At 44.5% G+C, this 134,760-nt stretch overlaps 2 protein-coding genes across 2 annotated transcripts; one reads left to right on the forward strand and one right to left on the reverse strand.

Annotated features, from left to right (window-relative positions):
* Positions 1 to 49,401: 49,401 nt before the first annotated feature.
* On the forward strand, positions 49,402 to 89,662 carry LOC124648058 (disease resistance protein Pik-2-like). The gene is made up of 3 exons (XM_047187882.1): positions 49,402 to 49,650; positions 87,773 to 88,717; positions 88,805 to 89,662. The coding sequence occupies exons 1-3, from the start codon at positions 49,402 to 49,404 to the stop codon at positions 89,660 to 89,662; spliced, it is 2,052 nt and encodes a 683-aa protein (XP_047043838.1).
* Positions 89,663 to 104,656: 14,994 nt separating this feature from the next.
* On the reverse strand, positions 104,657 to 107,067 carry LOC124649348. The gene is made up of 3 exons (XM_047188997.1): positions 106,837 to 107,067; positions 106,073 to 106,183; positions 104,657 to 105,958 (listed from the first exon to the last, which is right to left on the reverse strand). Exons 1-3 carry the CDS (start codon positions 107,065 to 107,067, stop codon positions 104,657 to 104,659), a joined length of 1,644 nt encoding a protein of 547 aa, XP_047044953.1.
* Positions 107,068 to 134,760: the final 27,693 nt, after the last annotated feature.

Raw genomic sequence — 134,760 nt, forward strand, 5'->3', positions numbered from 1 at the left:
CCGCCAGGACCCAGATCGGACTCGAACCACCGCCGCCGCCCGCCAAACGATGGAGATCCTCTCCCTCCTCTGGTCGCCGCCACTCCATGGCACCGCCATCGACAGCCCGATGTGGATCGCCGTCGCCAGAGACGCGAACCCATGTCCCCACGGATGCAGTGGCCGAGGAAGTCCGCCGCCGCCGCCACGCCTCCAGGGCTTTGCCCGGCGGCGCCTCAGGCGGCGGCGGTGGGAGGAGGGGAGCCGCTAGGGAGGAGGAGGAGGGGAGTCGCTTGGGGGCCGCCCGGCGTGGCGCAGCCGGGCGGGTGCGGGAGGAGATGGGGTGCGGTAGGTTGTTTTTCCCGGCCCACCCACGGGATGAGGGATTTGATCGGGATTTGAGGGGAGCCGCTGGGGAGGAGGAGGAGGGGAGTCGCTGGGGGGGCGCCCGGCGCGGCGCGGCGCCGCCGCGCGGGTGCGGGAGGAGATGGGGTGCGGTAGGTTGTTTTTCCCAGCCTACCCACGGGATGAGGAATTTGATCGGGATTTGATCCCAGGGACGCCCAACACTCCCCTTTGCGAATACGGACACCTCCTTGTTTGTGAAGCAGGCACTTGGCATCTCTTTGGGCTGTATTCATGGGAATACGGGTTTGGTACACGATATGGGAGAGTCGACCAACGGTCAGTCATGCGCGGTTGGTCAAAAAATGAAGTACAGTACGTTTATAGTCATACCACAACTAGTTCTGTTGCTGGGAAAGACCTCCGTGGGTTGCTTTGCTTTGATGCATTCTGAGTTCTGGCTGGACAAGCTTCAAGCGCTTGCTTCAGACAAAATGAAAGATTTGATGACAGTGCCCACTTTCAAAAACGAGTTCGTGTGTGATAAGATGGCACCAAAGGATTGACATCACTAGTGTTTATGGCGGGTCGTAAGGGCCTTTTGTCGCGGGCGGCCAGCGCGACAACAAAGGCGCGATAAAAGGTAGGCCTTTTGTCGCGGGTCGCTTACCACCCGCGACATATAGTCCACCACGTGGTAGGCTTGGGGCGCGCAGGGGACACGCCCTTTTATCGCGGGCGGTATTGCCACCCGCGACAAAAGGCCCTCTACGTGGCGCGCGCACAACGCTGCTGCTTTAGGGTTTGAGGGGTGCAGCACCCCCCCCCCCCCCCGCCACCGACCGCTTGTTATTTCATTTTTTCATTCGAAAATAAAAGTTGCATATATTTGTACGCTACTAGAAGTGGTACACGTTCATTCATTATATATATATAGATCGATCAAACAAATATTGGAAGCAAAAGTCGATTCCTCTTACATATAGATTCCCCTTACATATATATATACATGTAGCTCACGATCGACAAGCGGTACTAACGACCGTCTATTTGGAGGTAGAGCATCTATTTGGACTAAACAAGCCTTTGTTGTTTAGTACTTCTCTAACCAAAAGTTCCGCCACTTCCTCCGCAATTCCTAGTAGGTGTTCCTTTAGTTGGAGTCTGTCCCGCATGAAGTCGGCCTATATACGAAAATGAGATGAGTATGACTATATCAATCTTGATAACGAAATATTGACGATAATAAATAAAGTTGTGAGTGTTATTGCTTACGTTGAATTTATTTTTGTTCTGCTTCTCAGTGGTTAACATGCAAATGGACTCGCAAACGTAGTATCCACATAGATTCGTCCCTTGTGGCTGCTGAGGGTACGGTACAGGAGTAAATGTTAGCCTCTCTGCCTAGGTACCGTCCTTACGATAATTCTTGAAAGATGTCCAAGCCCTGCCAGGCAAAAAAATGATTGAATGAGTGGATAATTAATTGATATCTCACGAAAGATATAGCGCGACGATGAAGGAAATTACACTTGGAGCAACTTCTGCAAGTCGCGGAACTCGTCCAGGCCTCTACTCAGTGGGTCTCTTACTTCAACTATTCCCTTATCAGGTTGAATGTCTAGTAGAATCCAAGTGGAAGCTGCACATGTTATGTATATACGTCAGGAATTATACTTAACATCGAGTAAGAAAAATTGAATGTGCATAAAAGATCATTAAGACTCTCACTCGTAGTTGTAAGGAAACAATATTGAATCACAGAAATATTGCTCCCCCAAAAACCTTAGTAGGTTTCCCCCCGTTTCTTGGCCTTTATGCTTTACCGTTTCAACATGTATTTTATCTGGATCAACAAACCCAATATTTTTAATATTCATACTTTTGCATTCACTGATCTTCAGTCTGCATAATAGAACACACATAAGATATAATGAGTATATGCAATGAAAACGAACATGAACTGAATGAAAATGAACTTATATGTAGTTAACAACTTACAAGCAATAGCAACTCATGAGAGATTTGTCAAGGGCTTCTAAATTGAATAACTGCCAGAGTTCATTCATCTCAATATGGATCTCCTCCTTTCGGTAGTAATATTCCCATGGTATAGTCGCCACGATGTACCTTATGTTCTCCTTGCATGCATTTTTCTACCTAAAACTAAATCCATAAAGCAAATACATATACAAAAAAACCGTAAATACATATAGTAAACATTTTTCTAAACTAAACATTTTTCAACCTAAAACTAATCAATTAACTAACTAAATCTAAACTAACTAACAAAACCTGAATTAACTAACTAAACCTAAACTAACTAAATAATTCATACTAATTAACTTAATACATATATATACATACTAACTAAACCTAAACTAACTAACTAAACCTAAACTAACTAACAAACCTAAACAAACTAACTAATTACATACTAATTAACTTAATAATAGTAACTAATTAACTCAATTAAGTAAAAAAAATGAAAAATAAAAAAAGGCAACGGGGCGCCCAGCAGGGCGCGGCGGCGCTACCTCTTGCAGACGGCGGCGCGCGCTGGAATCGGCGGCGTCGGCCGCGTCGGCGGCGGCGGCAACGGCGGCGCGGCCCGAGGCGGAGCGGCGCGGGCGGTGGCCCGAGGCGGAGCGGCGCTGGCACGGCAGAGGGCGTCGGCATCGGCGAACGGCGGCAAATTTCGGCAGCCTGATGGCGTGGGTCTAGGGTTTGGCCTCCTTGTCGTCGCGGGTTGTGCGTCGGCCCGCGATGCGTGGCGCCTTTATACCCACCCCCTTTGTCGCGGGTGGTGGCACGACCCGCGACAAAGACCCCCTTTGTCGCGGGTCGTGCCGCCACCCGCGACAAAGGGGGTCTTTGTCGCAGGTCGAGCCACCACCCGCGACAAAAAGCTTTCGGCTGATCCGTGGCACAGCCCATCCAACGGCTCTGGCCGTTTGAATCCAACGGCCTAGAGCCGTTGGATGGGCTGTGCCACGGATCAGCTCATCATACCCTCTTCACCCCTTTTCTTTTTTCTATTTTAAATTAATAAAACTATTATTTCAATAACTTTTGAATGGTAACTCAAATACAAATGTTTTATATATGAATATTAATCAGAAAAAGCTAATGAACATGAATATGACATCCATATACCTATTTGCATCTCGCATCATATGAAACATTGATAGTCGTGTATGTTTCACCCTTGTGCACCGCCGCCGTGCCACTCGTGTCGCGTCCCCGTGCCACGCGTCGCGTCCCGTCGACGCCATCGTGCGACGTGTCGCCACCGCTTCCACGTGCCTCACCCCGTCGACGCTATCGTGCGACGTGTAGCCACCGCTTCCACGTGCCTCGCCCCGTCGACGCCGTCGTGCGACGTGTGTAGCCGTGGCATACACATGCCATGCCCCGCGTGCGCTATATAGAGCGACGAGTGCGGGCGCAACCACACTTCACCCCTGTGCACCGCCGCCGTGCCACACGTGTCGCGTCTCCGTGCCACGTGTCGCGTCCCGTCGACGCCGTCGTGCGACGTGTAGCCAGCGCTTCCACGTGCCTCGCCCGCCGGCGCCGGCGTGCGACATGTGTAGCCGTGGCTTACACGTGCCATGCCCCGCGTGCGCTATATAGAGCGACGAGTGCGGGCGCAACCACACGTCGCCACCGCCTCCTCCGCTCATTCATCTCCGGGATGCCTCCACGTCGTCGAGGGGCGTCCGGTTTCCGTGGCGTTCGAGTGCGTCCGAGCGGTAGGTTCTATGCCGAGATACGCGCCGGTGGCTTCCGCCTCACCCTCGGCACGTACAACACGCCGGAGCTGGTGGCGCGCGCTTACGACGCGGCGGCATGGCGTTTTCGGCGGCCACGGGGCGACATGAACTTCCCGGATGTTGAATCGCTAGAGGAGGCAGAGTTCCTCGCGCCACCGCCGTGCCTCGTCGACGACGAGGACCGTCGCTAGCACCGCCAGGTGCAGCGCAGGATCGCCATCGCCGAGCAGGACGAGCAGTTGATGCGCCAGTGGAGGGCGCAATTCCCCAACGACGTCGACAACAACGACACGTTCTTCGCTAACCTTAGGGCACAACGCAGGTCCAACAGGCGCCACCGTTGGGCCGTCGCCACCTTCGAGCTCGAGAACCCGAATACAACTTGGACCGAAAACGACCCTCGGTGGGATGACATTTGGACGGAGACAACCTCCGACGACGAGTAGAGACTAGACTAGTAATTTATCTATTTTATTGTAATTTCAATAAAGTCGTTGTCGGTTCTATTAGTTTAAATTTAGTTTATAAAGTCGTTGACGGTTTTTTTTGTTCAATAAAGTGGTTGACACGAAATTTATTACAATTGAACTGAAATTAAAGTACAGAGCTCAACTGAAAATTAAGATACATGGCCAGATTCGAATGTTGGAGCCATTCAATCATAGTCCTGCCTAGCCCTATAATAGTCTCCACTGTAGTCATCATAGTCGCCGACATCATCGTCGCTAGCATCGGGGTCGCGGTTGTCGAACCTCGGCGGGTGAGCACGCGTGTGCTGGGATTGAGGGTAGCGCGAGCGGGGGCCACGATAGGCCATGACGCTCCGGAGAGTCCGGCCGCGCCACCACATCCGACGGCCGGCCTCGTTGAAGTTCGAAGGAGGCGGGCCGTCCTCCTCGTACCTGGCAACCGCCCTCTCACGCCGATTGATGAAGAAGCTGTCCCAAGTTGGGCTGTAGTCGGGTTGCCACTGGGGATTCCTCCGCTGCTCAGGCATGAGCTCGAAATAGTAGTGGTTCATGATGGCCATCTCGCGTGGCACACCTAGAGGGATAGGAGGGACCGGTACGCCTCCGACGCTCAGCAACCAGCCGGTCGGGACGCGGTAGCCGGGCGGGCAGGGGTAGTTCGAGGCGCAAAGCACCTCCGCCTCCCGGGGTGTTAGACATATGATGGAAGCCATGGGAGAGAGTGATGAGGTTTGCAGATATGAGTCCAAGCCTACATATATATAGTGGAAAATGGCGGGAATGCGGGAAGAAAATAGGCGGGAACGAAGTGGCGCGCGAAACCTTCATCCCGGGTGGAGGCTCCAACCGGGACAAAAGACTTGGGGAGACTTATCTAGAAGGGCCTTATCTGGGGAGCTGATGTGCGGGTAACCTTTTGTCACGGCTGGTGGGTGCAACCGGGACTAAAGCTATCGGTAGGATAAGGATGTGTCGGTAATCTTTTGTCACGGTTGGTGGCTGCAACCGAGACTAAAGCTGTCGGTAGGATAAGGATGTGTCGGTAATCTTTTGTCACGGTTGGTGTCTGCAACCGGGACTAAAGCTGTCGGTAGGATAAGGACGCGTGGGTGGACGCACTGCTCGATGAGATAAAGCATGTAGCGCACGACGCCTGTCGAAGGAACAAGAAAAAGTAGAAGCGGTGCCGTGCCTATAAAAGGAGCATCGATACGCCTTGCCAAGCAGATCAACAAGCCAAGCACAGTTTCATTCACATGGATGAAGGAAAGGGTTGGGAAATCTCCCGTGGCGCAGCTTCTCGAAGATGTCGTTGGTGCACACGCCCTACGGCATCTTCGGAAGCTGCTCCTCGGAAAAATTTCCATGCAAGCCCGTGAAAGACTCCGTCTCCTCTAACAGTGTTGGGGAAAGGTTTCTTATTATTACATAAATGTAGAGATTGTCTTGGGAATACATTCTTATATCGCCATCTACTGTTGTGATCTTCTACGCCATAGCCATGGAGAATCTTTAGCAGTTAGCAAGATTCTTGGGTCAATTTTCACCGTGAAGGGCGGAATTTCTTTAAACTTATTATAATCTTCTGACATGTCTGTCTTGTCATCCACTCCCACTATGTTTCTTTTCCCAGAAAGAACTATGTGGCGCTTTGGCTCCTCCGTTGATGTATTCTTTTGTGGATTTCTTTTTCTCGATTTGCTAGACATGTCCTTCACGTAGAAAACTTGAGCCACCTCGTTGGCTAGGACAAATGGCTCATCCAGGTACGCAAGATTGTTGGGATCCACTGTTGTCATACCGTACTTATGGTCTATATGTACACCGCTGAGCTTCACCCATTTGCACCGAAACAAAGGGACCTTAAAAGTGGGTCCATAGTCAAGTTCCCATATCTCCTCTATGTATCCATAATATGTGGTGCTTTGCCCATTCTCGTCTTTTGCATCGAAGCGAACACCACTGTTTTGGTTGGTGCTCTTTTTATCTTCGTCGATCGTGTAAAATGTATTCCCATTTATCTCGTACCCTTGGAATGTACATATGTTTGAAGATGGTAACCTGGCCAACAAGTACAACTGCTCTACAACAGTGGTGTCCGCTTCCATGGAAAAGATGAGATGTCTTTGCAACCAACTGCCGAAGGTATTCATGTGTTCACGTGTAATCCATGAATGGGGCTTGCCCGGGTTTATTTCTCGTAAAACATTCTTATGTTTCTCGATGTACGGAGCCACCAAGCTGGAATTGTATAGAACTGTGTAGTGTGCTTGATTGAAAGAAATCTTGTCTCTGCACACCGTTGCTTTCCTTCCTAGTGTGCCTTTGTCCAGTCAGCCTCCCCTCATACCGAGATTCAGGAACACCAATCGGCTTAAGGTCAGGAATAAAGTCAACACAAAACTCAATGACCTCCTCAGTTCCGTAGCCCTTTGAGATACTTCCTTCCGGCCTAGCTCTGTTATGAACATATTTCTTTAAAACTCCCATGAACCTCTCGAAGGGGAACATATTATGTAGAAATACAGGACCGAGAATTCTAATCTCTTCAACTAGGTGAACGAGGAGGTGCGTCATAATATTGAAGAAGGATGGTGGGAACAACAACTCGAAGCCGACAAGACATTCGACCACATCTTCCCGTAATCCCGACAAAGTTTCGGATCCATTACCTTCCGAGAAATTGCGTTGAGGAATGCACATATCTTCACAATGGCTAGTCGAACATTTTCCGGTAGAAGTCCCCTCAATGCAACCGGAAGCAATTGTGTCATAAGCACGTGGCGGTCATGGGACTTTAGGTTCTGGAATTTTTTCTCCTTCATATTTACTATTCCCTTTATATTCAACGAGAAACCAGACGGAACCTTGATGCTGAATAGGGCTTCAAAAAGATCTCCTTCTCTTGTTTGGTAAGAGCGTAGCTGGCAGGCCCTTCAAACTTCCCTGGATGATTGCCGTTTCATCCTTTATGTTGTTTCTGGTCCTCCCGTGCTTCTGGTGTATCTTTTGTCTTCCCATACACGCCCAGGAAACCTAGAATATTCACACAAAGATTCTTGGTCAGGTGCATCACGTCGATTGCAGAGCGGACTTCCAGGACTTTCCAATATTCTAGCTCCCAAAAAATAGATTTCTTCTTCCACATGGGCGCGTGTCCGTCATTGTCTTTCGGAACAGGTTGACTACCTGGACCCTTTCCAAAGATAACATTTAAATCCTTGACCATGTCAAATATATCAGCACCACTACGGGGGACAGGCTTCGGACGGTTGTCTGCCTCGCCATCGAAATGCTTGCCTTTTTTCCTTAAGGGATGCTTGCGCGGAAGGAAAGGCGATTGTACGGGTACACAACTTTTTTGCTTTTTCCCAAATATTTACCTTCAGTCTCATCTAAACGAGTGTGTGCATGCGTTGTATCCTTTGTTCGTACGTCCGAAATGTTACTAAGAGCGAGGCCAATCATTGATGGTTACGAATAGCAACGCTCGTAGGTCAAATTCTTGCTCGGTGTGCTCATCCCACACACGTACACCTGGTTTGGCCCACAACTCCAAAAGTTCATCAACTAATGGCCTTAGGTACACATCAATGTCGTTGCCGGGTTGCTTTGGGCCTTGGATAAGCACCGGCATCATAATGAACTTCCGCTTCATGCACAACCAAGGAGGAAGGTTGTAGATACATAAAGTCACGGGCCAGGTGCTTTGTGATCGCAGCTCTGCTCCCCAAAAGGATTCATGCCATCCGTACTTAGACCAAAGTATAAGTTCCTTGCCTCACCCGCAAAATCCGGGAACTCTCTCCCGATGTTCCTCCACTGCCGACCATCAGCGGGGTGCCTCAACATCGCGTCTTTCTTACGTTCTTCCATGTGCCATCGCAACAACTTGGCATGCTCTTTGTTTCTGAACAAACGTTTCAACCGTGGTAGTATTGGAGCATACCACATCACCTTCGCAGGAACCCTCTTCCTGGGTGGCTCGCCCTCAACATCACCAGGGTCATCTTTTCTGATCTTATACCGCAATGCACCACATATCGGACATTTATTCAAATTCTCGTACTTCTCACCGCGGTAGAGGATACGGTCATTAATGCGTGCATGTATCTTCCGCACATCTAATCCTAGAGGGCGGACAAGCTTCTTTGCTTCATATGTACCGACGAGCAATTCATTATTTCTTGGAAACAGCTTCTTTAATATTATCATCAATTTCTCAAATCCCGAGTCGGTCACACCGACCTCCGCCTTCCATTTCAGCAATTCCAATATGCTACCCAGCTTTCTCTGCCCATCTTCACAACTTGGGTACAACAATTTGTGGTGGTCCTCTAACATCTTGTCGAACCGCAACCTCTCCTTATCCGTGCCACGGTCTCTTCTTGCATCGAAATGGCCCGACGAAGATCATCATCAACGGGATCATCCGATGCCTGTTCTTCACCTCCTTCTTCTTCATTGTCGTCCATTGCGGTATCATCGCATTCGAGAGAACATAGATCGGTACTCGGTCATCATTATCTTCTTCTTCATCGTCGTCTTCCATCATAACCCCTTCTTCTCCGTGCTTGGTCCAAACATTATAGGCTGGACATGAATCCAAACCGAAGCGAGTGGCTCTTAATGTCTCTTGAGCAAGAGTAATCCTTCTCGTTCTTACATTTTAGACATGGACAACACATAAAACCTTGCTTCGACTTGTTGGCCTCGGCCAAAGGCGAGGAAAGAATTCACGCCCTCTCGAAAGCGGGAGCACATCGGTTACCGTACATCCATGGATGACTCATCCGCATCATAAGTACAATTATATATGTATCGGATGCAATCACCTTGCTAAAATTAGTATTGTACGGACTATGTATATATATATATATATATATATATATATATATATATATATATATATATATATATATATATATATATATATACGAAAATAGTTGTTAACCTTTTAGGATCAAAAAGAGGAGAAATCTTATCAAATAAAATCAAGTGGCATCCCTCTCACAAGCATTCCATCAAACACCTCTTGTGCACATGTAGAAAAAATAAGCTAGCATACACCTCCACCTTCACCACCAAGGAAAAAATGAGGTGGGGGGGCTGGCTGCTTGTCTATATATAGGCATGGCCTTCTGTCGCGGGCCGTATTACGACCCGCGACAAAAGGGGTGCCGATAGGGGGCGCCAGCCCTCAGACAACTTTTGTCGCGGGTCGTAATACGGCCCGCGACAAAAGGGCGCGACAAAAGGCCCTGCTCGCTCCAAACCGCTTCGGAGCGACGTGGCCACCCCATTTGTCGCGGGTGCAGGCGCGCCCGCGACAAAAGGATCCCACGAAAGCCCTATTTTCTACTAGTGCATCTAGACCGTTGAGCGAATGACTGAAGATCACAAGCGACACGGGCCGTTGGATCGACTTGACCGGTGACTAAGACAGATAACCGAAGAAGAATACGACACTTCGTCAGTACAGCTGGGCATGGGTAGCCCGGCCCGGATGGCCCGGCCTGACCCGGCCCAAAAATCCCGGGTCGGGCTTGCATGTCAGGCCGGGTTTGGGCCTGATTTCGGAGCCTGAACGTCGGGCTCGGGCTGGGCTCGGGCTTGTAGAAAACCGACCTTAGCCTAGTTTGGGCCGGGCTTTGTTGGGCCGGGCCGAGCTTTTCTTTGTTCAGACCGGGTTTGGGCTCGATTTGTAAGCCCGAAGGTCTAGCTCGGGCCTGGGAATTTAGGTTTGGGCTTTTTCGGGCCTAGCCCGAAACCCGGCCCGGCCCGAGGAATGCCCAAGTGTATTCGTCAGTAACTGCAGATAGACAAGGCGGTCCACGCCGCCGCCACCGCCCGCGGCTGTCGATTTGTGGGTAGCTCGCCGACCACGGAAAAGAAGCGGTGGTAGGCTGGTGTTAACTGTGGGAGGCGAGGGTGGTGGGGGAGGAGGAAATGAGGGCGAGACGCGGCGCCCCGTTCAACCGCCGTTGCCGTTGTTATCACATCCTCTATCCGTACTACTCCACCCAATCCACGGATCGCGACTACCTCGGGTGCGTGTCCTTGGAATATACGGGTTTGGTACACGTCATAAAACGTTAGTGGGACAAATTGTATCAAGAGATTATGTGCGGTTGGTCGAAAAATGAAATGCTCCGTACTACATTACCACTGAAGGAGATATGCCCTAGAGGCAATAATAAAGTGGTTATTATTTATATCTTTGTGTTCATGATAAATGTTTATATATCATGCTATAATTGTATTAACCGAAACATTAGTACATGTGTGATATGTAGACAACAAAGAAGTCCCTAGTATGCCTCTTAAACTAGCTTGTTGATTAATGGATGATTAGTTTCATAATCATGAACATTGGATGTTATTAATAACAAGGTTATATCATTGTATGAATGATGTAATGGACACACCCAATTAAGCATAGCATAAGATCACGTCATTGAGTTATTTGCTATAAGCTTTCGATACATAGTTACCTGGTCCTTATGACCATGAGATCATGTAAATCACTTATACCGGAAAGGTACTTTGATTACATCGAACGCCACTGCGTAAATGGGTGGTTATAAAGGTGGGATTAAGTATCCGGAAAGTATGAGTTGAGGCATATGGATCAACAGTGGGATTTGTCCATCCCGATGACGGATAGATATACTACGGGCCCTCTCGGTGGAATGTCGTCTAATGTCTTGCAAGCATATGAATAAGTTCATAAGAGACCACATACCATGGTACGAGTAAAGAGTACTTGTCAGGAGACGAGGTTGAACAAGGTATAGAGTGATACCGATGATCAAACCTCGGACAAGTAAAATATCGCGTGACAAAGGGAATTGGTACCGTATGTGAATGGTTCATTCGATCACTGAAGTCATCGTTGAATATGTGGGAGCCATTATGGATCTCCAGATCCCGCTATTGGTTATTGGTCGGAGTGAGTACTCAACCATGTCCGCATAGTTCGCGAACCGTAGGGTGACACACTTAAGGTTTGATGTTGAAATGGTAGAACTTGAATATGGAATGGAGTTCGAATATTTGTTCGGAGTCCCGGATGAGATCCCGGACATCACGAGGAGTTCGGAATGGTCCGGAGAATAAGATTCATATATAGGAAGTCATATTCCAAGTTTGGAAATGATCCGGTGCATTTATGGCAGGTTCTAGAAGGTTCTAGAAAAGTCCGGAAGAAATCACCATGGAAAGTAGAGTCCCGGAGGGACTCCACCTTGCATGACCAGCCAACCCTAAAGGGGAGGAGTCCAAGGTGGACTCCTCTAGGGTGGCCGGCCAACCCACCTCAAGGAAAGGTGGGAGTCCCACCTTGGGTAGGACTCCCTCCTTGAGTAGGTTTCCCACATATGGGAGGTTTTAGTGTTGGGGTCTTATTCGAAGACTTGGACTAGAACTCTTGGGGCTTCCACCTATATAATGAGGGGCATAGGAGAGGGGCTGGCCACTTCAAGCCTCAGCCTTGGCCGCACCCCTTAGAGGGCCGGCGCCCAACCCCTCTCTCTCCCCAAACCCTAGCGGTTTCTCTCCTCCACCACATCCCGCACGCTTAAGCGAAGCTCCGCCGGATTTCTCCACCACCACCGACACCACGCCGTCGTGCTTGTCGGATTCAAGAGGAGCTACTACTTCCGCTGCCCGCTGGAACGGGGAGGTGGACGTCGTCTTCATCAACAAGCTGAACGTGTGACCGAGTACGGAGGTGCTGCCCATTCGTGGCGCCGGAAGCGATCGTGATCAAGATCTTCTACGCGCTTTTGCAAGCGGCAAGTGAACGTCTACCGCAGCAACAAGAGCCTCATCTTGTAGGCTTTGGAATCTCTTCAAGGGTGAGACTCGATATCCCCTCGTTGCTACCGTCTTCTAGATTGCATCTTGGCTTGGATTGCGTGTTCGTGGTACGAAATTTTTTGTTTTCTATGCAACGTTATCCTACAGTGGTATCAGAGCCGTGTCTATGCATAGATGGTTGCATGAGTAGAACACAATGGTTTTGTGGGCATTGATGCTCTTGTTATCTTTAGTTTGAGTACTTTGCATCTTTGTGGCATAGTGGGATGAAGCGGCCCGGACTAACTTTACATGACCGCGTTCATGAGACTTGTTCCTCGTTCGACATGCAACTTGTATTGCATAAGAGGCTTTGCGGGTGTCTCGTCTCTCCTACTATAGTGAAGATTCAACTTACTCTTCTATTGACAACACTAGTATCACCGTTGTGGTTCATGTTCGTAGGTAGATTAGATCTCTCTCGAAAACCCTAAACCACGTAAAATATGCAAACCAAATTAGAGACGTCTAACTTGTTTTTGCAGGGTTTGGTGATGTGATATGGCCATAATGTGATGATGAATATGTATGAGATGATCATTATTGTATTGTGGCAACCGACGAGAGCCTTATGGTTGTCTTTAAATTTCATGTTGAGTAGTATTTCAAAGTAGTTGTAATAGTTGCTACATGAGGTGAACAACCATGAAGACGGCGCCATGGACCTTGACGCTACGCCGACGATGATGGAGATCATGCCCGTTGATGATGGAGATCATGTCCGTGCTTTGGAGATGAAGATCAAAGGCGCAAAGACTAAAGGGCCATATCATATCACATATGAATTGCATGTGATGTTAATCCTTTATGCATCTTATTTTGCTTAGATCGCGACGGTAGCATTATAAGATGATCCCTCACATTAATATCAAGATAATAAAGTGTTCTCCCCTCGTATGCACCGTTGCACGGTTCGTCGTTTCGAAGCATCTCGTGATGATCGGATGTGATAGACTCAACGTTCACATACAACGGGTGTAAGCCATGTTGCACACGCGGAATACTAGGGTTTGCTTGACGAGCCTAGCATGTACGGACATGGCCTCGGGACAACGGAAACCGAAAGGTTGAACACGAGTCATATGGATGATATGATCAACATGTTGATGTTCACCATTGAAGCTACATCATCTCACGTGATGATCGGTTTTGGTGTAGTGGATTTGGATCGTGTACCACTTAACAACTATGAGGGATGTTGTATTAAGTGGGAGTTCATTAGTAATTAGATTAAAACATGAACTAATTATCATAAACATAGTCAGAGTAGTATTTTGAATTAATTTTGTAGTATTGGCATCCGTTTTCTACCATGCGCTAGTCTTGTTATTGAGATAGAAATACTTGTTAAAATCTGACAAGAAACTTTACGGATTGGTACCGTATTGTTAAAAGAATCAAGAAATGATTAAGTCCTATTGCAAACTTTTAGTAAACCTCACATTGTTGATTCAGAGAGCTATGGTTTCAATTAGTACCTAAAGTTATCTTGTCTCCGTCAAACTTGAAGTTCAAATTTGTTTGAAAAGTAAGGAGCTGAAAATTTAGTTTTCAGAAATAATCAAGGTATGAGATATATGTGATATCTAAAACCTTATTGCAAGATGATAGAATATAATTTGGTGAGACTACATAAACTCATAAGTTTTATGGGAATGTATGAAGGTTGAAGACGCCAGGCGTCACAATCCTCCAACTATTGGAGCACTAACGATATTCGCATATCCATGAAGTTATCATCCTTAGTATGCACCGTTGCTAAGACTCGTCGTATCGAAGAATCACGTGATGATCGGGTGTGATAGATTCTACGTGTGCATACAACGGGTGCAAGCCAGATTTGCACATGCGAATACTAAGGTTAAACTTTATGAGCCTAGCATGTACAGACATGGTCTCAGAAAGTTGTCATGAATTGATGGATAAAATTATGAGTGAAATTGTTCATCATATTACAAGGTTACTAATAGTGAAATCCGGAACACTTGTCATATGATGATCAACTTCAAAATAAGAACCTCAAGGTTATTGGTATTTGACCAACAAACCTAGAAGTTATTGATGTTGAAGTATTTTTCTGAATAATGAGGAAAGCTAAAAGAGAAACTGCAAAAGATATTTTGGCAAAAAGAAAAGAAAAGACTAGAAAGTCTAGCTCAGGTGTATATAAATGATATACATGTTATGGTTGTATTCCTAGTTAAGTCACACAATGAAATTCTTGGGTATTAGTACCATATTGGTTGGTATGAAGTGTCATACAAAACAACACAATACAAGAATACAATGGCCTAAGTGACTAACAAGGAATATGATAGGAATACACGTCTGGAACAAAATAAAGTGTTATTGTGTTCGTCGTTGGCATTCTATCTAGCCCTTAGAATTTATAATAAAGAACTTAATAATTGTTATTTTGCTCTGGTCAAATGAAAACAATGAGTTGTTCAAATTATGACATTACTCCATGTACGATGGATAAGTTATTATAAATCTTAATGGTGAAACACACATACATAAAACTGACGCTAAAATGCCATAAGGCAAATGATTTGAATTCCGCTTATTTGTGGAACCACCATTTAGGTCATGTTAGAAAGGTACGCATGAAGAAACTCCATGCAAATGGATTTCGGCGTCATTTGATTTTTGAATCATTTGGCGCTTGCAAATCTTTTCTAAAGAGAATGATTAAAATACCGTTCATAGGCCAAAAGTTGAACGGACAACTAACTTAGTGGAAAAATACATGATGATGTATGTGGTTCACTGGGCATAGTTGTGTGCGGGAGATTCTTCTACTTCATGAAAACTTTCAACAATGAATTGAGTATATATATGTGGATATATTCAATAAGGAAGAAGTTTGAAACATTTGAATAGATTCAAATAAATTTCAGCATGAAGTGGAAATCATCGTAATAGAAAAGTCAAATATCTATGATTGGATCATGGTAGAAATATTTGAATTACGAGTTTTAGCAAACATCTAAGAGAGTTATGAAATTGTTCTACAACTCACATTTCTTGGAGTATCATAATGATAATATAGTATCCAAGAGATGTATCCAAACCTTGTTGGATCAATGATGAGATAAGATATTGACGCCATTATATTTTTTGTGGATTATGCTTTAGTGACTACCGCTTTTACACTGAATAGAGCATCATCATGATCCGTTGAAATGACACCATACGAGTTATGGCATGGGTATGAACCCTGATAGTCTTTTCTTAAATTTTGGTATGCATAGCATAAGTAAATAAGTTTACAACCAAAATCGGATGAATGTCTTTGTTGGTTATCCCGAGAGATTTGATTGGGAATTCTTCCCACGAGACAAAGACAAAAGTGTTTGTCAATGTTTCTTATTTCCGAGAAATTGTTTCTAGTGAAGTATTTGAGTGGGAGGACAATATAATTTGATAAGGTTTATGAACCTGAGCATAATGATCAGAGTAGCGCAGCATCGGAAATTGGTTCCGGAAGCGACCACGACGTTCATGGCTCCCATGACTACAAAGTGTTTTAGCCATGGAGATCAAAATACATATTGAACCTTGTAGGTATGGTTAAATTTGTGATCAAATAAATGATTTGTGGACAAAGGATTGATTGTGAACAATGATAAACCAACTACAAACAAAGAAGTTATGATGGGCCCTGACTCCGTTAAAATGGCTATACACCATGAAATCCAAGATAGATGAATACTTTTTGAAAGTAAATGGATCTATAAAATTGATGGACTTGGATGAAATATCCTTGAAAGAAGCTCGACTTGTAGAAAAGTTGTTTACGACAAAGTTCAAAGAGTTGACTACGATAAGATTAGATCTTCCGTAGTAATGCTTATAGTGTATGTGGATTATTCTAGTAATCACTACATATTTCTTTTATGAGATATGCTAGTAGGATGGCAAAATACATTTCTTATCAGAAGAGTGTATTAAAAGTGTATACAAGATACAACCAAGAGTTTTGCTAGTCCGTGGAATACTAGATAGGTATACAAACTTCAAATTGGATGAAGTGAGTATCGCGGAGTTGGAATCTTCACCAGATGAAATAGTCAAAGAGTTTTTGATTTCATCAAGAGACAATGAAGAGGCTTGCATTTGCAAGAAATTAAGTGGGAGCGCTGAGACATATTTATAATACTTTATGTAGGTGACATATAGTTGGTTATAAATGATGTAATTATATACTTGATTAAAAGGTTTCATTGAGAAATTAATTTCAATGAAAGAATATGGACTGAAACATATTTAGTGTCAAGATCTATGAAGATAGATTGAAACACATAATAAGTTTAAGTCAAAGTACATAGAATGGATATTGAAGTAGTTCAATATATAAATATTAAGAAAATGTTCTTGTCATGTTAAGTTTTAACAAGACTTGAATGTATCTGACACTCAATGAGTAAAAACACATGAGTGATTATAGATCACGAATAATATGTACACAATCAGATGTCATGTGCTATAAAGTATTATGAGCATATACCAGAATGATTCATATGATGATCATTGGACGACAGTAAGAATATCCTTGAGTGCTTTAGAAGAACTAAGGATATATATATATAGTTTTGTATGAGGAAATGACAAACAAATCGCTGTAAGGTGTTACACCGATATTGGTTTTGTCACATATAAAATATAATTTCAATCTCAAATTAGACTAAGTGTTGTTTAAAAGGTAGCACAATGAGCTAGAAGTTGTTTATGCTAGATTTAGAAGAGTTCTAAATATTGTGATGGATTCTACAAAAGAAGGCAAAGTATGTCATTGTTTTGACAATGACAAAGGATGTTAAGTCAAGAGGTTCTTTGAGAACTTGGTGTAGTTCCGACAGAGTCAGAACTTTGAAGCTATATTGTGTGTGACAATATTAGTGACATATTTCAGACCGCGGAATTAAGGTTCCACCAGAAGACCAAACATATTTAATACCGACTCATTTGGAAATGAGTGATGCGTTGAGACGCAAATGAATTACAAAATACATACGTTTATGAGCGTGTCAGATCCGTTGACTAAAACCTCTCCCGTGAGCAATACATGATAAAGCACCGGAAGGCCAAGGTGTTATATCTTTACAAATGTAAACTAGATTATTGACTCTAGTGCAAGTGGGAGACTGAAGGAGATATGCCCTAGAGGCAATAATAAAGTGGTTATTATTTATATCTTTGTGTTTATGATAAATGTTTATATATCATGCTATAATTATATTAACCGAAACATTAGTACATGTGTGATATGTAGACAACAAAGAAGTCCCTAGTATGCCTCTTAAACTAGCTTGTTGATTAATGGATGATTAGTTTCATAATCATGAACATTGGATGTTATTAATAACAAGGTTATATCATTGTATGAATGATGTAATGGACACACCCAATTAAGCATAGCATAAGATCACGTCATTGAGTTATTTGCTATAAGCTTTCGATACATAGTTACCTAGTCCTTATGACCATGAGATCATGTAAATCACTTATACCGGAAAGGTACTTTGATTACATCAAACGCCACTTGCGTAAATGGGTGGTTATAAAGGTGGGATTAAGTATCCGGAAAGTATGAGTTGAGGCATATGGATCAACAGTGGGATTTGTCCATCCCGATGACGGATAGATATACTCCGGGCCCTCTCGGTGGAATGTCGTCTAATGTCTTGCAAGCATATGAATAAGTTCATAAGAGACCACATACCATGGTACGAGTAAAGAGTACTTGTCGGGAGACGAGGTTGAACAAGGTATAGAGTGATACCGATGATCAAACCTCGGACAAGTAAAATATCGCGTGACAAAGGGAATTGGTATCGTATGTGAATGGTTCATTCGATCACTGAAGTCATCGTTGAATATGTGGGAGCCATTATGGATCTCCGGATCCCGCTATTGGTTATTGGTCGGAGTGAGTACTCAACCATGTCCGCATAGTTCGCGAACCGTAGGGTGACACACTTAAGGTTTGATGTTGAAATGGTAGAACTTGAATATGGAATGGAGTTCGAATATTTGTTCGGAGTCCCGGATGAGATCCCGGACATCACGAGGAGTTCCGGAATGGTCCGGAGAATAAGATTCATATATAGGAAGTCATAATCCAAGTTTGGAAATGATCCGGTGCATTTATGGCAGGTTCTAGAAGGTTCTAGAAAAGTCCGGAAGAAATCACCATGGAAAGTAGAGTCCCGGAGGGACTCCACCTTGCATGACCAGCCAACCCTAAAGGGGAGGAGTCCAAGGTGGACTCCTCTAGGGTGGCCGGCCAACCCACCTCAAGGAAAGGTGGGAGTCCCACCTTGGGTAGGACTCCCTCCTTGAGTAGGTTTCCCACATATGGGAGGTTTTAGTGTTGGGGTCTTATTCGAAGACTTGGACTAGAACTCTTGGGGCTTCCACCTATATAATGAGGGGCATAGGAGAGGGGGCTGGCCACTTCAAGCCTCAGCCTTGGCCGCACCCCTTAGAGGGCCGGCGCCCAACCCCTCTCTCTCCCCAAACCCTAGCGGTTTCTCTCCTCCACCACATCCCGCACGCTTAAGCGAAGCTCCGCCGGATTTCTCCACCACCACCGACACCACGCCGTCGTGCTGTCGGATTCAAGAGGAGCTACTACTTCCGCTGCCCGCTGGAACGGGGAGATGGACGTCGTCTTCATCAACAACCGAACGTGTGACCGAGTACGGAGGTGCTGCCCGTTCGTGGCGCCGGAAGCGATCGTGATCAAGATCTTCTACGCGCTTTTGCAAGAGGCAAGTGAACGTCTACCGCAGCAACAAGAGCCTCATCTTGTAGGCTTTGGAATCTCTTCAAGGGTGAGACTCGATATCCCCTCGTTGCTACCGTCTTCTAGATTGCATCTTGGCTTGGATTGCGTGTTCGTGGTAGGAAATTTTTTGTTTTCTATGCAACGTTATCCTACAACCACAGCTGGATATATTATACTCATATGTAGATTATTAGGCAATTTCCGTGTGAGATTAATTACCGAAAACAACATGACAGATGCACAAGCATACTTAATCACACACATCAGACTAAGCACATGCATCAGATCTGAAAATGGAACAAGTAGCAATGCAAGATAGGAGAGAAAAAGCACGTACATTGCGACTGGAAAGGTCGCAGTAGTAGCACCAGCACCACCATGAGAATTGTCGATGTCCCATGGTGTAGTCGGATCTGTCGATGAAGCAGTCGAACCGGCGAAGAAGAGCACAAACAGCAGCGAGCAGTCGCGCCGAGACGCTCCCCAAAAACCTTATCACCTGTCTCCCGGTGCAGGATCTCAATGGACGGGGTTTCGGAGGTCTGCTCTCCCGGACGCTGTGCACGCAGTCATCGGGATGGGGAAGACTAGAGAGTAGCGCAGCAAAAAGAACTTCGTGAGAGAGAGACGGACTAGAGAGTTCCGAGAGTTGTTTTCTCCAGATCTGATATGTCTCCTTGTATAGCCTGGGAGGAGAGCCAACCCGACCGCGTTGCCACGCTTAGGTAGCCAGGGACGCGCGGCGAGCATGCACATGCAGGTCGACACGTACCCAACTCAGTTGGTGCACCAAGAAAAAAAATTAGGCTTACTTGAGTGTGTCTCGAACTCGGACTCGCACTCGAGTCACGAAACGCGATGTGAGTGCGTGACGAGACGAGACGAGCCGAGGCGGGGCAGGCGGAGGAGGACGAGTGTGATAGCGCGTGAGACACACGTCCGTTAGGAACCCCAAGAGGAAGGTGTGATGCGTACAGTAGCAAGTTTTCCCACAGAAAGAAACCAAGGTTTATCGAACCAGTAGGAGCCAAGAAGCACGTTGAAGGTTGATGGCGGCGGAGTGTAGTGCAGCGCAACACCAGGGATTCCGGCGCCAACGTGGAACCTGCACAACACAATCAAAGTACTTTGCCCCAACGTAACGGTGAGGTTGTCAATCTCAACGGCTTGCTTCGTAAACAAATGATTAAACGTATTGTGTGGAAGATGATGATTGTTTGCGAAGAACAATAAAGAACAATTGCAGTAGATTGTATTTCAGATGTAAAGAATAGGACCGGGGTCCACAGTTCACTAGTGGTGTCTCTCCCATAAGATAAACAGATGTTGGATGAATAAATTACAGTTGGGCAATTGACAAATAAAGAAGGCATAACAATGCACATACATATATCATGATGAGTACTATGAGATTTAATCGAGGCATTACGACAAAGTACATAGACCGCTATCCGACATGCATCTATGCCTAAAAAGTCCACCTTCGGAGTTATCATCCGAACCCCTTCCGGTATTAAGTTGTAAACAACGAGACAATTGCATTAAGTATGGTGCGTAATGTAATCAACACAAATATCCTTAGACAAAGCATCGATGTTTTATCCCTAGTGGCAACAACACATCCACAACCTTAGAACTTTACGTCACATCGTCCCGATTTAATGGAGGCATGAACCCACTATCGAGCATAAATACTCCCTCTTGGAGTCACAAGTATCAACTTGGCCGGAGCCTCTACTAGCAACGGAGAGCATGCAAGAACATAAATAACATATATGATAGATTGATAATCAACTTGACATAGTATTCAATATTCATCGGATCCCAACAAACACAACATGTAGAATTACAAATAGATGATCTTGATCATGATAGGCAGCTCACAAGATCTAACATGATAGCACAATGAGGAGAAGACAACCATCTAGCTACTGCTATGGACCCATAGTCCGGGGGTGGACTACTCACACATCGATCCGGAGGCGATCATGGCGATGAAGAGACCTCCGGGAGATGATTCCCCTCTCCGGCAGGGGTGCCGGAGGCGATCTCCTGAATCCCCCGAGATGGGATTGGTGGCGGCGGCGTCTCTGGAAGGTTTTCCGTATCGTGGCTCTCGGTACTGGGGGTTTCGCGACGAAGACTTTAAGTAGGCGGAAGGGCAGAGTCGGGACGGTCACGAGGGGCCCACACAACAGGCCGGCGCGGCCAGGGCGTGGGCCGCGCCGCCCTAGTGTGTCGCCACCTCGTGGCCCCACTTCGTTTCCTCTTCGGACTTCTGGAATCTTCGTGGAAAAATAGGACCCTGGGCGTTGATTTCGTCCAATTCCGAGAATATTTCCTTACTAGGATTTCTGAAACCAAAAATAGCAGAAAACAGCAACTGGCTCTTCGGCATCTCGTCAATAGGTTAGTGCCGGAAAATGCATAATAATGACATATAATGTGTATAAAACATGTGAGTACCATCATAAAAGTAGCATGGAACATAAGAAATTATAGACATGTTGATACAAGTGTTTGCTTCTAAGATAGAAGGAATAGGCAAACGGACTCAACAATAAAGTAGAAGATTGGCCCTTCGCAGAGGGAAGCATTGATTACTATATTTGTGCTAGAGCTTTTCATTTTGAAAACAAGAAACAATTTTTTCAACGGTAGTAATAAAGCATATGTGTTATGTATAAGATGTCCTATAAGTTGCAAGCCTCATGCATAGTATACTAATAGTGCCCGCACCTTGTCCTAATTAGCTTGGATTACCGGGATTGTCATCGCAATACACATGTTTTAACCAAGTGTCACAAAGGGGTACCTCTATGCCGCCTGTACAAAGGTCTAAGGAGAAAGCTCGCATTGGATTTCTCGCTTTTGATTATTCTCAACTTAGACATCCATACCGGGACAACATAGACAAAAGATAATGGACTCCTCTTTAATGCATAAGCATTCAACAACAATTAATATTCTCATAAGAGATTGAGGATTAGTTGTCCACACCGAAACTTCCACCATGAATCATGGCTTTAGTTAGCGGCCCAATGTTCTTCTCTAACATTATGCATACTCAAACCATTTGATCATGAAAATCGCTCTTACTTCAGACAAGACGAACATGCATAGCAACTCACATGCTATTCAACAAAGGTAAAAGTTGATGGCGTCCCCAGAAACATAGTTACCGCGCAACAAGCAACTTATTAAGAGATAAAACACATAAGTACATATTCTTCACCATAATAGTTTTTAAGGCTATTTGTCCCATGAGCTATATATTGCAAAGACAAAGGAATAGAATTTTTAAAGGTAGCACTCAAGTAATTTACTTTGGAATGGCGGAGAAATACCATGTAGTAGGTAGGTATGGTGGACACAAATGGCATGGTTATTGGCTCAAGGATTTGGATGCACGAGAAGAATTCCTCTCAATACAAGGCTAGGCTAGCAAGGTTGTTTGAAGCAAACTCAAGTATAAAAGGTGCAGCAAAGCTCACATATGAATATATTGTAACTATTATAAGACTTTACATTGTCTCCTTGTTGTTCAAACACCTCAACCGAGAAAATATCTAGACTCTAGAGATCAATCATGCAAACCAAATTTTAACAAGCTCTATGTAGTTATTCATTAATGGGTATAAGGTACATGATGCAAGAGCTTAAACATGATCTATATGAGCACAACAATTGCCAAGTATCACATTATTCAAGACATTAAACCATTTACCACATGCGGCATTTTCCGTTTCCAACCATATAGGAATGAATGAAATAGTCCAACTTTCGCAATGAACATTAAAGATAAAGCTAAGAACATATGTGTTCATACGAAACAGCGGAGCGTGTCTCTCTCCCAAACAAGGAATGCTAGGATCTGATTTTATTCAAACAAAACAAAAATAAAAACAAACAGACGCTCCAAGTAAAGCACATAAGATGTGACGGAATAAAAATATAGTTTCACTAGAGGTGACCTGATAAGTTGTCGATGAAGAAGGGATGCCTTGAGCATCCCCAAACTTAGACGCTTGGGTCTTCTTAAAATATGCAGGGATGAACCACGGGGGCATCCACAAGCTTTGACTTTTCACTCTTCTTGATCATATTGTATCATCCTCCACTCTTGACCCTTGAAAACTTCTTCCACACCAAACTCAAAACAAACTCATTAGAGGGTCAGTGCATAATTCATATATTCAGAGGTGACATAATCATTCTTAACACTTCTGGACATTGCACAAAGCTACTGAAAGTTAATGGAACAAAGAAATCCATCAAACATAGCAAAACAGGCAATGCGAAATAAAAGATAGAATCTGTCAAAACAGAACAGTCCGTAAAGACGATTTTTTAAGAGGCACCAGACTTGCTCAGATGAAAATTCCCAAATTGAATGAAAGTTGCGTACATATCTGAGGATCATGCACGTAAATTGCCAGATTTTTTAAAATTTTCTACATAGACTACTGCTCAAATTCGTGACAGCAAGAAATCTGTTCCTGCGCAGTAATCCAAATCTAGTATTGACTTTGCTATCAAAGACTTTACTTGGCACAACAATGCAATAAAATAAAGATAATGAGAGGTTGCTACAGTAATAACAACTTCCAAGACTCAAATATAAAATAAAGTGCAGAAGTAAAATAATGGGTTGTCTCCCATAAGCGCTTTTCTTTAAAGCCTTTCAGCTAGGCGCAGAAAGTGTGTATCAAGTATTGTCAAGAGATGAAGCATCAACATAGGGATTTGGATTTTTCTCAACTATGCATTTTATCTTATGTATGTGAGTTTCAGAGGCTCCCTTTTCATTATTCTTAGGCTTGCTATCCTCGTCAAACAAATTTTCAGGAACAAGCAACCATAGTTATTTTCTAGAGCGTCATTCATTCCTAGGAGCTTACAAGGTATTGTTGTCTTAATCTCCCCACCATCATTAATATTATTAGTGTACCTTATTCTCTCCATCTCCATCTTTTCAAGGGTGCTAGCAAAGTTGGTATAAGAGCCAAGCATCTTATATTTAATAAAGACCTTTCTAGCATCTCTTGCTACACCACCAAATTCTTTTAGAAGGGTTTCTAAGACAAAATCTTTCTTTTCCCCTTCTTCCATATCACAGAGTGTGAGAAACATGTGTTGAATTATAGGATTGAGATTAACAAATTTAGTTTCCAACATGTGTACTAAAGAAGCAAAAACAATTTCATAAGTAGGAGCAAGTTCTACCAAGTGTCTATCTTCAAAATCTTCAGTGGTACTAACATGAGTGAAAAAATCTTCTATATTATCTCTTCCAATTATAGACCCTCGTCCTACCGGTATGTCTTTCAGAATGAACTTAGGAGGAAACATGATGAAATAAACTAAAGGTAAATAAAGTAAATGCAAGTAACTAATTTTTTGTGTGTTTTTGATATAAAGAACAAGACAGTAAATAAAGTAAAACTAGCAACTACTTTTTTTGTGTTTTTGATATAAGAGCAAACAAAGCAGTAAATAAAGTAAAATAAAGCAAGACAAAAACAAAGTAAAGAGATTGGAAGTGAGAGACTCCCGTTGCAGCGTGTCTTGATCTCCCCGGCAACGGCGCCAGAAAAAATGCTTGATGGCGCGTGAGACACACGTCTGTTGGGAACCCCAAGAGGAAGGTGTGATGCGTACAGTAGCAAGTTTTCCCTCGAAAGAAACCAAGGTTTATCGAACCGATAGGAGCCAAGAAGCACGTTGAAGATTGATGGCGGCGGAGTGTAGTGCGGCGCAACACCGGGGATTCCGGCGCCAACGTGGAACCTGCACAACACAATCAAAGTACTTTGCCCCAACGTAACAGATGAGGTTGTCAATCTCACCGGCTTGCTCGTAAACAAAGAATTAAACGTATTGTGTGGAAGATGAGGATTGTTTGCGAAGAACAAGTAAAGAACAATTGCAGTAGATTGTATTTCAGATGTAAAGAATAGGACCGGGGTCCACGAGTTCACTAGTGATGTCTCTCCCATAAGATAAACGGATGTTGGGTGAACAAATTACGGTTGGGCAATTGACAAATAAAGAAGGCATAACAATGCACATACATATATCATGATGAGTACTATGAGATTTAATCAGGGCATTACGACAAAGTACATAGACCGCTATCCAAGCATGCATCTATGCCTAAAAAGTCCACCTTCGGGTTATCATCCGAACCCCTTCCAGTATTAAGTTGTAAACAACGGACAATTGCATTAAGTATGGTGCGTAATGTAATCAACACGGATATCCTTAGACAAAGCATCGATGTTTTATCCCTAGTGGCAACAGCACATCCACAACCTTAGAACTTTCTCGTCATCGTCCCGCATTTAATGGAGGCATGAACCCACTATCGAGCATAAATACTCCCTCTTGGAGTCACAAGTATCAACTTGGCCGAGCCTCTACTAGCAACGGAGAGCATGCAAGAACATAAATAACATATATGATAGATTGATAATCAACTTGACATAGTATTCAATATTCATCGGATCCCAACAAACACAACATGTAGAATTACAAATAGATGATCTTGATCATGTTAGGCAGCTCACAAGATCTAACATGATAGCACAATGAGGAGAAGACAACCATCTAGCTACTGCTATGGACCGATAGTCCAAGGGTGGACTACTCACACATCGATCCGGAGGCGATCATGGCGATGAAGAGACCTCCGGGAGATGATTCCCCTCTCCGGCGAGGTGCCGGAGGCGATCTCCTGAATCCCCCGAGATGGGATTGGCGGCGGCAGCGTCTCTGGAAGGTTTTCCGTATCGTGGCTCTCGGTACTGGGGGTTTCGCGACGAAGACTTTAAGTAGGCGGAAGGGCAGAGTCGGGAGGGTCATGAGGGGCCCACACAACAGGCCGGCGCGGCCAGGGCTTGGGCCGCGCCGCCCTAGTGTGTCGCCACCTCGTGGCCCCACTTCGTTTCCTCTTCGGACTTCTGGAAGCTTCGTGGAAAAATAGGACCCTGGGCGTTGATTTCGTCCAATTCCAAGAATATTTTCTTACTAGGATTTCTGAAACCAAAAACAGCAGAAAACAGTAACTGGCTCTTCGGCATCTCGTCAATAGGTTAGTGCCGGAAAATGCATAATAATGACATATAATGTGTATAAAACATGTGAGTATCATCATAAAAGTAGCATGGAACATAAGAAATTATACATACGTTTGGGACGTATCAGAGTGCGCGAGAGTTCCTTCTATTCTTGCTCACTTGGAAGGACTAGAAGAACAGCCCTTATATACCACTCCAACTCACTCTCAACTAGCAATGTGGGACTAAACTTTGTCCCCCAAGGCTGTCCCAAGCTTCCAACGTGATGGACCTTGAGATTTTATGAATTGTAGACTACATTGGCTGCCTTATTGGGCTGCAGCCCATCTACATTCGACAATCCCCCACTAGATCTCATATGCACATCAGATGATACATTAGTTCCATCCACTGTTTAATATACCTACACTTTAGTGGTGACTATTAAGTTGAACTTCCACCTAGACAAGGAGCTACGCTTGACTACAACTGAACAATGAACTATGCCTTGAATTGTCAGTCTCTGTTGAGCAAGTTTTACTCAATGTCGGCACGGTACTAGGCTACCATAGCCTTCCCCTCGGGTGGAGCTTATAAAACATACTCCTCGGCCCTTCATGAGCTTACTAGAGATTCACCCAAATCTCCCACATTGTGACCAGCAGTTTTACTTAGGTGTGTTCTTTAAAGATCACCCTGTAGGAAAGCATCTTCACTCATTAAGAACCGCTCAGAACACATTAAGACATTGTCAACCTGCCTTACTGTAACTATGAGAGAATTGCATCTGCAGTGGAGTGGGAGTATTAAATTTTCTCTCAACTCAGTTACTCCGGTTTATTTTCCCAAGTCCTAGTTCACAGAATTTCCGATCACATAGGTTGTGTTACCCACTCGGCGACTCAGGTGGGTCTCAAACCCATCTCCCTCAATGCAAGGTCTATCATGTTTCTTGATAGTTCTTTTGTGAAAGGATCTGCCAGATTTTTAGCACTTTGGACATAATCCAATGCTATCACTCTGGAGTTCTTCAGTTTTCTGACAGACTTCAATCTCCTCTTGATATGTTTGGAACTTTTCATATTATCCTTAGAACTTTTCACTTTAATAATCACATTTTGATTATCGCAGTTCATGAGGATGGCCGGTATTGGTTTTTCAACCATAGGCAAGTCCATCAAGAGCTCACGAAGCCATTCCGCTTCGACAGTAGCTGTATCTAATGCTGTGAGTTCTGCTTCCATAGTTGACCTCATTAAGATGGTCTACTTGCAAGACTTCCAGGAAACAGCGTCACCACCAAGAGTGAAAACATATCCACTTGTGGCCTTCATCTTAGCATCTGAAATCCAATTAGAATCACTATACCCTTGAAGTCCTTTTAGATACCCGGTATAATGAATTCCATAACTCATGGTTCCCTTTAGATAGCGCATCACTCTCTCAAGAGCATGCCAATGATCATCTCCCGGGTTGGCCAAAAACCGGCTAAGTTGGCATACAACAAACGAGATATCAGGCCTTGTAGCGCAAGCTAAATGCATGAGTGAACCAATAATTTGAGAGTATCTTAATTGATCTCTAGTTGTCTTTTCATTCTTTCGAAGCAAGACACTAGGATCATAAGGTGTGAGAGAAGATTTGAAATCAGCATAACCAAATCTACTCAACACCTTCTCAACATAATGAGATTGCACAAGTGTAATCCCATTATTCCCATCTCTCAATAACTTGATGTTCAATATCACATCAGCTTCTCCAAGATCTTTCATCTCGAAACACTGAGATAAGAATGTTTTGACCTCCTCAATTACTTTGAGACTTGCCCCGAAAATTAGTATGTCATCCACATACAAGCATAGGACAACTCCCTCACCCCCACCATGGTGGTAGTACACACATTTGTCGGCTTCAATAACAACAAAACCCACAGATGTCAAAGTTCTTTCAAACTTCTCATGCCATTGTTTGGGTGCTTGTTTGAGACCATATAAAGATTTATTTAATTTACACACCTTTCTTTCTTGACCTTCTACTACGAAACCATCAGACCGTTCCATGTAAATTTCCTCGTCCAACTCTCCATTTAGGAAAGCCGTCTTAACGTCCATTTGATGAACGAGAAGACCGTGTGAGACAGCTAATGACAATAGTACTCGAATGGTGGTCAATCTCGCCACATGTGAGTAGGTATCGAAGAAATCTTCGCCTTCCTTTTGGGTATAGTCTTTGGCTACAAGCCGAGCTTTGTACTTCTCAATAGTACCATCAGCTCGAAACTTCTTCTTAAATACTCATTTACATCCTACAGGTTTGCGCTCATAAGGACGCTCAGTTAACTCCCACGTTCCATTAGCCAAGATGGAATCCATCTCGTTTTGAACCGCTTTCTTCCAGTAGTCTGCATCAGGAGATGCGAGAGCTTCTGAAATAGTAGTGGGAGTATCATCCAAAAGATACACAGTGAAATTATTACCAAAAGACTTTGCAATCCTTTCTCTCTTGCTCCTTGTGGGAGCTTCATTGTCATCTTCATCAGAATCTGAACTCTCATCATCAGATTCGCTAGACTCCATAGGAGTTTCATGAATTGGATCAGATTCCCAACTAGACATGTCATGCATATCTCTCATAGGAAATATATCCTCAAAGAATATAGCATCTCTTAATTCAAACATGGTGCCAACATTCATGTCGTCCACTCCAGATTTCACCACAAGAAATCTATAAGCAATGCTATGGGCAGCATAGCCAAGAAAGACACAGTCCATGGTTTTTGGTCCAAGGTTTCGCTTCTTGGTGATTGACAAATTCACTTTAGCCTAACAACCCCAAGTTTGTATGTAGGAGAGTGATGGCCTTTTCTTTTCCCATTCCTCATAAGGGGTAATCTCTTTATTCTTGGTTGGAACACGGTTTAGGACATGACACGAAGTCAATATAGCCTCCCCCACCATTCCTTGGATAAACCCGAAACATCTAACATGGTGTTAACCAAATCTGTTAGAGTACAGTTTTTACTTTTCGCAGTCTCATTGGATTGTGGGGAATTGGGAGGTGTCCTCTTATGGATTATACCATGTTCCGCACAGAATAAATTGAACTCGTTAGAAAAGTACTCTCCACCACGATCGGACCGAACCCATTTTATCTTTCTTTCAAGTTGGTTCTCAACTTCAGCCTTATAGATTTGGTTAGTTAGGTTGGTGGGGGGTTGGCACTTTTCTAGATCTGGTTCGCTAATTCTGTGGCGCACCAGGACCAGTGCGCCACAAAATGTCTTATTTCTGTGACGCATCAGGCAGAGTACACCACAGAACGTCTTAATTCTGTGGCGCACTAGGGCTGATGCGCCACAAAAAGCCTTAATTCTGTGGCGCACTGGTCCTAGTGCGCAATAGAATTAGTGAAACCAATGATTGGGGCTGATCGGGTGTGCCACCTCATTTCTGTGGCGCATGCTATCCTGGTGCGCCACAAAAATAAGCTATTTCTGTAGCGCACCGTGTCAGGTGCACGCAAAACCGGTGCGCCACAGAATAGCATTCTACCTATAGCTACTTTTCTACTAGTGTGCCATCAATATGGCGAAATGCCCTTGGAGGAAAGACATGCGAAGGCGCGGCGGGGATCCACCAGTTTACTGGCGATCGCCCGTGGCGGAAATCTCAGATCTCATCTCTAGGGATTAACATTCTACATGTAACAAAGTTTAATTAGGGCTTATTGTGTCCACAAATTTATGGACATAACGGTAGTGTATGCTTTCTGACTAATTTGTAATTTCTGTCACCACCACCTTTGTCCTCAACCGAAGAATTCGCTTTGGACGTTCAAATCTACGTTGACGTGTGGGTTAGAAATAGACCCGGCCTGCATTTGTTGTATGCGCGCTCAATTTAAAAGGTCAGGTCCTGACCTCCTGTTACACACCACCTAATTAAAATAATCTCAAATTGAAATGGGAGCTGGATGTATATGAATGTAGTCTACCTGAAGGCTTACGTACCGATCAATCATTGATGTTTTCTAATCGTCCTCAAGGCTTACGTATACCTACCGATCAATCATTGATGCTTTCTAATCTAATTAAACTAGTAATAAGACTTGTGCAGTCAGTCTTCTTGTATCCATATACGCCTGCAAGAAATCTGTGCACACGGATGGGGTGGCCTTCTAGATTTAATCAAACTGGTGAATAACAGAAAAGTAGTAGAGTGACCAAAATCAATAGCTAACCAGCGTTCGCATTTTCATCTGTTCAGATTGTAATCAAAATCAAGTACGCTTCAGAGCTCGGCAATAAAAGATTCAGCCTCCTGACCTCAAGTCAGTTGCTGCGTCGCTGTGATGAAGGAACAGTTCATACTTGTTTAATCAGAGCCAGCCGGCCATTTCGTTAAATTACTTTGCTACTATTCCAGAGGACCAGCGCATGTCATGGTGCAAGTGCAACGAATCTTTTAATGAAGACGAAACAATATGGTCTAAAGTCGACGGCCCACAATACTAGTATACCCGATAGCAGATTAATCATCGTCCCTGTACCCACCTCCTGCCTGTACCACTCTAGTAAGACTTCAAGCACGAACATCACCATCCTTGCGCCAACAGGTTTTACATGTTTGTGCCATTTCGAAATGACATAGAACACACCCAAACCACTATACTCGATAGCAGATAATGCATTACTGCATGGAATAGTATGTTATACATGTAGCAGTATATTAACCATTCATTTCATTGTGTAGAACATACTCCCGTGAGATGAGCCAACAAGCGTCCACCATCACAGGAAAATTCTGGCAGTGGCAGGAGTGTGCAATTTGACATCAGAAAATAAACAAAATAAATCCGAAATGCAATTCTGCAAAAGGGTGCGGCCAATCTCAACTTGAGAACACTCTGAACCCATTGCCGATGCATTGATCCTTGCAGTTTGTCTTTGGCCGCTCACGGCTGCTCATACATGAAGAAACCCCGTGTCATACTGAATTTTGCATTACCGAGAACATACTGAATTTTAAGCCGTTTTCTTATAAGGAATGGTGCTACCATGTCCATGTAGGTGTAGTGCACAGTTGAGCGTATGCACTTGACGCTTATGCAGGCCATTCAGTTAAATTAATTTGTTAGTATACCAGCTGCCCAGCGCACATCATGGTGCGACTCGAATGGATTCCCCTTATTAATCCACCTGCCCTGGCCAGCTGCTAGACCCACATCTACCATTAGCACCAACGCAATACACCTCCATATCGATCACGGCGAGAAAAGAGGGTCATGGAGGTGACGGCGATGAGCATCGGCAAGGCCGTGCTTGATGGCGCGCTGGGCTACGCCAAGTCCAAGGCAGCGGAGGAGATAGCGCTGCAGCTCGGCGTCGCGCGCGACGTGGACTTTATTACGGACGAGCTGTACATGATGCAGTCGTTCCTAGAGATGGCTGATGAGGACAAAGGTCAGAACAAGGCTTTCATGGCCTGGGTGAAGCAGATCCGCGACCTGGCCTACAAAGTGGAGGACAGCCTCATGGATTTTGGCCTCCACTCGGAGAAGAAGCCGTTCTGGGGGTGCATCCCCCGCAGCTTATCTGACAGACGCCGAATTGCCAAGGAGGTGAAGGAGTTGAGAGCCAAGGTGGAGGACGTGAGCAACAGGAACCTGCGCTACAGCCTCATCAAGGACCACAAGGGTAGCTCTTCCTCCAACGCTAGCGCGACCGAGAAACAGGCCAACATTGCTAGCGCTGCAATGCTTGGCATCAACGAAGCAACACTTGCCACTCAGGAGCAGGAAAAATCAGAGGTGGACCTCCACCAGCTTATCACCAGCGAGGAGGGGGATCTTAGGGTGATCGCATTGTGGGGAACAAGCGGTGATCATGGGAAGACATCCGCCATCCAGGAGGTTTATGGTGATCCAGAGGTATTAAAAAGGTTTGGATTCTGTGCGTGGGTTAGGTTGATGTATCCTTTCAATCCAGAAGAGTTCCTCCGGAGCTTGGTCAGGCAATTCTATGAAAATTCCCATGATCATGTCAGAAAGCAAGAAAGCAAAAAAACAACTGCCGGAGCTGATATTTTTGAAAAGATGGAGAAGATGGATCGAAGTGATTTAGTTCGTGTGTTCAATGCACAGTTGTGTAGAAATAGCTACCTGATTGTGATAAATGACCTATCAACAATAGAAGAGTGGCAGTGCATCAAAACTTACTTTCCCAACAATGAGCAAAAAAGTAGAATCATTGTTTCGACGCAGAATGTTGAAATTGCAAGCTTGTGCACAGAGAAACCGTACCAAGTGTCGGTGCTCAGGCAGTTGTCATATGATCAAACTATTTACCTTTTCCACAAGAAGGTAAATCTTTCTTCTGGTATATCTTTTGTTATACATTTATTTCCTTTGCTATATAGATAATATATTCTTCTTTTCATTTCACATATGTTTGCAGAGTACAACGGAGCACAGCATGACCAGTGCTAGTCTGGCACTGTTTGCCACCAACGAAGCAAGGCCTACTGACATGGAGGAGAAATCTAAGGTGAAACTCGTCCAGCTGATCGAAATTCATTTCTTGAACATATATGTGAATTATATGCGTGTCTATAAATGTTCGCAGTGCATTCCTTTTTATCCTCGCACAAGTACACACTATGTGTGCCTGAGCTTTACCTACTACCTCCGTTTAAAAATAGTTTTCTTAATTTTTTCTAGAAACGGATCTATATACATTTGTATCTAGATAAAAGTGAGACACCTATTTTTAGAAGAAGGGAGTAGTAAATTTGATATGGCAAACATATTGGCATATTTAGTTGAGAAATTTTGAAGATGCATCCAAGTTAACATGAACTATTATTTTCATCATTATTCACTGGATCTGGCCTACTATTACGATTTTATATGTGAGATGCTATTCCTGCTTGTTTAGGGATAATGCAGAAATTTTGCATTTCGCCTAAAGATGAAAATGATAATAACATTTTAGAATATACAAAGTATGTACATAAAGCACGCTAAATATGGCCAGGTCACATATGGTGAACCAGAAACAAAACAAAAGAAAATGACCAGGCTAAAAGAAACCTTATACATATCCGATGAAGGCAGTGGCCACAACACATCACTCGTGACGCGGCAAGGACGGCGGCCAGGGAGCCTCTCATGGCACGGCGGCGGCGGCCCTCCCGCCTCCCGGATGGCTAGGCAGGTCGGACGGGGATGGAGGGGCGACGGCGGCCCTCCCGCCTTCCGCATGGATGGACGGGGACGGTGGCTAGAGTCTGTGCCTCCCCACCTCCCATCGGCGGCAAGCCGGTGGTGGCTGGTGGTGGCGGACAGCGCCATCCCCTCCGCCTCTCGCCGGTGCGGGGCAATGATCTTGGGCTTCTCCCGCGGTACGAGGTCGCCCGAGACAGCAGCCTGATGGCGTGTAACTCACACGTTCGTTGGGAACCCCAAGAGGAAGGTATGATGCGCACAGCAGCAAGTTTTCCCTCAGAAAGAAACCAAGGTTTATCGAACCAGGAGGAGCCAAGAAGCACGTTGAAGGTTGATGGCGGCGGGATGTAGTGCGGCGCAACACCAGGGATTCCGGCGCCAACGTGGAACCTGCACAACACAACCAAAGTACTTTGCCCCAACGAAACGAGTGAGGTTATCAATCTCACCGGCTTGCTGTCACAAAGGATTAACCGTATTGTGTGGAAGATGATTGTTTGCGAGAAAACAGTAGAACAGTATTGCAGTAGATTGTATTTCAGTATAGAGAATTGGACCGGGGTCCACGAGTTCACTAGAGGTGTCTCTCCCATAAGATAAACAACATGTTGGGTGAACAAATTACAGTTGGGCAATTGACAAATAAAGAGGGCATGACCATGCACATACATATCATGATGAGTATAGTGAGATTTAATTGGGCATTACGACAAAGTACATAGACCGCCATCCAAGCATGCATCTATGCCTAAAAAGTCCACCTTCGAGGTTATCATCCGAACCCCCTCCAGTATTAAGTTGCTAACAACAGACAATTGTATTAAGTATTGCGCGTAATGTAACTAGTGACTACATCCTTGAACATAGCACCAATGTTTTATCCCTAGTGGCAACAGCACATCCGTAATCTTAGTGGTTCTTGTCACTCCTCCAGATTCACGGAGACATGAACCCACTATCGAGCATAAATACTCCCTCTTGGAGTTACTAGCATCAACTTGGCCAGAGCATCTACTAATAACGGAGAGCATGCAAGATCATAAACAACACATAGACATAGCTTTGATAATCAACATAACAAGTATTCTCTATTCATCGGATCCCAACAAACGCAACATATAGAATTACGGATAGATGATCTTGATCATGTTAGGCAGCTCACAAGATCCGACAATGATAGCACAATGGGGAGAAGACAACCATCTAGCTACTGCTATGGACCCATAGTCCAGGGGTAGACTACTCACACATCACACCGGAGGCGACCATGGCGGCGTAGAGTCCTCCGGGAGATGATTCCCCTCTCCGGCAGGGTGCCGGAGGCGATCTCCTGGATCCCCCGAGATGGGATCGGCGTTGGCGGCGTCTCCGGAAGGTTTTCCGTATCGTGGCTCTCGGTGCTCGGGGGTTTCGTCACGGAGGCTTTAAGTAGGCGGAAGGGTAGGTCAAGAGGCGGCACGGGGGGCCCAAACCATAGGCCGGCGCGGCCAGGGGTGGGGCCGCGCCGCCCTAGGGTTTGGCCACCCCGTGGCCCTTCTTCGTTTCGTCTTCGGACTTCTGGAAGCTTCGTGGAAAAATAGGCCCCTGGGCTTTGATTTCGTCCAATTCCGAGAATATTTCCTTACTAGGATTTCTGAAACCAAAAACAGCGAGAACAAAGAATCGGCACTTCGGCATCTTGTTAATAGGTTAGTTCCAGAAAATGCACGAATATGACATAAAGTGTGCATAAAACATGTAGATAACATCAATAATGTGGCATGGAACATAAGAAATTATCGATACGTCGGAGACGTATCAGCATCCCCAAGCTTAGTTCTGCTCGTCCCGAGCAGGTAAAACGATAACACAGATAATTTCTGGAGTGATATCCCATCATAACCTTGATCATACTATTTGTAAAGCATATGTAGTGAATGCAGCGATCAAAACAATGTATATGACATGAGTAAACAAGTGAATCATAAAGCAAAGACTTTTCATGAATAGCACTTCAAGACAAGCATCAATAAAGTCTTGCATAAGAGTTAACTCATAAAGCAATAATTCAAAGTAAAAGCATTGAAGCAACACAAAAGAAGATCAAGTTTCAGCGGTTGCTTTCAACTTGTAACATGTATATCTCATGGATATTGTCAACATAGAGTAATATAATAAGTGCAATAAGCAAGTATGTAGGAATCAATGCACAGTTCACACAAGTGTTTGCTTCTTGAGGTGGAGAGAAATAGGTGAACTGACTCAACATTGAAAGTAAAAGAATGGTCTTCCATAGAGGAAAAGCATCGATTGCTATATTTGTGCTAGAGCTTTGATTTTGAAAACATGAAACAATTTTGTCAACGGTAGTAATAAAGCATATGCATCTTGTAAATTATATCTTATAAGTTTCAAGCCTCATGCATAGTGTACTAATAGTGCCCGCACCTTGTCCTAATTAGCTTGGACTACCGGATCATCACAATGCACATGTTTTTACCAAGTGTCACAAATGGGTACCTCTATGCCGCCTGTACAAAGGTCTAAGGAGAAAGCTCGCATTGGATTTCTCGCTATTGATTATTCTTCAACTTAGACATCCATACCGGGACAACATAGACAACGAGATAATGGACTCCTCTTTTATGCATAAGCATGTAACAACAATTAATAATTTTCTCATTTGAGATTGAGGATATATGTCCAAAACTGAAACTTCCACCATGGATCATGGCTTTAGTTAGCGGCCCAATGTTCTTCTCTAACATTATGCATGCTTAACCATAAGGTGGTAGATCGCTCTTACTTCAGACAAGACGAATATGCATAGCAACTCACATGAAATTCAACAATGAGTAGTTGATGGCGTCCCCAGTGAACATGGTTATCGCACAACAAGCAACTTAATAAGAGATAAAGTGCATAATTACATATTCAATACCACAATAGTTTTTAAGCTATTTGTCCCATGAGCTATATATTGCACAGGTGAATGATGGAATTTTAAAGGTAGCACTCAAGCAATTTACTTTGGAATGGCGGAAAATACCATGTAGTAGGTAGGTATGGTGGACACAAATGGCATAGTGGTTGGCTCAAGTATTTTGGATGCATGAGAAGTATTCCCTCTCGATACAAGGTTTAGGCTAGCAAGGCTTATTTGAAACAAACACAAGGATGAACCGGTGCAGCAAAACTCACATAAAAGACATATTGAAAACATTATAAGACTCTACACCGTCTTCCTTGTTGTTCAAACTCAATACTAGAAATTATCTAGACCTTAGAGAAACCAAATATGCAAACCAAATTTTAGCATGCTCTATGTATTTCTTCATTAATGGGTGCAAAGCATATGATGCAAGAGCTTAATCGTGAGCACAACAATTGCCAAGTATCACATTACCCAAGACATTTATAGCAATTACTACATGTATCATTTTCCAATTCCAACCATATAACAATTTAACGAAGGAGAAACTTCGCCATGAATACTTGAGTAGAAACCAAGGACATACTTGTCCATATGCTACAGCGGAGCGTGTCTCTCTCCCATAAAGTGAATGCTAGGATCCATTTTATTCAAACAAAACAAAAAAAACAAAAACAAACCGACGCTCCAAGAAAAAGCACATAAGATGTGATGGAATAAAAATATAGTTTCAGGGGAGGAACTCGATAATGTTGTCGATGAAGAAGGGGATGCCTTGGGCATCCCCAAGCTTAGACGCTTGAGTCTTCTTGATATATGCATGGGTGAACCACCGGGGCATCCCCAAGCTTAGAGCTTTCACTCTCCTTGATCATGTTGCATCATACTCCTCTCTTGATCCTTGAAAACTTCCTCCACACCAAACTCGAAACAACTCATTAGAGGGTTAGTGCACAATAAAAATTAACATATTCAGAGGTGACACAATCATTCTTAACATTTCTGGACATTGCATAATGCTACTGGACATTAGTGGATCAAAGAAATTCATCCAACATAGCAAAAGAGGCAATGCGAAATAAAAGGCAGAATCTGTCAAAACAGAATAGTTCGTATTGACGAATTTTAAAATGGCACCAGACTTGCTCAAATGAAAATGCTCAAATTGAATGAAAGTTGCGTACATATCTGAGGATCATGCACGTAAATTGGCTTAATTTTCTGAGCTACCTACAGGGAGGTGGACCCAGATTCGTGACAGCAAAGAAATCTGGAACTGCGCAGTAATCCAAATCTAGTACTTACTTTTCTATCAACGGCTTTACTTGGCACAACAAAACACAAAACTAAGATAAGGAGAGGTTGCTACAGTAGTAAATAACTTCCAAGACACAAAATAAAAACAAAGTACTGTAGGTAAAAACATGGGTTGTCTCCCATAAGCGCTTTTCTTTAACGCCTTTCAGCTAGGCGCAGAAAGTGTGTATCAAGTATTATCGAAGGGTGGTGCATCGTTATTATGAGCTCCCCCATCCACAGTGGTACTAAGGGCTTTGTAAATTTTAGGCCTATAATAATACTTCTTTGGTTTGGGCACTTTAGAGACATACATAAACTTTTGCTCCTTACCCATATAAGCTTTCTCCTTATATTTAAGAGAAGAAAATGTTGAACCCAAGGTTCCCATAGCCTTTTCAAGTTCATCAATCCTATCGATTTGATCATCATGGACAACACAAGTTCCTAGGACACTAATTCTTTCATCAATTCCTCCTAAGGATTTATCAAGTTCATCAGTTTTATCAAGTAACATTTCCAATTTAGCTTCAATACTTGGAAAATTTTTCTCTATGGTTTCCAATTTTTTCATAACATCTTCAAGAGAGATTTCAGTTTTAACTTTATCAACAAGGGGTATTCCAAATAAACTCTCAATAATGCAACTAGCTTCTAATGCAGGAGTACTTAAGAAGTCACCTTTTGCGAGACTATCAAGAACATATCTATTCCAGACTAGAGATACCAACATAAAAATTCCTGAGTAAAATAATGGTGGAGTGTTTCTTAGTGCATCTATTATGGGCATCACTAATTCTATACCAAGCATCTCTCAAACATTCTCCCCCTCGTTGCTTAAACGTACGAACTTCAACTTCGGGATTACTCATTTTAGTAGTAGTAAATAAAGCAAACTAGATAAAGTAAATGCAAGTAACTAATTTTTATGTGTTTTTGATATAGCAAACAAGATAGCAAATAAAGTAAAACTAGCAACTAATTTTTTTGTATTTTGATTTAGTGCAGCAAACAAAGTAGTAAATAAAACTAAGCAAGACAAAAACAAAGTAAAGAGATTGAGAAGTGGAGACTCCCCTTGCAGCGTGTCTTGATCTCCCCGAGCAACGGCGCCAGAAAAAGAGCTTGATGGCGTGTAACTCACACGTTCGTTGGGAACCCCAAGAGGAAGGTATGATGCGCACAGCAGCAAGTTTTCCCTCGGAAAGAAACCAAGGTTTATCGAACCAGGAGGAGCCAAGAAGCACGTTGAAGGTTGATGGCGGCGGGATGTAGTGCGGCGCAACACCAGGGATTCCGGCGCCAACGTGGAACCTGCACAACACAACCAAAGTACTTTGCCCCAACGAAACAGTGAGGTTGTCAATCTCACCGGCTTGCTGTAACAAAGGATTAACCGTATTGTGTGGAAGATGATTGTTTGCGAGAAAACAGTAGAACAAGTATTGCGAGTGGATTGTATTTCAGTAAAGAGAATTGGACCGGGGTCCACAGTTCACTAGAGGTGTCTCTCCCATAAGATAAACAAGCATGTTGGGTGAACAAATTACAGTTGGGCAATTGACAAATAAAGAGGGCATGATCATGCACATACATATCATGATGAGTATAGTGAGATTTAATTGGGCATTACGACAAAGTACATAGACCGCCATCCAAGCATGCATCTATGCCTAAAAAGTCCACCTTCAGGGTTATCATCCGAACCCCTCCGAGTATTAAGTTGCTAACAATAGACAATTGCATTAAGTATTGCGCGTAATGTAACTAGTGACTACATCCTTGAACATAGCACCAATGTTTTATCCCTAGTGGCAACAGCACATCCGCAATCTTAGTGGTTCTTGTCACTCCTCCAGGTTCACGGAGACATGAACCCACTATCGAGCATAAATACTCCCTCTTGGAGTTACTAGCATCAACTTGGCCAGAGCATCTACTAATAACGGAGAGCATGCAAGATCATAAACAACACATAGACATAGCTTTGATAATCAACATAACAAGTATTCTCTATTCATCGGATCCCAACAAACGCAACATATAGAATTACAGATAGATGATCTTGATCATGTTAGGCAGCCCACAAGATCCGACAATGATAGCACAATGGGGAGAAGACAACTGATGCGTGTGGTTGGCACGTCCGTTGGGAACCCCAAGAGGAAGGTGTGATGCGCACAGCGGCAAGTTTCCCTCAGTAAGAAACCAAGGTTTAATCGGACCAGTAGGAGTCAAGAAGCACGTTGAAGGTTGATGGCGGCGGGATGTAGTGCGGCGCAACACCGGGGATTCCGGCGCCAACGTAGAACCTCGCACAACACAACCAAAGTACTTTGCCCCAACGAAACAGAGTGAGGTTGTCAATCTCACCAGCTTGCTGTAACAAAGGATTAACCGTATTGTGTGGAAGATGATTGTTTGCGAGAAAACAATGAGAACAAGTATTGCGATGAGATTGTATTTCGATAAAGAGAATTGGACCGGGGTCCACAGTTCACTAGAGATGTCTCTCCCATAAGATAAACAGCATGTTGGGTGAACAAATTACAGTTGGGCAATTGACAAATAAAGAGAGCATGACCATGCACATACATATCATGATGAGTATAGTGAGATTTAATTGGGCATTACGACAAAGTACATAGACCGCCATCCAACTCGCATCTATGCCTAAAAAGTCCACCTTCGAGGTTATCATCCGAACCCCCTCCGGTATTAAGTTGCAAAGCAACGAGACAATTGCATTAAGTATGGTGCGTAATGTAATCAACAACTACATCCTTAGACATAGCATCAATGTTTTATCCCTAGTGGCAACAAGCACAACACAACCTTAGAACTTTCGTCACATCGTCCCGGTGTCAATGCGGGCATGAACCCACTATCGAGCATAAGTACTCCCTCTTGGAGTTACAAGCATCTACTTGGCCAGAGCATCTACTAGTAACGGAAAGCATGCAAGATCATAAACAACACATAAGTATAACTTTGATAATCAACATAACAAGTATTCTCTATTCATCGGATCCCAACAAACGCAACATATAGAATTACAGATAGATGATCTTGATCATGTTAGGCAGCTCACAAGATCCGACAATGATAGCACAATGGGGAGAAGACAACCATCTAGCTACTGCTATGGACCCATAGTCCAGGGGTAGACTACTCACACATCACACCAGAGGCGACCATGGCGGCGTAGAGTCCTCCGGGAGATGATTCCCCTCTCCGGCAGGGTGCCGGAGGCGATCTCCTGGATCCCCCGAGATGGGATCGGCGTTGGCGGCGTCTCTGGAAGGTTTTCCGTATCGTGGCTCTCCGTACTGGGGGTTTCGTCACGGAGGCTATTTGTAGGCGGAAGGGCAGGTCAAGAGGCGGCACGGGGCCCCACACCACAGGGCCGCGCGGCCAAGGGGGGGGCCGCGCCGCCCTAGGGTGTGGCCCCCTCGTGGCCCCTCTTCGTCTCTCCTTCGGACTTCTGGAAGCTTCGTGGAAAAATAGGCCCCTGGGCTTTGATTTCGTCCAATTCCGAGAATATTTCCTTACTAGGATTTCTGAAACCAAAAACAGCGAGAAAACAAGAATCGGCACTTCGGCATCTTGTTAATAGGTTAGTTCCAGAAAATGCACGAATATGACATAAAGTGTGCATAAAACATGTAGATAACATCAATAATGTGGCATGGAACATAAGAAATTATCGATACGTCGGAGACGTATCAGCATCCCCAAGCTTAGTTCTGCTCGTCCCGAGCAGGTAAAACGATAACACAGATAATATCTGGAGTGACATGCCATCATAATCTTGATCATACTATTTGTAAAGCATATGTAGTGAATGCAGCGATCAAAACAATGTATATGACATGAGTAAACAGGTGAATCATAAAGCAAAGACTTTTCATGAATAGCACTTCAAGACAAGCATCAATTAAGTCTTGCATAAGAGTTAACTCATAAAGCAATAATTCAAAGTAAAGGCATTGAAGCAACACAAAGGAAGATTAAGTTTCAGCGGTTGCTTTCAACTTGTAACATGTATATCTCATGGATATTGTCAACATAGAGTAATATAATAAGTGCAATAAGCAAGTATGTAGGAATCAATGCACAGTTCACACAAGTGTTTGCTTCTTGAGGTGGAGAGAAATAGGTGAACTCGACTCAACATTGAAAGTAAAAGAATGGTCCTCCATAGAGGAAAAGCATCGATTGCTATATTTGTGCTAGAGCTTTGATTTTGAAAACATGAAACAATTTTGTCAACGGTAGTAATAAAGCATATGCTTCATGTAAATTATATCTTATAAGTTGCAAGCCTCATGCATAGTGTACTAATAGTGCCCGCACCTTGTCCTAATTAGCTTGGACTACCGGATCATCACAATGCATTGTTTTAACCAAGTGTCACAAAGGGGTACCTCTATGCCGCCTGTACAAAGGTCTAAGGAGAAAGCTCGCATTGGATTTCTCGCTATTGATTATTCTTCAACTTAGACATCCATACCGGGACAACATAGACAACAGATAATGGACTCCTCTTTTATGCATAAGCATATAACAACAATTAATAATTTTCTCATTTGAGATTTGAGGATTGCTGTCCAAAACTGAAACTTCCACCATGGATCATGGCTTTAGTTAGCGGCCCAATGTTCATCTCTAACATATGCATGCTTAACCATAAGGTGGTAGATCTCTCTTACTTCAGACAAGACGGACATGCATAGCAACTCACATGAAATTCAACAATGAATAGTTGATGGCGTCCCCAGTGAACATGGTTATCGCACAACAAGCAACTTAATAAGAGATAAAGTGCATAATTACATATTCAATACCACAATAGTTTTTAAGCTATTTGTCCCATGAGCTATATATTGCAAAGGTGAATGATGGAATTTTAAAGGTAGCACTCAAGCAATTTACTTTGGAATGGCGGAAAATACCATGTAGTAGGTAGGTATGGTGGACACAAATGGCATAGTGGTTGGCTCAAGTATTTTGGATGCATGAGAAGTATTCCCTCTCGATACAAGGTTTAGGCTAGCAAGGCTTATTTGAAACAAACACAAGGATGAACCGGTGCAGCAAAACTTACATAAAAGTCATATTGAAAACATTATAAGACTCTACACCGTCTTCCTTGTTGTTCAAACTCAATACTAGAAATTATCTAGACCTTAGAGAAACCAAATATGCAAACCAAATTTTAGCATGCTCTATGTATTTCTTCATTAATGGGTGCAAAGCATATGATGCAAGAGCTTAATCATGAGCACAACAATTGCCAAGTATCACATTACCCAAGACATTTATAGCAATTACTACATGTATCATTTTCCAATTCCAACCATATAACAATTTAACGAAGGAGAAACTTCGCCATGAATACTATGAGTAGAAACCAAGGACATACTTGTCCATATGCTACAGCGGAGCGTGTCTCTCTCCCATAAAGTGAATGCTAGGATCCATTTTATTCAAACAAAACAAAAACAAAAACAAACCGACGCTCCAAGAAAAAGCACATAAGATGTGATGGAATAAAAATATAGTTTCGGGGAGGAACCCGATAATGTTGTCGATGAAGAAGGGGATGCCTTGGGCATCCCCAAGCTTAGACGCTTGAGTCTTCTTAATATATGCAGGGGTGAACCACCGGGCGTCCCCAAGCTTAGAGCTTTCACTCTCCTTGATCATGTTGCATCATACTCCTCTCTTGATCCTTGAAAACTTCCTCCACACCAAACTCGAAACAACTCATTAGAGGGTTAGTGCACAATATAAATTGACATATTCAGAGGTGACACAATCATTCTTAACACTTCTGGACATTGCATAATGCTACTGGACATTAGTGGATCAAAGAAATTCATCCAACATAGCAAAAGAGGCAATGCGAAATAAAAGGCAGAATCTGTCAAAACAGAACAGTTCGTATTGACGAATTTTAAAATGGTACCAGACTTGCTCAGATGAAAATGCTCAAATTGAATGAAAGTTGCGTACATATCTGAGGATCATGCACGTAAATTGGCTTAATTTTCTGAGCTACCTACAGGGAGGTGGACCCAGATTCGTGACAGCAAAGAAATCTGGAACTGTGCAGTAATCCAAATCTAGTACTTACTTTTCTATCAACGGCTTAACTTGGCACAACAAAACACAAAACTAAGATAAGAAGAGGTTGCTACAGTAGTAAACAACTTCCAAGACACAAAATAAAAATAAAGTACTGTAGGTAAAAACATGGGTTGTCTCCCATAAGCGCTTTCTTTAACGCCTTTCAGCTAGGCGCGAAAGTGTGTATCAAGTATTATCAAAGGGTGGTACTTCTACAGCGGGGTGTGGGCTTTTCTCAACCAGGCATAGTATATTAGATACATAAGTTTTAGCATCTCCCTTTTCATTAGTCTTAGGCGTGCTACTCTCATCAAACAAATTTTCAGGAACAAGCCAAGCATAGTTATTTTCTAGTGCATCATTCATAGCTAGGAGCTTACATGGTATTGGTGCTTTGATCTCCCCTCCATCATCAATATTATTAGTGTATCTTATTCTATCCATATCTATCTTTTCAAGGAGACTAACAAAATTAGTAGGAGAACCAAGCATATTAAATTTAGCAAACACCTTTCTAGCTTCTCTTGCTAGACCACCAAATTCTCTAAGAAGGGTTTCTAATACAAAATCTTTCTTTTCCCCTTCTTCCATATCACCTAGCGTGAGAAACATGTGTTGGATTATAGGATTGAGATTAACAAATTTAGTTTCCATCATGCGAACTAAAGCAGCAGCAGCAATTTCATAAGTAGGCGCAAGGTCTACCAAGTGTCTATCCTCAAAATCGTCAATGGTACTAACATGGTTGAAGAATTCTTCTATATTATTTCTCCCAACTATAGACCCACGTCCTACCGGTATGTCTTTTGTGGTAAAATTAAAAGGAAACATGATGAAATAAGTAAAGTAAATGCAAGTAACTAATTTTTTTGTGTTTTTGATATAGCAAACAAGATAGCAAATAAAGTAAAACTAGCAACTAATTTTTTTGTATTTTGATTTAGTGCAGCAAACAAAGTAGTAAATAAAACTAAGCAAGACAAAAACAAAGTAAAGAGATTGAGAAGTGGAGACTCCCCTTGCAGCGTGTCTTGATCTCCCCGGCAACGGCGCCAGAAATTTGCTTGATGCGTGTGGTTGGCACGTCCGTTGGGAACCCCAAGAGGAAGGTGTGATGCGCACAGCGGCAAGTTTCCCTCGCAAGAAACCAAGGTTTAATCGGACCAGTAGGGAGTCAAGAAGCACGTTGAAGGTTGATGGCGGCGGGATGTAGTGCGGCGCAACACCAGGGATTCCGGCGCCAACGTGGAACCCGCACAACACAACCAAAGTACTTTGCCCCAACGAAACAGGTGAGGTTGTCAATCTCACCGGCTTGCTGTAACAAAGGATTAACCGTATTGTGTGGAAGATGATTGTTTGCAGAAAACAGTAGAACAAGTATTGCAGTAGATTGTATTTCAGTAAAGAAAATTGGACCGGGGTCCACAGTTCACTAGAGGTGTCTCTCCCATAAGATAAACAGCATGTTGGGTGAACAAATTACAGTTGGGCAATTGACAAATAAAGAGAGCATGACCATGCACATACATATCATGATGAGTATAGTGAGATTTAATTGGGCATTACGACAAAGTACATAGACCGCCATCCAGCTCGCATCTATGCCTAAAAAGTCCACCTTCAGGTTATCATCCGAACCCCCTCCAGTATTAAGTTGCAAAGCAACAGACAATTGCATTAAGTATGGTGCGTAATGTAATCAACAACTACATCCTTAGACATAGCATCAATGTTTTATTCCTAGTGGCAACAGCACAACACAACCTTAGAACTTTCTGTCACTGTCCCAGGTGTCAATGCGAGCATGAACCCACTATCGAGCATAAGTACTCCCTCTTGGAGTTACAAGCATCTACTTGGCCAGAGCATCTACTAGTAACGGAAAGCATGCAAGATCATAAACAACACATAAGTATAACTTTGATAATCAACATAACAAGTATTCTCTATTCATCGGATCCCAACAAACGCAACATATAGAATTACGGATAGATGATCTTGATCATGTTAGGCAGCTCACAAGATCCGACAATGATAGCACAATGGGGAGAAGACAACCATCTAGCTACTGCTATGGACCCATAGTCCAGGGGTAGACTACTCACACATCACACCGGAGGCGACCATGGCGGCGTAGAGTCCTCCGGGAGATGATTCCCCTCTCCGGCAGGGTGCCGGAGGCGATCTCCTGGATCCCCCGAGATGGGATCGGTGTTGGCGGCGTCTCTGGAAGGTTTTCCGTATCGTGGCTCTCCGTACTGGGGGTTTTGTCACGGAGGCTATTTGTAGGCGGAAGGGCAGGTCAAGAGGCGGCACGGGGGCCCCACACCACAGGGCCGCGCGGCCAAGGGGGGGGGCCGCGCCGCCCTAGGGTGTGGCCCCCTCGTGGCCCCTCTTCGTCTCTCCTTCGGACTTCTGGAAGCTTCGTGGAAAAATAGGCCCCCGGGCTTTGATTTCGTCCAATTCCGAGAATATTTCCTTACTAGGATTTCTGAAACCAAAAACAGCGAGAAAACAGCAATCGGCACTTCGGCATCTTGTTAATAGGTTAGTTCCAGAAAATGCACGAATATGACATAAAGTGTGCATAAAACATGTAGATAACATCAATAATGTGGCATGGAACATAAGAAATTATCGATACGTCGGAGACGTATCAACAACCATCTAGCTACTGCTATGGACCCATAGTCCAGGGGTAGACTACTCACACATCACACCGGAGGCGACCATGGCGGCGTAGAGTCCTCCGGGAGATGATTCCCCTCTCCGGCAGGGTGCCGGAGGCGATCTCCTGGATCCCCCGAGATGGGATCGGCGTTGGCGGCGTCTCCGGAAGGTTTTCCGTATCGTGGCTCTCGGTACTGGGGGTTTCGTCACGGAGGCTTTAAGTAGGCGGAAGGGTAGGTCAAGAGGCGGCACGGGGGGCCCAAACCATAGGCCGGCGCGGCCAGGGGTGGGGCCGCGCCGCCCTAGGGTTTGGCCACCCCGTGGTCCTTCTTCGTTTCGTCTTCGGACTTCTGGAAGCTTCGTGGAAAAATAGGCCCCTGGGCTTTGATTTCGTCCAATTCCGAGAATATTTCCTTACTAGGATTTCTGAAACCAAAAACAGCGAAAACAAAGAATCGGCACTTCGGCATCTTGTTAATAGGTTAGTTCCAGAAAATGCACGAATATGACATAAAGTGTGCATAAAACATGTAGATAACATCAATAATGTGGCATGGAACATAAGAAATTATCGATACGTCGGAGACGTATCACAGCCTTGGGTTCGACGGTGGAGGCGGCCTTCTTCTTCGCCGGAGGAGGTCGGCTGGTTGCTGGGGTGGCGGATCATGAGATCCCTCTACCACGGCGATGAAGATCTAGTCGACAACGAGCTAGCGGCGAAGGGGCCACCGGTGAACACCGCGCCTTGACTTCATTCTTGGCGGATGATGGCGGTGGCTATTGGCGTCGTTCCCCTGCGAAGGCATCATCTTTGTTGGCCTCGCCATTTGCTCTCACCGAGCTGGAGACTCGCGGCTGTCGGTGAAAACCGTGTCAAGATTGGCGGGCGATGGCGGCGTTATGCGTCGCTTTCTTCTTGAAGGCATCGTCGTCGCAGTCCGCGGGAACTCACTCGTGCTGCTCCGGGGGAAACCCTAGATCCAACCAGGATCGGACGATGACGGTGCTCCTTGCGTCGTGCTACCTCTTGGGCATCATTTTTGGAGCAGCGGTTGGATGGAGGTGGTTTTTGGTGGAGTGGTGTTCATCTACCACGTTGTCGTCGATGATTCTTAGTGGCGTGGAGCTTCGGGATATCGAAGACGGGCGAGGATTGCTAGACGCGGCAGGATGGTGGAGTTGTTTGGTGTTATGGTGACATCGATGGCAGGCCTGGCACGGTCAATGCGTTGATCTCACTTGGAGATGGGTTCGAGATAGATGACGGTTGCGAACTCTGCGACGTGTGCAATGGCACACCCTTAGGGTTTTGCTTTTTGGATGATGTGTGTTGGTGTACCGTCAGGGAGTATGGCCTTGTTCATGGCCCCCCCTTCATCGTAGGTATAGCGAGTTGTCGCTAGGAAGGAGGCTTCGAGTTGATCTTTGTATTCTCCTTGTAAGGCATTGCGAATAATTTAATAAAGAAGAAAGTTGTGTGCTATACTCCTTGATCGAAAAAAAAGTGGCCACATCACATAGATGCGGAAGTAAATAATGTCAACCAATATCGGCTAATTTGGTTAAAGGGGAGAGTATCCCAGTGTTCTAATCCCCTTGTGGAGGATTTCCATGAGCTCAGCGAACCCCCTCCCCCACGAGAGAGATCCCCACGTCAGTTTGGACAGCAAGGAGCATGGAAGGGGTGGGGGGGGGGGGGCGGTGGAAGATGAGACAGTCCAGATCGCGTCGTGGCGAGAGCCAAGAGAAACGAGGGAGATTTTTCCCAATGGTCAGAGGTGGGATGAGCAACCCGGGGATTTCAAGAGGGGATGGGGCCAAATGTTCCCTTGCACTTGCCACCAAATGGTCGCTTCAAAAAATCCGGGTTAATTTTTCGCATGGGCTTTCCTCCCGGGAAAAGGATGGGGATCCCGCGAGGATACCTTGCATCCAAACGAGGCCTAAAAGGGTACTCGACAATTTTTTTTAAAATCATGCACTTGAATATCCACAAAATATAAATCAAAAGACCACTTCTAAACCTCTGCTAATGCAAAAGTTTACTGCTCAAAATTGAACTCTGAAACCCATATGTTTTATTCTGATATTAAGTTTGCAACCTTGATATCCTCAATATTCTATTTGCCCAAATTTGTAGTGTTCTACTTTTATTCAAACAATTATTTCTCTTTTTTCCTTTCATATTTTTACATAAAATCTGACGTGGCATGATGCTGACGTGCATAAGTGATGCCACATGTTTTCGGAGTCAACCCAAGACGCTTGGGATAGCGCCAAGGGGTTAAAGTAAACTGATGGGAAGTTCAAAATATAAAATAAGTAAATAACCGGTTCAAAAGTGACCTTAATTTTCCAGTAGTTTTAGGTTGAAAAGTGGAATTTTTATATTGTGTAGAGTACAAGTACAAACGTCCTCATAGATACGCTCCTTGTTCAGGCTGTACATGCACCGATGCCCACCACTGAAATACAGCAGGAACATGAACGACCTAAGACTGCAGGTGAAGACAGAGCTTTTAAGTCAACTGCTACAAAGAAGTTTAATCGCAGCAGGACACTAGCACTGGTTGATGGAGTCCTCACTGGGCGAGAAACAGAAAAATCTATTATCATCAAATTAGTTGGTCAACCGGACAACAGTCAAGGCCTTAAGGTGATCTCCGTTTGGGGAATGGGTGGTCTAGGAAAAACCACTCTTATCCGAAGTGTCTACCGAAGCCAAGAGCTTGCTGTCTGGAAGCATGCATGGGTCACCGCATTGCGTCCTTTTAACCCTGAAGTACTTCTTAGAGATTTGGCTTTGCAGCTTCAGAAAAGTATTCAAGAAGATACTGCAGCAGCAACATCAACTAGAGTGCCAAAGGAGAACATAGCACTGATGAAAAGTCAAGAATTGAAGATGGAGTTAGCTCGTCTACTGAAAACACAAAAGTGTCTTGTTGTTCTCGATGATATATCATCCACTTCTGAATGGGATTTGGTCCAAGGGTATTTGGATAATGCTGGAAGGATTATCATTACCACAAGAGAAAAAAATATTGCTGAACATTGTTCAAGAGATGATAGGAACATGTACAGTCTTGAAGGTCTTAAAGATAATGATGCCCTTGACCTTTTCACAAAGAAGGTACATTTATAACTTACTTTATTATTTTTCGTATTAGTTTTTCTCCACTAGATATATATTAACTATGCTTTACATTTTTCATACCAGTTTAATTTATTGCATTTTGAACCAAATCCAAGTTAAACCTAAAAAGGGGCTAAATATACCATTACAACTTCTTTTTCAAGAAGGAGATGACTTTGGCCTATGGTATCCCTTTGTTGTTCAAAATAGTATAAAACCCTACTTGTGTGCTTTGTATTAACCTGGTCCTCGTGTACATCATGGGGGTGACTTGGAGTACACGGCAAGTAATGATATTTTTGAACATAATCTATATCTCTAGAGTTTGTATGGAAACTCTTTTATCCCTAGCCACACACAAATATACTTATAACATTGACCCTCATTCTCGTCGTCTTCTCCGCTCCGTCATCATTAATTAAATCCGGATGGATTAGCACATAGAGGACGGTGATTGTGTCCCCTTTTAACTTGTGTCCCCTTTTAACTCATATATTCCCTCTTGTAGTCACATCGAGAGTGTTGTGGTCACTAGTGGCAACACTGACACTTTGACTGGAATTGTTACTCTAAACGTAGACGTGATGTCGATTTATCTGATCATGATATAGTAGCCGTGATCGAGATAGTCGTGGTTGATTATGAAGTCGTCATGGTCGGTAGACATGGCCGGAGACGCACAATAATTTATGCTATGTTTATGGATGGAGCTGCAATTGTAGACTATTTTCGCCTTGGAGACGATGCCATCAAGGGTGTCATGTAGATGTCGGAGAAAACATTTATAGGTGACACCGGTAGTTTTGTCAGAACTAGAGGAATCACACCGAGCACACACCAGTTTTGCCAAAATCATGTGCTCGGTTGTAGGTGTCACCACAATTAGCGATGTTGGTGTGACGATGTACATGTTTCCGTCATACACGGTCAATGCTGTGGTGCCGTTTTCGTGTCTTGTAGTAGTATTGTCAAAAGATACTGATAAGGTGTGTCCATTCTTGTGGACTATATGCGGTGGTGTTGTATCCATTCTTGTTGACCATATGTGGCGGCGATGTGTTGACAAAATTGTTGATGAAAATCAAGCGTCGCCCTACAAGTACATGGCACACACTGGCCGGTGTGTGGATGATGCTAATGTGCGCTTCTCGTGGATGCACTAGATCTAGTATAATGGCTCGGGCGATGATCATGTAGAACCTTTTTCGATAAAAGGAAATATATTAATATCAATAGATACCAATTATAGCCTTGCAGTACCCTAATGGTAGTACGGATGCACACATCCAAAAAGAAAAAAAGAAAACTAAGAAATAAAAGTCCCGCTACGGTACTCTAGTCATAGCCACAACAGTACAACCCCCACCAAGGCAACACCTGAAATCCAGTCTCTCCACAAGCGACGCCTCCAAGAAAGGGACAATCCACAAGCGCCGTCATCGCCCGATCAAAAAATCTTATGTTTTCACCCTGGAGATAGTCCCCGCTCTCAAAATAATTTCTTCAACAAGACCATTGCCAGGCACAACCAATTAAGACCAGACCTTGTATTTTCAACCTCAAAGGTAAGACTCTGAAATTCACCTGTGCTGCTGCCCTCACTTGCATACTGCTGTTACGAGACCCAGAATACCAAGCAAATCCCTCAACAACACCATGACTCGATCCTCCGTTGCTAGTCCTCCAATCCGGCCTTCAGGAACTTCTCCGTCTCTGATACGCCATGGATTAGAGTGGCAACACGGGACAAAGCTTCGCGTCGCTCCCTCCAGAACCAAACGGACGGAATAAAAGCATGGATGCACACGACCGAATACCTCCCAAACCAGCAAACTCCAGGAACGAGCACTGTTACATTTGCCAGCGGAGCCTTCCGGAACTCAACATCCAGCCAAATCCAGACAGACATGCATAGGTAGATCTTCATCTTGGCGCGAGAGAGATCCTAGGACCACCACCTTTATTGATGCCGCGCGAGCATCCCCCACGCCACCCGCCAGAAACCTGGGGCCGTCGCACCAAATCCTAGCAGTAGCCCGAAGGGCAAGGCCGGTAGGGAGAGGGAGACGTCAGCGTAGGTCGATCCCCACCGGAACCGGCCCAACACGCAGCCGGGTTGATCACGTAGAACCTAGGGTCGAACCGAACCTAATCTCAGCTCTTCCCCATGTGAGCACACCGCCGCAAGAGCGGGGTATGACGCTAACATGGGAGGCGCTCGTAGCCGGGTTGCGCGAGCTCGTTGGAGTAGATCCTTGATCCCCTGCTAGCTTCTCCCTCTGCCACTCCTTCCTAGAGGAAAGCATGCCTCCAAATAGCCCCCACTGTTGGACATCAGGGAAAGCCGGCGCCGCCGGCCGCTGGAACGCCCCGGGAGGCACTCCCACCCTAGGTTCTGAGTACGTGGGTGTAGAGTGCACATAGCTCGTCGGAGTTTCGGAGTAGAGTTTAGACCTCCTGTTATCCACCGACCCACGCCCGATTCTGATGCAAATTTGCTACTAACTCACAATAGCAACTACTACAAAGGAACGGGAGGGCCAAACCTGGGTTTACCTATGGGCGACGCTGGGCGTCGGTCGCCCGAAAAAACGTGGAAAATCGGTTGTGGGCCCCACGTACACATAGAAGCAGTGTCACGTCGCTTTCCGCTGCGCGTCCTGCCACTCATGCATTGCATCCTCTCCAGCGTCGTCAGCACTCAGCAACAAGGAGCGAAGAGTTTCATTGACTTTCGTGTGGTTAGGCTACCTGTGCGCTGGATTGCTCACATGGGATGGTGGAGCCCACAGAAAATGTTGATCCATACACTACTAACCTTAAGAAAAACGTCACTCTAGTGCCAAAAATCCGTACGTTTGCAATCCCTGCAAAAGTGGTAAAAACAACTAATTTGCTACAAATTAAAAATTATAACAAAAGGCATCACCTATTTTTACAAAAGTCACAAATGATTACAACAAAAACTCCCTATGTTTCCAAACAATGCAAAAGTGGTCAAGAGACAATTAATTTTCTACAATTAGATTACAACAAAAATCATCAGCTATTTTTTACAAAAGTCACAAATAATTACAACAAAAATTCCGTATGTTTGCGAACAATGCAAAAAGTGGTCAAGAAACAATTAGTTTTCTACAATTGAGTTACAACAAAAATCATCAGCTATTTTTTACAAAAGTCACAAACGATTACAACAAAAAATCAGTATGTTTGCAAACAATTCAAAAGTGGTAAATCAATAATTAATTTGCTACAAACTGGATTACAACAAAATCATCAACTATTTTTTACAAAAATCACAAAAGATTACAACAAAAATCTATATGTTTTCCATCAATGCAAAGTGGTCAAGCACTTAATTTGCTACAGATTAAATTATAAAGAAAAACACTTACTATACATGTTCAATAAAAAAAGGCAACTATGCATGTTCAATAAAAAATAACCATCACATGGGTCGTCGCCTCTCCTGGTCGAAAGTTAAAATACATGCTAGTTAAGAAAATCATTGAATGTAGGCGACAATCATGCAATGCAGTTCTACAATGAAGTGGCAGCATGCAATATTGTGGTAGGGTCCACACTTAACTTGCACGCATGCATGCAGTAACATGGTACTACCATCCCAAGACTTAAGGTCTATATATTTTTCAGAAAGTCAAACTATGTTAAGTTTGACTAAGTTTTTATTAAAAATCATTAACATGTCAAATACAAAATTGATATTATTAGATAGATAATGAAATATATTTTCATATGCTATCTACAAAATATCATATTTATTGATAGATTATTTTAAAATTTTGGTCAAACTTTACTTGTTTTGACTTTTCCAAAAAAATATAAACCTTAAGCATTGAAATGAAGGTAGTAGGATCCAACGTCTAAACTGAAGAAAACTGGCACACCGCGCGTGTGTCCTGAACGGCCGATCTTTCGTCCTTGATCGGTCAGTGAAGAGTAAAATACACGGTTGGTCCACAAACTTGTCAGCGATGTTCACTTTGCTCACCGTACTTTGGAAATACCATTTTACGATCACCGAAGACGTTTGGAGGTTTATCTACGGTCACTACTCACCAGTATGGCCCTGTATTTGATGATGTGGCACTATGTTTGACTAGTCTAACCAATGTCTTCTTTGCAAAAAAGCCCTCACTTTTATGTGCAACACACTAGTCATACTCCCACCTTCTCTCTTCTCCGACGCTTCATCCTCAAGACCTCAACCTCCACTCCTCACCAGATTAACTGCACGGCGCGGTTCCCAGCCTCCGGCGCGCCTCCCCGCCGCCGATCCGGGCCGCGGCAACGCCACCAAGATTTCCCACATCCCTTGCCCTATGAGCTCCCCCATTCCCCCAGTGCTCCCCGAGCTCCGTCCTGAGCGGTGAGCGCCCTGCTCGGTGTTGGGCAGGGGCTGAGTAGCTCCCGCAACAGAACGCACCGTGGTCTCACCCTGAGCGAGCATCGGTCGAATCCCGTGCGTCTACGTCGAGATCTTGCGGCAGCGACGGTACTCGCAGCAGGCGGATCTTATCCCTGACGCGCAGGAGGGATTAGCACAGGCAGACGACATCGTCGACTTCATCCTTGACGCCCGCCGGCAGGAGCGGAACACGATGCCGGACCGGAACAAATCATGACCTTGCTCCCTGGCCCGGAGGCGGCACAGACCATGGAGTTAAGCCCCGTGCTCCTCTGTTCTTGGTCTGCTTCTCTGCGCTGAAAGCGACGTCGGCTTTTTCCCCGACGCGCCTTCCATGGCTGTACGACCGATTTGAAGCGACGCGCCCCAGCCTCTCCCCTGGTGCCCTGGACCGCCTCCCACGAGCGCGGCGTGGCAGACGAGGCTGGCCAGGCAGCAAAGTGGCGCTGGCGCCGGCCTCCCCTGCGTGCACATCGCTTGAGGAAGAAGATGCGTCCAGGGCTCCAGGCGAGTCCTCTTTGCACGGTGGGCTGTTGGTGTTTTTTTTTTGTGCTTCAGGGGCTTTTTGTAAAAAATGCGTTGCTTAGACTAGTCAACATAATGCCACGTTATCAAATACGTAGCCATACGAGGGACTAGTGACCGGAGACAAACCTTCAAACGTCTTCCGTGATCGTAAATTGGTATTTTTGAAGTACGATGACCAAAGTGAACCTCGTTGACAAGTACGCGGACTAACCGTGTATTTTACTCGTCAGTGAATAGCAAGCATTTTCCTTTACCTATTACCCTGCCGAAGCAAGTGCAGTCAAACCTTGGACCTGCAATCTTGCTAGAGGTTCAGCGGGGCAATAACAGGGCCGAACGGGACCGCTCCATTTGCATCTCGAGTGTTGGCAGCTTGGGTGTGGATGGCACGCCGATGTTTGCTTGGCTTAACCGGATCGTTTTGGGAGATAAATTTGTCGGTCTAGGTTGTTCAGCCGGAGTTTAAACCCCAGATTTGACATCTGTGTGTCTCATAAAGACGGAATATTCATTCAGTGGGAGGCGACGTTCTCGTTGACAACGAGGCGACTGTGGTGACTTCGTCAATTTCAAGATCCAATCCGCCGGCTCAGTCTTCCGAAGGTGCTCATAGGGGTAGGGTGTGTGTGCGCGCGTTCATAGGGGTGAGTGTACGCGCGTGTATGTAAGCGCCTGCGTTTGTACTGTGTTTCTCAAAAAAAAAAAAAGGTTGTTCAGCTGGAGATAAATTGCACGTCACGTGTCCGAGTAGTGCATTTGATGAAGACCTCGTGTCGATGGAGGCGTGGCCCCGGGACTTGTCGTCTGGTTCGGATCGAACCGGCAGGGTCCCCTGGACGCTTGGAGAAATCTTTCTTGGCGCACCAGACATAAAATAGAAGTCTTTTTTTAAAGACAATATATATTAAAAGCTAGCAAGACGTTTCACTAAAAACTTTTCAGCCCCTTAGATATCCTGGAAAGGAAAAGAGTGCGTCAGAAACTTGCAGCCCACAAATCACACCAAGTTACAATCAGCCCCAATGCTGTGAACTAAAAAAGCAGGTGGCTCAGCATCCCAGAAAAACGATCCATCCTTAGGCTTATATATTTTGCACAAGAATGGGCCGCCTGGTTAGCCTCGCGATGAGCATGAACTAAGCTAAAATCTGTTAAAAACAAACTCAGCTCACTAATCTCATCTAAGACCTGCTTGACTACTGAAAGATCATTAGCTCTATTTTACCAAAGTCGGACCAAATCTTCAGAGTCAACTTCAAAAACGACATTAGTGAAACCCTGCTTCTTGCATACACAACAGCATCTCTAAAAGCAAGGGACTCCACCGTCAAAGGATCAGACACACCTCGGTAAGTCTTATCCGTAGCACCACGAAAGACCACCCCTTCACGTGCAACAGCACCAGTAGCTGCCAGATTGTCATTCACATTAACAGCACCATCAGAATTAATTTTAACAACTCCATCAGGTGGTCTCTGCCACTTACATTCCGGCCTAGCAGATTTAGAAACACCCTTGTCCCTTGGTAACACAAAAGAGAAGTCGAAGCGGTTGTAGTTGTGTGTGTACGTTGATGAATTTCTCTGCTCATGCATAGCCGAGCCTCTCACAGTCTCGCTTGCTCCTAGTTTTTTTTTGAACAAGAAGAGCCCTGAAGAACCTGGAAGGTTATATTAATATCCAAGCAGTGGAGGTGTACATTATTACAGAGGACCCAAAAGAAAGAGGAAATGAAACATGAGTCCCCAATATATGTGGAGGAGACCTTGCTGAAAGATGTAAAAAGCAATCATGTCCCTCCCTATCTCCTCTGCCAAGCCAGAGGTCAGCTGCACCGTCGTCGAGCACCGACGCGGGGACAAAACAACTTGCTGCAATGTCGACGTTGGGCGCGACCGCTAACCTATAAGAAGACCTCCGATGGAGGTTGATAGGATGCCGGAGCTCACCGGCGTTAACAAACGGCATGCAGCCGTCGAGATGAAGCTCGCCGAAATTGCTTCCAAGCTTCGGGAAGCCCATACAAATGAACTCTCACTAGATCCTTCAATGTCGACTAGCCCGCCCTCCATCACGACACTCCTGCCATGGGTGGGAGAAGGCAGGTAGAGATGGTTGGAGCAGCAAGAACTCATCACAATATGGCCACCAAAGACAACACCGTCGTCGCCGTCTTCAGCTTCCTCCTCGCCGCCATGGCCGGCCAGGTCGATGTCGAGGGCGCGGCTTTGCAATCACCAGTGCTTATTGTTGAGGGGCTTGGCAGGAGGTGCATATGATTCCATCCCCCACCTTAGGGGCTTGACATCACAGCTCCTTGGACATTCACCGGTGCCGCACCAATACACCGGTGAAAGAGAGCCCCTGCTCTTCTCTAGCGCACCACCACCCTCAGTCCGTCTTCCCCACCCCTCACCACCACGGCCGACCGGTAGGAGGAGGACGAACAGGGCAAAGATGGAGACGAAAGAGAGAGAGAGAGAGAGAGAGAGAGAGAGAGAGAGAGAGAGCAAACCTTGGGCTTATTCATGGAGATCCATGGAGGATGATCGGGCGCCACCGTCTCTGACCGCCAGAGCTCCTTGCCGCGTCGCCGCCACCACCATCCGCACCAAATCTTGCCCAGAAGATCTGGAGCTCGACTCCGACCTATCTACAGCACTGGCGTGTCCCCCTCCCCATCTTCGGCCGGCAGCGCCGCCGGAGAAGCGTCGGTTTCGGCCCGGTCTCCTCGGGTCAACGGGCAGAAGAGGGGTGGGGGCGAAGAGGGAGGAGCAAAGGGGTGAGCGGTTTCCTCGATGCTTTCTCCTAGTGCATGCATATATCCTGGTGCAAGGCATCATTGTCTGAGTTGTCCTCCAGTGCATTGCATGGCTCATGGCTGTATGGAGAGGGAATCTGATGTATATATGTCTCTCCGTCAAGCACGTGGAGCCGAGAAAGGCCTGTCCTTAGAAAAGACCATATCGATCAAATTCATCCAAAAAGTACCACATTGATTAAGTTTATCTAAAATGGAACTTCATCGAGCAAGATGCATGTAGCTCTCCAAAAACCATCACATCTGCCACTAGTATCACCTCCGAAAAACTTGAGAACGTCTATGCTACTCACCGCCAAGGAAATCATCATCAATGTCATCACCGCATCCATGTCCACCACCACTAATAGCACCTCCACCAAGGCCACAACAACCACCATCACATGCTAGAATATCTTGAGAGTGCGCTAATATTAGATTCTTGTTGTGGCATCCATCGTATTTGGATCCATTCTAGGTTAGCGCCACAAGCAACCTATCCTTTCCTCCTCTAGTGCAAGCATATGCTCTTCCGCCCTAGTCTTCCTATCTTTGGTTGCCGAATTGAACCTTGGGCCGTGGGGCACCTTCATCGCCTTCGTCAGCTTCCTCTCCCTCTTGGCGCCTGCCAGAACAAGGGGAGGGCGAGCTGCCATGGCTTTGGGCGAGGTGACCTTGGTCGCACCCTTGTCGTCGTCCTTGATCTCCCATGCGGTGATGTTCACCGTGATTTTTGTCCACAACCCTCCTTGAAAAAACCATTAGCATGGAGGTCGATTCCGGCAGCATAAAGCCAGAGTGGTGGCCTCGCGGGATTGCGGAAGGGAGCGTCGGCTCCATTCCGACCGGAGTCGGGGGCATCGGCACTAGAGAGGAGGTCGGGGTGCGGAAACGGTGGGAATGTGTGGAGGAGGTCGGGAGAGGGGAAATATACTCGGCCGGTGGCGTGGTAGAGTATAGTTGGCCTCCTTTTGGGAACCGACTCTTATAATTTTGTCTCCTCTAACGGTATAAATGACTGGTTAGGTGCAGTTTAGCCAAATTTTACTCCTCCAAGACTTTTTAATGGATCGCTTCGAGATGCTTTTAGGGTTAGTCGACCACGTTATCTCGCGTTATCCGTTGCGCGCTGCCGCGCGCCATGGGATCATGCATACACGCACATCGACACTACAGGAATCGACGTAGACGCCGACGGCCGGCAGCCCTCGGCGTAGCCACGCCTGGCCCTCGGCGTAGGCTACGCCGACGGCAGCCCTCGGCATATGGCCTCGGCGTCTGGGTCCGTCAGCGTAGGCTTCCGTGCCGTTGGCGTAGGCCTGGCCGTTGGCGTACGACGCCTACGCCGACGGTGCAACCTCACCCTCGGCGTAACTGCCCTCGACGTCTGGCCACGGTGCGCCGTCGCCGTTAACGGAGGTGCATCAGACGCCGACGGCGTTGCCCTCAGCGTAGCTGCGCCAAGTGCGCGTCGTGGAGCGATGTCGCGCATCGCGAGGCTGCCATCTGCGGCGTCTACGCCGACGGCCAGACCCTCAGCGTCTGCATGGGCCATGCAGGGGACACGCGGCACGCTGCGCGCGGCTGCCAGACGGAGGTCTACGCCGAGGGCAATGCCGTCGGCATAGACCTGACCATATGGTCGCAGCAGGGGTCTATGCCGACGGCATAGCCCTCGGCGTAGACCTGCTCAATTTTTTTTTAATTCCAGTTGTTCACTTTGCACCGTTCCAGCAGTTCACTTTGCACATTACATCAGTTCATACATCGAAATTCATCCAAATTCATCCAAATTCATCGAAATTCATCCAAATTCACCAAAATAGCATAAAATCCACATAGTAGTATACATGGTGCACATAATAGCATACAAGAGGAGAGTGCCATGTCATCCAAATACATAGTAGTAGCAAGCAAGCACACAGATAGTGTGAGCTGACTAGCGCAGGAAGGACCCGGGCGGGGTGTATCCGCCCTCATCGTTGGCGAAACGAGAAGCACGGTGCCGAGGTTGCGCTCCAGTAGAAGCTGCAGAAGAACCAGCTGGAGAGTCACCGGGAGTATGCCCAGGAGAAGTCGGCAGAGAGGCACCGGGAGTATGCCCAGGAGAAGTCGATGGAGAGGCACTGGGAGTACGCCCAGGAGAAGTCGACGGAGTATGCCCAGGAGATGGAGAGGCACCTCCATGAACCGGTGTGATCTCGCTCCCACCCCGCGAGGCCTGGTTCCCGGAGCATCCCGTTCCCTACATGTTAGCAACTTGTGAGGCAAAGGAAAGTGGTAACTACCGGTTTGGCAAAGAACTTACCGGTGTGGATCCGTAGTAAGTCATAGCGAAAGTTGCCCTCGATGGCATGATAGGCATGTCCCCCGCCATGGAAACGGGGTCCGGTGGCGGTTGATGGCGCGTGATGCACACGTCCGTTGGGAACCCCAAGAGAAAGGTGTGATGCGCACAGCAGTAAGTTTTCCCTCAGAAAGAAACCAAGGTTATCGAACCAGTAGGAGATGAAGGCCACGTGAAGGTTGTTGGTGAAGGAGTTTAGTGCGGCGCAACACCAGGGATTCCGGCGCCAACGTGGAACCTGCACAACACAATCAAAATACTTTGCCCCAACTTAACAGTGAGGTTGTCAATCTCACCGGCTTGCTGTAAACAAAGGATTAAACGTATGGTGTGGAGAATGATGTTTGCTTGTGAAGAACAATAGAGAACAGAGATTGCAGTAGATTGTATTTCAGATGTAAAAGAATGGACCGGGGTCCACAGTTCACTAGTGGTGTCTCTCCAATAAGATAAATAGCATGTTGGGTGAACAAATTACAGTTGGGCAATTGACAAATAGAGAGGGCATAACAATGCACATACATATCATGATGACTACTATGAGTTTTACTTAGGGCATTACGACAAAGAACATAGACCGCTATCCAAGCATGCATCTATGCCTAAAAAGTCCACCTTCGGGTTAGCATCCGCACCCCTTCCAGTATTAAGTTGCAAACAACGGACAATTGCATTAAGTATGGTGCGTAATGTAATCAACACAAATATCCTTAGTCAAAGCATCGATGTTTTATCCCTAGTGGCAACAAGCACATCCACAACCTTAGAACTTTCCATCATCGTCCCGCATTCAATGGAGGCATGAACCCACTATCGAGCATAAATACCCCCTCTTGGAGTCACAAGTATCAACTTGGCCGAGCCTCTACTAGCAACGGAGAGCATGCAAGATCATAAACAACACATATATGATAGATCAATAATCAACTCGGACATAGTATTCCATATTCATCGGATCCCAACAAACACAACATGTAGCATTACAAATAGACGATCTTGATCATGATAGGCAGCTCACAAGATCTAAACATGATAGCACAAGAGGAGAAGACAACCATCTAGCTACTGCTATGGACCCATAGTCCAAGGATGAACTACTCACGCATCAATCCGGAGGCGGGAATGATGATGTAGAGTCCTCCGGTGATGATTCCCCTCTCCAACAGGGTGCCGGAGGCGATCTCCAGAATCCCCCGAGATGGGATTGGCGGCGACGGCGTCACAGTATGTTTTCTCGTATTGTGGCTCTCGGTACTAGGGTTTTCGCGACGGAGTGAACAAATAGGCGAAGGGGCGAGTCGGGAGGCGGCCGAGGGCCCACCCCACGGCCGGTGCGCCCCCTCCGGGCCGCGCCGCCCTAGGGTGTGGGGCCACCTTGGCCCCTCTCCGTCTCTCCTTCGCTGTTCTGGAAAGCTCCGTGGAAAATAAGACCGTGGGCTTTTGTTTCGTCCAATTCCAAGAATATTTCCTGTGTAAGATTTCTGAAACCAAAAACAGCAGAAAACAGGAACTGATGCTTCGGCATCTTGTTAATAGGTTAGTGCCGGAAAATGCATCAAAATGATGTAAAGTGTATATAAAACATGTGAGTATTATCATAAAACTAGCATGGGACACAATAAATTATAGATACGTTTGAGACGTATCAAGCATCCCCAAGCTTAGTTCCTACTCGCCCTCGAGTAGGTAAACGATAACAAGGATAATTTCTGAAGTGACATGCTGCTATCATAATCTTGATCAATACTATTGTAAAGCATATGAGATGAATGAAGTGATTCAAAGCAATGGTAAAGATAATGACTAAACAACTGATCATATAGCAAAGACTTTTCATGAATAGTAATTTCAGGACAAGCATCAATAAGTCTTGCATAGGAGTTAACTCATAAAGCAATAAATTCTTAGTAGAAGGTTTTGAAGCAACACAAAGGAAGATATAAGTTTCAGCAGTTGCTTTCAACTTTAACATGTATATCTCATGGATAATTGTCAATACAAAGTAATATGATGAATGCAAATAAGCAAGTATGTAAGAATCAATGCACACAGTTGACACAAGTGTTTGCTTCTAGGATAGAAAGAAGTAGGTAAACTGACTCAACATAAAGTAAAAGAAAGACCCTTCGCAGAGGGAAGCAGAGATTAATCTTGTGCTAGAGCTTTTTTATTTTGAAGACATAGAAACAATTTTGTCAACGGTAGTAATAATTCATATGTGTTATGCATAAAACATCCTATAAGTTGCAAGCCTCATGCATCGAATACCAATAGTGCTCGCACCTTGTCCTAATTAGCTCGGATTTCCATGGATTATCATTGCATCACATATGTTTCAACCAAGTGTCACAAAGGGGTACCTCTATGTCACCTGTACAAAGGTCCAAGGAGATAGATCGCATTTGATTTCTCGTTTTTCATAGATCTCAACTTGAGGACATCTGTACCCGGAAAACATAGAAAACAGATAATGGACTCCTCTTTAATGCTTAAGCATTCAACAACAAATAATATTCTCATAGGAGATTGAGGATTAATGTCCAAATTGAAACTTCCACCATGATACATGGCTTTAGTTGGCGGCCTAATGTTCTTCTCTAACAATATGCATACTCAAACCATTTAATCATGATAAATCACCCTTACTTCAGACAAGACGAACATGCATAGCAACTCACATGATATTCAACAAAGGTGTAATAGTTGATGGCATCCCCAGAAACATGGTTACCGCTCAACAAGCAACTTATAAGAAATAAGATACATAAGCAACATATTAAATACCACAATAGTTTTCTAAGCTATTTTCCCATGAGCTATGTATTGCAAAGACAAGGAATGAAATTTTAAAGGTAGCACGCAAGCAATTTACTTGGAATGGCAGCAAAATACCATGTAGTAGGTAGTTATGGTGGACGCAAATGGCATAAGTTTTGGCTCAAGGTTTTGGATGCACGAGAAGCATTCCCTCCCAGTACAAGGCTTTGGCTAGCAAGGTTGTTTGAAGCAAACTCAAGTATGAACCGGTACAGAAAAACTTACATAAGAACATATTGCAAGCATTATAAGACTCTACACTCTCTCCTTGTTGTTCAAACACCTTAACGAGAAAATATCTAGACTTTTAGAGAGACCAATCATGCAAACCAAATTTCAACAAGCTCTACAGTAATTCTCCACTAATAGGTTCAATCTACATGATGCAAGAGCTTAAACATGATCTATTTGAGAGCTCAAAACAATTTCCAAGTATCAAATTATTCAAGACAATATACCAATTACCACATGGAGCATTTTCTGTTTCCAACCAAATAGCAACGAACGAAACAGTTTTCAACCTTCGCCATGAACATTAAAAGTAAAGCTAAGAACACCAGTGTTCATATGAAACAGCGGAGCGTGTCTTTCTCCCACACAAGGATTGCTAGGATCCGAACTTATTCAAACAAAAACAAAAATAAAAGAATACAGACGATCCAAGTAAAGCACATAAGGTGTGACGGAATAAAAATATAGTTTCACTAGAGGTGACCTGATAAGTTGTCGATGAAGAAGGGGATGCCTTGGGCATCCCCAAGCTTAGATGCTTGAGTCTTCTTGAAATATGCAGGGATGAACCACGGGGGCATCCCCAAGCTTAGACTTTTCACTCTTCTTGATCATATTGTATCATCCTCCTCTCTTGATCCTTGAAAACTTCCTCCACACCAAACTCAAAACAAACTCATTAGAGGGTTAGTGCATAATCAAAAATTCACACGTTCAGAGAGGACACAATCATTCCTAACACTTCTGGACATTACCAAAAGCTACTGAAAGTTAATGGAGCAAAGATATCCACTCAACACAGTAAAAGAGGCAATGTGAAATAAAAGGCAGAATTTGTCAAAACAGAACAGTCCGTAAAGACGGATTTTTTAGAGGCACTTAACGTGCTCAGATGAAGAAGCTCGAATTGAATGAAAGTTGCGTACATATCTGAGGATCACTCATGAATTTTTGCATATTTTTTTGAGTTTCCTACAGAGAGTTCTACTCAAATTCGTGACAGCAAGAAATCTGTTTCTGCGCAGAAATCCAAATCTAGTATCAACCTTACTATCAAAGACTTTACTTGGCACAACAATGAAATAAAGTAAAGATAAGGAGAGGTTGATACAGAAGTAACAACTTCCAAGACACAAATATAAAACAAAAATTTCAGAAATAAAATGATGGGTTGTCTCCCATAAGCGCTTTTCTTTAACGCCTTTCAGCTAGGCGCAGAAAGTGTAACTCAAGTAACATCAAGAGATGAAGCATTAACATCATAATTTGTTCTAATAATATAATCAAAAGGTAACCTCATTCTCTTTCTAGGGAAGTGTTCCATACCTTTCTTGAGCGGGAATTGATATTTAATATTTCCTTCCTTCATATCAATAATAGCACCAACAGTTCGAAGAAAGGGTCTTCCCAAAATAATGGGACAAGATGCATTGCACTCAATATCCAAGACAACAAAATCAACGGGGACAAGGTTATTGTTAACCGTAATGTGAAAATTATTAATCCTCCTCAAAGGTTTCTTTATAGAATTATCAGCAAGATTAACATCCAAAGAACAATTTTTCAATGGTGGCAAGTCAAGCATATCATAGAGTTTCTTAGGCATAACAGAAATACTTGCACCAAGATCACATAAAGCATTACAATCAAAATCATTGACCCTCATTTTAATGATGGGCTCCCAACCATCTTATAACTTCCTAGGAATAGAAGTTTCAAGTTTTAATTTCTCTTCTCTAGCTTTAATGAGAGCATTTGTAATATGTTTTGTAAAGGCCAAATTTATAGCACTAGCATTAGGACTTCTAGCAAGTTTTTGCAAGAACTTAATAACTTCAGAGATATGACAATCATCAAAATCTAAACCATTATGATCTAAAGCAACGGATCGATGTCCCCAATATTCTGAAAAATTTCAGCACTTTTATCACAAGCAGTTTTAGCAGTTTCAGCAGTTTCAGGCAATTTTGCACGCTTTGCACTAGGAGTAGAAACATTGCCAACACCAATTATTTTACCATTGATAGTAGGAGGTTTAGCAACATGTGAAGCATCATCATTACTAGTGGTGGTAATAGTCCAAACTTTAGCTACATTATTCTCTTTAGCTAGTTTTTCTTCTCTTTCCCACCTAGCATGCAATTCAGCCATCAATCTAATATTGTCATTAATTCGAACTTGTATGGCGTTTGCTGTAGCAAATGACTTAATATCTTTATCTTAATTAGGCATAACTTTTAATTTTAAAAGATCAACATCAAGACAGAAGACTATCAACCTTAGAAGCAAGAATATCAATTTTACCAAGCTTTTCCTCAACAGATTTCTTAAAAGCAGTTTGTGTACTAATGAATTCTTTAAGCATGACTTCAATACCAGAGGGTACACTCCTATTATTGTTGTAAGAATTACCATAACCATTACCGTTATTAAAAGGATATGGCATATAGTTGTTACCAGAATTATTCCTATAAGCATTGTTGTTGAAATTATTATTTTTGATGAAGTTCACATCAACATGCTCTTCTTGAGCAACCAATGAAGCTAAAGGAAAATTATTAGGATCAACATTGGATCTACCATTAACAAGCATAGACATAATCACATCAATCTTATCACTCAAGGAGGAGGTTTCTTCAACATAATTTACCTTCTTACCTTGCGGAGTCCTTTCAGTGTGCCTTCAGAGTAGTTGATCATCATATCATCAAGAAGCTTTGTTGCCGCCCCCAAAGTGATGGACATAAAAGTACCTCCAGCAGCTAAATCCAATAGGTTCCGTGACAATCCTGCATATAAGGTTTGGATGATCATCCAAGTAGTCAGTCCATGGATAGGGCAATTCTTTACCAAAGATTTCATTCTTTCCCATGCTTGGGCAACATGTTCATTATCCAATTGCTTAAAATTCATTATGCTGCTTCTCAAAGATATAATTTTAGCGAGAGGATAATATCTACCAATGAAAGCATCTTTACATTTAGTCCATGAATCAATACTATTCTTAGGCAAAGATAGCAACCAATCTTTAGCTCTTCCTCTTAAGGAGAAAGGAAACAATTTCAGTTTTATAATGTCTCCATCTACATCCTTATACTTTTGCATTTCACAAAGTTCAACAAAATTATTAAGATGGGCAGCAAGCATCATCGTAACTAACACTCGAAAATTGCTCTCTCATAACAAGATTTAGTAAAGCAGGTTTAATTTCATAAAATTCTGCTGTAGTAGCATGTGGAGCAATAGGAGTGCATATAAAATCATTATTATTGGTGCTAGTGAAATCACACGACTTAGTGTTCTCAGGAGTATTCATTTTAACAGTAATAAAAATAAGTAAAGCAAACCGAATTAAATAATGTAAAACAAGTAACTAATTTTTTTGTGTTTTTGATATAAAGAAAGCAAACAAGATAGAAAATAAAATTAAGCAAGACAATAAACAAAGTAAAGAGATTGGGTGTGAGAGACTCCCCTTGCAGCGTGTCTTGATCTCCCCGGCAACGGTGCCAGAAATAAGTCTTGATGGCGGGTGATGCACACGTCCGTTGGGAACCCCAAGAGGAAGGTGTGATGCGCACAGCAGTAAGTTTTCCCTCAGAAAGAAACCAAGGTTATCGAACTAGTAGGAGATGAAGGCCACGTGAAGGATGTTGGTGAAGGAGTGTAGTGCGGCGTAACACCAGGGATTTTGGCGCCAACGTGGAACCTGCACAACACAATCAAAATACTTTGCCCCAACTTAACAGTGAGGTTGTCAATCTCACCGGCTTGCTGTAAACAAAGGATTAAACGTATGGTGTGGAGAATGATGTTTGCTTGTGAAGAACAACAGAGAACAGAGATTGTAGTAGATTGTATTTCAGATGTAAAAGAATGGACCGGGGTCCACAGTTCACTAGTGGTGTCTCTCCAATAAGATAAATAGCATGTTGGGTGAACAAATTACAGTTGGGCAATTGACAAATAGAGAGGGCATAACAATGCACATACATATCAATGACTACTATGAGTTTTACTTAGGGCATTACGCAAAGAACATAGACCGCTATCCAGCATGCATCTATGCCTAAAAAGTCCACCTTCGGGTTAACATCCGCACCCCTTCCAGTATTAAGTTGCAAACAACAGACAATTGCATTAAGTATGGTGCGTAATATAATCAACACAAATATCCTTAGACAAAGCATCGATGTTTTATCCCTAGTGGCAACAGCACATCCACAACCTTAGAACTTTCTATCACTGTCCCCAGATTCAATGGAGGCATGAACCCACTATCGAGCATAAATACCCCCTCTTGGAGTCACAAGTATCAACTTGACCAGAGCCTCTACTAGCAACGGAGAGCATGCAAGATCATAAACAACACATATATGATAGATCAATAATCAACTTGACATAGTATTCCATATTCATCGGATCCCAACAAACACAACATGTAGCATTACAAATAGACGATCTTGATCATGATAGGCAGCTCACAAGATCTAAACATGATAGCACAAGAGGAGAAGACAACCATATAGCTACTGCTATGGACCCATAGTCCAAGGATGAACTACTCACGCATCAATCCTGAGCCGGGCATGATGATGTAGAGTCCTCCGGTGATGATTCCCCTCTCCGGCAGGGTGCCGGAGGCGATCTCCAGAATCCCCCGGGATGGGATTGGCGGCGACGGCGTCACAGTATGTTTTCTCGTATCGTGGCTCTCGGTACTAGGGTTTTCGCGATGGAGTGAATAAATAGGCGAAGGGGCAGAGTCGGGAGGCGACCGAGGGGCCCACCCCACAGGCCGGCGCCCCCCCAGGCCGCGCCGCCCTAGGGTGTGGGGCCACCTTGGCTCCTCTCTGTCTCTCCTTCGGTGTTCTGGAAAGCTCCGTGGAAAATAAGACCGTGGGCTTTTGTTTCGTCCAATTCCGAGAATATTTCCGTGTAAGATTTCGAAACCAAAAACAACGCAGAAAACGAGAACCGGCGCTTCGGCATCTTGTTAATAGGTTAGTGCCGGAAAATGCATCAAAATGATGTAAAGTGTATATAAAACATGTGAGTATTGTCATAAAACTAGCATGGAACATAAGAAATTATAGATACGTTTGAGACGTACCAGCGGTGTACCAGTAGACAAAGAAGTCATCAGTGCCTGCAAGATAGGTTACAAGTCAGGCTTTGCAGAAATAAAGCATCAAACTGAGACTTGTCATCTACTTGCGAGAAGAAAGATTCAAACTTACTCCTATATACACCATGTAGGTCGTATTCTGCTTATTCCACTGCGCAGCGGCCTGCTGATACGCTTCATTACAGGCTTCAAAGGTCGCCTCGAACTCAGGCTACAATTTCAGAAACAATGAATCTCATCAACACTTAGCCATGTAGGAAGGAAAGCCGGAAAGAGGATGAAAATGAGGAAAACCTACATCGTAGGCGGGTGGACGAGTAGGCCGGGGACGAGGCTGGGGGTTGTCGGCGGTGAGGGTATGCTTGAGACGCGTGTAGCTCGTGCCTGGGGTAGGCTTGACCGCCTTATTCAGAAAGGGGTAACGGCCATGCGGACGCCCGCGCCCCGACAGGACCAACGACTCCTCGTCGGTCGGGATGCTCAAGGGGTCATCCACCTCCGGGTGACGAGACAACACCATGTCGCAGTAGTCATCCTTGGCGGCCTTGGCATTGCCGTAGTACCGTGGCCGAGGCAATGCGGGATTGGGCTTCGCTCGTCCGCATCATGTCATATATCCGGGGATCATGAAGCACCACCCCGGTGGTGCCTCGGCCAGCTGCATCGCGAAAAGGAAGGTTATGCGTATCACAAATGTAACATGACGGGAAATGAAAGAAGGTCGTTCCATGTATATACATACCATCTTCCCCTTGTAGCGGGTGTAGTCGTGGTTTCCCCCGCAGTGTGTGCCACCGGTGCCTCGGTTCACCATGTTATGCCTCGACACGGCTACAAACTCCTCGTTCTCCCTGAGCCACCTCGCCCTAATCAGCTCCTCTCATGCCTCCTTATGCTGCTCGGCCCACTCGGGACAAACCTGAAAACGAAATACTCAACTCAAGATAATCCAATGAAAACTTAGCAGCAATGTAGAATCTCATTGACATTTTACTCACCGACATGTACTCATCATTGTTCATTGCCCATTCCTCCGTAGGCTCGTTACCGACAAAGTACTCCTTCTTGACCCTCTTACCCTTGTTAGCCCAGAAGGCACTAGCACAGGTGACCTTTTGGTTGTACCACTGCTGCGGTGTCAACCTCTCACAAGCGCCACGCAAAGTGATAAGCGCCTGCCTATGATGCTCCGGGTCCACACGATAGAAGCACTTCAATCATGCATAAATCAGTTGTGAAAGTCATGAGTTAGCACATTAGGGTCATCAACTATGAACGGTGCTCGAGAAATATATGTCTTACCCAAAACTTGGTGGTCACAGCCTCACCAGCTGTCGCGAAGCCTGTGACAGGGGCATCCTCATAGTCCGCCCAAGTAGTGGCTAGCTTCGTCTCGCCACCGGGGACCGTGCTAAGGGGAGTGTATCTGCCCGGCCAGAACTTCTTCATCAGAGCCCCAAGCAAGTTGTTAGGCTGGTGGGGGGGGGGGGGCTTGGCCTCCCATGTCCAGTTGCTGCAAATAAATCACACATTAGTACACATGCCAAATTGTTTATTATGACCAAGATGAAAATACAACACCGAAATTTCTGAAGTAGTACACTTACTCATCGCTCGAAGGAATGATAAGGGCCTTGTCATCATGGGTCTTAGGCTCCTTCCTCGCCTCGGGGACTCTAGCTTCTCCACGAATCTTCAAGGACTTCGGTGCACCCCCACCCTCCATCACCTCCAACTCATCCCTAGAGTCCGACTCGTGTGTAGACTCCGTCTCCATCTCCACCTCCCCACTAGACGGACCCTCTAGGAACAACTCAGGAGACACGTCGCCAGAAGTGGAGGGTGGCTCGTCAAAGTCCATGTGTACCCCGCCGCCACCTCGTCCTCCTCGTCCTCGTCCATCGATACCATCGGCGTAACGCGGATTGCGCACCGGGGCTCGATCACTCCGTATAGGTGCTCTAGGAATATTCCTCTTCACATGCGCCAGCGTCTTAAGCAAGCTCGCCGAGTCTTCCTTGCCGCTGCTCATATTTTTCAGTCCCCTGCATTAAGAAAAATAAAACAGTTAAGCACAATGCAATTAAGAAGCATGTTGACATAATAAAATGAAGATAGTAAGAATAAAAGGCACAATGCAATTAAGAAGCATGTTGATATAATAAAATGAAGATACTAAGAATAAAAGGCACAATGCAATTAAGAAGCATGTTGATAAATAAATACTAAGAATAAAAGACCCTCACCAGCCATCATTACTCTCACTCTCACTCTCACTCTCACTCTCACTCTCATACTCCCTCTCTTTCTCTTTCTCTTTCTCTGGCTCACTATCACTATCACTATCTTTTGAGTACAAAGTTGAAGGGTCGATGGGTGGAGGCTAATCATAATTGTCATTCGCCTCAAGTAACTTCTCGAGCATAGATATGTCCTTTAGATCCACCACTGACTCAACACGAGTTTCTGCATCGGTCCCAAGGTCCTCTTCAACAAACGGTTCTAAAATATATTCCCCGAAGTCATGTTCCTCTTGATAGAAAATCCCCTCGTATGTCACGGGGTCAATATTGTTGTAATCATCCTCAAAGGGAATCGGTAGGTTACCATGTGGCGATACCTGGAAGACGACTTCCCAACCCTTGAGTTCCGCTTTCTGGCATGGGTAGGGCAAATAATAAACTTGCTTGGCTTGGTGAGCCACAACAAAGACACCGGCTCCGCTATAGGTGGTTGAAGGCTTAACTTCAACTAACCCAATGGACTTATCACTTCTCTATCCACCTATTGGGTCGAACCAATGACACTTGAACACGACGGTATTGATTTGCACGTTCATACGATTGAATGTCAACTCGTATACACTCTGTAACCTTCCGTAGTAATCAAAGTTATTGGCTCCTTTGGTGTAGACCCCAGTATTTATCATTTTGGGATTCGCCCGGCCCTTCTGGTGCGTCTTTGTATGGAAGCGAAACCCATTCACATCATACTTCTCATACTTGGTCACCTCATGGCTACAACCTTGGGAAACACATTTCAACTCATCTATCATATCAACGTTTCTCTCACGGCCCTACAAGAACATTTCAAATTCGTTGTGTGCATTAGTTACGTGTAATAAGAGGGACAAGTCACATGTTGCAAGGTAAGAGGACAGGTTAGAAATTACTTTTTCCATGAGCCATGACACAAAGTTTTTATTAATTCCGGGAGCACCCTCTTTCAGTAGAGTGTCCATCTCCGAGGGTTGGGGCAATTCATCATACGGCCACATTTCATCCGTGAATTCGCTGAAAGGAGAAAATAAGCATTAGACCGAGACGAGGTTACTAGCTGCAAAGTAATTTGTTCACCATTTTACCTTACGAATGGGACCACTTCCTTCATGTTCATAAGCACATATAGCATTATACAATCCTTCTCTTTGTTCTCCAATTTATATTTTGTTCCTTTACCAGCCTTGCCACCGGGAATTGGAATAGTTGTAGCTTGGGGTCATTCTCGGGCACGTCGACATTGTAACGAGTGACCGGGTTATGCTGAGTGGGAACATCATCTGGATAGTACGTTGTCGCGGCATCTGCCATCTCCCGAAGGCATATTGCCTCAGCCTATGCATGCTTCAATCTTGGCCTTGTTTCCAGTTATCTTTCGAATATACTTAAACTCTCTCTCAATACGAATCGCTAACGAAACTGCACCGGGCCACCCAAGAGTGCCTCGTTGGCGAGGTGCACAATGAGATGTGCCATCGGAGTAAAGAAGCCTGGCGGAAATATCATCTCCAAATTGCATAGCGACTCCGGCACTGTATCTTGTAGCTTTGCAATAATCTTGGGACATATCTACTTAGCACGAAACCCTAATCCGGTAGCCCCGCGGATCTACCCCTTTGACCGACCTCCGATGACAGCTAACCCATTAACTTTTCTCGTCCTTTTTGTTGTGTTAGGTCATCGGAACATGTAGTATCAATAATTACCCTATCTTACATCAATATTCCCTCCGGTAGAAGAAACCCTAGTTCTTTTGACCGCGCGGTCTACCCCTTTGACTGCATCCCATCGGGGGTCCCCCGGTGGGCATATGCCTCCATTTGAGCTTAGTTAGGTCATAGGTACATGTGGAAACAAGGATCATCCCACATGATCCCAAGTTTCTCTCTGTTTCACCTCCGATGGAGTTCCCCCCTATACATGCAGAATCTGCCTAAGTGTAGGAACCCCATGTCCGAGAAGCCGGCCACACCTGGGGGGTAGCCTTGGATATAAAACCATCTCAAATCACTTTTGTGCATGCCATGTAGACACACACAACTTTTGGGGCCATTGCCTAGATCTGATGCTCGATTTCTGACGAAACCCTAGTTCTGTTGACCGCGCGGTCTACCCCTTTGACTGCATCCCATCGGGGGTCCCTCGGTGGGCATATGCCTCCATTTGAGCTTGGTTAGGTCATAGGTACATATGGAAACAAGGATCATCCCATATGATCTCAAGTTTCTCTCTGGTTCACCTCCGAGGGAGTCCCCCCCTATACATGCAGAATATGCCTAGGTGTAGGAACCCCATGTCCGAGAAGCCGGCCACACCTGGGGGGTAGCCTTGGATATAAAACCATCTCAAATCACTTTTGTGCATTCCATGTGGATACACACAAGTTTTGGGGCCATTCCCTAGATCCGATGCTCGATTTCTGACGAAACCCAAGTTTTGTTGACCGCGCGGTCTACCCCTTTGACTGCATCCCATCGGGGTCCCCGTGGGCATATGCCTCCATTTGAGATTTGTTAGGTCATAGGTACATGTGGAAACAAGGATCATCCCATATGATCTCAAGTTTCTCTCCGGTTCACCTCCGAGGGAGTTCCCCCCTATACATGCAGAATCTGCCTAAGTGTAGGAACCCACTGTCCGAGAAGCCGGACACACCTGGGGGGGTATCCTTGGATATAAAACCATCTCAAATCACTTTTGTGCATGCCATGTGGACACGCACAAGTTTTGGGGCCATTCCCTAGATCCGATGCTCGATTTTTGAAGAAACCCTAGTTCTATTGACCGCGCGGTCTACCCCTTTGACTGCATCCCATCGGGGGTCCCCCGGTGGGCATATGCCTCCATTTGATCTTTGTTAGTTCATAGGTACATGTGGAAACATGGATCATCCCATATGATCTTAAGTTTCTCTCTGGTTCACCTCCGAGGGAGTTCCCCCTGTACATGTAGAATCTGCCTATGTGTTGGAACCCCCTGTCCGAGAAGCCGCACATACCTGGGTGGTAGCCTTGGATATAAAACCATATCAAATCACTTTTGTGCATGCCATGTGGAAACACACAAGTTTTGGGGCCATTCCCTATATACGATGCTCGATTTCTGACGAAACCCTAGTTCTGTTGACCGCGCGGTCTACCCCTTTGACTGCAGCCCATCGGGGTCCCCTGGTGGGCATATGCCTCTATTTGAGCTTGGTTAGGTCATAGGTACATTTGGAAACAAGGATCATCCCATATGATCTCAAGTTTCTCTCCGGTTCACCTCCGAGGGAGTTTCCCCCTATACATGCAGAATCTGCCTAAGTGTAGGAACCCACTGTCCGAGAAGCCGGACACACCTGGGGGGGTATCCTTGGATATAAAACCATCTCAAATCACTTTTGTGCATGCCATGTGGACATACACAAGTTTTGGGGCCATTCCCTAGATCCGATTCTCGATTTCTGACGAAACCCTAGTTCTGTTGACCGCGCGGTCTACCCCTTGGACTGCATCCCATCGGGGGTCCCCCGGTGGGAATATTCCTCCATTTGAGCTTGGTTAGGTCATAGGTACGTGTGAAAACAAGGATCATCCCATATGATCTCAAGTTTCTCTCTGGTTCACCTCCGAGGGAGTTCCCCCTATACATGCAGAATCTGCCTAAGTGTAGGAACCCCTGTCCGAGAAGCCGGCCACACCTGGGGGTAGCCTTGGATATAAAACCATCTCAAATCACTTTTGTGCATGCCATGTGGACACACACAAGTTTTGGGGCCATTCCCTAGATCCGATGCTCGATTTCTGACGAAACCCTAGTTACCGTTGACCGCGCGGTCTACCCCTTTGATCGCAGCCCATCGGGGTCCCCTGTGGGCATATGCCTCTATTTGAGCTTGGTTAGGTCATAGGTACATGTGGAAACAAGGATCATCCTATATGATCTCAAGTTTCTCTCTCGGTTCACCTCCGAGGAGTTCCCCCTATACATGCGGAATCCGCCTAAGTGTAGGAACCCCCTGTCCGAGAAGCCGGCCACACTCGGGGGTAGCCTTGGATATAAAACCATCTCAAATCACTTTTGTGCATTCCATGTGGACATACACAAGTTTTGGGGCCATTCCCTAGATCCGATGCTCGATTTCTGACGAAACCCTAGTTCTGTTGACCGCGCGATCTACCCCTTTGACTGCATCCCATCGGGGTCCCCTGGTGGGCATATGCCTCCCTTTGAGCTTTGTTAGGTCATAGGTACATGTGGAAACAAGGATCATCCCATATGATCCCAAGTTTCTCTCTGGTTCACCTCCGAGGGAGTTCCACGTATACATGCAGAATCTGCCTAAGTGTAGGAACCCCCTGTCCGAGAAGCCGGCCACACTCGGGGGTAGCCTTGGATATAAAACCATCTCAAATCACTTTTGTGCATTCCATGTGGACACACACAAGTTTTGGGGCCATTCCCTAGATCCGATGCTCGATTTCTGACGAAACCCAAGTTTTGTTGACCGCGCGGTCTACCCCTTTGACTGCATCCCATCGGGGGTCCCCCGGTGGGCATATGCCTCCATTTGAGATTTGTTAGGTCATAGGTACATGTGGAAACAAGGATCATCCCATATGATCTCAAGTTTCTCTCCGGTTCACCTCCGAGGGAGTTCCCCCCTTACATGCAGAATCTGCCTAAGTGTAGGAACCCACTATCCGAGAAGCCGGACACACCTGGGGGGGTATCCTTGGATATAAAACCATCTCAAATTACTTTTGTGCATGCCATGTAGACACGCACAAGTTTTGGGGCCATTCCCTAGATCCGATGCTCGATTTTTGAAGAAACCCTAGTTCTATTGACCGCGCGGTCTACCCCTTTGACTGCATCCCATCGGGGGTCCCCCGGTGGGCATATGCCTCCATTTGATCTTTGTTAGTTCATAGGTACATGTGGAAACATGGATCATCCCATATGATCTTAAGTTTCTCTCTGGTTCACCTCCGAGGGAGTTCCCCCTGTACATGCAGAATCTGCCTATGTGTAGGAACCCCCTGTCCGAGAAGCCGGACATACCTGGGTGGTAGCCTTGGATATAAAACCATATGAAATCACTTTTGTGCATGCCATGTGGAAACACACAAGTTTTGGGGCCATTCCCTATATACGATGCTCGATTTCTGACGAAACCCTAGTTCTGTTGACCGCACGGTCTACCCCTTTGATCGCAGCCCATCGGGGTCCCCCGGTGGGCATATGCCTCTATTTGAGCTTGGTTAGGTCATAGGTACATTTGGAAACAAGGATCATCCCATATGATCTCAAGTTTCTCTCTGGTTCACCTCCGATGGAGTTTCCCCCTATACATGCAGAATCTGCCTAAGTGTAGGAACCCCCTGTCCGAGAAGCCGGCCACACCTGGGGGGGTAGCCTTGGATATAAAACCATCTCAAATCACTTTTTTGCATGCCATGTGGACATACACAAGTTTTGGGGCCATTCCCTAGATCCGATTCTCGATTTCTGACGAAACCCTAGTTCTGTTGACCGCGCGGTCTACCCCTTTGACTGCATCCCATCGGGGGTCCCCCGGTGGGAATATGCCTCCATTTGAGCTTGGTTAGGTCATAGGTACATGTGGAAACAAGGATCATCCCATATGATCTCAAGTTTCTCTCTCGGTTCACCTCCGAGGAGTTCCCCCTATACATGCGAGATCCGCCTAAGTGTAGGAACCCCTGTCCGAGAAGCCGGCCACACATGGGGGTAGCCTTGGATATAAAACCATCTCAAATCACTTTTGTGCATGCCATGTGGACACACACAAGTTTTGGGGCCATTCCCTAGATCCGATGCTCGATTTCTGACGAAACCCTAGTTCTGTTGACCGCGCGGTCTACCCCTTTGACTGCAGCCCGTCGGGGGTCCCCCGGTGGGCATATGCCTCTATTTGAGCTTTTTTAGGTCATAGGTACATGTGGAAACAAGGATCATCCTATATGATCTCAAGTTTCTCTCTGGTTCACCTCCGAGGGAGTTCCCCCCTATACATGCAGAATCTGCCTAAGTGTAGGAACCCCCTGTCCGAGAAGCCGGCCACACCTGGGGGGTAGCCTTGGATATAAAACCATCTCAAATCAGTTTTTTGCATTCCATGTGGACACACACAAGTTTTGGGGCCATTCCCTAGATCCGATGCTCGATTTCTGACGAAACCCTAGTTCTATTGACCGCGCGATCTACCCCTTTGACTGCATCCCATCGGGGGTCCCTCGGTGGGCATATGCCTCCATTTGAGCTTGTTTAGGTCATAGGTACATGTGGAAACAAGGATCATCCCATATGATCTCAAGTTTCTATCTGGTTCACCTCCGATGGAGTTCCCCCCTATACATGCAGAATCTGCCTAAGTGTAGGAACCCCCTGTCCGAGAAACCGGCCAAACCTGGGGGGTAGCCTTGGATATAAAACCATCTCAAATAACTTTTGTGCATTCCATGTGGACACACACAAGTTTTGGGGCCATTCCCAAGATCCGGTGCTCGATTTCTGACGAAACCTTAGTTCTGTTGACCGCGCGGTCTACCCCTTTGACTGCATCCCATCGGGGGTCCCCCGGTGGTCATATGCCTCCATTTGAGCTTGGTTAGGTCATAGGTACATGTGGAAACAAGGATCATCCCATATGATCTCAAGTTTCTCTCTGGTTCACCTCTGAGGGAGTTCCCCCCTATACATGCAGAATCTGCCTAAGTGTAGGAACCCCCTGTCCGAGAAGCCGTCCACACCTGGGGGGTAACCCTGGATATAAAACCATCTCAAATCACTTTTGTGCATTCCATGTGGACACACACAAGTTTTGGGGCCATTCCCTAGATCTGATGCTTGATTTCTCACGAAACCCTAATTCTGTTGACCGCGCGGTCTACCCCTTTGACTGCAGCCCATCGGGGGACCCCCGGTGGGAATATGCCTCCATTTGATCTTGTTTAGGTCATAGGTACATGTGGAAACAATTATCATCCCATATGATCTCAAGTTTCTCTCTGGTTCACCTCCGAGGGAGTTCCCCCCTATACATGCAGAATCTACCAAAGTGTAGGAACCCCCTATCCGAGAAACCGGCCACACCTGGGGGGTAGCCTTGGATATAAAACCATCTAAAATCACTTTTGTGCATGGCATGTGGACACACACAAGTTTTGGGGCCATTCCCTAGATCCGATGCTCGATTTCTGACGAAACCCTAGTACTGTTGATTGCGCGGTCTACCCCTTTGACTGCATCCCATCGGGGGTCCCCCGGTGGGCATATGCCTACATTTGAGCTTTGTTAGGTCATAGGTACATGTGGAAAGAAGTATAATCCCATATGATCCCAAGTTTCTCTCTGGTTCACCTCCGAGGTAGTTCCCCCTATAAATGCAGAATCTGCCTAAGTGTAGGAACCCCCTGTCCGAGAAGCCGGACACACCTGGGGGTAGCCTTGGATATAAAACCATCTCAAATAACTTTTGTGCATGCCATGTGGACACACACAAGTTTTGGGGCCATTCCCTAGATCCGATGCTCGATTTCGACGAAACCCTAGTTCCGTTGACCGCGCGGTCTACCCCTTTGATCGCATCCCATCGGGGTCCCCGGTGGGCATATGCCTCTATTTGAGCTTGGTGAGCTCATAGGTATATGTGGAAACAAGTATCATCCCATATGATATCAAGTTTCTCTCTGGTTCACCTCCGAGGGAGTTCCCCCCTATACATGCAGAATCTGCCTAAGTGTAGGAACCCCCTGTCCGAGAAGCCGGCCACACCTAGGGGTAGCCTTGGATACAAAACCATCTCAAATCACTTTTATGCATGCGATGTGGACACACACAAGTTTTGGGGCCATTCCCTAGATCCGATGCTCGATTTCTGACAAAACCCTAGTTCTGTTGACCGCGCGGTCTACCCTTTAACTGCAGCCCATCGGGGGTCCCCTGGTGGGCATATGCCTCTATTTGAGCTTGGTTAGGTCATAGGTACATGTGAAAACAAGGATCATCCCATATGATCTCAAGTTTCTCTCTCGGTTCACCTCCGAGGAGTTCCCCCTATACATGCGGATCCGCCTAAGTGTAGGAACCCCTCGTCCGAGAAGCCAGCCCACACCCGGGGGTGGCCTTGGATATAAAACCATATCAATTAACTTATGTGCATGCCATGTGGACACACACAAGTTTTGGGGCCATTCCTTAGATCCGATGCTCGATTTCTGACGAAACCCTAGTTCTGTTGACCGCGCGGTCTACCCCTTTGACTGCATCCCATCGGGGGTCCCCCGGTGGGCATATGCCTCCATTTTATCTTGGTTAGGTCATAGGTACATGTGGAAACAAGGATCATCCCATATGATCTCAAGTTTCTCTCTGGTTCACCTCCGAGGGAGTTCCCCCCTATACATGCAGAATCTGCCTAAGTGTAGGAACCCCCTGTCTAAGAAGCCGGCCACACCTGGGGGGGTAGCCTTGGATATAAAACCATATCAAATCACTTTTATGCATTCCATGTGGGCACACACAAGTTTTGGGGCCATTCCCTAGATCTGATGCTCGATTTTTGACGAAACCCTAATTCTGTTGACCGCGCGGTCTACCCCTTTGACTGCATCCCATCGGGGTCCCCCAGTGGGCATATGCATCCATTTAGCTTGGTTAGGTAATAGGTACATGTGGAAACAAGTATCATCCCATATGATCTCAAGTTTCTCTCCGGTTAACCTCCGAGGAGTTCCCCTATACATTCGGGAATCCGCCTAAGTGTAGGAACCCCCTGTCCGAGAAGCCGGCCACACTGGGGGGTAGCCTTGGATATAAAACCATCTAAAATAACTTTTGTGCATGCCATGTGGCCACACAAAAGTTTTGGGGCCATTCCCTAGATTCGATGCTCGATTTCTGACGAAACCCTAGTTCTATTGACCGCGCGATCTACCCCTTTGACTGCATCCCATCGGGGGTCCCCCGGTGGGCATATGCCTCCATTTGAGCTTTTTTAGGTCATAGGTACATGTGGAAACAAGGATCATCCCATATGATCCCAAGTTTCTCTCTGGTTCACCTCCGAGGGAGTTTCCCCTATACATGCAGAATCTGCCTAAGTGTAGGAACCTCCTGTCCGAGAAGCCGGACACACCTGGGGGTAGCCTTGGATATAAAACCATCTCAAATCACTTTTGTGCATGCCATGTGGACACACACAAGTTTTGGGGCCATTACCTAGATCCGATGCTCAATTTCTGACGAAACCCTAGTTCTGTTGACCGCGCGGTCTACCCCTTTGACTGCATCCCATCGGGGTCCCTCGGTGGGAATATGCCTCCATTTGAGCTTGTTTAGGTCATAGGTACATTTGGAAACAAGTATCATCCCATATGATATCAAGTTTCTCTCTGGTTCACCTCCGAGGGAGTTCCCCCCTATACATGCAAAATCTGCCTAAGTGTAGGAACCCCCTGTCCGAGAAGCCGGCCACACCTGGGGGGGTAGCCTTGGATATAAACCATCTAAAATCACTTTTGTGCATGCCATGTGGACACACACAAGTTTTGGGGCCATTCCCTAGATCCGATGCTCGATTTCTGACAAAACCCTAGTTCTGTTGACCGCGCGGTCTACCCCTTTGACTGCATCCCATCGGGGTCCCCTGGTGGGCATATGCCTCCCTTTGAGCTTTGTTAGGTCATAGGTACATGTGGAAACAAGGATCATCCCATATGATCCCAAGTTTCTCTCTGGTTCACCTCCGAGGGAGTTCCACGTATACATGCAGAATCTGCCTAAGTGTAGGAACCCCCTGTCCGAGAAGCCGGCCACACCTGGGGGGTAGCCTTGGATATAAAACCATCTCAAATCACTTTTGTGCATGTCATGTGGACACACACAAGTTTTGGGGCCATTCCCTAGATCCGAGGCTCGATTTCTGACGAAACCCTAGTTCTGTTGACCGCGCGGTCTACCCCTTTGACTGCATCCCATCGGGGGTCCCCCGGTGGGCATATGCCTCTATTTGAGCTTGGTTAGGTCATAGGTACATGTGGAAACAAGGATCATCCCATATGATCCCAAGGTTCTCTCTTGTTCACTCCCGCCCTGCTACTTCTCTCCCGCCCTTTTTTTCCCGCCCACCCTTTCCTCGCTGCTTCTCTCTCGCCCTTTTTTTCCCGCCATGATTTCCCGCCAAGTTTTCCCGGCAAGTTTTCCCGCCCACCCTTTCCCGCCCATTCTCTCCCGCCAAGTTTTCCCGCCGTTTCGGCCCTTCGTCGGCCTATATATATATATATAGCCATGTCTTCTCCACTAACAACACCAGCAACATTTCTTCCCTCATCACTTCTCTCATCCAACGAGCGCCACAAAATCCTCCGAGCTGAGCTACCGCTGAGATGGCTCCTCGTCGTCGTAGCAACACGGGCTTCATCGGCGTTCGCTCGCGGCCTCGCGGGACATTTCGCGGCTGAAATCACCGCCGGTGGTACGTGTGTGTGGCTCGGCACCTTCTACACGAAGGAGGCTGTTGCCGCGCATACGACGTTGCGGCTTGGAGGTTTGGCCGGCCGCGCCACGAAATGAACTTCCCGGAGGTCGGGTCTCCGACGGAAGCTCGAGTCTCTCTGCGAGCCGCTACTTCGCTCACGGGGTGAAGCGCGGCGGTACGAGTCCGGCCGGCGCCGGATTGATACCACCGAGGCGGACGAGTAGTTCCTAGCACAATGGCGCAGAGACCATCCTGGAGCCGTCGAGGCAGAGCGCGCATTCTGGAAGGAGAAGCAGACGTACAGGAGAGAGAGGAGGGCGGGAAAGCGGCAGAGGAGGGCCGAATATGAAGCAGAGTACGCCAAAGGAGAGGCATCGACATGGGGGGAGGATGATGAACGGTGGTTTGGAACCTCTCAAGTACCGCTTCAGGGGACACCCCCAGTGAGGACGAAGATTTCGACTTCTGATTAATATGTGTGTGTGTCGAGTCCGTGTGTCTAGCGGGTCATGCGTCGACCCAGTGTTAAGTGCTTTGTTCGTGTGTGGGTGTAGTTCTTTAAATGTTTTGGTTCGTGTGTGGGTCTAGTTCTTTAAGTGTTTTGGTTCCTTTGTGGGTGTAGTTCTTTAAGTGTTTTGGTTCCTGTGTGGGTGTAGTTCTTTAAGTGTTTCGGTTCGTGTGTGGGTCTAGTTCTTTAAGCGCTTTGGTATGTGTGTGGGTCTAGTTATTTAAGTGTTTTCTATCGTGTATAGGTCTTAAGTTCTTAAATGTATCACTTTTGTGCATGCCATGTGGACACACACAAGTTTTGGGGCCATTCACCCCCTCCGAGGCTTGATTTCTGACGAAACCCTAGTTCTGTTGACCGCGCGGTCTACCCCTTTGACTCGCATCCCATCGGGGGTCTCCCGGTGGGCATATGCCTCCATTTGAGCTTGGTTAGGTCATAGGTACATGTGGTAATAAGGATCATCCCATATGATCCCAAGTTTCTCTACGGTTCACCTCCGAGGGAGTTCCCCCCTATACATCCAGAATCTGCCTAGCTAAGTGTAGGAACCCCCTGTCCGAGAAGCCGGATACACCAAGTGCTAGCCCATGTATGCGATTCCGACGCTCCGATGGTTTGTATCTTGGGAAACCCTAGGGCGGGGACCCCGCAGATCTACCCATAGGGTTAGGGTTAGGGTTAGGATCCGGGTGAGGTTTAGGGTTACCAAAATGTTCGCAAAATAGAAAGTGGACACACACAAGTTTTGGGGCCATTCCCTAGATCCGATGCTCGATTTCTGACGAAACCCTAGTTCTGTTGACCGCGCGGTCTACCCCTTTGACTGCATCCCATCGGGGGTCCCCCGGTGGGCATATGCCTCTATTTGAGCTTGGTGAGCTCATAGGTATATGTGGAAACAAGTATCATCCCATATGATATCAAGTTTCTCTCTGGTTCACCTCCGAGGGAGTTCCCCCCTATACATGCAGAATCTGCCTAAGTGTAGGAACCCCCTGTCCGAGAAGCCGGCCACACCTAGGGGTAGCCTTGGATACAAAACCATCTCAAATCACTTTTATGCATGCGATGTGGACACACACAAGTTTTGGGGCCATTCCCTAGATCCGATGCTCGATTTCTGACAAAACCCTAGTTCTGTTGACAGCGCGGTCTACCCTTTAACTGCAGCCCATCGTGGGTCCCCTGGTGGGCATATGCCTCTATTTGAGCTTGGTTAGGTCATAGGTACATGTGAAAACAAGGATCATCCCATATGATCTCAAGTTTCTCTCTGGTTCACCTCCGAGGGAGTTCCCCCCTATACATGCAGAATCTGCCTAAGTGTAGGAACCCCCTGTCCGAGAAGCCAGCCACACCTGGGGGGTGGCCTTGGATATAAAACCATATCAATTAACTTATGTGCATGCCATGTGGACACACACAAGTTTTGGGGCCATTCCTTAGATCCGATGCTCGATTTCTGACGAAACCCTAGTTCTGTTGACCGCGCGGTCTACCCCTTTGATCGCATCCCATCGGGGGTCCCCGGTGGGCATATGCCTCCATTTTATCTTGGTTAGGTCATAGGTACATGTGGAAACAAGGATCATCCCATATGATCTCAAGTTTCTCTCTGGTTCACCTCCGAGGGAGTTCCCCCCTATACATGCAGAATCTGCCTAAGTGTAGGAACCCCCTGTCTAAGAAGCCGGCCACAGCTGGGGGGATAGCCTTGGATATAAAACCATATCAAATCACTTTTATGCATTCCATGTGGGCACACACAAGTTTTGGGGCCATTCCCTAGATCTGATGCTCGATTTTTGACGAAACCCTAATTCTGTTGACCGCGTGGTCTACCCCTTTGACTGCATCCCATCGGGGGTCCCCCAGTGGGCATATGCATCCATTTAGCTTGGTTAGGTAATAGGTACATGTGGAAACAAGTATCATCCCATATGATCTCAAGTTTCTCTCTGGTTAACCTCCGAGGGAGTTCCCCCTATACATTCAGAATCTGCCTAAGTGTAGGAACCCCCTGTCCGAGAAGCCGGCCACACTGGGGGGTAGCCTTGGATATAAAACCATCTAAAATAACTTTTGTGCATGCCATGTGGCCACACAAAAGTTTTGGGGCCATTCCCTAGATTCGATGCTCGATTTCGACGAAACCCTAGTTCTATTGACCGCGCGGTCTACCCCTTTGACTGCATCCCATCGGGGGTCCCCCGGTGGGCATATGCCTCCATTTGAGCTTTTTTAGGTCATAGGTACATGTGGAAACAAGGATCATCCCATATGATCCCAAGTTTCTCTCCGGTTCACCTCCGAGGGAGTTTCCCCTATACATGCAGAATCTGCCTAAGTGTAGGAACCTCCTGTCCGAGAAGCCGGACACACCTGGGGGTAGCCTTGGATATAAAACCATCTCAAATCACTTTTGTGCATGCCATGTGGACACACACAAGTTTTGGGGCCATTACCTAGATCCGATGCTCAATTTCTGACGAAACCCTAGTTCTGTTGACCGCGCGGTCTACCCCTTTGACTGCATCCCATCGGGGTCCCTCGGTGGGAATATGCCTCCATTTGAGCTTGTTTAGGTCATAGGTACATTTGGAAACAAGTATCATCCCATATGATATCAAGTTTCTCTCTGGTTCACCTCCGAGGGAGTTCCCCCCTATACATGCAAAATCTGCCTAAGTGTAGGAACCCCCTGTCCGAGAAGCCGGCCACACCTGGGGGGGTAGCCTTGGATATAAACCATCTAAAATCACTTTTGTGCATGCCATGTGGACACACACAAGTTTTGGGGCCATTCCCTAGATCCGATGCTCGATTTCTGACGAAACCCTAGTTCTGTTGACCGCGCGGTCTACCCCTTTGATCGCATCCCATCGGGGTCCCCGGTGGGCATATGCCTCCCTTTGAGCTTTGTTAGGTCATAGGTACATGTGGAAACAAGGATCATCCCATATGATCCCAAGTTTCTCTCCGGTTCACCTCCGAGGAGTTCCACGTATACATGCAGAATGCGCCTAAGTGTAGGAACCCCCTGTCCGAGAAGCCGGCCACACCTGGGGGGTAGCCTTGGATATAAAACCATCTCAAATCACTTTTGTGCATGTCATGTGGACACACACAAGTTTTGGGGCCATTCCCTAGATCCAGAGGCTCGATTTCTGACGAAACCCTAGTTCTGTTGACCGCGCGGTCTACCCCTTTGACTGCATCCCATCGGGGGTCCCCTGGTGGGCATATGCCTCTATTTGAGCTTGGTTAGGTCATAGGTACATGTGGTAACAAGGATCATCCCATATGATCCCAAGGTTCTCTCTTGTTCACTCCCGCCCTGCTACTTCTCTCCCGCCCTTTTTTTTCCCGCCCACCCTTTCCTGCTGCTTCTCTCTCGCCCTTTTTTTCCCGCCATGATTTCCCGCCAAGTTTTCCCGGCAAGTTTTCCCGCCCACCCTTTCCCGCCCATTCTCTCCCGCCAAGTTTTCCCGCCGTTTCAGCCCTTCGTCGGCCTATATATATATATATAGCCATGTCTTCTCCACTAACAACACCAGCAACATTTCTTCCCTCATCACTTCTCTCATCCAACAGCGCCACAAAATCCTCTGAGCTGAGCTACCGCTGAGATGGCTCCTCGTCGTCGTAGCAACACGGGCTTCATCAGCGTTCGCCTGCGGCCTGCGGGACATTTCGCGGCTGAAATCACCGCCGGTGGTACGTGTGTGTGGCTCGGCACCTTCTACACGAAGGAGGCTGTTGCCCGCGCATACGACGTTGCGGCTTGGAGGTTTGGCCGGCCGCGCCACGAAATGAACTTCCCGGAGGTCAGGTCTCTGACGGAAGCTCTGAGTTTCTCTACTGAGCCGCTACTTCGCTCACAGGGTGAAGCGCGGCGGTACAGGTCTGGCCAGCGCCGGATTGATACCACCGAGGCGGACGAGTAGTTCCTAGCACAATGGCGCAGAGACCATCCTGGAGCCGTCGAGGCAGAGCGCGCATTCTGGAAGGAGAAGCAGACGTACAGGAGAGAGAGGAGGGCGGGAAAGCGGCAGAGGAGGGCCGAATATGAAGTAGAGTACGCCAAAGGAGAGGCATCGACATGGGGGGAGGATGATGAACGGTGGTTTGGAACCTCTCAAGTACCGCTTCAGGGGACACCCCCAGTGAGGACGAAGATTTCGACTTCTGATTAATATGTGTGTGTGTCGAGTCCGTGTGTCTAGCGGGTCATGCGTCGACCCAGTGTTAAGTGCTTTGTTCGTGTGTGGGTGTAGTTCTTTAAATGTTTTGGTTCGTGTGTGGGTCTAGTTCTTTAAGTGTTTTGGTTCCTTTGTGGGTGTAGTTCTTTAAGTGTTTTGGTTCCTGTGTGGGTGTAGTTCTTTAAGTGTTTCGGTTCGTGTGTGGGTCTAGTTCTTTAAGCGCTTTGGTATGTGTGTGGGTCTAGTTATTTAAGTGTTTTCTATCGTGTATAGGTCTTAAGTTCTTAAATGTATCACTTTTGTGCATGCCATGTGGACACACACAAGTTTTGGGGCCATTCACCCCCTCCGAGGCTTGATTTCTGACGAAACCCTAGTTCTGTTGACCGCGCGGTCTACCCCTTTGACTGCATCCCATCGGGGGTCTCCCGGTGGGCATATGCCTCCATTTGAGCTTGGTTAGGTCATAGGTACATGTGGTAATAAGGATCATCCCATATGATCCCAAGTTTCTCTACGGTTCACCTCCGAGGGAGTTCCCCCCTATACATCCAGAATCTGCCTAGCTAAGTGTAGGAACCCCCTGTCCGAGAAGCCGGATACACCAAGTGCTAGCCCATGTATGCGATTCCGACGCTCCGATGGTTTGTATCTTGGGAAACCCTAGGGCGGGGACCCCGCAGATCTACCCATAGGGTTAGGGTTAGGGTTAGGATCCGGGTGAGGTTTAGGGTTACCAAAATGTTCGCAAAATGGAAAGTTGGCCCGCAGATGCAGGAAACCTAGGGCGGGAATGGCCTCGGTTAGGGTTAGGGTTGGAGTTAGGGTTAGCAATGGATTTTTTCCTAAATGTTTTAGGACATATGTACATCGATAGCAGAAGTTGGGCCTAGTGGCTCCGGTTGACCCGTCTGCGAAGAGCGTCACCCGTGGGAGCTACATATGCCATCTACGAATTCTTAAAAAGTAGAACCTTTTTTACGTAATTCATACTAGTAAATAAATAATAGAAACATAATATAAAGTAATATGAGAGAGAAAAAAATAAAAATAAACCTATATGCCGAGGGTGGCCGTTGGCATAGGGGAGCCATGCCCTATGCCGAGGGTAGCCCTCGGCGTCTGTCTGACGCCGTGAGCGGGCGGTGACGGCGCGGGTGCGAGGGCAAGAGATGCCGGTGCTACGCCGAGGGCTAGGTTGACGCCGACGGCTGCCCTCGGCGTAGCCTCCTCTACGCCGACGGTAAGTGTACGCCGACGGTCGTCTTCCGGTGGTGCCCTGGCGAGGAGGTACGCCGACGGCCCCGATAAAAAGCCCTTGGCCTAGAGTCTGGCCGTCGGCGTCTAGCTCCATTCCTGTAGTGCGATTTTGATGTCGATTTCTGCATTGTGTTCACCAAAATTTGAAGGTTGTGGAGATCTGGATTAGGAATTGGAATTTCAAAAATTGGATTTTAACTAATCTGAGGACCGTTCTAGTCTTTAATTGGTCTAGTGCCATGCCCTCTGGGAGAAGAAATCGATCCATCCAGGATTGGCGCGATGCGGAAGGAGAGATAAAGTGATGTCTGAAATAATATGCATTTTCATGCATTGTAAGGAACTATTCTTCTTGGGGTCTCTATATAGAAGTACATAGTGCCATAGTGGGGAGACATGGAGGACGAGACAAGTAATGATTCATTTAAACTTAATTTTCACAAAAATAAGCATAATAATCTATCTCTAGAGTTTGCATGAAATACATAAATTTACTTCTAAGAGTTATAACTGGATGTCTTCATCTTATCTAGGGATACCTAGTTCAATGTAAGCTTAATCAAGTTTGTTCCCTATGCCCAAGATGAAACATCGTGTAAATATTTTTTTTCATCCTAGGAAAACCTGAGCTCCATATCAATTATATTTCAAAAATACATTTTCAAAAATTGGAATATATGTAATAATTTTAAAAACAAAATATTAAGTACTAGCTTCTCTACGAATATCACGGGAAGACTTACATAGTTTTTCCCCGTGCAAAAAGATTAAGTGGTGCAAACGGACTGCTCTAAGTTACTAACAACCTTAAAAAAAATTTAAACTTGCAAGTTATGCATAAATAGAATCAAGGAAATTCGTGTTCAAACAGTACTCAAAAGTTAGGTCGTATGATTTTTTTGACAACTTTTCAAATTTAGAAATATGATCTTTTCTACTGAGCTCCTATTGTTATTTCCGCAGTGGCTTTATCCTAGTTTAACTTCTGCGAGCCACAAGCTGAAGCTAGCACAAACAAGTGTAGTATTTGATAGTCTTAATTTAGGGATAGTTGTTCTGTAATCGGAGTACTTAACTTGAAAATTATATTCGTTGTAGGTATTGAAAGACAACACTGAACAAATTTGTTTTCACCCGGCTATGATGGAGCAAGCAAAGATTATCCTAAAGAAGTGTGGTGGACTTCCCCTTGCAATATCAACCATAGGTGGATTTCTAGCAACTAAGCCAAAAACTGCTGTTGAATGGAGAATGATGAATGATCGTATTAGTGCTGAACTAGAGATCAATCCTGAACTTAGGACAATAAAGACAGTTCTTATGAGGAGCTACGATGGTTTGCCATATTATCTCAAGTCTGCTTTCCTATACCTATCAATATTTCAAGAAGATCAAGTAATTATGTTGAATCGTCTAGTGAGGCGGTGGATTGCAGAGGGATACTCACGAGACATTCATGGCATCACTGCCGAGCAGCTCGGTCGTAGGTACTTTGAAGAGCTTTTGGATAGGAGTATGATCCTGCCAGGGGAAGATGTAAATGATTACAATGGCAAAATTAATTCTTGCCAACTTCATGATATCATCAGGGAGATATGCATCTCAAAGGCGAGAGAGGAAAACCTTGTCTTCAAACTGGAGGATGGGTGTTGTTTGAGTAGCACACAAGGTCCAATACGCCATCTTGTCATAGGCAGCAACTGGAAAAGGGATGGAGATGCATTGCCGGGTGTGCTGGACTTGTATCACGTACGGTCAATGACCGTGTTTGGAGACTGGAGACCGTTTTTCATCTCTGAGAATATGAGGTTCCTCCGAGTGCTCGATTTGGAAGACACGCTAGGGTTGAGAGATCATCATCTTGACTGTGTCGGAAAACTCCACCACCTCAAGTACCTTTCTCTACGAGGATGTTTGAATATTTACCGTTTGCCTAATTCTGTGGGGAATTTGCGGCACCTCCAAACACTTGATGTTAGAGGTACACACATATTTGAGCTGCCAAGAACAATCACCAATCTTGGGATGCTACAGAACCTTCGTGTATCGGTAGGCCATACCAATGTCAAGGGAGAGGAGGGCATAGAAGCTAAGTACGATTGGTACGTTCATGATATTGTCCCCTCCGAGATTGACTCATGTTGCCTTTGGATGACTACGGTTCCTGTTTTATTGAGACCACAAGTTGTAGCTGGTGGTTTGAACAGGCGTGATGTACTCAATCTGTTCCGCTATGAGCTTTATGACAACAAGCTGCGTGGTGCTAAAGTTCCTAGAGGAATTGGTCAGCTGAAGGCCCTGCACAAACTAGATGGTGCCCGTGTTGAGGGGAATGCCACCGTAAAAGAGTTGAGAGAGCTTACTGAATTGCGTAAGCTTGGAGTGGTTGGTATCAGCAGCAAAAACAACATGGAGTTCTGGTCTGCTATTGCTGGTCACTATCATCTTCGATCTCTTTCAATGAGAGGAAATTCATTGGTGGATGAGTTAGATGGTTGTCTGGGTGAGGGTTTGTCGCCACCAAGCTGGCTTGAGAGCCTCAAGCTGTACGGTAAGCTCGTCAGGGTAAAAGATTGGATCCCTCAGCTTCAGAATCTCTGCAAGTTGGTGCTGGATTGCAGCTGTTTGGAGCAACATGATGCCATACAAGCCCTTGGGGTGCTTCCAAATCTAGCAGTTCTACGCCTGAAGAAGTATTCATTCGTGGGGAAACAGCTCCATTTCCAAAACTCGGCTTGCCCGAGTCTCGTGGTGCTGGAGCTTCTTTCCTTATCAAACCTTGAATCAGTGCTGTTTGAAGAAGATGCAATGCCTAGGCTCGAGCTGCTACAAGTTAGTACTTGCCGCAGTCTGAAGAAAATCTCCGGGCTATCAGTTCTCACAAGCCTCAAGGAAATTAGGCTGGGTTATCTTGCGCAATTCATGAAGCCAGAGATGCTGAGCCAGCTAGGAGAGCGTCAGAAGCACGTCGTCGTGAAAAATGTATGAATTCCACAGATGTGTGTATCTTTCCCTTCTTCTCCTTCTTGTTTGTTGGATGGAGTAGTACTACCGTAATAATATCTGTCGTTGTATATATTTCGGGGACCAGTGTAGATGGGCTCCGAACTTATAATGGCTGATTTACATATTATTCTAAACATGTAATCCTGTTGCGATTGGAGCATATTTTTCTGGGCAGAGTTAAATTTTCTGTGGTCGAGTGGGCGTCGTTCTCCGTGTCCCAGACCCAGGTGACCAGGTCGCGCCTCCCTCGCCTCAATCCCTCCTGTCCCAGGTCGCGCCTCCCTCCGTCCTTTGCCGCTCCAACTCGCCTCTCCGGTCGCCGCACCACGTCCTCTGGGCTCTGGTGGCCGATCGCCGCCCACGCCCAGCGCCCTCTGGTCCGGCGGCCTCGCTCGCTTCGATCCCTGCCGCAGTGCTGCTGCTCTGCTCGGTATGTAGCTGTGGCTCTGGAATTGCAACCCAATTGAGTTATTAAATTCAGAGCTGTGAAGTTTACAGGCTTTACCTGCATCGTATTTTCGGCTCTGCACTTTTTCAATCTTCCAATGTTGTGGTGTTTGCAGGTCACTAACGTTTGGCGCGTTCATTTGTATAAGTGTTCTGTGGCTCACGGGGTGCATATTTCCAAGGTAGCCACTATATATCTTTGTTGCTAGCTATTTTTCATCAGTGTCGTTTCATTTTCAGTTTAATTTCTTATTGCGGATTAGTTTTTATTCAGCTATAAGAGAGCTTTCATTAGGTAGCCCCTCTGGGCAGTATAACCATGAGACTTACTTTAGATCCTGTAGGGACTATTCGATATTGTTTTTGTTGTAGCGATTGCTACTATCCCAGTCCTTGGAACAATGCATTCAAGGTTTTCAGATATTTGACGATGTGGAAGCCTTTTGGCTTGGGCACCAAAACGGCAAAAAAATGCCAATAAAAAGAAGAAAAAAAGATAGTACACTGCAGTAGCAGGTTATTCGTTTAAAATGCACAATTTTTTAGCTCCTCTTCTTTACCATTAAGTGATCCGTTCAATGAATTATGGCTTCAAAATTTACTTTTTATTCTATGTTTAAGCATTTGTATATGAATAAAAGACAAATAATCAGGCGTCTTGCTTTCATTGTAGGAGGACTAACATGTGTTAAGAATCCGACACTTTAGTCAGCATCGATTCTGTCCATTAGTGTTGGTGATCGCTGGCTTGTTATTGTTGTTGCTAACTTATGTGTCTCTTTTCCATTGACCAAAAGAAAGATTCGGAAGTTCTCAAATACAGTATGAAAATTGCAGGATGATGGCTTTACCGAACTCCCTAGAAAACGTCGGTAGTGGTAAATACATTTCATTGCTTTGTTTAATTCATTGTTTCTTAACATGTCTACAGTAATTATCAATGAGAACCTCTTTCATTTTCTTTTTTTCTTGGCATACAATTAGGTGTCTTAGCATTTGTTTGCTTTTAGATTGCAAGTTTATTTGCTACTTATTTATCAGTAACTAATATCAGCTTATTTGAAATGTAAGTTTGTAAATGGACAACATACTATGTTTGGAAAGGATTATCTTAATAAAATAATCAACAACCACATAGTGTTCTGGAGAACAATGCTGCATAAATTGGAAATTAATTCACAGTTCATGAGTTGGGTACTTTAGATTTACTTATCTGAATAAGATGTTCAGTATGGCATGGTTCGGGGACCAACTTGTGTCTTCATTTCTTAATAATAACATAAAAGTTTGACATACTTGGCTTCCTAATAACCTAATTACAAGAAGCACGCTCTTTATGAGTCATTTACATTTAGCTTTTTGTTTACTATGGATAAACCGATTAGGCTATATATGTAAAGTTAATTCTCTCACTAAAAATGGTCTAAAGTTTGTTGGATGTCACTTTCTTTACACATAGACATATGGATATGGAATTGTGTGAATTTAATTCATAACTCATGCCTGCGACTACAATTCGATTTAAAATATTCCTCCTGCAGTAAATGCATCCTTAATATTGTTATTTTAAAGCCAAGAAATAATTGCTCATTTGAAAGTGCTATAGGAGTCATAAGAGGATAAGTACAAGCTTAAAGGCCTATGTTGCAATGAACCCGTTGATTTTAGTGACTATATATTATATTATTACACTATTGACCAAAAGAACATGGTGTCTTCATGATTTATTCTCTATCAATCTTCCATCAGATTGTTAAGATTCAATTATCTTCTCGGTTGCCTGGGAGATGCAAGGTAACATGCGAATTTTAAAGCTAAGTGATTCTATTTAAGTCAAATAAATTTGCCCATTCAGTATCATGTGCTCTCCGTAGCAATATGATACCTCTCTCTTTGCAGCTATTTGACTTTATACCAGATATGAAACATCAATACGCTTAATACTTTTTCGGAATCCTATGAATGTGTTGATTCAATGATTATGGTAGGAATAATATAGGCTGGAAAGGTAAAAGTGATATGTATATTGCAAGCGACACATGGATTCTTATCCCAGATTTAAATTTTGTTTATGGACTTTTCACCATATGAGATCTTCTTTTCTTAAGTACAACTATTAAATCTTTCAGAACTCTAAATAACAACAAGAAGCTGATTTGTCTTTCCTTAATTAGGATTTATGTCTAATGGAATGTGTTTCGTATTTGCAAGTGTTATAAACTGGCACAAATGTCTCGGAAAAAGGAAGTATGTCCTAAATTCAACCATTTGGCTTCCACGTGTCAATTATGAGTTGGTGTTTAAATCTATCAAAAAATAAAGTAAACTATGAATTTTTTTAGTATTGAAGGAAATGTTCTGCCATGAGCAGGTTCATGCATGATCTCATATGTTTTCGTAGTATTATACCTGCAGTTTATTTCAGTGGTATGTAGGTTGACGGGGCTAGGTGAGGTTGTTGATGGCAGTGGTTTGTAGGTTGCTGGTAGCGTGGTTGCATGCTTTCTTTTTCACAATGTGTCCCCATCCTTTAATTTTTGTTCTGATCTCAGGGTTTTTTCTGCGGTACTTTGTTGCTGCTCCTACTTATGTTTTGATGTGGCCGATTGGGTGTTCTTGGTCACCTGATGGTGGCAAGACGATTCACGGAAGTCGCTACGATCATTGCGTACTGGTGATTTCAAATCATGCATTCACCTCTTGATGTCCTGTTTTTTCTTTGAAACCATTGTGCATGTTTATGTTGTCTCTTCTGCATTTTCACTCACATATATACCTGCTGCCGTTGGTAGTGCTAAGAAAGCTAATCTTCTCTTTCTTAATAGATGGCCCCATTTTCCTGGTCTCACAGTGAGCCACGTAGCCTTATTACCTTGCACATCGTCGTGGTGACTCGTGAGTAGCTTCCCCTTGGTTCGGACCGTCATGGGCTGTAGCTTCAGACTGATATGGGCTGGGATTATGTTGTTCGGCTAGCAAATGGGCTACATTTTCGTTCGTCGGCTCACAAGCTCGATGGCCGACTCGCTGGACGTTTTGTCTACTCGCTGGACGTTTTCGCAAAAAAAAAGTCAGCAACCTAGCTATTTTGTTCGGCTTCCTCCCCGCCGCCAACGTCCGTCCTCCGCCCAACGAATGTGCTGCCGCGACATAATGCTCATGAAATTACTACGTGTTAAATCCGGGCATTCAACAACCGAAAACTTCTCAATGGAGCTCATTCCCCGCCGCCCTTGCCTCCAGCCTTAAAAAGCAAGCCATGCTGACATCCGCATCCACACCAATTACTCCCCATCCTATTCCCTCCTTTACTTTTTACAATCCCTCGGTACATCTTCCTAATCTGTAAGGTTCATCTCCGGCTGGAAAAGCGCTGGACGGTCTACCTACACCTGATTCCATCGGATTGTCAGCTGCTACCTTGGGCCCTCCTGGTTTATTTGGATTTCTTGCCTCTCAGTCTGCTCGCTGGAGATTTCTGGGTCTGATGGCCTGCATGCGGACAGATTCTTGCCTGAGTGCATGTTGTTTGTTTTTCAGGTAAGTATTGGCTACATATGGCAAAACAAATTGAATGGGGCTGGAGCATATCCTTGAGTTCCTTTTTTTTTATCGCAGAATGAAGATTTTATGAGTCAAATGAAGATTTTATGACCCAGATTGTATTTCAGCTTTGCAAGCCGGTGTTGGATCAGATGCAAATACAGGAATTATCACCGCTTACCTTTTTATCGCAGTTTTTATAACCTATATATTCGTTATTTCAGGTATAGAAAATGCCAGGTTGTTCATGCAGCAATAGGCTCACCATCTTGGCTGATTTTCTGCTGTACATGCGCTGTATGCTGTAAGCACGAACGGTCCTTTCTCTTACCAATCTTTCTTTTCACTTTTCATATTTCACATATCTTTGGATAACCTAATATATGTTTCCTTTCCTTTCTCTGAACGCAGAGTAAGGTCTCTCTACAATCTCCTGCTAGATTGTTGTTCCCCAAATTCCATTGCAGGTTTGCCTAATGTCTTCAACAATTGCCTTGCCTACTCCCGATCCATCTAGCTTTGTTGTTGTACTAATAAAAGAGTAGTCCCTCCCTCAAAAATTAAAAATAAAAGAGTAGTCCCAATGAAAATGGTCTGTTATATTTTCATATGCAGTTTTGGACATGTGATGTTGCCATATAGTTTGTTTTCTTTCATTACGCTTGAAAGCTCACATGGACCTTTGGCAGAATGGCAGATATACATTCATCCTCCCTGACTGATACAAACAATTGGTATGTCAAGACACATGTTTATAAGGAATGGTCGTTATTCTTCTATCTTTGCAAGACTGCATTTTTATATTCGATACACCTTACCCAAAAAGCTAGCTTTAAAGGCTCTTATTTTCAAAATGGCTTCCACAGGTGGCACTGGAAGCATGCGCCAGTGAAGCGTTGTAATCCTCTATCAAGTAGTGACGAACAACACAACAGCTGAGCTATCATATATTGTACTCATAAAATATTCAGGTTTCAGAGGCTCACAGGAGATAGTGATGAACCGAGTTCATGTACGGAAGAAACTCATTTTGATCCATTTCCTGAAGGGACAGATTGTTTGGTGGCTTGATGCAGATTTGTTCTTCTTCTTTTTTCCATTGGTGTGGGTTGTGTCATAAGAGCGAAGGAAAAAATCCGCCGTGTCCAGTTACTGTCGTGGCATTTTGCCTGTCTATGTTGTTGTGCAAATTTGGTTAGTATTTGACATCAGCCTAAAAGGTGTTTTCCATGTATCAATGTTCCAGCTTGGCTCTCTCCAGTTACTTGGTGCAATTGTTATTTTAATATTTATTTATTCCGTTCGTATTGATCTCCCTACTATGAGGACATATGTATGATTGTTGTGAATGTTCACTTCATATGTTCAAGCATATATTAAAAGGTGTCTTGCTACTATGTATTCTACCGCGAACTCAAACTGTATATTAGTCTAAAATTTTCAGATATATTTGCCGACACAACTAAAGAATGGCAAGCACCCATTAGCCAGCTTTATACTGTCGACATTTTCCATGCGAACAGAAGAATATTAAAAGTTCCTACTTATCTAATAAGTATAAACAATATTAAAAACTGTAAATCGGTGAATCACCTCAAAACATCCCATAAGTTCATACTATCCACCCTATTCTCTTTTCATCTGTTTATTTTCTTTGAAGGTGTTTTGTCTATTTGTTATCTACGCTTCAACATAAGTGCAAATATTCCGCTACAACGCGCGGGGTGTCATCTAGTATATCTAAATCCTCAGTCACTACGTCTTTGGCATCAAACCTGGTGTAAGAAAAAAACAGATTTGATATAGTTTGTTTGATCACGTTTTGAATGTTAGATAGATACTTAAGTTAAAAATCAACATTGGTTATAGTTACTGCAGTGATATTCTGATTATATGTTCTCTTCACGTAGTCATCTACTGAGTATTTCGTGAGTAAGCGTACTGCCAGCAGTTTACTGGTCCTCGAGATGGAGATGCCTCGTGTGTCATAATTCTGTATCTATTATGCAACAATGGGTTGGCATAGACAATGTAACCTCATAGATCGAAGGTCTTATTGCTTAGACTTCATGATGTAGTTTACTGATTGACAGTACCACGTGACCTACCGTTGGTTTCTATCGAAATGTAACTCCTCTAAACTTTGAGCTGAGTGGATGACCCTGACTACTCGCTACTCAGGGCATCCCCATGAGATGTATTACAGTCATTAGATCTTCGTATGAAATCATCTGATTTGCCCAATCAGGCTGGTGTGATATGAATTTTGTTATTATGATATATCGTATATTTTTTTAAGGATGACTTAGACCTCCTTGGCAAGGCCTCTCCACAAGGAAATCTTATACTGACATCATAGCTTTGGTGAATTATTTCCCTTAACCTTTAGCTTAGAGGCCAAAAAGCCATGTATTTTATTAGCTCTTAGTTTAGAAATATGCAGTGGGTTTCCCCACTATTCAGCATCAAATTTTTGTTTATCTCTTTAGCGGTTTAGCCAACACTGGGAGTTAGTCTGTTAGTGGGTGGCTCGGTCTAGAGGTGCTCATCAGACTTGTTACGAAGTTTTTTATATGCATTATGATATGTTTTCTGGTCCTCTGATGAGTAATGACGATAATGTTGTGAATTTCCACATCATCGATGGTGAAATCCTGCTCACTTTGCCCCAAAATTTCACAATAATTCTATATTTTTCTTGAATTTAATTATTTGTACCCATTAAGTTGGGTTAGATACTCTTCTGCAGAAATTGAGCGGGAATTATACCAGTACCATTGTCATTGTTGCATGCTTACACATTCATGAGTATTTGTGAGTTGATTATTTTGCCACTGGCTTATGCACTTAATACACAAAATTTACTTGCAGAATCAGTTGTTCACATTATTACTAATCTTTGCTGCATGAATATGAGCAATTGTATAATCTCTAAAAATAACTTATGATGTTTTTGTTTAACATGGAAAGCTTAGTAATAATGTAAATTCTAACATGAATATCTCAATTATTCTAATGCAAAAACTAGGATGGATTAACTGGTTTTAGATATGGGGCGGCTTTATAATGAGGGCAATGCATGGGTCCTCAAAAGCAAGCACACCCTAAACTGGACCTAGGAATGTGTTTTTTGTATTTTATCCTCCGGTCAGCCGTCTAGGCCATCCTCATCGAGAAGCAAGAGGCGACCAAGAAATATATATATTCTAATGCAAACACTAGGATGGATTAGCTGGTTTTAGATATGGGGCGGCTTTTGAATGAGCGCAATGCCTGGGTCCTCAAAAGCAAGCACGCTCCAAACTGACCTAGGAATGTGTTGTTTTTGTATTTCATCCTCCAGTCAGCCCTCTAGGCCATCCTCATTGAGAAGCAAGAGGCGACCGAGAAACAAGGAGTGCCACCACAGATGGTAACACTAGAAACACTTACGCGTTTCGTCTAGTACATATTAAATGCTGAAACTCTACTAGCCTATAGGGATCTGGCAACGTAGATGAAAATACATGACAAGTAGGTGGGCCTGGAAAACGTGATTGATTTACTACGCTGCATCGGCCGAATTACCTTTACCGAATGGCTGTCTCACCCTCACCTATAAACAGTGCCACCCTTGGTTGCGGCGTGACTCAAACAAGTGCATCGGAGTCGGACTAGAGCTTCTTTTGAAGTTCTCATTGCCGCCAAAACACCACACGAGCGGAGAATGGGAATTGTTTTTCGAAGCAGCAGATAATATGCATTTGCAGTTGCAGACCAAGGCGACCGACCGAGTCGGAAGCAGTTTGCGCATTGGAAGAACTTTGGCATCTCCTTGGAAATACGGGTTTGGTACTCGCAATAAAACGTCTGTGGGACAAACTGTATGCAGAGATCATGTGTGGTTGGTGTTGGTAAAAAAATGAAGTGATCCGTACTGCATTACTACCTCTGTTAGGGGTTATAAGGTCAGCATGGATTTCTAGGGCCAATTTAACCAACATAACATCTCTTCTCTACTATTTAAAAAGAACGAACATGTTCTCCCTTCTCCCCCAGTTTGGTCGTCCTTCGTCATGGGGCGCGCGAGCCAAATGGGCCAAAGCCCAGCAAATCCCAGGCCGCTAATTCCTCCCTTGAATAGCGCTTCCAGTCATCTCCCTTGCGCCTACGCCTCGCCCCGTCGGGTGTCGGCTGCCCTAATTTCTCCCGTCGCTGCCTGGATCTACACCCTGCCGCCGCATGAAGGAACCAGGGATACGACCCAGATCTTCCATGAACCGTCGCTGAGGACGATACCAATTGTAAGTTTCTAGCCGTATATTTGCTGCCAGGACGGAGCCGCCGCAACCTGGGTCTGCTGGCGCTCGCTGCCATCTAAACGAGGCTCCTCGCTGAGGAGAACTTTGGCCTGGTGTTCTCGCCGCTGTTCATCTATATCGATCTTGCTTACCTGTGTCATCTCCAGCGTGTCCGATGATTCGTTCAACGACCAGTTCCGGCTACGATGGGCAGCATGTCTGTATTCACGGGCAGCGTCATCTGGAGATATTCCAGCGCCAGCCAAGCCAACAACCATGAGGAGGAGCTGACAGGGTCCCTTGCTCGTGCAAAGGCTTATTTGGAATTAAGTAATATGTCCTCTATTTCATTTGCCCAAGATCCATTGTGCTATCTGGTTTGTTCGCTGGGAATTAGCAGATACTGAATCAAGGCTGCAGACCCGCGGAAGGCCAGCGCGGAGAACACAGACGACGACTGCTGCAAGCCTTTGATGCTTTTTGATTCCTCACTTTGACAAATACATCTGCAAAAACATCTGCCGACACCGCACGTCTTTCTGTCCACTTCTTTAGTGAGTATGCATTTCTTCAGAATTCAATAAAGTTCAGACAATATGTGCATATTGGTAAAAAAGGGCGATTGTTAGACTAATTTCTTTGCTGTGGATATGGTTTATGTATTTGTTCAAACATTGAATGCCATCAGTTTGTTTTTTCTATACTTCAGCTTGTATAGGCGACATGTTTCTTTCCTTGAATCGTTGTTCTCTGGAAGTTTGTACCATTTCACCAAATGGTTTATGTATTCCTTCCATGATTGGTTGGTATACAATAAGCTATTATTGACAAATGGATGGCTCATCACTGTTTCATGGGAAAATTGCTATAGGTTGTTTGAGACACACATCAGATTATAGCTTAGACTTTACATGGTGTCATTTATGATTTTTTTTCCCTTAACCTATGGCTTTTTCCTCTCTAGATCAAGTTTCCTTTATGTACCCTCGCCGAGACTCCGAGAACTGCAGCTCACTACATTGTGTATGCTCATTTGATCAAATGGGACGAGGTATTGTTCCTAGCTCTATAGTTTGCTTTTTAATTTATTTACTTTTGTAACAATTAGGTTCACTCTTGCAGGTTCACGGTGGAAAATATTTTGATGTTGATGATGCAGAACTTATCCAGTGGATTTATTCAGAGGTTTGCTCTATTGTGGTGACAAGTAATTTAGATAGTAGCCTTTCGTGTCTAATTTGCCATTCACACCAATAAATACTTTAAAGAGAGAAAAACTTTTTGGTATTTCTGGAGTTACATATTCTTTGACTCGGGTATGGTGTTTCTCCGTTTATTATCTAGCCCTACCATGTAATTTTATTTCTTCCTTGTCTATGCCACGGTTTAGTGTCATTAAACATCAAACCAATCGAACTTTATTATGTTAACTTCATATTCAAAAGGACCTAGCAATATGGTGCTGGGTAGTTGAAAATTACACTGTTGGGTTGGCCGAAGTTTCATGAGTGTGGATGGCACTGCAATTCAAATACAAAACCATTCATATAGAATACTAGCCCTGTCAAGATTATCTCGTTTCTCTGGCAGTTTCCCGTACCCCAATAATAGGCTTTTATGAAGCTACTCCCTGTGATCTAAATTACTTGTTGCCTAACCGGTGGGAGCACTAGATTTGCTGGTATAACTATTTCTATAGCTGGATTATGATGTGTGCAGTTTTGCGCTATGGGCAAGCTAGCACTAGGTAGTAGTATGTAACTCATTATTCCCTCCAGTAGTGGATCATGTTTAAAGAAGTTATAAGAATGGTGTTAATTCGTAAGTGTGGGTTATAGCTTGTTTAAATTATATTAATCAAGGGTCTTAATTCACCACAAAATAATTTTGAGCCTTCTCACAAAAGACTACTTCATTCCTTTTTCCTGGCTGGTCTTTATTTTTGCTTTACTGTAGAAATGATTTTCTTTATTTTATTTTTCGCGGGCACGCGAAAAGCGTGCCAAATCTTTATAGAAGGGAGCAACAAAAATTACAAGAAGCCATAGGGGGACGAACATCTGCCCTTGGCCAACCCACGCACACACCCAGAACTCAACACCTACTCGCTTTACTGTAGAAATGATTTTCTTTATTTTAGAAGTGATAGTTGAGCATATGCAGAAAAAAGGAAACTATTTGTATCTTTTTGTGTGGCCTTGCCTGTTGATATGTAGCTACTGATGGGATTATTAAAATTTCCTGGTTATGTAGTGTCGTTGGTTCGAACTCCTCTTATCTTACTATAAAATGATAGAGTACATTTCATGTACGCTCGCTCAGTGGACCGCATTAGCAATTTTTCAGCATTGAAAAATGGCTGCCTGTTTTTAGTTTATTTTCATCTGCGTTGCTACAGATGGTAAACTCGTAGCATAGAGAGAAACTTGTTGCCTTATGATTTGTTGTTTATAACATTTGTTGGAAGTATTTTTTCCAATTCAAATTTTCATTACAGATCCAATAAATCTGTCATACGATGAGTGATCTTTGCAAGATAACTGGACCAGAAGCTTTGGGATAGCAGCCATTCTGTTTTACTGAAACAACTTCCTAAAGTAGTGTTACATCAGATGGACAGAGGTAATCAGTTTTCACACCCTTTTTTGGTACTTCTATATTGAATATGATGGAGATTATTTTGTATAGCAGCAGCCACCGACATGAATGGTGGCAGAGATATTGTCCACTCCGTGACTTCTGCTTTCTCGACTAACAAGCAGGTCAAACCTCGGAATCTGATACCTTTGAATTTTAGTTTTCATTATTAGCAGTCAGTTCACCGCTTAGAAACTGCTAGGTTTATTCCTTGATTAATATTATGTTATTTTTCTTGCTGAAACCTACCTTTACTAGGTGCGCTAAACATAATAGGTATCTACTTATCTACAACACTTTCACTACATATTACTGATTTACAGATCATAATGGAACAAGTCAGTTTAAGAAAGCTAGACATCTTACTGATTTACGTGTTCAACGTGATTAGTTTTCTTATGGTTTGTTAACTATTTCTCTATGAAACTTTCATATTGCAGGATGCTCAGAAACTTTTAAAGATCCCTAGAAGAATAATGCTTGACAAAATTCTGAAGCAACTTGGATTTCCAGAGGCTCAGTATCAACGCACGATTTATGAAGACCACAAAGTCTCTGTGACTGTTATTTTCCAAACATCGAAACTGGCCTCTCAATGTTCCCTTGTCCCTATGACTATCTGGAGTCAAGTCCATGGATGGCATCTTAGCGGAACACACCGTTGCTGTAGCGGCTATTAGTTACATGGAGAGTGAAGCTAATACAATGATCAAAGATTTAAACTATGGCTGGTTAAAGCAATTAGAAGAGAACAAATCCCCCAGGTTTCAACTCAGGAAGGCAGACACTAAGGGTAAAAAACTTGCTTTCAAATATAAACTTTGTATATTGAAAGACATTTAACCAATCATCGATCAACATATGTGTTTCGTATATATTAGCTTAACTCTAATTGTATGCTCTTATGTGCATCCAGGTTGTGCGGACCTTTGAGCATTCCCCATGAACATGTCACATCTCATGTTGTAGCTTGAGTACAATCCTGCTTTTGAATGTTTGGTTAGATGACCTCCTTAATTATTTTGTATTAGTTGCACATGTTATCTTGAGTACAAAGTGGGCTATGTTTAGAAAGAGTCACAGAAGACAAAGAAACTCCAAAAGGGTCAAAACAAAAAAAAGAGGAAAAAAGGACACAATTCAATACCTATTTTTCTTTTTCTTTCACACATCCTCACTCATGAGTCTATCGATGGTCCAAGCATAGGAAGTTTAGTAGCCATTTGCCAGTAGAAATAGCAAAACTAGAGAGCATAAGTGTTGTTTCAAGTGGTACACAAAATAGCATTATATTGTCGTAACCAGAATCATCATCTAGAGTTTTCTAAGATACCCTTCACAAGTTTAAATGCCTTTCTTATAGTATTACAAAGAGTAACATTAGTCAGATTCATGCATGAAAGGTATATTTAATTCTTGCTCTCATCCTCGTAATAAATACTTTCCAACTCTTATGAGGATACATCGATGCCTAAAAAGAGTAGCATCTGCACCACCGACCCGCCGAGGGAGTTTCTTACCCTAGCCGTTATTGAAGATTTGGTAAGCCTCTTTTATATGTTTGAGACATAAGGCTAAGATTCAGGGTTGTCTCCAGATATTTATGAATATTAAAGTGTTGTTTGAACTAATTAAAAAAAGAAGTATTCCTTCAGTTGTACTTGTGTTTTCAGCATCCACATTTTGTGAGACAATAATGTATCCAAAAGGATAGGTTGTTGGGTTGGCAGTTATGACGGCCCAGAACATGCTTGGGAGTTACCGCGAAAGAGTAACAAGAAGATCTAGAACCACGCATACACACAACAATGATGTCTTGTTATTGCGTTCGGTATTATCATGTTGTAGTACATTTTGATATCGTTGATTCATTTTGAATTTTATAGTAAATTGTGAATTACATATGTGCCTTGAGAAATAAAATTTAAGGACCCGTAGCAACGCACGGGCATTTGTACTAGTTACAATACAAAAATTATGTCACTAGAAAGTACAACATCTAAACGTTCTAATGATACTATATGTTTTCTAATATATATCTTTATTAGATTATTAGTTAAATTTACAATATAAAGATACGTGGAAGGAGTGCCACAACTGGATATACTATACAACTGGAGTATCACACAACCTCCTACTTTTTCAGAGGAGCGCCTTCTTCGCGGCGGCACCAGCCATGCCCAACATGTTGCATGGCACTGCAGTCTGCAGCCAACAACATCCGCGATGTTGTACGCGTACTAATCCTCCAACAGCAACAAAAAAAAATGCATTAACCGCTTTCATCTATGCCCATATAGAAACATGTGGGTGTCGCATTCGTTGGGCTGCAAAACAATGTCACCAGCTAGCTAAGAACATCTCCAATCACGTCCCCTAAACCATTCCTTAAAGAGATTTTGGCGTGTTGGATGTTTGACCACCTCTACCACACGCTCCAAAGTCCTATTCGATCAGGCGCTGCCCAATACGATATTCGGCGTCCCAAGGTCATCCGTGCTGGGCGCCGGATCCGGACACAACTAAAAGCCACGCGGCGAGTGGCAGGTCTTCGGTGTCATCCACACAAAGAAATTCCATTTCTCTCGGATATGGTGTTTTGGCTCCTAGATCTAGATGCACCTATTATAAAAAAATGTATTTTAAATTTATTTCAAAATATTTAAAAATTTCGAAATAAAATCCTGAGTGTGCACACATATTCTATGTTAGGTCACAAAAGTTTGGCAAAAGAAAATTTTGTGTGCACTATGTAAAAAAGACAAAAAAAAAATGTCTCGTTAAAAGCTATTTTGGAGCGCTAGAAATTGTTTTTTTACACTACCAGAAAAAAAAAATCATCAAACTCAGTGTGCGAAAATATAATGTCGGGTGTACACCCTGATTTTTTTCAGAATTTTTAGACATTTTGAAATATGATTTTGAATAGTGGGTGCATCTACACATATGAGCCAAAGTAGATTTCCCATTTCTACCCCGCATTCTTTCATTTCTACCTCCAGCTGCTTCTTTCATTTCTCCCTCCCGCTGCTCATCCCTCCCACCCAGATCACCGCCTCCACTTGTAGACATGCCATCGGATAATCCCAAGAAGGCGGCAGCCAAACCATCGGACAAGGCGCCAGCGAAGAACGGGGTGAAGGCGCTCTTCACGAAGCCCCGGAAGGCGCCGACGCCGAAGACAAAGCTGGAGTCAATGATCCACGAGAAATGGGAGGCAGCCATTCGGCCGATTTGGCACATTTTCCGGACCCGGTTTGGGGATGCGACCAAAGATGCTCTAATTTCAGGGAAAAAAACGTCGGAAAGTTTATGCCTCTTGTAGAAACACGCGCCAGGATTCTGACAGTGAGCCAGGGTTTTGTAAATGGGCGTACAAACTTTAGATCTTATTATTGCTCCACTCATCATCGATTAGGATTAAATCATGGATAGAAGATGCACTCAATCTAGTCAAATAGGCAGCTCGGATAAGTTATTACTGTATCGGTATATCATCCACAGTTTCGATGGTATAATGCCTATATTTATTTCATTATTTGAACGTACCTCGTGTAGTTCTTTTCAATTTTTACGTTTCTTGTAAAAGTAAGACTTAAAGGATAGCGATAGTTTCAAAATGACATAAAGCAAAGAAATCATCCATACCGCTGTCTGTACTAGAGAGCATAAAACATTATCATTGTACCCCTGCATCATCCATGTACAACTATAGTTTCAAGCCAGCCTTGTAGCAGTATATTTTAACCACCCAGTCCTTGTATGGAACATACTGCTGTGAGATGAATCAACCATTGCCCCATGTTCACTGAAAAATCTGGCAGGAGTGTGGCACTTTGACATCAGAAAATGAAGAATAAATACAAAATGCATTTCTGCAGAAAGGCACGGCCAGTCTCAACTTTGGAACATAAGGCTTGGTGACACTTGGAACCCGTTCCTGATACATTGATCACTGAGGTTTGGCTTTGGCCGCTCATACAAGATGTGCCATTATAGACAAAAGGATTGGATATCAATGGCCAGTCCCGCGCGCAGCTACAGCCAGAAAAGAACCTTCCTAGTGCCCTCATGATTCCTCCTCGAGCATGTCAATGAAACGTCTTCCATCTGACTTCTGGAAGACTGACTTGTCGAAGTGCAAATCGTTAGTCGAGACCGCCTCAAATCTAGTCCAGAGTTCCTTCTTGAGTGTGGTTTCACCAGCATGCCTTCCCTTCAGGTTAGTGCTTTCCAAGCCTTTCCAGGGAGTACCAAGCAAGGCCTTGCTATGCACAGCTGGAGTTTGGATGGGATTGTCATCTGGAACTTCCTGCCTTACCTTCAGGTTATTACTTTCCAAACCTTTCCGGGGAGTACCAAGCAAGGCCTTCCTATGCACCGTTGAAGTTTGGATGGAATTGTGATCTGAAAGTTCCTGTCGCCCCTTCATTTTATTGCTTTCCAGACCTTTCCAAGGAGTGTCCTTTGCTGGAACTGGAATAGGCTTATCATCTGTTGGACTGGGATCCATTAACACACAGGTCTTGGGGGGTGACAAAAACCAGTCAAGAGCCTCATCAGCTTCTCTCCTTCGGCGTATATCTCCAGCGGGTAGATTAAACCCATACATGTCTGGATACCTTGATGCCAGATCCTTTTCATCAGACAACATGTCATCAGAGGCTGCAGAAGGCTTGTTGTCACTCTCAGCTGCTCCAGCACTGAGAACACCATCCTTGCTTGATCCCTCTGATATTGGAGAGAACACACGTTGTTTGCCTCGCAATGCTGTCTTCAGGCATGGACTAGGCAGTGCTATCCTGCTCTTCTGAATCGAGAAACTAAAAGGCGAAGACAGACCGTCTTCCGATGAGCCTTGCTTCGCTTTAATAAGATGAGGTGTCGCCGCAGTAGCCCTTGCTTCCTTTGCCTTCACGCTTTGCTCCAGATCAGGACGATTGTCATCAGAAATGGTCAGCTTCCAAACAGGCAAATTGGGAAGATTCAGCTCATCCATGCTGGCAGCAGTCTTCAACTGCGTTTTGGATGATCTTGGGCACCTAGATGAGCCTGCCTTTGTCTTTGGCAATGGTGTCAAGAGAAATAACTGCTTCCCACTCTCGACCATGCATGACCCGGTACGCCATGAAACAAGCGGTGAAGGCGAGACAATCAGGTCGGTCTCAGGTAAGGTGTTGCTGCTGGTGCAGACCAAGTTGTGCGAAGTTGATGTTGCCGGGCCTGCTTGGGGCAAGATGCTGTTGCTGGGGAACAACTTGTCATTCCCTTTTGCAGCAGATTTTGGAAAGACCTCCACGGGTTTCCTGGATGCATTCTCAGTTCTGGCTGGAGAAGCTTCAAGCGCTTGCTTAAGTCTCGAAGACCATTGCTGCGTAAGGAGAGCAGAAACAGTGATGAGGAGAGATAAGACATAATTAAAGGGCACACGGTCATGTCTATTTTCTTCAGAAAATAAGTGAAAGATTTGATGACAAGTGCTCACCTTCAAAGAAGAGTTGGTGTCTGACAGGAAGGCGCTGAAGGATTCGATCTCTTGTTCCCCTCTTCTGGATATCTTCTGGCAATGCAGAGCGCTGGAGACCAGCTCGTCGATCTAGATGAGGGAAAACAGGAAAAGACATTATAAGGGACATCAAACTGGTAAGCAAGCACGTCTGTAAGAGAACAAACCTACAGAGGAGTAGTACATCACGGACTAACTAACCAATAAGGAAGTCGCTAATCAGTTCATTCAAAGGGCAAACAATTGAGTGAGATTTCAACCCACATAGTAGTCTCCTTGCATAAAATCCCTATTTTGTTTTCTTTGGAGAAACTGTTCCTCCTTGCAATATCAGTTCAGAGCAGAGATGGCAAATCAGAAACGTAGACAGAACGCTGTACGAGAACACCAGACTTGCTTACAACAGATAGGATGGGAGGTTTTTCCAATCTACCATTTCTCTGTACGAACACAAGCACTAACTGCAGAAATCAGCAGTAATTCGCAGCCCCAAATCGCTACGGGCCCCGGATGGTACAGTATTCACCGATCGAGAGCGCCTGGGTGAATCCCGCCCGACCCGACCCCATCCAAACGATGAAAGTAACACCGAATCGATAGCAATCGGAGCCGCCATCTCGTCTCAAACGCGGCGGAGGCGCAAGAGCAGCACGCGGCATTACGGATCACGAATATGCCAGACTACCCGGCGAGGATGGAACAGAGGAAGGGGAGGATGGGGTGTGGCGGGCGGGCGGATCTACCTGGGACACGAGGCCGGCGAGACCGGAGCTGGCGAGGAGGAGGCGGTCGAGCGCCGGCTCGGCCGTGGCGGCGGACGCGGAGGGGGTCACGGCGGCGGCGGCGGGCGCGGCGGCGGCGGCGGGTTTGCGGCGAAGGGACCCCGGCGGGGGAGCGTGGGGCGTCCTGTTGCCGGAGAGGACGCGCAGGGGGCGCCGCCGCGCCGTGGACTTGGGTCCCTGGCTCTTCTGCATCGGAGGATTGGCCGATGGGGAGAGAGAGGGGCAGGAGGTGGGTGGCGGCCAACGGTCGGGAAGCGAGGGTGGATTTGAAACCCGTGCGGCTGCGGCTGTGCGCGTCGGTTTCCAGAAGGAGGCGCCGGGCGCGACACGGCAACCAAAGCCAACAAGGGTTTTCTCGCTTTGAGATTAGTGCGGGGCTACTGAGGGCCTTGCTTGGTTTTTTTTTGGCGTTAACTCTTGCCTCTATTATCCCAATAAACCAGGATTACAATCAGCCATCAGGCTGGTAGACAAGAACTCGGGACTATCGTTCAGCCAAACAGCTGAGGCACCATGGACACAAGCATAACGTGCACGTTCATGGGCCACAACATTTGCTGATCGACGAGCAACCAAAATCTCAAAAGAACTAAACTCTAAGGAAATATCGCTAATTTCACTAATGATAGGAGCAATCACTGCTCGGTGGTTCCCTCTCTCCATCCACAAACGCACAAGCTCTGAACTATCGGTCTCAGCAATGATCTTGACAAAACCCTGGGACCTTGCCGCTGCAACTGCATCTTGTAATGCAAGAGCTTCAATGATCAGCGGGTCAGTGATGCCCTGATACAATCTGCACCATGCACTTTTAAACCCATCTGTATCCCGTGCCACTCCACCAGTTGAAGCAATGCCCGCATCAGACCTAATCGCTCCGTCCGAGTTCACTTTGATGACGTCCGGAGGAGGTCCATGCCAGGTGAAGTTTGGTCTAGTGGTAGCATATTTCTTCTTCTTCAGGCCATCCAACAAGGCCAAAGTCTACGCAATATTATCAAGCTTGCTTTAAGCTGGACTATACCCTGAAACATCATGACTCCATTTGTTTCGAGAATCCCAAATGGCAGCCATTATCGATATAGTCAGAGTCCGGTCCAATCTCTCAAACGAGGGCTCACATAGAATGTCTTCTGCCCACGTAACAGGGTGCAACCGTGGTAATTTCAGGTTGAATGCATCCCTCGCAGCTGTCCAAAATAGCTGCGCGTGCGAGCACTCTACCAACGCATGCATTAAGGTTTCTGATGTTGCTTTACAAACCGGACAGGTATTATTAACTCTGACATGCCGCCTGGTGAGAGTCGCATAATCTGGCACAATGCCATTGAGAACTCTCCACCAAAAAACTCGTACCCGTGGTAGAACATCAAGTTTCCAAAGCTTTTTCCATTTTTCATCATCACTCGAGGGGGAGGCAGTAGGAACCTGTATCTCCACCTCTTGCTCCTTCGCATCAACTAGAGCACGATAAGCCGAACGTACTGAATAGATGCCCGACTTATCATGGGACCATGCCAGCCAATCCTCTCCTGCTGCAAATCTTAACGGAATTTGCAAAATCCGATCAGCATCTGGGGCCAAGAAAATTTCCCGAACTGATTGCACATTCCACTGATGTGTATCTGGTTCGATCAACTCACTAACCAGTTCCTTGTCTGTGTCCTGACGCCGTCCCATAGGACGCATCGTTTTGGAATCCGGGATCCAACGATCATTCCAAATCGATATTGTTTCCCCCGATCCGACTCGCTTGATCAAACCTCTATCGAGGGCTTCCCTACCAGCTATAATGGCCCGCCACGTCTTCGATGTTGTTCATGGCACACCGGCTGACATGAACTCACCATTAGGGTAATACCTCCCACTCAGCACCTGAGCACATAAAGAATTTGGCTTTGTGATTAGGCGCCATCCTTGCTTTCCAAGTAGTGCCAGGTTGAACAGATGCATATCCCTAAATCACATTCCTCCAATACTCTTCGGTTTTGCAATTTTTTCCCAAGCCAACCAGTGCATGGAGCGTTTGTCCAGCGATCCGCTCCACCAAAATTGCGCCATAATAGACACCATTCTTTGACAAGTGCCTTTCCCTAGCAGGAAGCATCCCATGCTATAGGTCGAAATTGCCTGAATAACAGCCTTTATAAATACTTCTTTGCCCGCATAGGATAGATTCCTTTCTGATCTACCATTGAGTTTACTCCTCATCCTATCAGCAATGTATTCAAAAGATTCACTTGTCAGCTTACCAACAGCCATTGGAAGTCCCAGGTACTTCTCACTCAAGGCTTCTACCTGGATATCCAGCTCGCCCTTGACAGCCGCACGCCTATCTTCTGGGATTCCAGGACTGAAGAAAATCGAACTCTTTTCTCTATTGACCAGCTGCCCCGAGGCATCATTGTACATATGGAGAATAACATTTAGACGTGCTGCACCCCGAGGTGAGGCTTCAATAAAAATCAAGCTGTCATCCGCGAATAGTAGATGGGTAATCCACGGTGACCTATTACAAACTCTAACTCCTCTATCCACAAACCCCATAATGAGATTATTCAGTAAAGCGGTTAAACTTCAGCACACATCAAAAAGAGATATGGCGACTGATAACGCGTGAAGCACACGTCTGTTGGGAACCCCAAGTGGAAGGTGTGATGCGTATAGCAGCAAGTTTCCCTCAGTATGAAACCAAGGTTGTCGAACCAGTAGGAGATGAAGGCCACGTGAAGGTTGTTGGTGAATTAGTGTAGTGCGGCGCAACACCAGGGATTCCTGCGCCAACGTGAAACCTGCACAACACAACCAAAATACTTTGCCCCAACTTAACAGTGAGGTTGTCAATCTCACCGGCTTGCTGTAAACAAAGGATTAAACGTATGGTGTGGAGAATGATGTTTGCTTGTGAAGAACAACGAGAGAATAGAGATTGCGGTTGATTGTATTTCGGATGTAAAAGAATGGACCGGGGTCCACGAGTTCACTAGTGGTATCTCTCCAATAAGAAATAGCATGTTGGGTGAACAAATTACGGTTGGGCAATTGACAAATAGAGAGGGCATAACAATGCACATACATATCATGATGACTACTATGAGATTTAATCGGGGCATTACGACAAAGTACATAGACCGTTATCCGGCATGCATCTATGCCTAAAAAGTCCACCTTCGGGTTAGCATCCGCACCCCTTCCAGTATTAAGTTGCAAACAACGAGACAATTGCATTAAGTATGGTGCGTAATGTAATCAACACAAATATCCTTAGACAAAGCATTGATGTTTTATCCCTAGTGGCAACAGCACATCCACAACCTTAGAACTTTACGTCCATTGTCCCAGATTCAATGGAGGCATGAACCCACTATCGAGCATAAATACTCCCTCTTGGAGTCACAAGTATCAACTTGGCCGAGCCTCTACTAGCAACGAAGAGCATGCAAGAACATAAACAACACATATATGATAGATTGATAATCAACTTGACATAGTATTCAATATTCATTGGATCCCAACAAACGCAACATGTAGCATTACAAATAGATGATCTTGATCATGATAGGCAGCTCACAAGATCTAACATGATAGCACAATGAGGAGAAGACAACCATCTAGCTACTGCTATGGACCCATAGTCCAAGGATGAACTACTCACACATCAGTCCGGAGGCGGGCATGGTGATGTAGAGCCCTCTGGTGATGATTCCCCTCTCCGGCAGGGTGCTGGAGGTGATCTCCTGAATCCCCCGAGATGGGATTGGCGACGGCGGCGTCTCTGGAACTTTTTCCGTATCGTGGCTCTCGATAATAGGGTTTTCGCGACGGAGGGAATTTATAGGCGAAGGGGCAGAGTCAGAGGAGGCACGAGGGCCCCCCACCATAGGCCGGCGCGGGCCCCTCCTTGGCCACGCCGCCCTATGGTTAGGGCGCCTCGTGGCCCCACTTCGTATCCTCTTCGGTCTTCTGGAAGCTCCGTGGAAAAATAAGACACTGGGCGTTCGTTTCGTCCAATTCCGAGAATATTTCCTTTGTAGGATTTCTGAAACTAAAAACAGCACAAAACGAGAGCTGGCGCTTCGGCATCTCGTTAATAGGTTAGTGCCGGAAAATGCATATAAATGATGTAAAGTGTATATAAAACATGTGAGTATTGTCATAAAACTAGCATGGAACATAAGAAATTATAGATACGTTTGAGAGGTATCAAGCATCCCCAAGCTTAGTTCATACTCGCCCTCGAGTAGGTAAACGATAACAAGGATAATTTCTGAATTGACATGCTGCTATCATAATCTTGATCAATACTATTGTAAAGCATATGAGATGAATGAAGTGATTCGAAGCAATGGTAAAGACAATGATTAAACAACTGAATCATATAGCAAATACTTTTCATGAATAGTACTTTCAAGACAAGCATCAATAAGACTTGCATAGGAGTTAACTCATAAAGCAATAAATTCTTAGTAGAAAGTTTTGAAGCAACACAAAGGAAGATATAAGTTTCAGCGAGTTGCTTTCAACTTCAACATGTATATCTCATGGATAATTGTCAACACAAAGTAATATGATGAATGCAAATAAGCAAGTATATAGGAATCAATGCACACAGTTGACACAAGTGTTTGCTTCTAAGATAGAAAGAAGTAGGTAAACTGACTAAACATAAAGTAAAAGAATGGCCCTTCGCAGAGGGAAGCATAGATTACTATTTTTGTGCTAGAGCTTTTATTTTGAAAACATAGAAACAATTTTGTCAACGGTAGTAATAATTCATATGTGTTATGCATAAGACATCCTATAAGTTGCAAGCCTCATGCATAGAATACCAATAGTGCTCGCACCTTGTCCTAATTAGTTTGGATTTACATGGATTATCATTGCATAACATATGTTTCAACCAAGTGTTACAAAGGGGTACCTCTATGCCGCCTGTACAAAGGTCCAAGGATATAAATCGCATTTGATTTCTCGTTTTTGATAGATCTCAACTAAGGACATCCATACCGGGACAACATAGAAAACAGATAATGGACTCCTCTTTAATGCATAAGCATTTAACAACAGATAATATTCTCATAAGAGATTGAGGACTGATGTCCAAACTGAAACTTCCACCATGATCCATGGTTTTGGTTAGCGGCCCAATGTTCTTCTCTAACAATATGCATACTCAAACCATTTTATCATGATAAATCGCCCTTACTTCAGACAAGACAAACATGCATAGCAACTCACATGATATTCAACAAAGGTGTTATAGTTGATGGCGTCCCCAGAAACATGGTTACCGCTCAACAAGCAACTTATAAGAAATAAGATACATAAGCTACATATTATTTACCACAATAGTTTTTAAGGCTATTTTCCCATGAGTTATGTATTGCAAAGACAAAGAATGAAATTTTAAAGGTAGCACTCAAGTAATTTACTTTGGAATGGCAGATAAATACCACATAGTAGGTAGGTATGGTGGACACAAATGGCATAAGTTTTGGCTCAAGGATTTGGATGCACGAGAAGTATTCCCTCTCAGTACAAGGCTTTGGCTAGCAAGATTGTTTGAAGCAAACACAAGTATGAACCGGTACAATAAAACTTACATAAGAACATATTGCAAGCATTATAAGACTCTACACTGTCTTCCTTGTTGTTCAAACACTTCACCAGAAAATATCTAGACTTTAGAGAGACCAATCATGCAAACCAAATTTCAACAAGCTCTATGGTAGTTCTTCATTAATAGGTGCAAAGTACATGATGCAAGAGCTTAAACATGATCTATTTGAGCACAACAATTGCCAAATATCAAATTATTCAAGACAATATACCAATTACCACATGAAGCATTTTCTGTTTCCAACCATATAACAACGAACGAAGCAGTTTCAACCTTCGCCATGAACATTAAAACTAACGCTAAGAACACCAGTGTTCATATGAAACAGCGGAGTGATACGTCCCAAACGTATCTATAATTTCTTATGTTCCATGCTACTTTTATGATGATACTCACTTGTTTTATACACATTATATGTCATTATTATGCATTTTCCGGCACTAACCTATTGACGAGATGCCGAAGAGCCGATTCTTTGTTTTCTGCTGTTTTTGGTTTCGAAATCCTAGTAAGGAAATATTCTCGGAATTGGACGAAATCAACGCCCAGGGTCCTATTTTTCCACGAAGCTTCCAGAAGTCCGAAGAGGAAACGAAGTGGGGCCACGAGGCGACGCCACACTAGGGCGGCGCGGCCCAGGTGCTGGCCGCGCGGCCCTAGCGTGTGGGCCCTCGTGACGCCCCCTGACCTTCCCTTCCGCCTATTTAAAGCCTTCGTCGCGAAACCCTCTGTACCGAGAGCCACGATACGGAAAACCTTCCAGAGACGCCGTCGCCGCCAATCCCATCTCGGGGGATTCAGGAGATCGCCTCTGGCACCTGCGCGGAGAGGGGAATCATCTCCCGAAGGTCTCTTCATCGCCATGATCGCCTCCGGATCGATGTGTGAGTAGTCCACCCCTGGACTATGGGTCCATAGCGATAGCTAGATGGTTGTCTTCTCCTCATTGTGCTATCATGTTAGATCTTGTGAGCTGCCTATCATGATCAAGATCATCTATTTGTAATGCTACATGTTGTGTTTGTTGGGATCCGATGAATATTGAATACTATGTCAAGTTGATTATCAATCTATCATATATGTTATTTATGTTCTTGCATGCTCTCCGTTGCTAGTAGAGGCTGCGGCCAAGTTGATACTTGTGACTCCAAGAGGGAGTATTTATGCTCGATAGTGGGTTCATGCCTCCATTAAATGCAGGACGAGTGACAGAAAGTTCTAAGGTTGTGGATGTGCTGTTGCCACTAGGGATAAAACATCGATGATTTGTCTAAGGATATTTGTGTTGATTACATTACGCACCATACTTAATGCAATTGTCTGTTGCTTGCAACTTAATACCGGAAGGGGTTCGGATGATAACCTGAAAGTGGACTTTTTAGGCATAAATGCATGCTGTATAGCGGTCTATGTACTTTGTCGTAATGCCCTGATTAAATCTCATAGTACTCATCATGATATATGTATGTGCATTGTTATGCCTTCTTGATTTGTCAATTGCCCAACTGTAATTTGTTCACCCAACATCTATTTATCTTATGGGAGAGACACCACTAGTGAACTGTGGACCCCGGTCCTATTTTTTACATCTGAAATACAATCTACTGTAATTGTTATTTACTGTTCTTCGCAAACAATCATCTTCCACACTATACATCTAATCATTTGTTTACAGCAAGCCGGTGAGATTGACAACCTCACTGTTATGTTGGGGCAAAGTACTTTGATTGTGTTGTGTAGGTTCCACGTTGGCGCCGGAATCCCTGGTGTTGCACCGCACTACATTTCGCCGCCATCAACCTTCAACGTGCTTCTTGGCTCCTACTGGTTCGATAAACCTTGGTTTCTTTCGAGGGAAAACTTGCTATCGTACGCATCACACCTTCCTCTTGGGGTTCCCAATGGACGTGTGTTAGCTTGCATGCATCAAGCATATTTTACGGCGCCGTTGCCTGGGGAGATCAAGACACGCTGCAAGGGGAGTCTTCCACTTCCAATCTCTTTACTTTGTTTTTGTCTTGCTTTATTTTATTTACTACTTTGTTTGCTGCACTAAAACAAAACACAAAAAAATTAGTTGCTAGCTTTACTTTATTTATTACTTTTTTTGATGCACTATATCAAAAACACAAAAAAAATAGTTGCTAGCTTTACTTTATTTACTGTCTTGTTCTCCATATCAAAAACACAAAAAAAAAATTAGTTACTTGCATTTACTTTATTTCGTTTGCTTTATTTACTATTGCTAAAATGGGTACTGTTGAGAATACTAAGTTGTGTGATTTCACTAGCACAAATAATAATGATTTCTTATGCACACCTATTGCTCCACCTGCTACTACGACGAGAATTCTTTGAAATTAAACCCGCTTTACTTGAATCTTGTTATGAGAGAGCAATTTTACGGTGTTAGTTCGATGATGATGCTGCCCATCTTAATAATTTTGTTGAACTATGTGAAATGCAAAAGTATAAGGATGTAGATGGTGACATTATAAAATTAAAATTGTTTCCTTTCTCATTAAGAGGAAGAGCTAAAGATTGGTTGCTATCTTTGCCTAAGAATAGTATTGATTCATGGACTAAATGTAAAGATGCTTTCATTGGTAGATATTATCCTCCTGCTAAAATTATATCTTTGAGAAGTAGCATAATGAATTTTAAGCAATTGGATAATGAACATGTTGCTCAAGCATGGGAGAGAATGAAATCTTTGGTAAAGAATTGCCCAACCCATGGACTAACTACTTGGATGATCATCCAAACCTTTTATGCAGGACTGAATTTTTCTTCGCGGAACCTATTGGATTCAGCTGCTGGAGGTACCTTTATGTCTATCACTTTGGGGGCGGAAACAAAGCTTCTTGATAATATGATGATAAATTACTCTGAATGGCACACGGAAAGAGCTCCACAAGGTAAGAAGGTAAATTCTGTTGAAGAAACCACCTCCTTGAGTGATAAGATTGATGCTATTATGTCTATCCTTGTGAATGGTAGATCTAATGTTGATCCTAATAATATTCCTTTAGCTTTATTGGTTTCCCAAGAAGAACATGTTGATGTGAACTTCATTAAAAATAATAATTTCAACAACAATGCTTATAGGAATAATTCTGGTAAACAACTATAGGCCATATCCTTCTGGTAATAGTAATGGTTATGGTAATTCTTATGGGAATTCTTACAACAATAATAGGAATGTACCCCCTGGTCTTGAAGCCATGCTTAAAGAATTTATTAGTACACAAACTGCTTTTAACAAATCTGTTGAAGAAAAGCTTGATAAAATTGATATTCTTGCTTCTAAGGTTGATAGACTTGCCTCCGATGTTGATCTTTTAAAATTGAAAGTTATGCCTAATAAGGATAATGAAAATAAGATTGTTACTACAGCAAATGCCATCCAAGTTAGAATTAATGAGAATATAAGATTGATGGCTGAATTGCATGCTAGGTGGGAAAGAGAAGAAAATGAAGAACTTGCTAAAGAGAATAATGTAGCTAAAGTTTGGACTATTACCACCACTAGTAATGATAATGATTCACATGTTGCTAAACCTCCTACTATCAATGGTAAAATAATTGGTGTTGGCAATGTATCTACTCCTAGTGCAAAGCGTGCAAAATTGCCTGAAACTGCTAAAACTGCGGAAACTGCTTGTGATAAAACTGCTGAAATTTTTTCCAACATTAGGGACAATGATCCCATTGCTGTAGATCATAATGATTTAGATTTTGATGATTGTCACATCTCTGAAGTTATAAACTTCTTACAAAAACTTGTTAAACGTCCCAATGCTAGTGCTATAAATTTGGCCTTTATAAAACATATTACAAATGCTTTCATAAAAGCTAGAGAAGAGAAACTAAAACTTGAAACGTCTATTCCTAGGAAGTTAGAAGATGGTTGGGAGCCCATTATTAAGATGAGGGTCAATGATTTTGATTGTAATGCTTTATGTGATCTTGGTGCAAGCATTTCTGTTATGCCTAAGAAAATCTATGATATGCTTGACTTGCCACCATTGAGAAATTGTTATTTGGATGTTAATCTTGCTGATAATGCTATAAAGAAACCTTTGGGGAGGATTGATAATGTTCGCATTATGGTTAACAATAACCTTGTCCCCGTTGATTTTGTTGTCTTGGATATTGAATGCAATGCATCTTGTCCCATTATATTGGGAAGATCTTTTCTTCAAACTGTTGGTGCTACCATTGATATGAAGGAAGGTAATATTAAATATCAATTTCCTCTCAAGAAAGGTATGGAACACTTCCCTAGAAATAGAATGAAGTTACCTTATGATTCTATTATTAGAACAAATTATGATGTTGATGCTTCATCTCTTGATAATACTTGATTCACACTTTCGCGCCTAGCTGAAAGGCGTTAAAAAAGCGCTTATGGGAGACAACCCATTATTTTACTTCGCACTTTGTTTTATATTTGAGTCTTGGAAGTTGTTACTACTGTAGCAACCTCTCCTTATCTTTATTTTATTGCATTGTTGTGCCAAGTAAAGTCTTTGATAGTAAAGTCAATACTAGATTTGGATTACTGCGCAGAAACAGATTGCTTGCTGTCACGAATTTGGGTATGGTTCTCTGTAGGTAACTCAGAAAAATCTGCCAATTTACGTGTGCGATCCTCAGATATGTACGCAACTTTCATTCAATTTGGGCATTTTCATCTGAGCAAGTCCGGTGCCTCTAAAAAATTCGTCTTTACGGACTGTTCTGTTTTGACAGATTCTGCCTTTTATTTCGCATTGCCTGTTTTGCTATGTTTGATGGATTTCTTTGTTCCATTAACTTTCAGTAGCTTTGTCCAATGTCCAGAAGTGTTAAGAATTATTATGTCACTTCTGAATATATGAATTATGCACTGACCCTCTAATGAGTTTGTTTTGAGTTTGGTGTGAAGGAAGTTTTCAAGGGTCAAGAGAGGAGGATGATACAATATGATTAAGAAGAGTGAAAAGTCAAAGCTTGGGGATGCCCTCGTGGTTCATCCCTGCATATTTTAAGAAGACTCAAGCGTCTAAGCTTGGGGATGCCCAAGGCATCCCTTCTTCATCGACAACTTATCAGGTCACCTCTAGTGAAACTATATTTTTATTCCGTCACATCTTATGTGCTTTACTTGGAGCGTCTGTTTATTTTTGTTTTTGTTTTTGTTTGAGTAAAATTGGATCCTAGCATTCTTTGTTTGGGAGAGAGACACGCTCCACTGTTTCGTATGAACACATGTGTTCTTAGCTTTATCTTTAATGTTCATTGCGAAAGTTGGACTATTTCATTCATTGCTATATGGTTGGAAACGGAAAATGCCGCATGTGGTAAATGGTATAATGTCTTGAATAATGTGATACTTGGCAATTGTTGTGCTCATATAGATCATGTTTAAGCTCTTGCATCATGTACCTTGTACCCATTAATGAAGAATTACATAGAGCTTGTTAAAATTTGGTTTGCATGATTGGTCTTTAGAGTCTAGATATTTTCTGGTTAAGGTGTTTGAACAACAAGGAGACAATGTAAAGTCTTATAATAGTTACAATATGTTCAGATGTGAGCTTTGCTGCACCTTTTATACTAGAGTTTGCTTCAAACAACCTTGCTAGCCTAGCCTTGTATTGAGAGGAATTCTTCTCGTGCATCCAAATCCTTGAGCCAAATACTATGCCATTTGTGTCCACCATACCTACCTACCACATGGTATTTCTCTGCCATTCCAAAGTACATTACTTGAGTGCTACCTTTAAACTTCTATTCTTTGCCTTTACAATACATAGCTCATGGGAAAATAGCCTTAAAAACTATTGTGGTGAAGAATATGTACTTATGTGTCTTATTTCTTAATAAGTTGCTTGTTGAGCGGTAACCATGTTTCTGGGGACGCCATCAACTCTTTTATCCTTTGTTGAATATCATGTGAGTTGCTATGCATGTTCGTCTTGTCTGAAGTAAGGGAGATTTTCATGATCAAATGGTTTGAGTATCATAATGTTAGAGAAGAACATTGGGCCGCTAACTAAAGCCATGATTCATGGTGGAAGTTTCAGTTTGGACACAAATCCTCAATCTCTTATGAGAATATTATCTGTTGTTAAATGCTTATGCATTAAAGAGGAGTCCATTATCTGTTGTCTATGTTGTCCCGGTATGGATGTCTAAGTTGAGAATAATCAAAGGAGAGAAATCCAATGCGAGCTTTCTCCTTAGACCTTTGTACATGCGGCATAGAGGTACCCCTTTGTGACACTTGGTTGAAACATATGTTATGCAATGATAATCCGTGTTAATCCAAGCTAATTAGGACAAGGTGCGAGCACTATTAGTATACTATGCATGAGGCTTGCAACTTATAGGATATCTTATACATAACACATATGATTTATTACTACCGTTGACAAAATTGTTTCTTGTTTTCAAAATGAAAAGCTCTAGCACAAAAATAGTAATCCATGCTTCCCTCTGCGAAGGGTCATTCTTCTACTTTATTGTTGAGTCAGTTTACCTACTTCTTTCTATCTAAGAAGCAAACACTTGTGTAAACTGTGTGCATTGATTCTTACATGTTTACCTATTGCACTTGTTATATTACTTTGTGTTGACAATTATCCATGAGATAAACATGTTGAAGTTAAAAGCAACCGCTGAAACTTATATCTTCCTTTGTGTTGTTTCAAAGCTTTCTACTAAGAATTTATTGCTTTATGAGTAACTCTCATGCAAGTCTTATTGATGCTTGTCTTGAAAGTATTATTCATGAAAAGTCTTTGCTATATGATTCATTTGTTTACTCATTATCTTCATCATTGCTTGAATCGCTGCATTCATCTCATATGCTTTAGAATAGTATGATCAAGATTATGATAGCATGTCACTTCAGAAATTATCTTTGTTATCGTTTACCTACTCGAGGGTGAGTAGGAACTAAGCTTAGGGATGCTTGATACGTCCCAAACGTATCTATAATTTCTTATGTTCCATGCTAATTTTATGATGATACTCACATGTTTTATACACATTATATGTCATTATTATGCATTTTACGGCACTAACCTATTGACGAGATGCCGAAGAGCCGATTCTTTGTTTTACGCTGTTTTTGGTTTAGAAATCCTAGTAAGGAAATATTCTCGGAATTGGACGAAATCAACGCCCAGGGTCCTATTTTTCCACGAAGCTTCCAGAAGTCCGAAGAGGAAACGAAGTGGGGCCACGAGGCGACGCCACACAAGGGCGGCGCGGCCCAGGTGCTGGCCGCGCGGCCCTAGCGTGTGGGCCCCTCGTGACGCCCCCTGACCTGCCCTTCCGCCTACTTAAAGCCTTCGTCGCGAAACCCTCTGTACCGAGAGCCACGATACGGAAAACCTTCCAGATACGCCGCCGCCGCCAATCCCATCTTGGGGGATTCGGGGAGATCGCCTCCGGCACCACTGCCGGAGAGGAGAATCATCTCCCGGAGGTCTCTTCATCGCCATGATCGCCTCCGGATCGATGTGTGAGTAGTCCACCCCTGGACTATGGGTCCATAGCGGTAGCTAGATGGTTGTCTTCTCCTCATTGTGCTATCATGTTAGATCTTGTGAGCTGTCTATCATGATCAAGATCATCTATTTGTAATGCTACATGTTGTGTTTGTTGGGATCCGATGAATATTGAATACTATGTCAAGTTGATTATCAATCTATCATATATGTTATTTATGTTCTTGCATGCTCTCCATTGCTAGTAGAGACTACGGCCAAGTTGATACTTGTGACTCCAAGAGGGAGTATTTATGCTCGATAGTGGGTTCATGCCTCCATTAAATGCGGGACGGTGACGAGAAAGTTCTAAGGTTGTGGATGTCTTTGTTGCCACTAGGGATAAAACATCGATGCTTTGTCTAAGGATATTTGTGTTGATTACATTACGCACCATACTTAATGCAATTGTACTGTTGCTTGCAACTTAATACAGAAGGGGTTCGGATGATAACTCTGAAAGTGGACTTTTTAGGCATAGATGCATGCTTGGATAGCGGTCTATGTACTTTGTCGTAATGCCTGATTAAATCTCATAGTACTCATCATGATATATGTATGTGCATTGTTATGCCTTCTTTATTTGTCAATTGCCCAAGCGTAATTTGTTCACCCAACATGCTGTTTATCTTATGGGAGAGACACCACTAGTGAGCTGTGGACCCCGGTCCTATTCTTCACATCTGAAATACAATCTACTTGTAATTGTTCTTTCTTGTTCTTCGCAAACAATCATCTTCCACACTATACATCTAATCCTTTGTTTACGGCAAGTCGGTGAGATTGACAACCTCAGCATTACGTTGGGGCAAAGTACTTTGATTGTGTTGTGCGGGTTCCACGTTGGTGCCGGAATCCCTGGTGTTGCGCCGCACTACATTTCGCCGCCATCAACGTTCAACGTGCTTCTTGGCTCCTCTCTTGGTTCGATAAACCTTGGTTTCTTTCTGAGGGAAAACTTGCTACTGTACGCATCACACCTTCCTCTTGGGGTTCCCAACGGACGTGTGTTAACTGCACGCATCACGGAGCGTGTTTTTCTCCCACACAAAGAATGCTAGGATCCGAGTTTATTCAAACAAAAACAAAAATAAAAACAAACAGACGCTCCAAGTAAAGCACATAAGATGTGACGGAATAAAAATATAGTTTCACTAGAGGTGACACGATAAGTTGTCGATGAAGAAGGAGATGCCTTAGGCATCCCCAAGCTTAGATGCTTGAGTCTTCTTGAAATATGCGGGGATGAACCACGGGGCATCCCCAAGTTAGACTTTTCACTCTTCTTGATCATATTGTATCATCCTCCTCTCTTGATCCTTGAAAACTTCCTCCACACCAAACTCAAAACAAACTCATTAGAGGGTTAGTGCATAATCAAAAATTCACATGTTCAGAGAGGACATAATCATTCTTAACACTTCTGGACATTGCCCAAAGCTACTGAAAGTTAATGGAACAAAGAAATCCATTCAACATAGCAAAAGAGGCAATGTGAAATAAAAGGCAGAATCTGTCAAAACAGAATAGTCCGTAAATACGAATTTTTTAGAGGCACTTAACTTGCTCAGATGAAAAAGCTCAAAACTAATGAAAGTTGCGAACATATCTGAGGATCACGCGTGTAAATTGGCAGATTTTTTTGACTCTTCTACAGAGAGATCTACTCAAATTCGTGACAGGTAGAAATCTGTTTCTGCGCAGCAATCCAAATCTAGTATCAACTTTACTATTAGAGACTTTACTTGGCACAACAATGCAATAAAGTAAAGATAAGGAGATGTTGATACAGTAGTAACAACTTTCAAGACTCAAATATAAAACAAAAGTGCAGAAGTAAAATAATGGGTTGTCTCCCATAAGTGCTTTTCTTTAACGCCTTTCAGCTAGGCGCAGAAAGTGTGAATCAAGTATTATCAAGAGATGAAGCATCAATATCATAATTTGTTCTAATAATAGAATCAAAAGGTAACTTCATTCTCTTTCTAGGGAAGTGTTCCATACCTTTCTTGAGAGGAAATTGACCAAAGGTTTCTTTGTAGAATTATCAGCAAGATTAACATCCAAATAACAATTTTTCAATGGTGGCAAGTCAAGCATATTATAGAGTTTCTTAGGCATAACAGAAATACTTGCACCAAGATCACATAAAGCATTACAATCAAAATCATTGACCTTCATCTTAATGATGGGCTCCCAACCATCTTCCAACTTCCTAGGAATAGAAGTTTCAAGTTTTAATTTCTCTTCTCTAGCTTTTATAAGAGCATTTGTAATATGTTTTGTAAAGGCCAAATTTATAGCACTAGCATTAGGACTTCTAGCAAGTTTTTGTAAGAACTTAATAAATTCAGAGATATGACAATCATCAAAATCTAAACCATTATGATCTACAGCAATGGGATCATTATCCCCAATATTTTGAAAAATTTCAGCAGTTTTATCACAAACAGTTTCAGCAGTTTTAGCAGTTTCAGGCAGTTTTGCACGCTTTGCATTAGGAGTAGAAACATTGCCAACACCAATTATTTTACCATTGATAGTATGAGGTTTAGCAACATGTGAAGCATCAACATTACTAGTGGTGCTAATAGTCCAAACTTTAGCTACATTATTCTTTTTAGCAAATTTTCTTCTCTTTCCCACCTAGCATGCAATTCAGCCATCAATCTAATATTTTCATTAATTCGAACTTGGATAGCGTTTGATGTAGCAAATGACTTAACATCTTTATCTTTATTAGGCATAACTTTGAATTTTAAAAGATCAACATCAGCAGCAAGACTATCAACCTTAGAAGCAAGAATATCAATTTTACTAAGCTTTTCTTCAACAGATTTGTTAAAAGCAGTTTGTGTACTAATAAATTCTTTAAGCATGGCTTCAAGACCAGAGGGTGTTCTCCTATTATTGTTGTAAGAATTACCATAAGAATTACCATAACCATTACCATTATTAGAAGGATATAGCCTATAGTTGTTACCAGAATTATTCCTATAAGCATTGTTGTTGAAATTATTACTTTTAATGACGTTCACATCAACATTCTCTTCTTGGGCAACCAATTAAGCTAAAGGAACATTAATAGGATCAACATTAGATCTACCATTCACAAGCATAGACATAATAGCATCAATCTTATCACTCAAGGAGGAGGTTTCTTCAACAGAATTTACCTTCTTACCTTGTGGAGTCCTTTCTGTGTGCCATTCAGAGTAATTGATCATCATATCATCAAGAAGCTTTGTTGAGGCGCCTAAGGTGATGGACATAAAAGTACCTCCAGTAGCTGAATCCAATAGGTTCCGCGAAGAAAAATTCGGTCTGCATAAAAGGTTTGGATGATCATCCAAGTAGTTAGTCCAAGGGTAGGGCAATTCTTTACCAAAGATTTCATTCTTTCCCATGCTTGAGCAACATGTTCATTATCCAATTGCTTAAAATTCATTATGCTACTTCTCAAAGATATAATTTAGCAGGAGGATAATATCTACCAATGAGAGCATCTTTACATTTAGTCCATGAATCAATACTATTCTTAGGCAAAGATAGCAACCAATCTTTAGCTCTTCCTCTTAAGGAGAAAGGAAACAATTTCAGTTTTATAATGTATCCATCTACATCCTTATACTTTTGCATTTCACAAAGTTCAACAAAATTATTAAGATGGGCAGCAGCATCATCAGAACTAACACCAGAAAATTGCTCTCTCATAACAAGATTTAGTAAAGCAGTTTTAATTTCATAGAATTCTGCTGTAGTAGCAGGTGGAGCAATAGAAGTGCATATAAAATTATTATTATTGGTGCTAGTGAAATCACACAACTTAGTGTTCTCAGGAGTATTCATTTTAACAGTAATAAAGACAAGTAAAGCAAACTAAAATAAGTAAAGTAAAACAAGTAACTAATTTTTTTGTATTTTTGATATAAAGAAAGCAAACAAAACAGAAAAAATAAAATAAAGTAAAGCAAGACAATAACAAAGTAAAGAGATTGGATGTGAGAGACTCCCCTTGCAGCGTGTCTTGATCTCCCCGGCAACGGCGCCAGAAATTTAGCTTGATAACGCATGAAGCACACGTTCGTTGGGAACCCCAAGTTGAAGGTGTGATGCGTATAGCAGCAAGTTTCCCTCAGTATGAAACCAAGGTTGTCGAACCAGTAGGAGATGAAGGCCACGTGAAGGTTGTTGGTGAAGGAGTGTAGTGCGGCGCAACACCGGGGATTCTGCGCCAACGTGGAACATGCACAACACAACCAAAATACTTTGCCCCAACTTAACGGTGAGGTTGTCAATCTCACCGAAACTTGCTTTGTAAACAAAGGATTAAACGTATGGTGTGGAGAATGATGTTTGCTTGTGAAGAACAACGAGAGAACAGAGATTGCGAGTTGATTGTATTTCAGATGTAAAAGAATGGACCGGGGTCCACAGTTCACTAGTGGTGTCTCTCCAATAAGAAATAGCATGTTGGGTGAACAAATTACAGTTGGGCAATTGACAAATAGAGAGGGCATAACAATGCACATATATATCATGATGACTACTATGAGATTTAATCATGGCATTACGACAAAGTACATAGACCGCTATCCAGCATGCATCTATGCCTAAAAAGTCCACCTTCGGGTTAGAATCCGCACCCCTTCCAGTATTAAGTTGCAAACAACAGACAATTGCATTAAGTATGGTGCGCAATGTAATCAACACAAATATCCTTAGACAAAGCATTGATGTTTTATCCCTAGTGGCAACGACACATCCACAACCTTAGAACTTTATGTCATCGTCCCGAGATTCAATGGAGGCATGATCCCACTATCGAGCATAAATACTCCCTCTTGGAGTCACAAGTATCAACTTGGCCGAGCCTCTACTAGCAACGGAGAGCATGCAAGAACATAAACAACACATATATGATAGATTGATAATCAACTTGACATAGTATTCAATATTCATCGGATCCCAACAAACGCAACATGTAGCATTACAAATAGATGATCTTGATCATGATAGGCAGCTCACAAGATCTAACATGATAGCACAATGAGGAGAAGACAACCATCTAGCTACTGCTATGGACCCATAGTCCAAGGATGAACTACTCACACATCAGTCCGGAGGCGGGCATGGTGATGTAGAGCTCTCTGGTGATGATTCCCCTCTCCGGCAGGGTGCTAGAGGCGATCTCCTGAATCCCGCGAGATGGGATTGGCGGCGGCGTCTCTGGAACTTTTACCGTATCGTGGCTCTCGGTAATAGGGTTTTCGCGACGGAGGGAATTTATAGGCGAAGGGGCAGAGTCGGAGGAGGCACGGGGGCCCCACACCATAGGCCGGCGCGGGCCCCTCCTTGGCCGCGCCGCCCTATGGTTAGGGCGCCTCGTGGCCCCACTTCGTATCCTCTTCGGTCTTCTGGAAGCTCCGTGGAAAAATAAGACCACGGGCGTTCGTTTCGTCCAATTCCGAGAATATTTCTGTGCGGGATTTACGAAACCAAAAACAGCACAAAACGAGAGCTGGCGCTTCGGCATCTCATTAATAGGTTAGTGCCGGAAAATGCATACAAATGATATAAAGTGTATATAAAACATGTGAGTATTGTCATAAAACTAGCATGGAACATAAGAAATTATAGATACGTTTGAGACGTATCAGCGACATCGGATCTCCCTGGCGAAGTCCTCGTGATGGTATAAACTGAGGTAAGAGATTTCCATTCACTTTAACTGAGAACTGCACTGAAGAAACACATTTCATAATCAACTTGACAATTGGTACAGGGAAACCCAACTTAAGCATAATAGCCTCCAGAAAAGGCCACTCAACACGGTCATAGGTCTTCAACATATCAAGTTTAACCGCACACGCTCCTTTTTTTTGCCTTTTTCTTCCTTTTCATACTATGGATACTTTCAAACGCAACTATGGCGTTATCTAATTAATCATCCCGGAACAAAAGCACTTTGTTCCTGGCTGATTGTTTCCTCCAGGGCTGGACGCAATCGAAGAGATATCATCTTCGTGCAAATCTTGTAAAGCACAGTACACAGAGAAATAGGTCTGCTTGCTTAATAGATTGAGGATTCCGTACCTTAGGAATTAGCACTATGACTGTACTATTTAGATCCACTGGTAGATCGCCTCCATTAAGAAACTCGAGAACTGTTGGAACAAGTACTCCTTTTGTCACTTCCCAATGACGTTGGAAAAAACCAGCTATGCACTCATCTACCCCTAGTGCCTTGGATGGTTGCATCTGAAACAACTCATATCTAACCTCTTCAGCTGAAAAGGGTTTTACCATTTCCTCCCGCATTGGTTGGGTCACTTTCTCTTCTACAAAATGTAGACACGCTGCCATATTAGGTGCACCTTGAGACTGATAGAGGTTTTCATAAAAGCCCTGAACCTCCACATTCACCTCCTCCACACTCTCACAGAAAATCCATCCACCCGCTGAAGGTTTGAGATTTTATTCATCCGTTTTCGTTGTGCTACCTGGGCATGAAAAAAGGAAGAGTTCCTATCACCAGCCCGTAGCCACTGAACACGGGCCCTTTGTTTGATCCAAACCTCTTCCTGATGGAGTACATGGCTTAGTTGGCTCATAATCTCCTTCTCTCTCTGAGATGGACCACGTCCCATCGATTGTCTTCTAACTCCCTCCAAATCCTTCCAGAGTTTAGCCAACTTTGATTTGAAATTTCCAAGCTTTGAGGCCCCCCAGCTATTCAACTCTGACTGCATATCAGACAAGGTTTTTGATATTCCTGCTAGCCCTCCCGCCTGACTCTTCACAGTCCAAAGTTGAGCTATCTTTTTGTCATAATCCCCAATAGTCTGCCAAGCATTTTCATAACGAAAGCTTTTACCCATTTTTGCTCTCCGTGGTTCATATTTACTATGCATCCGCATAGACAGAAGGCAGTGATCGGATTCCATCATAATTACATGACGGACACGAGGTACTGTAAACTGAATGAACAGCTCCTCGTTCCCAAACGCACGATCTAGTCGTGCTTTAACATTAGCATGGTCTTGCTTCCTATTATCCCATGTATACGGCAGCCCAGTCCAGCCAGCATCCATTAGGCCGCACTCTTCGGTACATTCCCGAAAAGCTCTCATTTGCGCTTCTGGGCGATCATTCACACTGAAATGCTCTGATCCCCATAAAGTCTCATTAAAATCTCCCATACAAAGCCATGGATATGACAATGCATTTGCAAGTCGTCGGAGCAAGGTCCAACTCGTATGTCGATTCTCCCTTCTTGGCTCACCATAAAAACCAGTAAACCTCCATTTTAAACCTCCATCTCGCGGCTGTACCAAAACATCAATATGGTTGGAATTATAGCTCTTCAAATCCACAATGACATCTGCAGTCCAGAATAAGCCAATCCCCCCACTGAGACCATCGCTACTCACAGCAAAACTGCCTGAGAAACCCAACACATTACATAGCTTCTCTGTTCTTTCCTTACTCATCTTTGTCTCCATCACAAAGAGTAGGGTAGGCGCTTCTTGCTTCGCCACATTGCGAAGCTCTCGAACTGCCGCCTGGTTCCCAAGCCCACGGCAGTTCGCCGATAAACAACTCATTGCTCCTGGCGGGACTGATCATCAGTCACCGCCATATCTTCAACGTTTGAGGCAGATGCCTCTAGTCCAACTCTTGCTTTCTTAGGGTCCGGAGATGGAGCCGGAGAGTGAGTATTTTTACCCGGTCTCTCATCTCTCTTTTCACCAGAAACCTTAGGGTCAAACACGACCAGAGCTCTATCAGTTTCAGCAGGCGCAACTGGAGCACTGACATCCAGTTTCCGATAAGCATGCATGTCCCCCTACCTCTTGCAAAACGACCACCTCCTCGGTCTCCAACTCTTCCCCTTCCCCTTCCCCTTCCCCCTCCATGTGATATCGGAGGGATATTCTGGGCAAGGTTATTCATATTCCCATTCTCCTGGGTATTGCTTGATGTTGCTCCCGCAGTATTATTATGCGCATTGGTTTCTTGCGTTCCATCACCTGCCTCACCCAAGAAATTACCCCAGACATTGGGGCCTGTCTTCTTTATCTTTTCATCCAGCGCCCTCAAACTAGGCCAGTATGGTAGACGCCCCGCTGCATCCCTTTCCCCCGGATCTGGGCAGACGAGATCAGAATGTCCCAAGAAGCCACAGGAGAAACAGAAATAAGGTAGGTTCTCGTATTTTATGTCATACCAGTCACATGATTCCCTCAAGCTTGAGTCAATGGCAATCCACCTTTGCAGTGGCTTATTAACATCAATTGATACACGTGCTCGCAGATACTAACCACTCACCAACATCTTGTTGGAGGTATCAATTTTTATGAACTCACCCAAACCCCGAGCGATCTTCTCTCCCCAGTTATCATGCAAATTAAAAGAGAGATTCATCACCTCAACCCATATAGGCAGGCGGTCAAATCTCAGCTCAGATGGACGTCGACTGCGCTTGAAATTCTCTAGCACCACAGCGTGCTTATTCACAGTCCACGGAGATCTCTCCCAGATCCTATCTCTTTCCCGCTCCACCGGAAGCTCAGCCACGAACAAATTTGGCCCGCCATCCCGGAACACAAGGCCCCGAGGATTTCCCCACGCAGGGCACAACACATCAGCGATCATCTGGATATGAAATACCTTGGAGTAAGGAACCAAGATCTTGCCCGCCAGAGCCCAGACTGGAGTCGCTTGTTCATCCTCTCGATCATCAATAAACAGCTTTTTGGATTCCGCCTCGATCAGCTTCATCCGGCCGACTAACTCCTCAATCGGCTCCTCCTCTTCCGCAGGGGTTTTCCGGTAATCCCCAGCGCCAGCAGCCCCTCTCATCGGGGCTCCGTTCGTCCCGGCCATCCTCTTCCTCAGATCTTTGGAAGAGAGACAGCACGACTACAGATCGACGAGAAGATCACTTCCCTCACCAACCAAACTCCTCGCCCCGTCAGAGATCCAACGTGCGCCGCCTTTTTCCACTGTAACCCTAATCGTCTCCTGATCGCCAGGTCAGAAGTCGAAACGGTATCTGGGCCCGATAGATAGATTGTTTTATGTTGCTTGGTTCACCGTACCGGAATGAATCTACTACTCGCTCCCCATTTTATGTTGCACGTAATTATTCGTGCAAGTTAAATTAGAGTATGTAAATTTTGATTAAGAAAATAGATAATAATACTAAGATCTAGTATGACAAATACATATAATATGAAAATATGTTTCTTGAAAATTCAAAAAATATTATTCTTTTATTGTATATGTTTATATATTTTTATTAATATAGATGATAAAAACTTTATGGAGTTTGACTTTGACTAAATTTTATAGGCAACACATTTTGGGCATGAGGGAGTACTAGGACCCGTGGGTCCATCTTAATAAAAAATTAATTAATTTAATATTTTCTTCATTTATTTTTTCTATATTTTTGTATGTGTTCAAGAAATATTGTGCCATTTGAATGGACTTTTAAAAAAAATGTTATTTCTTTGTTAGTAAGTTCTAAGAGAAATTGAAGGATGTGGCATTATTGCATAAATTGGAAAAATAAGATGGTGGAGAACTGGAGATATTAACTTATGTATCTCTATGATAACTGTGGTTAAGAGCATCTCCAGCGGTCTCCTCGGAAAGGCTCACCGGACTCCTTTTTTCATCCGGATGGACGAAAACGGGCCCAGTCACTTCCCCGGATTATCGTTTTCGTTCGGATTTGGGCTTTCATCCATCCGGGGAGCCCAAGTCTTCCCCGGCCCCTCGGGGAGCGCTCGGGGAGTCCGGAGAAAACGAAACCGCGGGAAACGTCGAGAAAACTTCCCGCGCAGCTGGTGGCCCCGACTGGTCTGCGAGAAAGGCCGATCGTCGTCCTCATCGCATTGTCTTTCGCGCGCTGTAAAAGCCTGCCGCCCGTCAGTCTTCGCCGGACGCGTAGCTTCCATGCGGCGAGTTAATGTCATCGCCTCGGTTTCACGCGCGTCGCCCTCTATTTATCGCGGAACTACCGCGTCTGGCTGCATTCACCACCCAATCCCCCTATTCGCCACCTCTCTCCCAATCTCATCGAGCGAACAATGGCGAACTTCGGCGAAGGTGCGGCGGACAACGGCTTCGACTGTCGTTTTCTCCACCAATGGGAGGGGAGGCTGCTGCACGCGGCGGGCTACCCCGCGCCGTCGGACTTCCGCGCGCCCGGAGGCTGGCGCCTGAGTGTAGGGGGCGTCCCGATCCCGCCGCCGCCAATCGGACGTGCCGCCCTCGAGGCGGAGATCGACGCGGTGCTCGTCACCCTCAGCGACGAGCAGCGCGCGGAGGAGCGGTTCTTCCCCGACAACTACGAGGCCTGGACGGACTTCTTCCGGCAAAGGTACGAGCGCGAACTCGCCGCCTACGATGGCCCTCCCCCTCCTCCCGCGTGAAACAACGCCGCTGGCCGCCACCGCTGGTGAAGCGGGCCTGGCCGCACCCTCGAGAACGTGCTTGCGCACATCGAGGGTGGCAACTCCCCCGTAATGGGGATGCCGCGGCCGGTGGCGCCTACCGTGTCGCGCCATCACAGGAGCTCGTGGACGCTGCGACGGATGGCAACGTCGACCTCGTCGTCTGGGTCGGCGTCGAGGTCCAGCGGGTCGGCTCCTCCACCAGCGACGCCGAGGGTCGTCAAGAAGGAGACGACGTCTCCACCACCGACCATAGGGCGCGGCAGCGGCGCCCTCATCAACCGCGAGGGGGGCACCGGTCGTCGTCTCCTTCGCGCGGCCGCAAGAGGAAGACGTCCAAGAAGGACGCCTGTTGCGGTCAGAAACCCACCGGCGAGCAGCGACGGGCAACACAGGAGAGCCGGGAGCAACTTAGGGCTGCGGCTGGCCCTGGTCCCTCCGAGCGACGGCCCGCAAAGACTCCGGCACGCACGTCCGATGCTGTGGTGCAAGGGCGTGCCACCGACCTATACCTGGTCGGGGAAGGTGATGGAGATGCCTCGCTTAGTTTCCTGCATGGCATACACGTAAACATTAAATATGAGCCTCGATTGGCTCTCAGGTTGTCCTGTGAATCGGCTCAAAGAGCCGATCCACCCATGATTCGCACGAGGTGTACGAATATATGGTGGTCCTGCTTGATCAAGATAAAGCTAAAATGATCTACGACGATTTAGGGTTTTCACCGCATAATCGGAACATCCTACTCGTGATTGAGCCTCGCGGCCGCGCACGGTGATCGTAAGCCGATCCTAGACAAAGCCTAAAAACCAACACGAGGTTAATCCCCGGAACATCCTGTCTAGGGCTAGCAAACTACACCCTACGCGCCGCTGGATCCTTCAACCCTTTGTAAGGCCTAACTATGCAGATATTAAACTAATCCTTGAAGAACAAGGAGCAACCATAACGGATCGGATCTACTAAATAATGATCAAGCGGGGTGCCGCCCCTACGCCTAAGATAGGCGTAAGGGCGGCTAGATGTCTAAGGGTTGCACGACGATAGCATATGATACGAAGAACAATGCTAACCCTAACACATCTAAGATAACTACGTTGCTCGCCATCAAAAAGGCTTCGATACGAGCAACGCATGAACGACGAATAAACTTATGCTTGCCTAGATCGCAAGATGCGATCTAGGCAGCATGATCTTACTCGGAAGAAACCCTCGAGACAAGGGAGTTGGCGATGCGCCTAGATTGGTTTGTGGTGAACGTGATTGTTGTTTATTTCATAAACCCTAGATACATATTTATAGTCCGTAGACTTTCTAACGTGGGAATAATCCCCACCGTGCACGAAACAAACTCTAACTAACCGAGCACGTATCCTACTATATTACGGATACAAGGGCAAACTAGCCCAAACTTTGCATATAAGGCCGATTCACGTATATTCTTCCATGTATATTCTTCAAGCCCATCTTGATCGCGGCCCACCTCGACTCGGTCAAATTACGGTGATAACACATGCCCCCTGGTTTTGGAATTGATAATTCCAAAATCACTCGCTTTTCTTCGTCGGGTCATGTCGTGGCAGAGCAGAACCGTCGCAGTATTCTTCATCATGATGCCTTGCCTTCTCAACTTCTCTGCAAAATTTGATAGCTTTAGCATCACTTCTTCGGAAACTGCAATGGCATTAACTCTCCACTAGGCTTCCCCTTTATTTAACTGTGCCGATTGATTAGCCTTTTCATCCCCTTCCTCTGTTCTAGCTATCGGCACCGAAAAGCCCTCTTTCCCTGTAGCAATGTCTTCCTCTTCCTCCGTCTCCTCCGGCCTCTCCCTCCGGTCTTTCTCCTCGAGCGAGCGAGGAGTGGAACTTTGATCATGTGCCGGACGGCCCACCCGAAGCACTCGTCGGGTCGGATGGTGACCTACCTGCGACCGATGGGGAAGACGACCTCAAGTTCCTCATCGAAGGGGAGCTGAAGAGCGAAAGCGAAGATGACCTCCATCCCTGGGTGAAACCCACCTCCTCCGACGGGAAGGAGGAAGAAGAAGTAGTAGAGGAAGAAGAGGAAAAGGAGGAGGATGATTCCTCCTCCTCCGCTGGGCATCCGCCGGCAAAGCGATTCCGTGTTTGGGCGGACAGCGAGGACAATGATGATGACGAGGAAGAAAAAGAAGCTCCGGCCGAGGGCTGGGGCAGCAGCGACGAGGAACTCCCTGGAAGCAGCGCCGACGGCAGCTACAACGGCGACGATGAGGACAGCGACGACCCCTAGAACGGGAGCAAATTAGTGTAGGACTAGTAATAGCAGTGCACTAGGCATCAGATCCCCCTTTTGAGAGCCATCGGTTCTTTCCTGTAAAGCCACTCCTTTGAATCAATAAGAATTGTTCTTCCAATTTAACTTTCAATTAATCCAATTTCAAGCCTTCCGCTCGCCACACCAAGACCGATAGCAACGTATCGGATTTTTTTTTTTAGACGCCCATGAAGCCAGACTCAGATACCGATTAGACCGTCAGTCAAACACTTCTCAAATTCAGACTGTGATTTGATATCTGACCATAATATTTCGCAATCCTACAGCCGATGGCTGTTCATCGGCTGTTTTGAGAATCCAGTCTCCTTCATTTTCTTGTAGCAACAGGACGGTCCAAACCCTGTAGATGACGAAGGCTTCCCTTTCAGGCTCCTCTCCATAGCTCTAGCAGTCTGCTTCTGCAATGACTCACCGCTTTCGGAGAAGGTTATGGTGCAGGGTCAGCCGATGCAACTCCAATCGGCTCCCAAAAACAGAGTGTCTACCAAATCAGCTACCCCCCGAGCCTCAGTCAAAGTGAGAACAGTGGCGAGGATACACAGTTCAGTCCAAGGGCCCTGAACTCAGGCAAATTGAGACAGCCACCATGCAGAGGTCCTAATCATGCCTACGAACGTAGCTGGAAAAGTAGCCAACTTAGCCAGGCCGACGGTAGACGCATCAGAGCCGATCACCCTTCTTCCTTTGAAAGCCGATATTGTAGATGAAGTACCAACGGCTTAACGAGCAAAGGGCTGCCTTGTATGCCAAAGCGACGCCTCGACGCATGCGCTGAACCGGCGCAAAGGGTTGGAAGTCCTCGAAGAGAAGGTTCAGGCACCAAAATCGGCTCATTGTTCATTCCCTCGAGGAAGCAGAAGGACTCACAGCTGAACTGAAAACCGACCTGGTTGAAATCCGTGTGGTAGATCTTGTGTAATTGTACTAGAGTCGATGGTTGTGCATCGGCTTTGTTTCTTAGCTCTAAAGTCGATGTTCGTGCATCGGCTGTATACTATGTAAAAAAATTTTTTACTGGCCGATTTTCTATCGGCCCCCAATATTTCACCGCACATGTATCGCACATGTTCATCTGATTAGGTGCCCCCCGAGCCGAATCTGCCAGGTAACTGCGGATATCGGCTCTGTAGTTAGCCAAGGCACTGTATTTGAACGTCGGCTTAGTTAAGACTAATGTTGACTCTCATCAGCCGACGTAAAACCGCTGCCCATTAGATCGATGTTGAACACAAGCAGAACATGTGGTGAGGATAATTTTGGCCGATTGCTGGAATCGGCCTCCATATTGATTGAAACGCTCAATGAAGGTTTTGCAATGTCCCTCCATATATCTTTGGGGCCGATCCCAAGGATCGGTCTCGCCACGTTTGTCCATAGGTTGGTTCTTGCTACACGGTTAGGCCGGTGGATAGGACCAGCCTAACCCCGTTCTTCGTCACGTCGATGCGCTCGCAGTCGTCCAAATTGATACCTGAGAGTGGCTCTTGGCCTCGCTGTTTCCCAAGCGTTCATGCCGGCCGTTGAAATCTCGGCTGAGTCATCGGCTCGGACGACCTCTACCTCATCTCCATCCCACTGTATTACGCATTGGTGCATCGTGGAGGGAATGCAACAGTTGGCGCGGATCCAATCTCTTCCTAGCAGAATAGCATAGGTGCTCTTGCTATCGACGATGAAGAACGTCGTAGGGATGGTTTTCCTTCCTACGGTCAGATCCACGTTCAGAACACCTTGTGCGTCAGACGCTTGGCCGTTGAAATCGCTCAATGTCACGTTGGTCTTGATCAGATCCAAGCTAGAGCGTCCCAACCGACGTAGCATAGAGTATGGCATAATGTTGACTGCCGCTCCGGTGTCCACCAGCATCTTGTTGACAGGCCTCCCATCGATATAACCTCGCAAGTACAGGGCCTTCAGATGTCTGTAGCTTCTTTCTCGT

The sequence above is a fragment of the Lolium rigidum genome, chromosome 4, assembly GCF_022539505.1.
Source record: "Lolium rigidum isolate FL_2022 chromosome 4, APGP_CSIRO_Lrig_0.1, whole genome shotgun sequence".
Lineage (NCBI taxonomy): Eukaryota > Viridiplantae > Streptophyta > Magnoliopsida > Poales > Poaceae > Lolium > Lolium rigidum.

Coding starts and splice junctions, on each gene's coding strand:
- LOC124648058 (XM_047187882.1), top strand. CDS start 49,402: ATGAAAAGTCAAGAATTGAAGATGGAGTTAGCTCGTCTACTGAAAACA. Junction 49,651..87,772: donor TTGACCTTTTCACAAAGAAG/GTACATTTATAA, acceptor TATTCGTTGTAG/GTATTGAAAGACAACACTGA. Junction 88,718..88,804: donor GGATGCTACAGAACCTTCGT/GTATCGGTAGGC, acceptor GTCCCCTCCGAG/ATTGACTCATGTTGCCTTTG.
- LOC124649348 (XM_047188997.1), bottom strand. CDS start 107,067: ATGCAGAAGAGCCAGGGACCCAAGTCCACGGCGCGGCGGCGCCCCCTG. Junction 106,184..106,836: donor TCGCCGGCCTCGTGTCCCAG/GTAGATCCGCCC, acceptor TCCCTCATCTAG/ATCGACGAGCTGGTCTCCAG. Junction 105,959..106,072: donor ACACCAACTCTTCTTTGAAG/GTGAGCACTTGT, acceptor CTCCTTACGCAG/CAATGGTCTTCGAGACTTAA.